Raw genomic sequence first — 113,135 nt, 5'->3', positions numbered from 1 at the left:
GCGTTTTTAAGTGTTTGCATATTGATCTGTTCATGAAAGGAGAGAAGGCAGAGCTTGGCAGCAGCCCAGAAGAGTACCACAGAACAGGGCTGCTGATAGAAAGCTTATCTTTTGGCTAGCAGGAGACCATATCTGTAACATAAATGCATCTACATATTGAATTCTCTCTGACAGAGGATTAAATCCACCATGGAAAAATATAATTCACAACAGAGGACAATTCTATACAGTGGTAATTTATTCAGACTGTCTGCTGAGTGTATGTTCATAATGATGTTTAAGTGGCAAAAATTAACACTTGATTTATTGACAAACGCACTCCAAGGACTGCTCTAGTAATCTATGAATTACTTTCTGTTTAAAGCAATATTTTTCTCCATAAATATAGGCCAACAAAAAATGATAGGCTGGCACAAATATCAGTAAGAAATCCATTTCAGCACTTCTAGTAACTTCCTGTGTTTTCTTTGTGATTTCTTTTAATGAAAGGCACTAATTTTTATTTTTTTTTCCCCCCAAGAGTCCTGATTGTAGATCATGTTCCTGTGACACTATAAAAATCCTTCAGACTGAAAGCCTCTGGAGTTACTCCAGGGATATTGTGGTTTTCTTGCCATTTGAGGAACCCTCTCTTTGTTGTTGTTTCAGGAGCAAGATCCTTTCTTCCTCTGTTAAAATTCAGAACTCTTAAGAGGCGAGAAGGGAGCACTGGGCCATGCATCCACACTTATAATGTAAAGCATGAAATTGTGCCCTGCTTTGAACCTGCCATAGACCACTACTGACTATGGCATCATCATCAGCACCTTCACAATACAATACTATAGAGAGCTATTATAGCATTTGCTGCCTTTTTTCTTTTTTTTAAGCTAGAGTGCCAATTTCTCATAGAAATGATTGTATTTCAGTAGGTATTATGTCAGAGTATAGATTACAGCTCTCCAATTTGTATCCTCCAGCAGCACCACTAAACTCAAAAAGCCTCAGTGCTCAGTGATCACCAAGACCAATGGAGCAATCTGATCAGGGAGCACTGAGGATCCCTGTGCCATAGCATCCCAGCCTACTGCACTCAGCTCACAAATTTGCACTCGCTATGCTTATGCAAGGAGAAGGCTGCAGAAAGCTGTCCTGCAGTCAATCATAACTCAGCCCTGATCCTGCCTTGCTCCCATGTCCTGCTACCCTCATGGTCACCCCACTCATGCCTAGAAAGAAAAGAAGCTTGTCTGTTTGGCTTCCTAAGAAGATAGCTAAGGAGCATGTGAAATGCAAACCCATTCTTATATTTGCTTTTGGTAGAAAGATAGGGAGGAGGTAGAATAAAATGATGGCATTCAAAGCGTAAGAGGGGGCAAGGGTGAGAGAAGAGGGACAAATGCCTTTGACAAAAAGAGGAATGAATTATCTTAACACTGAAGCGGTAGCATTTCCTAAGAGCACAAGATAGGATTCAAAAACATCTTGGAAAAAGCCTTGAAAATGAAACCAGGCTAGGCATTGGTACATACTATCATAAAGTGGATGTAAATTGCCACCATGTGGCAATCTCTCCACATACAAAGAAAATACAGAAATGAGGTAGTGAATTTTCATCCCTGAAAGAGCAGGCAATATTCTATGCACTGAGCTAGGGAGCTGACTGTTTTGTGACTCACTGACAAAGGCCTTTTATCAAGAAGAGAAGCATAAGTAGATTTCACCAGTTCTGTTAAACACTAGAGAAGGCAAAAAATGTTATCATTATTTAGCAAAAGATAAGAGATACTGAGAAAATTTCCCTGAGCCATTAAAGGAGCTATAAATACCCTAGCAGACAGGCTTTGCTTTTCTAATCCGCAAGCAGCTAGAGATCAGAGACATATGCAACCTGTTGGCTATAGCTACTAGGACAAGACTTCTGTAAAGTTCTAGTGGGTTTGACCAAAATGTCCTGTAGGCTCTATAATGTAATTCATAAGCACTGAAAATTAGAGAGATTGTAAGTGACTTCAAGGCTTAGAAGCTGCACAGAGGAAGAAGGAGCAAGAGCCAAGAAAACAGAATCACTAGAAAGAGATGTAGAAGATAATTGTGAGTGAAGCCTAGATTAAATACCTTCAGAGCAGACTGCAGAAACAAGAGTTGCCTTGTTTCCTCTTCTCTTCTCACTTGCTTTCTGATATGCAAATAAGAGCTCATATATAATTATGCATCACAGACTCAAAATAGAGAAGCTCTTACATGAGTACATAACCAGGTTCAGCTAGGACTCATGGTTTGCCCACTGGAAATTATATAGGCACTGTAATTTGGTGTAAACCCACACCACAGCTGTGAAGGGAGGTCCCTTTGTGCCACAATCCCACCCACAAGGCAGGAACAAGAACTAATGCACCCCAGAAAGGCTGCTTTCCAGCATTCCTTAATGGTGCTGGTACCTCCCCAGGGACAGGAGCAGGTCAGTCCTTGCAGTAGCACTGAGGATGGAACAAGGAACAGAGTGGTTTGTCTGTCTGAGACATTAGTATTGATCAGGTGGAGAGGCAGGGTCTGTAAGGTATGAACTCAGTATACCATTTTTCATCAGCTTAATGCCTCACCTGTTTGAGTTTTGCACATCCCTTTCTCCTAGCAGCTGGATTAGATGTTCAGCAGAAGGGAGGAGGTGGAGGCCAACCAGATCATCAACTGCACTAGTGTCAGGTTTCATTGCTTCATTTGATATTATATCTTCTGATTTTAAAAGCAGCTTATTGCTACCTTTGTTCTTATATTTCCCTTTGCTACATTTTCCTTTCATCTAGGATAGTGATGTTTAGCATTATTAAATAAGAAGAGATGCTGTTTCCCTTTCTTTTCAGTATGAGTGATCCCTTTGCACCCCCTGCAATCGGGCCATGGATGTAGGAAGCTGCTGTCATTCACATTACTGGGAACCACTGAGCTAGAAGAAAGGCAAGGTCTTCTTCAGCCTAGAATCTGAGGATGAAAAGATAGCTCCAAAGCACACCAGGAACCCTGGTCCCTCATTTTTAAATTCTTATTTACATTGATTTTGTGCTATCATAACAGCTGATTTCAATAGCATAAGCTGCTTTTGCACCCTAGTGAGTACATAATGTGGAGCATGCCCAAAATTAAACATGCATACATTCCAGCCAGTTCCTATTTCTGCTTCTTCTTTAGCTGTATAAGAACGGCTAAGTTGTTTTCAAGACCCTATTCATTCCTTAGTTTAACGATTTCTCAGTGCATGGGATGTGGTGAAGCAGAATCCCATAAATCGTACTCTTTCTTCTTCAAAAAAAAAAAAAAGGGGAAAAAAAAGCACTTCCAACCTGATTTCAATTTTCTTCACATACTTGCTGTGTTACTCACAAAGATAAATGAAACGGTGATATTTCTGAAGTACCAAATCTACAGCATGCGTATTTAAAAACAGATGCCAGCACATTGCTCTAGTTGCAGTGAGATTAGTCAGGATCTCCCCACTATGCTTGTTCCTCCCAGGTCTCTTGCTGGGCTCTTGCCTCTGAGTTGATTCCACTTTTAATTTTATGTTTCTCTGAATAGCAGAGAAATGTGACAGCTGAAGGGGACAGATAAGGGACTTAGCCCACAACAGCCACTATCCGACTCCAAATTGGATTGACTGGCTGAGTGCCCCAAAATCCTCTATGGATATGCAATTTAACAGAAAGGAAAAGCTCCTCACACAAAGGGAAATGTGCAGGAAATAAAGAGGCCACTTTACGAAACATAACAGCTTTGGCAGCAGGTATGTGATTATAGACTTAATTTAAACAAAATGTAGCATATGTGTTTTCATGTTACCCTAAGAAAATGAGAAGCCCAGCCCATTCTTTAGTTTAACCTTTTACCGAATGATTTAATTTTTAGCAATCCATTTCTAAAGGAAGAAAAGGCTGCAGCCAGCAACCCGAAGTTGTACCTTGTCTGCCTTGTTTTAACAACAGCAGTAATGGATACTGAGGGAAAAATATAGAACAAGAGCATAACAAAACAGGAAGAAATCCTAAAGAGAATATGAAGAGGAAGAAAAAATGGTTAAGGCAGGTGGTAGAGCTAAAAAGACTCCCAGTTTGGTAGGCAGCTATATCTGTGTATCCTATATGTGCAAGGCTCCCTTCTCACAGGTGAGCACACATCTCTGCAGAAGCAGCTCTTTGTCATGCTTTTATAATTTTTGGCATTGGTATTCCACATCATAACATCATGTGGTGTATTGGGAGTTAAAGAGTTAATGCTCCAGCTCTGTGGATCATTGAACGTTCTGGGTGCACCTGTCTCAGAAGAGAAGAAAAACTCCATTCCCCAGAGGACTTTGCAACGCTTTGCGTTTTTATGTGTTTACGCTCAGAGGGAAAGATAAAAACTGTCTGCAGTCCCGGGACGCTCTCTTTCCTTTGGGATCAACCCAGCAGTGGGTGCTCGCTGCCATCTCACCTTCAGCGTTAGCGTAAGGCCTTCAGTTCATTGGACACTCACTGTTGCTCATTTTATTTGATTTATTGGCTTTAATTCCAATTATATTGTATTATATTGTGTTATTTTGCTTTCTGATATCTTATTTAGTAAATTAGCTTTCCTCCTCAGATCATTGCCGCCGTTTTGTTTCTAGGCCCATCATCTCCCTTTTCTCTTTTCCCTTTCCCCCTTCCCCTTTACTGGGGCATGGGTCTGTGGGTGTCCCGCACCGACTGTCATGGAACTGGGCCAAACCAGCCCATAAACTGTTGACACTCCTACAGAAATCATGTCCACTGTGTGCAGGCACTCTGTCATCTGGCTGTGGAGAGGAGACTGGCCAGGCTGCCAGTCATAGGTGATTTTTTTATACTTTTCTTGAGCTATTTGCCCCCAACCAGCTTTAAATACAAGCAGAAATCATGCCTTTTCAAAGTGCATGTTGGCATCTTTCCATAATCACCCGGTCGTCCAGATGATTGAGATTACCCCACACCCCTTTTGTCACCAGCCCACCAGATCTCTGCCCTGCCAATTCACTGTGCTGTTCAAACAAGTCCCTTTCATTATACTTCTAAATTATTCTGCTTTCCTTCCCCTCTTGATCTCCTCATTGGTTGATGACCCCCAATCCCTTTCCAGGGGTTCTGCCTGCAGCTTAACCTTTACAAAACATCAAACTCAGATTTGTTCCTCGTTTCCTTCCTGCTCTGCCACCAATTTTGTCACTTCCTTCCTACTTCTCCTTTTTTTCATTTTCTTCCTATATTTTCATGCTAGGAAAATGCAGTTTGCCCTGCTCGCTGCTGAACCACCACAGTAGTTGCTGAGTAACAAAATTCAGCAGAATATCAAAGTGTTTGCAGCGGCTCATTTAGCAGCATAGGAAATGTTTTGTACGAGGACAGTGCAGTGATTTACATTTGCTTGCAATAATTGGTCTTCTTCCTATTTGAATGCTGCTGCTTTTTGTTTTGTTTTGTTTTAGCTTGGTTTGATTAGGTCTTGTTTGTGTTTTTTTCCATTTGTGATGAGCACACAGCACAGGCCAGCAAGTTGGAGGTCGTTGTGGAGGGTGGGATGCATTTCACCAGCTGCAGCTGTTGTGGTAAGGGTGTCAGTGCTCACGTAGGTACCTTGGTTGCCCTGCAGATACTTGTCTGTTTCAACAGCTACGTATATAAATAAATAGACGTGCGTGTGAATGTTCTCGGCCCGTGCCTCCCACCGACAGCAGAGGGAGCCCAGAGGACGAGGTCAGCCCCACATCAGCCCTCAGACACAGGGTCACAGCGGCTGGCCGCGGTGCTGCCCCCGGGGCTGCTTGCCGGGATGACAGCGGTAGCCCCGGCTGGTATATGGAGAGATGCTACGGGCGCTAGAGGAGAAGGATACGTTATTCTTTTGGCAAATCACCAGTTGGTACTGTTCCTGGCCTTGCTTCTAGCCATTTCTGTGTATATACTGAACGTGGCAATGCCAAGGTTCAGGCCTAACTGACTCTCATCCCTCAAGGACACAGGGCTGAGCAAAGAAGGGCCATTCTCTAAACACACTGAAACAGGCCGTGTACTGTGTCTGCAGCACGCCTCATCTCTTACGTTGTCTTTGTGCCCACAGGCCCTGCTGTCTGCCTGGGCACAGGCCCAGGAGCAGCAACAGATACAAAGAACACAATAACGCTGTTGGATAGAGAAAATACTCAGCTACAAAACACTATTTTTCAGCATAGTCACCACAATTAGCTGTGCATTTTCACCAGAATGAACAAGAGCCTGCATGCTGTGCTCATAAACATCTGTACCAGTGGAGGTGACCCACTGTCACCACTGCTGAAATGCACCATCCACTGCCTCACTGTGCTCACATCTGCTGTTTGGTCTCCATAAACATTCAGCAAGCATTGATATGTGTCTATGGATGCCATTGTTTCCACATGGAGGAATTCAGTGATACAGCTGTGCTTCATCCACACTTCCATGTCTGATGTCCTTGTGTCAGAGTGCCCCTCTGCCACCATCTGTCACACAGCAACAACATGTAACCCAATATTGCTGGAAAGGTTCAACTTCATTATAATACATTCAGTTGAATAGAATAAGAAATTAGAACTATTTTTTCCTACACATGAAAGTTTTCCATTTTACATCTGTATTTTAAAAATCAATGATACCATGCCTTGAATCTGGGATGTAGTAAAGAAGCTGCCTTCATATTCCAGCAATATAAATGCAGTATCACAAACTATATACATACAGGCCTTTTGTAGAAGGTACATACATACACAGAGCTCCTCCCACACAGCTGTTAATAAGTATGTATTTTACATTTAGCCAGTAACTGCCATGCATTATCTATATCAAAAGCTAGCAAAAGGAGCTCCTTTGATAGCAAAAGAGGCGGCCGGCCGTGATTAAAACAAATGAATGTCCTGGGGAGATGAGTGAAGCAAACAGCAGACCCTGATCAAAGCACAGGTGCTGCAGGCAACATGGTAAGGAGGGAGAAGCAATGTCTTTTATTAGAACAACTCGTGGTACTGGAGAAAATGGACAGCTCTTGATGCAAAGGCCTTTCTTCAGGTCTGTCATTCGGTCTAATATAAAGCATTATATCTCCCTGTATCTGTTGCTTCTCTTGCATTTGCAGACCCCTCCTGAGACAATAGTCCTCCTTTTACAGTAGAGGTAATCTTTCTGACAGACATGATTGATACTGCACTGTCTAACAGTTTATGGGAATAATTTAAGTTCCAATTATCTCAACACAGAAATGCAGCTCCCAAGGAGAATTTATTTGACTTGTTGTGAGAGAGCTCTGTTAAAGAAAGAAGAAATGGAAAGGTGAAAGATGCATTTGTCAAATCCGAACACAATACAACAGTGGCAAAAGCCTATTTTGTAGCATTAACCATAGCACAAAGCTGTCTGACGTCTCTCTCACGGTCAGACTCTGGCTTTGTGCAATTTGATTGTGATGACATCAGACTTTTATCTGCACTACCTGACTATCTGGTTGCCTAATAAATAAGATGAAAATAGCATTTTCTCACTTCCTCCCAAGATCATCAAGACTGACAAGAAGCACATCTGAAAGCACACAGGGGGCTATGAAGAGCCCTCTCCACCTCACATGTGTAGGGCTTGATGTTTGTCAGTATTTCTTCACCTCTCAGCAGCAGCTTCCTCCTGCTTGAGGACTTGTGCACTTTGTGGGAAAGGAGGCTGAGCTGAGGTAAGTAAAAGCCCCAGGATGTCCACATGTGTGGTTGGTGAGATGTGTGCTTGAACCTGCCCTGCCTCCCCATCAGCTGGGGTGCTGGAGGCCCCTTGGGGGAGGGAGCAAGACAGGGAAGAGTAGGGCAAAATGATAAGCCAAGACATTATTTTTTGTGATACAAACATGAATAGTTCGTGAAGCATTTTGATGGAAGGTAACGCTGACATACCCTCCAGCTGCAGGTTTGCCAATTTGCTTCCAAACTGCGAGCAGAAGAACATTTTCACCACTTTACTGTGCTGCCAAGCAGGAGCGACAGGGAGTGTCTGACTAATATCCAAATGTCAGGGTTTGCCTTTCTCTCTCTCTCCCCTCTAGCTGCACAGAGGCGGGCTGCCCGCTTGTGACTGCAGTGCCTTGGGCGAGAGAACTGCTCATGTTTTCTGAACACTGGCTACAGATGCTTCACATTGCTCCCTGACATGTTCTGAAGTCTTGTCACAAAGTAATCCCTGAGGAATCTATTTCTCCAGGGACTGCTTTCTCCAATCTGTGTAATACTCTGTGAGAAGCTTCTGCAAAAACCTGTGCAAACATCAGCTGCACTTTGCTTGTCAATGGAGAGCTGAGCTCCTGTCACAGATGCTGGATTTGTGCAGTGCCAGCATGTACCTGCTTACTCCTTTTACGGACATATAAGGTGCATTATCTACAAGAATCTTCAGGGAGCACATAGTTTAACAATAACATCTCCAATGTGTTCCTTTTCACAGAGAGAAGACACAGCATTTCCCCAAATAAATAATCTAACAAACCTCATCTATCCAATCCTCCCATATTCCTCCTGAAAAACACCCAGTGAACAGGATGGAACTGTGACCTGTCCCTCAAGGCCAGTCCATTGCCTTGGCCTGACCAGGGCATGGTACAAAGGATGTCTTCACCAGGGCCACTGTATAGGCACGGTGCATTACCTCCAGTCATCAGGTTTGCAGGCCCCCATCAGCTCTCAGTGACAGAGGTGACATTGTTCCTGTTAGAAGCCAGAGATCCACCCAGAAATAAAGATGCAGCTCCTGCAGCAGGTGAGAGAAGTGCTGTCAGAGATGTCCATCAGTTACTGGCCAGCACAGACTGCTCACAGTGCAAACCATTACAGGGCTCTGACAGCTGCATCCTGCTGCAGCTTCTGAGAGAACTCCCCAGGGTGGTGCCAAGGAAGTCACATAGACTTGGGTAACTGGAAAAGGTACTTGCAGAGATACAAAGAGATGTGAGAGGAAAAATAAGTACTCTTTACTACGTATGCTAACTGAAATCTGAGAAGAAGTAGGGGATTCAGAAAGCACCCTCTCCCCTGCATGTGTTTCAGCATAACTGTTCTCATTTATTTATTTTTTCTCCTTTTGGCTTCTTTCTGTCATACTGACCATTTTAATAACTGTTTTGAGCATCCTATTTTCTCAGCACCAGTAAAGTTTTCATTTCTCTTTGATGCATATTTCTTTCTTTCTTACCTCTCCTTCATTATCACTTCCTACATACCTCACCCTGTAATATTCCCTTAACAAGCACTTCATATTTCCTTATTCTTCCCCATTTTATTTCTCCAGCCAAAGCCCCAATGTTCTTTGAGCTCATCTCCTTCTTCTCTGCATAAGCCTTAACCTCAGAAGAGGCTCTTCTTATCTCTTCTTCTTTTCTTCACAACTTCTTTTTCGATGTCATTATCTCCCACCACCAACACAATCCCCACAAAGCTGCCCTTATGTTTTTCATTTTCCAACCCCTCCTGAGACTCCTCTCATTGCATTTCCCATAAGGAACCCTGCAAAGATCAGAAGACCTGCAGAAACCCCTGCCAAAGTGATGAAATATGCGTAGGCTCTACCTGCACCGATAGCGATAGCCCCTTCAAGCCTCCTGTGTCAGTTATGAACTCTGCTGTTCACATGGCATCCTGCAAAGATGAAAAACTGAGCATGGACTCCCACAGAGAAAATAAAATCCAGAATGGATCCCCTGGTGCTTCTCATTACACCAAGGCTTCAGAAAGATGGAGATAAATATATTCAACCTTTTCAAGACAAGCAAGTATATATATATATAAAAAGATCTAGAATGATTCATTTAAAAGAGTTTCAGGAGTGTGATGGAAATACACAGCACTTCATTAAGATGCAAAGGGAACACAGAACAGGGTGGTATAAAACTTTGGAAACCTCACAGCAGAAACAGCAGATAGGGAGGAATTAGAGTGCAGAAATTCAAAGTTAACCCAGTTGTTGCATATGCAAGCAATCAAAACCAAGACAACTTAGAAACACTGAACTCTGTCTCAATACCTTGCCACCCCAGGCTCATTCAGTGCTTGTCCTTATACTGTGAAGTATCTGACACCCTCAACCCTCTGCAGTTCTCTTAGTTCTTTGGCCCATATTGCAGACATCCCAAAGTAGGTCTAGCATGATTTAAGTTGCAGAGGACATTCATAAGGGAATATCATTGCAGACGAGGCTGTAGTCTCTTTGAAAATCTTAAAAGCTTAAAGTAGTTAGCAATTTCCCAGCCACTGACATAAATAAATTATATGAGAAAAGTGGGATGGAAATGAGTTCAATATTTGGGCTAAGTTTGAGAAGAAAAAGAGGTCAGCTACTGCTGCTGTCTTACCAGAACAGGGACAGGAGAACAATCTGTGATCCTACAATGCTCAGACAGGTTCTTGAGTATCATCCATGGCTCTGTCTGAGGCAAGGGTGTGAAACAGCCTCAAGATCTCCTGACTTGTAGCATGAGGCAGTGTGAATGCACAGCACCTCCAGCCTCCTTTGCTGACTAGCTCACCTAGGCTACAAAATGATGTGCATGATACCTCTGCTGTCATTCATGCATGCAATTCATTTTGCAGGTGGAACTTCTGTTCAGTCAATGGATTCAGTTTCAATGGTCTTCACATGCAGCTGGTTTTCTCCACAGGCCCATTACAGCATTCAGTTTTAATTTGATTTTTTCCACTGTTTTTATATAGCCATTTGCTTCCCCTCCAGATAACAGATGATGACAGCTAAACAGAAATTTATTCCAGCATGACTTCAATAGAGTAGCATTCAGTGATGTGCTTAGCTTGGCTTGGGAGTGCTTCCTTCCTCTGATATTTATGTTTCTGGTTTTGATCAATTAATCAGTTGTAAACACAGGAAAAAACAAGGTCTAATCTTCTCTTACAGCCCTGGGCTTCCTACCTCATGAGCATAAAACATGAAAAGATGTACTAATAGCAATATTTTTAGTCATCTTTGAACCTACGTTGTTCTTGTTTACATTTCACTTGTGTGTTTAAATGAGTGGCCTATTATTTATTTATCCTTTATTTTATTTTTCACCTAAACACCAGTCAAAATGAAGCAATGCATGATGACTGGGAAAAAATAGCATACAAGTAACATTTTAAATAATATAGCTGTGCAGTGCTGTAGACTGGGAGGAAGAGAAGAGAAAGAGGGGGATAAGGCTTTCTTCAGGCTCAGCTCTGTCACCTGAGAGGACAAAATTAAGACAGCAGAACACTGCTGGTCTGTGATTCCACTGCCATCTGAGAAGTGCCCAAGGGGAATTGCACTTTGCTTGCTCAAGCTATTTGACTTCCCATCTGCTCAAGTTGATTTAGAGAAGTGCATTATGCAACCTGCTATATTCCTGTAGTGCTGATGGCCAAACGGATGTGGCAACACACTTAATGCTTCTAGGAGAAGTTCTGAGGATAAGGAGGAATTGTTTCAAACTGGGATTTTCAGACCACAGTGGTAGAGTTATTGTGATACAGCAATAAAAAAAAAAAAAAAAAAAAAAAAAAAAAAAGGAAGGAAAGCCAAAAAAGATTAAAACTGAGAAATACTGAGGTGCACTCGGTTGTATCAGCAAGGAGTAATAGCTCGAAAACCAGTCACGACAATGCTCAAGACAGATTATCTGCACAGTTGGGGGCTTGGCAGAGGAGCAGTGATGCTATCTATAACGACAGCCTAGGGCATGGTCACCTGCAGTCCTTTAGTTCATCGTATATCACTGGGAGTATGAATAGGAACATTTGCAATTTGCAAGTGTCTGCCCTCAGCTAAAACAGCAGCAACAACAACAACAAAACATTTCAGTGGATATATGTGAACTGTGATAAAACATTCCTATCAATATTTAATTTAATTAAATCCTTCTTCTTGATCACTATTTATGTGACTGTTATTCAGCTCTCAGCTCTGTTTGGTCAAGGCAAGAGAGTAACAGAGCAAGCTGTTTGAATTACATCTGAAATATAACATTCACACACTACAGACATTCAGTTACTTTTTAAGAGCAGAGATTAATGGTTGAGAAAATGGTTACACAATGATTGGCATGAATGGTGTTCAGCCCAATCTGCCTTTGTCTTTTCCAGAGGTGAAAAAGAAACCTAAGCACTGATGCAGCAGGGCTGTACGCATCTATCTCACAGTGTTATGTCACAGGTTTGTGCTATTCCTCAAAAGCTCATTTATCCCAAGAATGGTCTGAGATATGGTTCAGGAACATGTAGAATTTAGGATGAGATGCTAAAGAGGCCATGCCTCTTTTGGCAATACAACGGCATCCACCTCTAGGTTCAAAAATCCTCCATGTGTACCAGTTTGGCTCTATACTATGCTGTATTTATGCACTGCAAACATCTGTAATTCATATGCTATTGGTGATATCATGATGCATTTGACATTTTCTACTTGGTCTTTTCCAGAAGACCACATTCTGTATGTTCACAGCTCAATTTACTCTAAGAAAGATAACGGTGTATCTGCAACAGCTACAATTAGCCTTTGTAGTGTATCTATAAGTCTAGTTTTGAAAAACAGAGCATTTGTCCCAGCAGACTAAAAGAGAGCAGGAGTAGCAGGCCGGTATTTTCTCTGCTTTCAGTTACAATATTTCAATACCTTGGGATGCCTCAGCTGTATAATCCCTCTGGGCTGAGAGTGTTCTTCAGAGGTTGTCCAGCTGTTGAACAGCACCAGTTAGAGAATGAGCCATGCTTTGAGCAGACAGCATCCCTGCTGGGCATTCTCAGCCAATGTCCAAAGTCACCTGTCCACTCCTTTTCTGCATAACACTAAACACCCCTTCTGCCTGCCCCACAATGAAATGTGCTCACTTATAGAGGGCAAAATCAGGATGTTGCTTCCATCAAAAGCCTACATAAACTTAACTTTGAGGTTGGGGAAAAATTACATAATGAGTAGAACATGTGCAGGCCCACATGTGGTCACTGTTTTTAACAAGGTTTGGTTCAGATTGTGTGGCTTGCCTTAGGAATGCCAGAGGTCTGGCATCAAAAATAGTAGGAGGCATCTTCCTTCCAAAGTCTTGGAAATTATCTTAAATTGCACACTTCTTGCAGTTTTAACTAACTATGATTATGCTGGCATTACGTTAAATGGATGAGAATCACAAGTGATTCATTTTCAGAAACAAGGCTAGAACAAAGACAGAAATGTATTTAATCATCAAATCACAGAATGGCTTAAGTTGGAGGGAACCTTAAAGATCATCTAGTCCCAACATTCCTGCCATAGGCAAGGCTGCCATCCACCAGATCAGGCTGCCCAGGGTCCCCTCCATCCTGGTATTGAATGCTTCCACAGACAGATTACCTCTCATCATCCTCTGAGTAAAATTTTTCTTCCTAATATCCAACCTAAATCTCCCCTCTTTTAGTTTAAAAACATTCCCTCTTGTCCCATCACTATCAGATGGTGTAAGAAGTCAGACTCCCTCCTGCATGTAAGCTCCCTTCAGGTACTGGAAAACCACAATGAGGTCTCCCTGAAGCATTCTCTTTTCCATGCTAAACAAGCCAAACTCCCTCAATCTTTCTTCGTAGGAGAGGTGATCCAGTCCTTTAATCGTCTTCATGGCCTCCTTCTTTGCAGGGCTGCCCTCAATGAGTTTTCCCAGTCTGTACTCATATCTGGGGACTGCCACAAACCAAGTGCAGCACCTTGCACTTGGCCTTGTTAAACCTTATTAAATTCTCACATGCCCACTTTTTGAGTATGTCCAGACCCTTCTAATGTGTCAACTGCACCACTCAGCTTGGTGTCAGCGGTGAACTTGCTGAGGGTACACTCAACTGATAAAGATGTTGAAAGAGCACTGGTCCCAAGATGGATCTCTGGGGAGCACTATTCATGAGTGGCCTCCACTTGGACATAGAGCCATCGACACTAACGCTCCAGCTGTGACAATCCAACCAATTCTTTATCCACCTAATACCACACCCTTCAAATCTGTATATCTCCAATTTAGAGATAGTGATGTGATGCAAGACTATGTCATAGGCCTCACACAAGTGCAGGTAAATGACATCAGTTGCCCATCACTTGTCCACTGATATCATTACTAAATCACAGGCAGCTACCAGATTGGTGAGGCACAGCCTTCTGTTGGTGAAGTTCTGACAGCTGTCTTGAATCACCCACTCATCCCTCATTTGCCTTAACATCTCTTCCAGGAGGATCTGCTCCATGACCTTCCTAGGCACAGAGGTGAGGCTCACTGGCCTGTAGTTCCCAGGATCTTCCTTTCTTGAATATGCAAGTGATGTTCCAGTTTTCCAGTTACTGAGGACTTTGCCTGGCAGCCACAACTTTTCAAATGTGACAGAGAGTGGCTCTGCAACTACTTCAGCTAATTCCTTTAGAAATTTAAGTTCTGGAATTATTAAAAAGTAATAGTATTTATAAGTCATTACGTGTTTGTCTTCTGATCTGTCACAGTTCACCAGAGTTATATAAAATTATCATCTGATTTCTCTTGCGTCTCAAAGCAGTATGAGAGCAAAGAATGACTAGGCAAGAGAAGAGCTAGTAAACATAAATGACTTCATCAAAGGAGCAAGTGCCTCAGTATGCGCGTAGCCTGCTCTCACAGTGCTGACAGAATAATGCTGATTCTATTCTGAACACTTCTGTAACTTTTGAAACATAAAAGAGCTTGATCTTGCTATTTTTTGCTTACACTTGAAAATTGACAAAAATTACAAGGTATACGGAAGTTATTTCAGGTCACAGGTATTCCAAAAAGTTCTGAAAACTCATAACTAAACAATTGTACTCCAAAATTGACTACATAAAAACAAAAAGTTGAAGTCAAAGTATGTATGCCTCGCACTCCACATCCCATTTCTCATATTGTAGTGGCTTTGTGGCCTCGTAGAAATTATGTTGTTTTTATCCTGTCACAGTTTTGAAAAAAGAAGCTGAGAGACAAAGGTGACGGGGAAGGCACATTCTCCTTTTGCCTCTCAGATCTGCAAACTCAAGAGCTGTAAAAGGTCTCCAGCACTTCTGTCTTGTTAGTGCTCCTTTGGGATGTGGAAACCAAGTTGTATTGATGGGCCCCAAAACAGAATTTTAGAATGAATTTCACTCTAAAAATAGTGAGTCACATTTATTTTACTACTAACTACATTTATACATTAGAACAAAGTTACTAGCTACTGATGCACAAAAAAATAAACATGAATCTATGAAGCCATGAACTCGTTCAATGCTCGTTCTCATGGCAGGAGTTGGCACTGATAGCAGATGTATTTCTGATGATTCCTACTCTGGAAGTCTCTGTAGCTTTCAATCTTCCTTGGCCAATTTAGCAAAGAAGGACAAAGGCTCTTTTAGTTCATATCTGCCTGGACAGAACAATTCTTATTTTGCCAGACTTGCCAAAATACGTCAAAAATCCATGCTCCTGCCTTCTAAAATGTTTGTACGCCTGTTTGCTCCTGCCAGTGACTGATTAGTACTGCAGTAATTGGCTTGATATGATCACATTTCCAGCACAGATGTCTGGTTTCTGCAGCTTCCCTCCTTTGTGTATGTTTGTTATCACATATCCCTCCGGAGAGGTTTTTGTCTTTTGTTTTGTAATGGTTTGTTTTGTTTGTTTGTTTCCTTTTGCAACCTTAACATATACTACAGATGTTTGGGTTTTTTTATTATTATTTTGTTTTTTAAGGCTCTGTGAGATGTTTCAGACAGCACCTGCTTGTAACAGAACAAGGAAATTACTGTTGCACTTCGAATAGCAAACAGTGGGAAAAAGGGAGAGGTGAATTGTTTTCGAAATGTGAATGACAGCATTTCTCTGACAAGTTTGCATCAGGTAAAAATCTGATATCACGGATACTTAAGCCAGGAAGTTATTTTCAAGCTTTATGTTTGCCGCGTGGAATTTACTTCAGTTTTAAATCCTGGCTGTATTTTAAAGTTATTCCTTTGTCTATACCATGATAAAAACTAATTATATATACTAAATAAGGCTCAGTCTTGTTGCAACATAGCAGAGGGCTGCAAGAAGCAATGATCACAGCTCGGCCAGGGGAACTTCTGCCTCAGAGTCAGTAATTGCTCAGTGCCCTGCACTGAATCCAGGGGTCACCAGGCTGCTGAATGTGCTGTTCCTGTATAAAGTATGAAACAAAAATTCTAATCACTTGTTGGCCATTAAATAACTGATGACATTTTTTATCAGAGACTCACAACAGCTTTGCTCCTCTAACTGTGCCAGGTAATTACATTCTATCTACCTAAATGAACTTTCAATTACAAAGAGTACTTTTCTCCTTTAAACTATTTAGAAGGAATGTTGTGCATTGCTAAATTATTGCCTTTGTCCTGCCTCGGAGGTGGCTCAATTTCAGTCATGGTTACAGTGCCTTGGGTGCACAGATACCCGAGGAGACACGCAGGCTTTGGCCTGGTTGCAATTCAGCTTCAGGGTTTTGTTCTTGGCCACGAGCTTCCATCCTGGGAGCTCTGCGCAGCCTGAGCTGACGGGAGGATGAGCTGCCATCACCTCCCCACTCTCCCTTCTGAGACCTGCACACACCTGCCCAGAACAGGCAGGACGTGCCATGTGACAGCAGCATTACCTCAACTGGAGGAGATGATTGTATTTATTTTATTGTGGTCTCTGTTTTGCATATGGTTATTCAGCACCAATCTGTCTGCCTGCATATGCAGAAGAGAAAGGCCACTTTTCAGGAGCACAGTTACATATGAATAGAAAATCACCCCTTTTTATGAGCAAGCGTTACAGACATTCACAGATGAAGAGAAATATTTATGTCCCGAGCAGTGCAGTCTGCATCTTTTTTATGGAAATATGCTATCAAACAGATTTTTGTGTTCAGACTGGGAAAAAAATCTCTCACATAGTTTTATTAAGGGAGAATACAGAAGAAAAAGGAAGAGGTATGATCTCTTTATTAAAATCGGTTGGATAGTTCATTTTCAACTCTACGTTTCCTTACTGCTGAACATTTCTAAGAAAAATAATTCTTTTTAAAAAATGACAGGTTACCACTCCCCACCCAAAAATGCAGATATAATTGAAGTATATCTGCAATACTGAAGATGTTTGCATCATTCTGCAATCTCTAAGCCCAGATCATTCTTACTACTTCTGCACAGCAGCAGCACTTCATTTCTGCCCTGCAATTTTGCCCGCAGATTTAGGCCTTCCACCGCTTTTACCTCAGATGACCTCGGCACAGCTTAGACAACATCCTCCAGGTTTGACCCCAATGCAGATCTCACTGAAGGAAAGAGTCTGCTCAGTGTCACTGGGATAATAGGACAAATACCCTTAAAGCCTGTAGCTCTGATCCCTTGGCTAACTACTTTCGGTAATCAGATTCTGGAAAGCTGTTACTGTAAGTCGAGTCTGTACTGCTTGGAGTAAGCAACCTGTTGTGGTAAGACTAACAGACTGAAGAAACAGCACAGCAGAAATAATGGCCCCCTTGAGCCATCATTTTGAAGACGCAAATTATTTAGCCCGAAGCTTATCAGAACTGCATTCAGCTCAAAGGAAGTAGGTGAAGGAGAATCAAAAGGCACTTTGAAATTCTTAGTTTCTTTTATATTTTTAACACAGAAGAAGGAGACTAAAGGAAGACGATCAGCACCAGTGGGAGCTGTGAGCATGAGGCTAGTTTATGACATAATTATCTCATAAAACTCTGTTGTGATTTTTCACTCCTATGAATTTTCACATAATACTGCAGGGATTCATTCCTACAACGTGTCATTGTTTCTCATTTCATTTAGGATTTGCTTTAAGCATCTGATATGAAATACTTCCTTTGTTAATTGCATCAGAAATTCTGAGGATAAGGATGTGGCATCAATATGAAGCTGGTGTAGTCTAAATGACAAATCTTTTTTTTACTGCTAGAATTAATGCAGTGGGGAAGAATTCTGGAGAGGTAGAAAGAGAAGAATGATGCATTTACATCTAATTTAATAAAGTGAGGGAACAGAGTGAGATTTTAAAACCAGTGTTGCAGAGAACAGAGTGATGTACTATGGAGAAGATTGATAGTATGAGCTAAGGTTAAGCAGAGACATGAACAAGCCAGACTTTAGCACTATCATGATAATAAATTGCTGGTCATCTTAATTCCCATCAATATTACTACCAGATCAAGTTCTTCTTTATCCTGAGCATGATCCTTCCATAATCCTAAACTAGAATTCCTTACATGGAAGAATGGACTTTGATTCTTTCTCTTTCCACACCACAATCCCATAGCATTTGGTAATGGATTACAAGGTAAAAAAAAAAAAAAATTCATTGAGACACAGGAATTACTCATAGCAATTACAGAAATGCAACTGGTTGTTTGCTACCATACTCTTTAGATTTTCATACTGCTTATCACTGCTTTCTGCAGGGCATTTTGAAAAATCTGTACCATCTTCACTGTGAGAAGAAGAGAGGGAACAGAGCTCAGGATGGAGTATCTGCCTTTTGGTGAGGCAAAATGATGCTTTTTGCATCTGGTTGCCCAGAGAGCTGGTGGGTGCCCATCCCTGGAGACATTCAAGGTCAGGCTGGACAGAGCTCTGAGCAGCCTGACCTATCTGTAGGTGTCCCTGTTCATTGCAGGGGAATTGGACTAAATGACCTCTAAATAACCTTCCAACTCAAACAATTACATGATTCTATGGTTTGTGAACAAAAAGGAAAAACTCATCTACATGCACATTACTGCTGACTGGAATATGCCTTCAGTGGAGAAGCTGTTACTCATACACACATCTCTTCATAGCAATCCCTGTATTTAGCTTCTCTGATTCTTCTCTCTTTCTGAATTTTGGTTGTAAATTGGTTTCAAATCGAGTCCATGCAAGGACAAGGACAGGAACTGTTGATAACAGCAATACGGGCAAGAGGAACAAGCTAGGGAAGCAAATGACACTTACAAGGGCATACAACCACAAGAATGCATTCTGAAACTGAAACCACTAGAAGTAACTAGCAGTTACTTCTAGATCCCCCAGATGGACAGATGAAGGTTGAGTTTGTTCCTTGGGTATCTATAGTGGCAGCAGAACCAAAAAAAGCTAATGGCCTACTACTTCTTTTGTTTACTTGGGTAACTTAAATAGGAGAGATCCACACCTGGTGTAGGGAACCTGCTTTGGCAGGGGGGTTGGACTCAATGATATCTTGAGGTCCCTTCCAACCCCTATGATTCTATGATTCTATACTCGGGATCTACAGATAGCAGCTTTCCCAAGAACCTACATGGAAGCCATATTTTTGGATGTTAGAAAATACTGGAGGTTAGACAATTTCAGCATAGATAGGGAAAATTACATGGCAAGTAAGTATCAAAATTGGGACACTTTGCAATTTTATTGAAAAAGCACTTTCTGATGTGATTTTATGGTGCCTAAGAATTGAACGATCTTTGGCTGAAAATTGGTTGGATTTGCCACGACATGGAGTCATGTACTGTGTGCCAATTATGCCAGCATCTTCTAAATTCTCCTTTGGGTTCATGGAGCATCACAGCACAGCATGATCTCCCTTCCTCCACATTAGTGATGAAAACCAGATACCTCATGAAAAATAGAGTACATTCAGACATTCTGACTACAGAAGGAAGAGTGTACCACATGCCACTAATTATTAATTTGTCTTCCATGTGCCTATTTATGATATTTGGATCCTGACCTGTCATTTGCAAGCAGCCATAACTGTGAGTTGACCCAATGAGAAACCTGTGAACACAAATAGTTCTTGAAAACGCCAGTGGCAGTGACAGATGAGCTCTGGTGCATCTTGTCTGGCAAGTTTTAGATGCCCCTGCAGCAGAGTGGACAATGTGTTAGCCACATCACTGCAAAGTCTGGAGTCTTACTTTAAATCACTAATGAAGCAAAAGTGCTGCTCTGCACAGGGCAGCTTGAAGTTTAGGTTCGTGTCCAGAGGCCAGCTGGTTCGAGGCCAGCTCTGCTGGGTGGCTAAATATTCAACTAGAGGGGATATGGAGGATCCTACACATCAAACTGCTGCAGAAAGCTTTCTGTACTTAGGAAAATCATCCCTAAGAATGACCAAGTTGGCACTTAGAATGAGTAGACATTTTTACCATGACCTACCTTTTGCCCTCTGCATCCTGGCTCCCTATCTACAGTGCAGATGATACCATCTCCTATTGCATGGGTTTAATAAAGAATTCACTCACATTTATAGGCATGTCAGTTATTACAGGGGAGAGCAACACAGAAAAGGCTGTAGGATAAACTCTTCTCATTTATCACTTCAATATACTCGATAATGAATATGGATCACCACATATGGAAAGAGGAGTATTAGTAAATGAGGCATGAATGGTACATAGCTGTTGTGTAACGTTGTAATGAACGAGGAAAATCACATAAGTGTGTGCAATTAAAAATATATGGCAATGAATTTGCAGAAGGAAATGGCACGTCTATTGTGACACTTGCTAATCCTTTATGATGCAAACTACATGTACATTTAAGACTTCTTCATTTTTTAAAGGAAGTGTCCGTAACAAACAATGGTTGAGTAACATTTCTGTAGCTTAGACCTGGGAAACAACAAAGTCTGAGAAATATACACAGTGCAAGAATGCTTGTAGCAGAAAGGAGCAAAATAACATAGCTGCAGAAGAATCCAGCAGCTGTTATCACCAACATTCAAGCCTTATTATCTGATGTTTAAGGACCAATATATTAGTTTAGCAAAAGGAACCAGTGAGTGCCAGTTTTAAAACTTTCCAGTTTAGCTTTGCTTGGTGTGTGAATGGCCTTTGCTTGGCCTCAACAGTCCTGCTTCACAGGAGCACCAGAGCCACAGTAGACTACTTTTATCTTTGAATCCACCACATGCAAGGACTTCTTCCTCAGATTTCACATATACTGTTTTGGGTTACAATGCACTAAGTTAGAAGGTTGGTCATTATGGCATAACAAACAGGGAATTTGCCAAACTGGGGGAAAACAGTTAGAGGTCAGCCAAAAGTCACTATGTTGAAGCTGATAGTGGAAAAACGAGGAGAATGTATGTGGTCTAAGACCACCATAGGCCCCTACCACTCATGCCCAGATGGATATTAGCATATATTAATGAGTTATTGGAAAAGAAGGAATATACAGACTGATGTATTGCATACACACAGTCTTAACTGTTTAAAATCAGAGCCTGTCAAGTTGGCTGGTATGTACTGAGAGAATCACACAGAATCATTGAATTGTATGGGCTGGAAGGGACCTCCAGAGATCATGGAGTCCAACCCCCTGCCAAAGCAGCTCCCTAGCCCAGGTTGCACAGGTAGGCGTCCAGGTGGGTCTTGAACATCTCCAGAGGAAACTCCACAACTTCTCTGGGCAGCCTGTGTCCCTCCCACTGAAGAAGGAAGGAACACCACTTTCTAACACTGCGCTGGGGCTAGAGAGTTTTCTTCCTGGATTTCAGATGACAGGTGTGAAAAGACACAGTAATTATCTAATGGGATTCGGCAAGCTGAAGAAATGATAAGTGGATCTGGGTGAAATAAGCATATCCACAAGCTTTTCCAAGTAGCTGTCATTTGGGAAAAATAAAAAATAATTAAAAATTTAAAAAAATGGGGGGAGAGCTGGGGAGAAAAGCAAAACAGAATGAATGGTATTTGCTTATAATAAGCAATAAGATAATATGAGGGCAAACCAAATCAGTATTTTTTGCTGTGAGACACCCTCAGCCCTGAATGATGTTTTTAATCTGATGTTTTTAATCTGCAGTAGGAATGTTTTAAAACACACTTAAGTGTTGTAAAAGATAATAGCACTATTTAATTTTTCATGTTTAATCCTGGCAGAAGTCAGATCACTAGAAATGGGAAAATAAAAAAATATCTTCTTGACTCTAATACCCAACGCATTAAAACACAGAACATATCGTCTTAACGTACTCGCCTCGAAGTAGCGAGTAGGTAGAAATAAAGACTGGGGAAAGATTCGTCAGCTGTAAGCTGATTTCAGATAGTTGTCAGCGAGTCTGATGAGACTGAAATCATGAAAAAGCCACGTGAGGCTGCAAACAAAGCCAGAAACGACGCGAAGCCTTAACCCTAATGTTAAAAAGCCACTGCACGTCGTTACTTCTCCAACAAAATCCAACACAAGCCAAGCGAAGTTGCGGCAATGGGACCCCACCTTTAACCGTCTGCTCCGAACCACCTGGTTATGCAACGGCAAAGACAATAAGGGGCAAGAAAGGGTGCACAGCCCGCGCTCGCAACTGGCACACGACCGCTGCGTGCGAGGGCGGGCGGTCCGCGGCCATTCCCCAGGGCGAGGCCCGGCCCCGCCGCAGACAAAGCCCGGGGCCCGCCGCGAGCACCTGCGCCCTCCCCCGCCCCGCGGCCCCGCTCCCCTCCGCGTCCGTAGGCGGGGCGGGCTCCGGGCGGCGCCTCCCGCAGCGCGGCCGAGGCGGCTCTTTCCGTCGCTCGCCGCCGCCGCAGCATGAGCGGGCCAGGGCTGCTGGGGCCCGGCGGCGGCTCGGGGCTGCCGCCGCTGCCCAAGAGCTTGAGCGGGCTGCTCAACTCCTCCTCCTCCGGCGGCGGCGGTCAGGGCGGGCGCTGGCGGGACCTGGAGCGGCTGTACGCGCAGAAGTCCCGCATCCAGGACGAGCTGAGCGGCGGCGGCCGGGGCTCGCCGCGGCCCCCCAAGCCTCCCAACCTGGACGCGGCGCTGGCTCTGCTCCGCAAGGAGATGGTGAGAGCGGAGGAGGACGGCGGACGTGGCGGGCGGGACGCGGCGCGGCGGGGGGTGCCGGCCGGGCGGAAGGGGCCGCCGCGAGGCTCCGCGGCGGAGGGCGAAGCGAGCGGCCTTTGTGCGGCGGATATCGGGCCCGGGGGGAGGTGGGCGCGGGCCGCGGGTTGGGGCGGCTCCGAGGAAATGCCGTGGGCCCTTCGGTAAGAAACGGCGCGGCTCTCCGCCGGACCGCGTCCGCAGCGGTTGTTTTGTACGCTGTCAGAACGCGGAGCTGCTCGACGAACGCGTCCCCGTCCGGCGTGCCGCCCACCTCGGAGCGCTGTCCTCTGGAAGAAGAATTAGCACTGATTCATTTCGCTCTGGTGAAGGACGCTTGGGCGCAACTTTCCTCTAGACCTTGTTTCGGTTCTGTAACGCGGTGTTGGTAGCGCAGCCCCTCGGGGCGGTCTGGCACACCTTTGGGTTCAGCGCTCGTGTGGGTGTTGGGGCTCTGCTGGTGCCAGATGCGCTCCTAATGAGTAATGAACCGCTCCAGCGTTATGCACTTTGTGTTCTGAAACAACATGCAGCGTTGCTAAAAATCTGCCCCTCCTAAGGCCTCTTTTGCCACGGAGGGAAGGTATTTGAACTGCTGAAAGACACTTCTGTGGCTTAAGCAGGAATGTGCAGTGTGCTCAAGGCTTAAACTGTCCCAAAAGCTTCTGCAAATAATCCCAATTCAGCTCCGAATGGTTTTATATATCGGTTTGCCCCAACGGATGGGAAGCACAAGTGTCCATCTGCTGCAGAGGTGTCCTGTCATACTGTAAAGGGACCCAAGGATATGAACTTTGTTTTTCCAAAAAAGCAAAGCCATCTCTTATAAAAATCTAGTTAACTTCTAATGGGAAATCAAATGAGGTGCTTGTTCAAGTCACTTGGCACTGAAATTCTCCTTTGATACTCTTATCCTTGATGAAAATTTGATAGTTGTTTTTTTCTCCTTCAGAAGTGTTTTATCACAAACACACCAAAGACTTTGAAGCAACAGTCTCCTCAGTTCCAGGTGTGCTTTTCTTTGGCTCATACAAACTGACTTGTTCCCTCACATACTGATAGGCTGCCTTTCATCGTGGGGATAGATAGCACACTGTTATCTGTTTTGAACCTTCTTCCTTTCACCAATCAAAGATAGCATTACAACTGAGCAGTGAGCTCATTTCAGAGTTTCAGTGCTGAATGAGGAAGCATCTCACCCTGCATGATGTTCTGCGTTGCTTTTTGATGAGAGTGGTGAATTTAGGAGCTGGAGGAGGAAGGGCATCACAGGAAAGTTCATCTCAGAACTCTGATCCTGATAAATGTTGGTAGTTGGGGAATGTGCAGTATGTTGCCTCATAGGTGCTATGAGAGGAATCTCTAAGAGTCAAATGCAATTGAGTTAGGGTTAAGAGCATTATGCTTGTGCTAGCAACCTTGGGTATTTCTTCATGCTTTTGATCCTGACAGGATCATACTTAAAGGTTGTGAAGAGCTAGGGGTTGTGGCTTTCTCAGTAGATCTACTGTTTTTGTTTGATAGACACTGATGACAGCTACAGACATATTACATATAACTGCTTGGTGCTAAGGCTTGCTAAACTGATTCTGCTGAGCAATGTCTAGCTTGGAGATTACAGCTAAGTGCAGAAATGATTGTCACTGAATGCACTGAAGTGCTGCACTGAGCATAGACACAAAGTTGCTGCAAATTCACATGTGTTCCTTTGAAGACAAAGATCTCCCATCTGGAATCTCTTCTGTCTCCATGCTGAATTTTCCTGCTCAGTTCATTACTTGTTTTCCTAATCACTGTGAGTAATTCTTTGCCAGTCTTGTCCTTCAGACACTTAGTATTGATGCAAGTTTCCCTAATCTTTCTCGTGTTTACATGTAACAGTATTAAGTCCAGCTTCACAGAATTCTTTCTTACTTGAGGTCAGCAGTTTGTTTAGATGGGGCAAGCCAAGCTTCATTAGCTGCCAGCCATGAAGGCTGATCTTCAGACTTTATTCTTGAGCAGGTAAACATTCATTAGCTTAATGTGTCTGAAAAAATTACCTCAAATAGGACTTGAGTGAGTAGAATAGACCTGTATATGGTGCATACTTCCTTTTGCTTGCCCCAGTGCAGCCCTTTTGGTCCAAGTGCTGATCCTTATATCACAGACAACAGGAAGTTGTGGAGTCTCCTTCTCTGTAGACATTCAAGACCCGCCTGGACGCCTACCTGTGCAACCTGGGCTAGGGAGCTGCTTGGGCAGGGGGTTGGACTCCATGATCTCTGGAGGTCCCTTCCAACCCCTACAGTTCTGTGACTCTGTGAGGACCAGCAGGTACCGTTCAGTGAGTTCTGCTTGTTTTGCTCGCTACAGTGCGTGCCCTTAAACAAGAGAAGAGAAAGCAGTTGTGTCTTCAATAAAGGAAAAATGGAGATGGGGAAGAAGAGCAGCAGATCTGAGGGTATTGGAAGGTGCATCTGTAATCTGCTGGCAACTAGCATACCATTTCATACCTTACCTTGTCATGGCTTAAGAGGCAGAAGCGTTGATGTCCTGGTAGGAGACGTGATCATGTCTCTGCTTCTTGACCTGACCAGGTAATACAGCTTGGCTCTGAAAGACACTGTATCCTGTTTTTCTAAGGTGGAGCGGCAATGTGGTGTGTGTGATGCTTGTTTTTCCTCCTCCCATCTTTAGATAAAGGAGCTCACAGAATAGGGCAGGCTGGGAGGGACTTCAGGAATGCCAAAGAAAAGAACTTTGTCTAACTAATTGTGGTTTTCTTGTGTGCTAAATGCACCGGTTCTTAGAATTTCAATACATAATGAAAAGTTTTTGAGGTAAGAATTCTCATTCTGTGCAAAATATACCTTTCCTTCCCATCTTCAAATGTGAATTATAGCAGAAACTGCTGAAAGACTAAAGCTTACTAGATACAGCCAGTCAGCTTAACACTTATTATTCTAAATTTCAGGCATAATAGGTAGTTCTTGAGAAGGTTACATTGGGCAGATGTTTTAATTTACTGCAAGAGAAAACTCAGATTTAATTTGATCCCACCTGGATAGATGGAAATGAACTGAAGAATTCCTTTGACATTTCCATAGAGGGAAATCACTTCAAGCTAAATGATCAGCTTCATTTAGTGTTCAACATAATGTACCCATTTTTGTGCCTGAAATAAATATGCAGGCTTCAGTGTTGCTCCAAGTCTTTAAATAGACCTGAGCCTAATGTTTTAAGAGTTTGGGGGACGCAAAATACTAAGGTGTCTTGGTGACAAATCAGGCCAATGTGTGTAAAACTCAGGGAGTACCAAAAGAATCTTGAGTAGCGTTTAAAAATATAGGCTGCAGTGCACACCCTAACCTCATTCAGCTTTAGTTTTGCTGCCTTCAAGTGTGGTATCGTGTTAGACGTGGTTAGCCATGTCAAGGCAGAGAAGCCAGCTGCCTGTGTATGTCAGTGTAGAACAGAAAACTGAGCAGAGATACTCAGCCATGAAGTGAGAGGCCAGAGCTGCATTTGCAGTTTTCTTATCTGGGCAGTTTTAAAATGAGATCTGTGAAAGACATTCAGTGATACCAAAAAAGTATGTCATTGGCAACGCTGCATGTAAAAGTATTATCTTGCCAATAAAATCACCTTGTAATTATGTTTTGTTTTTGTTTTTATTTTTATTTTTTTAAATTTCTCTTCTACTCCTTCCCCATCAGGTTGGCCTTCGGCAGCTAGATATGTCACTTCTGTGTCAGCTGTACTCCCTGTACGAATCCATTCAAGAATATAAAGGTGCCTGCCAAGCTGACTCTAATGCAGACTGCACGTATGCTCTGGAAAATGGCTTTTTTGATGAAGAGGAGGAATACTTCTAGAAATAAGAAGGCTGGTCTAGGTTCTTTGGTCCTTCTCTCCCTACGTACACTAAGTCACTAAGAATGACTGGAATCTCTGCAGATGGATCTCTTCTTGAGGAGCACCCAGCTACCCTAACTTGCATTCAACTCACTTATTCTAACAGGCTGTCAGTACAAGTTACTCATGCAAATGCCACTTGACAAAAGTGCTGTACTGTAACTTCTGAAGAGTCCTCAAACATGTTTGACAAGAGCTTTCAATGTAATGTGCAAGGTGGGTGTTTTCAGCTTACAAACGCTGATAGATATAACTGGAATTTTAATCATAGAAGACAGTAATGACTTCCTGATCTGTAGTAACTTCTTGGGGTGGGGGAAGCCTCCGCTGTGGTGTAAATAGCTATAGGTGTCAACAGTATTGATAAATGAGGTTTGAACAGGCATCTGGATGCACGCACATCCTCAGCTCTACTAAGCTAGTTCTGCTCTTATCAGCTGCATCCAGTTCTGTACTGGGTGGATTGTTTACACAGTTTGATTTTTTTTTGTTGTTGTTTTTTAAGCTAATTTTGATTTCCTTACACCCAGCTTACAAGCTGTATGTGTGATACTGAATGCTATCAGCAGTTTTTTTTCTGTTGATCTAATTCACTTTCTTGGTACTGCCATTTGGCGTTAACTTTTATACAGTTGTCTGGATTTCTTGCAAAACAGCTCTTGGACCTGCTAAACTCTGTTCTGAAATGGTTTGCTTAGCTTTTACTGTACCAAGGAGTAAAAGCACAGAATCAAACATAGTCTGTCTGCCACTGTGTGGCTCGGAATAACGTGAACTCTTGTGCAAGTGTTCTCGATCATATGAAGAATAAGAAAACCTCTCATATGACAAAATGGGACAAATTGCAATATTTTATATTGGGTGAACTTTGTTTCTGTAAGGTAGACTACGAGCTCTTTTTAAAAAACGCAAAATGAATATTTTGAGCACATACTTTGCATACGTTAAAACTTTTTATACTAACTTGTTCTTTGAAGTATAACTTATTTTTGTTCTCAGAACTTAAAGCACTCAGTTTTCTTTTGAAACTTTCATAGCATCTACCTGTAACGCTTTATTAATGTGGGATGCGTGAGTTGCCAACTGTCTTACTCTTCCCTCATTTCTGCTTTAAGTAAACTCAGCTCCCAACGCAGCTTTCATTTCTTAACTTTCATTTAAAAAATGCTGTAAATCACAGTGCCTGACTCACGACACAAGCTAATAATAAGGGCTTAAAGCTCAAGGGGTTTTTGCATGGTTTATGTCTGGCATGCATACAGTTTACAGAATGAATTGGAAATTGATTTCCAGAGTAGCTACTCTCTTAGTTTTTTGTTTTGTTTTAGCAAATGCTAGGATGTTGCAGTGATAAAAGCAAGGAGACCTTCAGGGTGGAGTTTTTGTGTGTTCTCTCTAAAACTGGTTTATTTCAGTGGAATTTAATGGCCACAAGAGTAAAGACTGTGCTGTAATTGTGTATGTGTTGAAGCTCTTAAACTAGTCTGTGAAAATCGATGGATTTCCTTTTGTTAATTCTGGTCTAATTACTTCACTCACACGAAACAAAAATAAATGATGAGTCAAATGCAAATAATCCAAATGGCTACATCTCTATTTAAATTGCTGAGTGTGCATGTATGTGTTGTGTATATACACACACATACACGTACATGGAACTTGATGCTTTGACCTAGGAATGTATCAGCTTTGAATATAATTTGCTGTGCTTTTGGTATTTATATGAGGCTTTTTCTAGTCTGTTGAAATACTGCTATTTTCTTGCTTTTTCCTGAAAAATAAAAAGCACGGTGTTTAGCATAACTTCTTCATGTTGTGTGCCTTAATTTATCATTTCAGTGCATCCAGCTCCCCCCAAAGACTACTTTTGAATTAAGCATAGAAAATCCTGTCTGCAAGAATCAAAGGTTGTTTTACGAATGCTTATGCAGTGCAGTTCCTGAGCCAGACCCACTGGGGAGAACGGACTAAGCAAAAAATGTAGAGTTTTCTCTTAAATGAAACAAATGATTTACATCACATATTTTAAGTGCTTCTTAATGCAGTGTGCTTGTGAGCTAGGAGATGTGGCATGTGCCAAGTGAAACATAAACGTCTCAAGGAATTACTCCACAATGCTATTTGTACTAGAAAAAGGATGGACTATTAGGACTTGCTAAGCTTTTTAGCACCTTATCCCTTTTAAGATCACCTTGCATAGAAGGAAGTTGTTGTTCGAACCAGGTTTAGGAAGGACACAGTGAAAGCTGGCTGGCTAGTGAGAAGTTTCTAAATATAATGAATTTAAGACAATAAGCAATTGTTTCTGAAGCATAGTTCCATGCCTTTTGTTTTGTTACTGAGCTGTCTCTCTTCACCACGTTGTAACAACATGAGATAGGGGAATTGTTTTGAAAGAGAGACACGTGGTGGGAAAGTATAGCTTAAATACTGAGTAATCGTTACATGCAGCTTCAAGTCGAGTTTGGTTATGTGCGTGATGAAACAAGCTGTGTTACTACACAAGTCTGTTGCTTTCAGTCCAAACCACATAATAACACTTTTGCCATTTTCCCTCTGTAACCCCAGTTTACATGGGTTCACAGCAGGTCCAGCATTGCATCCCCCCTGGTGCAGTTGTCTACTGCCTGGCTTAGGAAGTAATCCTTGATACATTCCTGGAGCCTCCTGGATGCCTACATTTTCATCAGTACTAGCAAGTATGCACATAGCTGAAAACAACACCATTGATTTCACTTTGTTTTCTGTAAAGATTACAGCCTATTTAGCAGCTTGTTCCCAAAAAGAGTTAAGTCTAAGGCTAGCATACTACTGCAGTAATAAAATGGGGACAGTAGCTAGTTAGAACAGTGAAAATGGATTACAAGTCAGTAAGTACATATTAAAGGATCCTTGACTGACTCACTTTTGCAGTGTTTCAAAATAAAGTGAATGAGTGTTAATGTTTAGTCAGCTACACAGTCAATGGGGCTGTGATGTACAATGAAAAAGATGGGTAAAAATGTACCTCTTGTATCTTCAGTCTCTGTCCTTTGTCAGCTGTATATCTCACCATGGCACGGGAAATGCATGCCTTCCCACCAGATCTAGCTGTGCTGGATGCAGGCATACCTGGTGAGAGAAAGCAGACTGGGGCTGCATGGCAGATGGGAACCCTCAGCCAAAGGAAAGCTTCACAGATGCTACTGAAAACATGAGACATGATTTTTTCATTCTATTCAGATGCAGTGTTTATTACCACGTGAATACCGTGCAACTCCTAGGCCACACTGTCAGCTTAGCTGGTGCTACTTTGGAGAAGGCTGCCAAGAAAATGGATAACGTCCTGCTGCTCAGCAATAGAAAACTTAGTAAAGTGGTTAAGAAAGTAACCGTTGTGAACTCTTCACTAGTCTTCCTCCAGAGTGTCTACATGCAGGGTAAAAGGATGAGAAATAGGGAATTACCAGGTCTGTGTCAGCTGTTTGGAGGCTTTTTGACAACATACCTTGATTTTATTGCTATGATAGCTGCAGTCGTATGGTCATAGTTAAATCACAGTCTACTTTTGAAATGTTCAGAGTCTGCAAACAGAGAAGAATCTTGAAATAGTGCTCTACTCAAGAACTCAAATGTAATCAAATGAAAAGGATGGCTGATGCTTGACAACTGTAAGAGATGGCATTTAGGTCCAACTTCAGCTATCAGTGGATTCTCTGTCAGTTCTATTGATTTTAATGGGATGGAGCTGGAAGCAGATATCTTTTCCTGAAATCAGAATATATCCCAACAACCTGTGCTGACACAGGAGAAGTATTCAGACAAGCAGCACAAGTGTTTCCAAAGGTGATGTGGTAAAATTTGCCATAGGTGATCATTTGAATAATCTGTAGAAAAGATAAGCGCTCCTTCACTGGAAGTTCTCCAGTAAAGGTGGAACAAAGTTGTACTCTGTTTACAGATGGCTTGGAGTCATCTTTCAGTTTGCTTTCTAAAGATGAGGTTTTAATGCAAGATTTGGTCACGTGAAATTGAAAGATGGGGAATGATAATGCACAAAATTTGCAAATGGTGATTTAGTTCCTAATATAAGTAACCAAATTATTTTCCAGAGCTTTATAAAATAAGTTGATTTAAAAAAAAAAAAAAGTTTGTTTCCTTGTAAATGATGATGTTTGCCAAGTTTTAAATGCAAGAGTAGCAAAAATCCCAGGACCTGCATAAATAAGTTAATCAACGTAGTGTGATTACTAAACTGAGGCTTTGCCTTGCATTTAATCTAGTTCCTCAAGAAACACAGATAACATGACTGTCCAAGCACCTTCTGTCAGTCTTTTTGCTATAACCTAAATTTGATGCAAAAGAAGTCGTGAAGTTTGTCAGTTTTTGCAAAGCTTGTAAAAAAATAGCTGCTGGTAGAAGAAAGAAACTTAGTGCTGCTTTGACTGCCAGGATCACAGGTGAAAGTTGTGTTTTCCCTTCTGTATGGTGACGAGTAGCCAGGAAACAAAAGTTGGGTGGGTGCCTGGCTGTGTGGTACAGCAGCCTGGGTGCCTGCTGTGTCTTCCCTAGTTCTGTCTGCCAGACTGAATGCATGTGGGTGGTGTGGGAAGGTGGAAGACTGCAGAACGTCTGTCAGCGAGCATGAGAAGTCAGTATATTGCACGGGAGAAGATGCTTAAGGGAGGATTTGGACTGAGTGGGATGTTGGAAGGTGTATTGTGGTGAGGAATGTTAGTGCTCGGAGGATAGAAGTAAATGTGGTCTGGAAGGAGATGCTCAGACACAAGTTGGATTCACTAGCTTTGCTGCTCACAACTTAGGAGATTTTTCTTGCCACTTTCTAATAGGTTTTAAAATCTGCATTTATGCTATTTACTTGTAATGGATTTCTAATGTTAAAGTTATTTACAGCAGGTGTGTAGTTTTGCTTACCTGAAAATAAAGCATTTTATTTGCCTTGCTGTCTAGCTAAAACCATTAATTTGTTAATAAAATTAGATAGTTCTGATTGAAAGCAAGGGGAACTAATTTCCTCACTCTCATTCAGCTGACTGCTGGTGAGAAATTGAAATGGGTGGATTAATAGGTGTACCTGCCAGAAGGAGTCCTATCATCAGGTATGTTTTCTTGCCCAGCACGCAGCTCTGTGCCTTTGAGCCATTTGGAAAGAATTTACTCCTGTTTTATTGAGGTCTGCCTATAAAGAATACATCACTACAATAGTTTCAGGTTCATATTCCTTTCCATTAACTATATGCACTTTCTAAGAAAACAGCTTCTCACATGTGTATTTACCATCCACTGTTATATTTTCTGGTTTATCTGAATAGATTAAATTTAACAACACTGCGTGACCTAAGGAAATAAATTGTTGTTAAAAATATAATTAATTCAAAGTAATATAAACTAGAGGTGTGTCTTATTTCAAAAGTATTCTTATACTGATTTTAACATTTCCTGGAAGTTTTAAGGCTCTATACGCTAAGTGGTAAGGATCCCTACCAAGCTGCTCTGACTGGCTTCCTGGCTGTTCTAACTCCATAATCAGCTCTGCAAGCACACACAGTCTGTTGCAAAGGGCTGCCTTCTTTGGTATTCTGAGGTTACAAGGATCTGTGAAATCTGTGTACGTGGTTTGTACACAGTGACAAACTATCCCAAGATCAGATTGTCTGGAAGAGCAGACATAGCTCACAATGTAGATTTGCTCAAGGGCAGATGTAATTGATTAAACTGTAGGTGAGTCTTGATTTGTGCTGGACTGGCGCCTGCTGCTTGCACAGGGCAGTTAAGCTTCATAAGGAAGGAGCAGTATTAATGTAGAAAGTTCTCACTTCAGAGGGCCAGCAGTCAATTTGGCCATTTGTTTTTAATTGAAAGGGTAATTTTGGAGGGGATGAAAATTCACTGCACAAGTCTGTTGCTTTTACTTTTTTTGCTTCCTTTCATCCTTTCTATTCAGGAGAATTCATTAGATGGATGTGGAAATAAACAGCATTGGGTAATCAAGCCCACATCTGATTTCAGAGGAATGTGCTTTTAGCAATAGAATTTACATTTTTCAGATAAGGTTGGTATGTAATTTAAAGAGACAAAACTATTTGCTTTTGAAATGCAGAGGCTCGTGACTACTTCCACTGAATTTCTGCCAGGGTTTTAAATGCATTAATTCTACAACATTATTAAGATAATATCTTTAAGATAATGCTTTTTTCTTTTTCTTTTTTTGAGAATTCTTCAATGCAAAGTAAGAGGAGAAATCTCTTACAGACTGGATTATTAGAAATTAAAACGTGACCAGAGCAAACTACATCGGTTGCTGTTGGGAATTGTCAGTGTGTAGAGTTCAGCTGTGTGTCAAACTGCTGCCTTAAATTTGTGGTAGCAGAAGTAGTTCAATCCTTCTCACAGTGCTAAATATTCTCTTTCACAAATCTCAAGCATTTCTTCCATGGGTCAGAAACTTCTCTGTGATTAGCTGGCTAGACACATGAGTAATAGTTCTAAAGCTCTTTTTGGCTCAGGATACCAAGCACTGTCACAAACAATAAAGTTGCCTGTCTGCATCCTACCAGCTATAGCTTAAACTGTTCTGACTTGTCAAACAGCAGAACCTTTTAAATCATTTGCAAAAGGGCAACCTAGTAAGGTCATTACTTCACTCACAAAAGCACCTGTAGGATGTAGGCAGTAAGTTTTGCTATTTTTTCCTCGAGACTCAACCCCTTACCATGTCTTCAGTTCAACTGAATCTGGGATTTAACAACAAGCTGCACTATTTGTACTGAAAGCCCCACCTCCTGCAATTTCATAATGCCTGTGTAAGATACAGGAAAGCAGTGCACATGCAGGTAAATTTATAAGAAATGAGGCAAAGTTTTGAATATGAAAAGCAAAAGCTTAGATGGGACCACACGTCTAACTTGTGTTACTCACAACACTGTGGGCTATTCATATCATGGAATAAAATTATTTTTGTGCTTTACATTCCACAAAAAGTGAATTACCTAAAGATTTTAACACTTGTTTGGCATAAGGAAAGGCCATTTTATCAGAATGAGATGGAAAAAAAATAACACTTTGTTAGGAAGAACATTTCACTTCTCATAGTACAAGAATATAAAAACCCTGTTACCATTTGTTACCTTTTTGTCTTCTGAATACAGGACACCTACATTCTGAGTCCTGATGTTCCTTCATACTTCTGCTCAATGTTGTACAAATCAAAAAGAATCTCTGCTAGTTATCTTTGAATTTACTCTTGCTCTTTTTGATTGATACTTAGTCGTGCTGCTCAAATTGAAGAAGTACTTCTAGAAACACAGTGTGTCATTCAATATAACCTGCAGAGAGAAATGGAATATATAGCACTTTCATAGGATATTATTTATATCTCTTTGTGTGCATTTTTTTTTGATGAGGAAAAAACATTTATGAACAAAGCTGTAGTGTATTTTGAAGACAATCTTGCACTTGCAACAAGGATTAAAATTTAATGATAAATGAGTGTTATAGAAACTTGTGGTAACCTCTGGGGTGGTGGGGGAAGGAATTCTCCCATCTGTTTTATGTATTTCGTTTCTCTTGCCTCATGTCCTTTTTTGTAGGATTTGCTTAAGGTCTGAGTTTTCATATGTAAATAGGACTGTCTCGTCTTCAGTGCTTTCTGTGATCACACAATGGGACTTGTTTTCCCTGTGCGACTTATCGCTAGCCAGTCATTCACAACGTCCTTTCTATTTATGTTGCAAGTGGAGAATTGTTCTACTGTTTGAATATAACTTCTCATCGAGAATGGAAATCTTTTCTCTGCCTTTAAATGCAGGTGTGTAGAGACAAATGCATCCATCAGGATTAGAGAAACCAAGCGTCTCTCACTGTAGATGTTAACTTGTAAAAGTATCCGTTTAAAAGTGTGCCGGCTATAGAGACTTAGACTACGATTCTTTTACAAATTAAAGGGGTTTTGTAGAGATGCGTTTATTATCCTGAAACAGAGATCTCAATTCACCATGTCCAATTCTTGTGTTCCACTCTAAAACAGATGCTCTAGTTTTCAGGCACTGATCATATTTTTTGTTTCATCTTAACTGTGTGTAATCCAACGTGAAATTCCTGACAAGAATTCCATAATAGATTAAAAGAGGTACAGACTAGAAGTCTTATATCCATTGCAGTTCTACAGCTACAGGATCTAAGTGATAGATTTTTATGTTTCTGTCCCAGCAAAGCTGTTGCAGGAGGTAGCAGAGACTGTGAAGAATGCAACTGGAGAATAAAAAGAGGAAACTACGTTATTAAAAATCAAGCCACCATTTTCACAATGAATTCTTCACGTGAAATCTTACATTTTCACAAAATCATATTGTTCGAATAAATTGTCATAGTTTAAATGCTGAAAAACAACTGGTCATCAAACTGCCGCTGCACATGATGAAATCTAACACATCTCCTAATTTAGGATAGACAACTGAACATGGGTCTCACAGACAGGATCTCTGGCTGCCAGCCTTTAGAGCCGTTCCAGAATGCCAGTCTGGCCTCTCTGCCAGAGGAAGAACAAGATCATCTCTGCGTTCCCTTTTAGCCCCGATTCTGTGGAAACAGATCACTTCCCACCAATAGTAGCAGAGCCAGCTGCCTGCTCAGGACAAAGCTGCACCCTCAGGAACAGCTGTTGCGAGGAGTTGAGAGGAGCCAGCACTTTTCACTATAATGGCATGAAATTGCAGATGGCTATCTTCCACTCTGCCATTATAAAGAGGAAGGAGCTGTGCATGAGAACTTCCTGTTTTGCTGTCCTCCATCGGGACAGAACATAAAGGATTAAAAGCCTCTCTGAACTTACTATCAAAGAGCTCCTGCAGCTGAACTAGATTAGCATCACCATGTTGGCATTTTTTTTAATGAAAGCAGATAGGTAACAATGAGGGAAGGTAGAAATGATCTGTATACGTTTTTTGATGCTGTTTTTATCAAGAAGTTGTTTTTAATCTGTCTATGCTTCCTGAAAACTATGTCATTTATCAGCACTATCTTATTTTCATATTGCTCTCTCCCAGGATGGAATGAATTTGAGATGGGTTATGGTTTCCCAGCTGTGCAACTCATCTGACATTTCCACACTACAACATAGGAGAAATGTCCTCAGATGGAAACAGAGAGCCTTGGTATTGAAAAACCTGATAAGCAGTAGCCACAGAATTACATATATAGTTATGATTGCTATCCTGCAAAGTCCAAGCCATTTTTCCTGTCTCTGGTACATGATACTATTATCCAGGTGACACTCTCTTCTTTCTAGATAATATTACATTACTGTTGGCTTTTGATTTGTCTAGATGAAAAGAATGCTGTAGTCCTATTGAGAGAAAAAGATGCTATCTCTGCTGTAGCCAAGACAGGATGCACCAATGGCTTTGAAGGTTAGCACCAAAACCATATACTAGAAGTGAAGTGAGAAACCAAAGAAGGGATCAAAGTTTAAGACTGGTGTATGTCTGACAGCATCAGATGGGCTACAGGCTTATAGGCAGGAAATGCCTATAAAGGTAAAAACCTTTATGGATGCTTACAGAATGAAGTAATGGTTATAAAGAGACAACGTAAGCTGAGTAGAAGTGTTCCTGTATCGACATTTTGCTTTCCTGTTTAAGTGTATATAATGCTTCTGGATTAATTTACAAAAAAAAAAAAAAAGATAACAATAGTAATATTTTTTCAAAAAAATAATTCTTATGCAAGATGTACCTGTCCTTTGTACCTCTAAACCTCATACTGCCAGATGATCTTTCCTTTCAGATAGCTGAAAGTAAGAACAGTTAATATGTCAGCTCCCACCCCTTCAATTTTACTGAACTAATTTCAGATTTATTTTGGCATGAGTACTGCAGTAACTTAACATTCCTTATAAGGGATTCATGATTTGCAGTATATACCCCTGGAAGTCTGCATATACGTATTTTACTCAACTGTTTGCCAGAACGGCTCAGAATTAAGGCCTCCTTTAACATAACAAAGAATTTTTTGAACATGTCAACTTCAATATTCACATTCTATAGCTCCTGGCATGTCTGCTTCAATATCTGACATTCATGGTGTTGACCGACTCCAAAAAACCTGCAGCTGAGAGGACTTAATGCCTTTCATCTTTTTAAGCAGACAACAACAAATTAATCCTCCCCCAAATCCTGTGATGATGGAGGTGAAATTGTTTTATGGAGATACGTGCATACATAAACGAACACAAGGTCAAGGTCACAGCTGTAGTCAGTCTCATATTCATAAGTATTCAGGTCTTAATTCATGTCCCTACTCCTCTGCTCACACAGCTGTGGCATACACTGCTGTACATGTTGCGGGCAATTCTTTTGCCTAAAAACTTATTCAAAATTATATTTAGAGATGAGAAGAAAATTTGGAGGTCTTACAGACTTACTTCTCCAGCACCCAGCACATACACAAACTATAAGAGTTCTCATATTATGTAAAGGAACTTAAATCACAGTTTTACACAGAAAGGAAAGGATAAATAAATAAATAAATAAATCAAGAATAGCGATTAAAATATAATCGGCAATATTCACTAGGTAGTATTTGCTTTGCAGGTCTGCTGTTTATTTACACAGTGCTCAAGAGAGCTTTACAAATATATACAGGAGACCATATTCATGGAAAAGATTTCACAGAACTCTTCAATTTCCAGCCACCTCTGTTATACAGTAAGCGTTATTGGAAAGACTCAGAAGGTCAGAACAACATTATAATTGAGGAGAGAATACAGAAATCTCATTATATACTCCTTCCTGCAAATTCTAACTTTGGCAACCTGGGTTTCAAAATAATTTGGTGACAAAATTCCTATTGACTTTTAGCACTGAAGTCATGTGTTCACTATGCCTTTTGCCACACAGCTGTTTTTGTAAACTCAGAATAATCACAGTTTGCATGGCCTTTTATGTCTTAAATCAGGTGTCATACTAAAGTCATTTGCATTTCCTAGCTTTCCTGGTGGAACTGTGAATTAACTTCGTAACAAAGTTTGGGAAACAATTATTTTGTGGGCTGATTTTGATCACTAAATTCATTTAAACATTTCTCCAAACTGAAAATGAGTAATACTTGTATTTAGAAGCTTGAAGATATTACAAAACAAATAATAATAAAAGACTATGTACTCTGAGTGCATTTATGTTCCTTCCAGTTTTGGAAACAATAATGCTTCACTCTTAAAACTCCAGATGGCACTGCAGTGCTTAGTATTACTCACTTGGGTGAGAACTAGATTGGAAAAATGCAAGCTCCTGAAGGACAATAGCTTTCTTGTTTTAAGAGAAATCAGCTGCTAATAGTTTTCCACCGCAGATGGATATTTTACTTTCAGTTTTATGAATTCTGGGATAACAAATGGCAGATTGTTTGCTGGAGATAGGACTACTTGTGTGAGAAAGGACTCAATTGTCTGTGCCTGAATGAGGTCACAAGGGCAGCAGCCTTTTCCTCACCAGTAAGACCTAAGGCAACACTTACTGTTGCTGTGAACAGGAAGGGCTATGCAACAGCAGAGATTCTCCATTCATTCTGCAACTGATTCCACCAATTTCTGTATAATTAGTTTGAAAAAGTGTATTTACCAGGATGGGGAGCAACTGCTGAAATAATGAGGTTATCAGTAACTTATTTGGGGAAGGTCATTGGCTTTACTGTTTGGAAGATACCCTTTGTCATTTGCCAGTGTTGTCACTTAGACTGTGGCAAGAATATCTACAAGAAATTACATTCTTCCTTCATGTTCATCCTTACCATACTCCTAAGTATTTGTTTAATCACATACTCATACTGTTTTATACTACATCCATAATAACTCAATATTTTCTTACATGAACATTTCTTAAGACTATCCCCCCCCCCTTTTTTTTTTTAAATGACCTTCTCAATTCTGCTTGTCACCTACATTCTTTTAACTATTTAACTTTTACTCCAATACTCCACTGTTGACCTATGGACCCAGTAAAAGTTCACAGCTCTCACTGGATAAACCTTGGCACAACCCAACTCTAAATAACATAACTGTTTGTTTTGTACACTTTCTCTGACAGAATTCTGGTCTTATTTCCTTGTCTTATAGGCCATGATATCCGATTGGATTCTGAGCAAAACTCACTTCATTTCTCTGACCATTACTTTTTCTTAACTCAAATAAATCCTTTCATACAAGTTAATTAAACGACATTAAGATATGTAAGAAGGGCAGCCTATTTTTAATACATTTTCTAGCACAGAGACTATTTCACTGCAATAAAGTTTCAGAAAGATGAGATCAAAAGACAAAAAAAAACCAAGAAAAAAAAAACAATAAATGTGAGAGAAACGTGACTATTTTAAACAGGCAGGACCTTAAAATAGTCTAGGCTTTCTCTGAAGCACCATATGGGACCCTTTCCCAAATGCATCAGAAATGCAGTCCTCAACACACACACACACACACACACAAAGAAAATCCTCAAGTTCATGCTAGATTCATAGAATATTGTCACATGAATTTTGGTACATAAGCAGCCATAAAATCACACAAGGCAGAGTGCCCTGCACAACTAGATGATAATGGTGCCTCTGAAAGACTGAAAGTGTGTACAACACCTACTTTTGCACACAGCTGTGTAGCTATTTATTTTTTTCTCCTTCCTCAAAGTTGCATAAGAATAATGGTGGTTCCCGAGAGCATTGCAGACTGCATAGCTGAGACACTGTCAGCCTGTGTGACACAAGTCATAAGCACTTCTTTGTAAGTGTTGATTTCCATTCTAGGTCTGCTAAATAAAACAGAAAGTGTCCCAAAATAATTTATTTTTAATTCTAAGTAAACTTTAAGAAAATTGTTCCCTTCAAATTTATATACATTTTACTTAAATTTACATATTTTGCTTCTGAATTGGTACTATTTACATTACACATAATATAAAATCTTTTTCTTGTATGCACAGGAAGCTGGAAAATACCATATGAGAGCTACAGTAACAGGATTTGACTCAGCAGACACCAGCATTTTCCTAGTGTGTATTCTTGTCACCCTCTCCACTGCAGCAGAACTGCATCCCCTCTTTCACTGTGGGCAGAAGGTGAAGGAAGAAAACAAAAGCAGGCCAAACTTGCATCGCTGAAGCTTTTCTAAAATATTTACTGCACTTTCCCATTGCACCTTCTCAAACTGCAGTATATGTTACAGTGATGTGTCTGGCAGCGGACGAAGTCAAACTCTTCAAAGCACCATCAGCTATGTACTGTTTTTAAAAAGATTATGGGGGAGGAGTACCTCTCCAAATCTAATTATGCAAAGCAAAGCATGTTCTAGATACCAGGTTGACAAAGTTGCTACAGCAAGGTGGATTCCTCATACACCTTAACAACTATGTGCTTACTGAAACAGTTTTGGTGTTGACCTGTCTTGTGTACTTAAATGGAGTTGCATTTTTCTTCTTTTTTTTTTCTTCTTTCTCTGGCCACACATCACATGCTCAGAAAGATGCCAACTTTAACGAGTGTTAATACGTGGTGTTGGCCTCTGACCTACTGAAAAAGAATTAGCAATCCTCTGCTTTTCTAACAGAGTTGCAAGGGTTTTAATGTCTGATGTTTTCTCTGATCATAATCTATACCTACTTTAAACCTGTTTATAGTTAACCTGAAGATGCTGCAAAATTTTAACTCATGCATTTTGCAAAACATAGATAGGAGATTGTACCTGAAAAAAAAAATGAAGACGCTAACTAGTACCTGTAGACAGTACAGCCTTCCAGAACTGAAGCAGGAAATTAGACACTGGATGAAACATAATGCAAACTGGTCTGCAGAAGGGTTGGTGTCCTAACTACTGCCTTCAGAAAACCAATTCTGCCACTTCCTTCATGGGCTGTCTATCCCTCTCCTTGCCTGTGAAGGAAAAAAAGGTGCAGAACTTCCATAAGTGTTTCCTTATTAATACTTGCCAAGCCTTGTCTCTTTTTCCAAGAAATACTACTATGTAACAGAACATTTCTGAGCACCCTTCTATTTCATTTTTTATGAAACCACTTAAAATTCAAAGCCATACAAAACCATAGATCCTAGAGATTACTCTAGAACTAGGTATTTTATTATTCTGGATTGTTTATACAAACATTCCAGAGAATGAAACTTAGCTTTTTCACTCTAGTTCCAATCTGCAAAACTTGCCTTTTCTATAAAAAAAAAAAAAAAAAAATCTGTTTGCACATGTTCACTTCTCTCTGAAAACTGTTTTTATAAAAATACCAATTTTGGCTATTACATTTTTCCACTGATTCCTTTCCTTCCTCCTAAGGGAACAATTCATCCTTCTTTTTCTGCCAAAATGCAGTGATTGCTAGCAGAGCTGAAATTTTTTAGCATACCTTTTTTTAAAAAAAAATTTATTTCAGTCATACAGCCAGATTTATAAAGCTATTAGGCTAGTGAAGTATTCACATTTTTAATAGAAAAATAAGCTAAGGCTGAAGTTTTATTGCTCATCACATTAAACAGCCAAACTTCCAAGTACTTCTCATTTTAGCTCGTCCTCAAACTGTCTCCTGAAATTTTTTTGCTGATTGATCATCTTCATTATCACTATAAAAACAGTTTATTTAGAGCCTGCTGGCAGAAATCTTTCTTAGACAAGGGGAGAAGAGGTACGGACACTGATCTCTTCTCCCTGGTGACAGCAACAGGAGGTGAGGAAACAGCACAGAAATGCATCAGCAAAGGGTCATGTTGGGTGTTAAGAAATGGGTCTTCAACAGAGGCTAAGTCGAGCACTAGAACAAGCTCCCCACTGCACGGCCCCAATCTGCTGGAATTCAAGGAGCATTTGGACAATGCTCTCAGACATAAGGTTTGAATTTTGGGTAGTGCCACTTGGAGCCAGGAATTGGACTGTGGGCCCCTTCCAACTCAGGATATTCTATGACCCTCTTCATTTGAAGACGATCATCACTTTGTTCACGCTTCTTTAGGTCTGAGCTGACATTTCAAACATCCCATCCCATTTTCTGGACCAAACAGACCACACCATTTTCCAAAATTAATCCAAAGAAAATAGCCAACCACGGGAACATTCGGTTCAAGTTCAATGTAACTGCAAAAGAAAACAAAACAAGATTATTGATTTCCACTCAAGACTATAGAAACAACGTGATAGTTGATACTAATTTCTGTGTGTAAGAAATCACACAAATCTGTTAATATCTGCTTTCCAAAGCCACACATAAAATTAACATGAAACATTCAACTTCCAGACATGCAATAATTCTACTCTATGTTTTGATGATCCATGCTGAGGGGTCTCAAACTGTAACTGATGGATCTGATGGCTTTAATAAACTATATAGAAAGAGATGATAACAAGTTGTTTTTATTTTTAATTCGCTTTATATGAAATATAAATATCATTGTTTTATACCAGAGCTTTTTCAATCACACATCTCACACTGATTAAAAAATATAATAATAAAAATGATGTATCTAGAAGCTGCATTTTCTCACACATTCCATACAAATAATACAGTAACAAAGCAAAAATGTACCTCTTATTGCCTGAGAGTTTGATATCAAGACAAATACTTTTATAAACACAAGGCACAAAGGCGTGTAGTCATGTTCCCAAATAACAGCTGGAATTAGCAAAAGCTTTCCATAGCTGGACAACAGCAGTGCTTTGAGAAGTAAAATGAAGTCAGACTTTGTTTTCAGCATTTTGGGTCTCTTCCACCACAAGGCAATAAAGACGCCAACCAAAAATGAAGTTTGTTCTAAGAGACAATAGAGAAGTTGAAAAGAAAAAGTAAAGCACAAATCTCAAGTCATTTGATACCTTTCAGTGAAATGATGCATCTCAAATACAACTGGGCCACTGCTATTTAAAAGACACGTGCAAACATAAACTTGATCTGCATCTCCTATGTTCATTTTAATAGCCATACACCATTACTTACTTAATCCAATTCAGTATCATCACAATCAAAATAGCCCTATCACAAAATCCTACTTGCAAGATTGTCATGCTTGTAATTTCTTACATCACGCAGCACAGGCACAAGAAACTCTTTTTAACAGAAGGTGAGGTTTTTGTTATTTTGTGTTTTTCTTTTAATTATTTTTTACTTTTTATTTTTTATTCTGACCATCTATTAACCAGTAAAACAGTCATCAGTACATTTTCTTTTTGAAAAGGTCACCAGCAATGAACTTATTCATGCAGCATAAAGAGGAATACTAACATAAAACATATCTGTGAGCTATTCTTGATACCCTGTCCCTGTATAACACTGGAACTTATGCAGATATCTGAGCAACAATCATGACAACTATAATAGTCAAATTACTAGTACAAGTTCCAACATTTTTGCTGACATGTTATGGAAACCTATTAGAAAAACATTAGAAAAATAAATGATTTAAGTTAAATTTTGAATGTCTAAGGGAAATGGTAATTTTTGTCTGCATGCTTGATTTAAAGAATATCACCTGGAAAAAAAATCAGAGAATAAGAGCCTTAACCAAAATAAATAAAAACTCTCCCTGCCTCCATCTGTACACTTAAAGCACAGGAGTACTTTTCTTCAGATAGTTAGTTGGTTTTGTTTTTAAAGAGCATTTAGTCACTTTGAAAGAGTTGTAGTTCCTTTCTCAATAAACTGTAAACAAAATTCTACAATAACACAGCATCCCCCCACATTACATACTGATTTTAAAATAAGTAAAACCTACAGGGTCCTTTTAAATAGATAAATGTAGAAAGAGGAGCACACTCAATTTTGTGGAACACAACTAGCAATGTATCATGCAAGTAACAAGTCACAATGCAAAGAGCTGAAAATGTGCCTGAAACAATGATCATATACAAAAACAGGACAATGATAGTATTTAGAGTTTTGCACCTTGGAATAACCTAGCTCTGTGCTAGTCTTCAAGCTACCTACATTACTGAAGACTGTTTTCTGAATATTGCTACCTTTCAGCGTTTTGATATCAAATGCTGACCAGCTATCAGTCTGAATATCACATCTGTCTGAACTGTAATCAAGTTTGAAAAATGAATTTGTAGTAAATGAAGGCAAATCAGAGAGTGTGCATAATCACTTAGCCATGCTGGGTCTCAGACATGACTTCTACTCTATATTAATAATTTCTGCAATACATATTTGCTGAAAGACTCATGAAATTATTATATTCTTAAGAAGTACACTTGATAGTTACATGAAATAATTATTGCTCTTACCTAAAGAAGCAATACCAAACATTCTATAAAAATCCCATTCCTTGGCATATCTGATTAAGTCATCAGGATCTGTACTTTGGCTAGAATCCTGTAGTTGCAGCCACCTGAGATAAGCTTCACAGAGTAAACAAAATATGCAGAGCTTCCCATGAAACTGGGAAACAAAAGAATAATAAAAGCATAGTGTTAAGCAAACATAAATTAAAGTACCAATATTAAACAAATATTTAAAATACATTTCTACATCTCTAAACAAACTCCATGGATTTTAATATCTGTTTAGAAATATAAGCAAAGTATTCTTTTGAGTCACTAGTTTAGCAAATAATCTTTTAAAAGTCAGTTAACAAGACAGGGAAATTAGGGAGTGTAGAAAACTTCATAGAAGAAAGTATGTAACTGTAGTTTCTAAGACCTGTTTTCTACTTTATTACTATAATAATTATTATTTTAACTGAGAAAACTGTTTCAATTAGGAATATAAAAACAAACTCATGCTGTAGCTAATAGAACTATCCTGTCAAAGGCTTCAGTGAAAGGGGATGTAGCTGATTCAGTGGACTGGTGCAAGCAGCCTTGTTTCTGTTTTTCCCTGGGACAACCTGCATCTCCACCAAAAAAGCTGATAGTGTAAGTTACATCAAAAACATTTCTTAGTTGAGGAACCAACAGTAAATGGAATAATATGAACAAACTACGTTTAAAAGTAGCAAAAATGATGTCATCAGGATCTATTCTTACCATATTTTAACATTAAACTCATTCTGTAAGCCAGTGGAGTTAGGGAAAATTCTGACTTTAAATAGATTTAAACAAACCAGTATGTCATATTATATAGCTTATTTCAAAAATAATTATTTCCAGTAGAAATTCATGCTGGAAATAATTTGAAATTGTATCCTTCTCTTGTAATGAGTCCATTTAGGACTTTCTTTAATATGTAAGATGGTAGCTGGTTCTGATGATTTCATGGAGACAGTAACTCTCTCAACAATAGCTAGAGTTTGAAACTACCCTTATATTCTAGACTCCAACCTGTTTAAGAACAAAAGCGGTTCAGCTTCTAGTATCCGCTGAAGGGAACAGACTCTGAATTTTATATCAATCTATCAAACCCAAGTATTACCTTTAACCTAAAAATTCACAGAGCAGGGGCACAGCAACTTACATTTATCTTTGTATTGAAAAGAATGTGTCTATATGCTTGTGCTTTACATAAAATAGCATTAATCAGGATGATAACAGGATCATACTCAATGTATTTATCCACAGGTTTCTGGCACGATTTCTGAAAGTCACAAAATAACAAGAATTAGAAAGAAAAGAAAGCAAGAGTTCACGAAACATTCCTGAACTTAGCACAAATCCATAAATACAAAGTAGCTATTCAATTATTTGTTTTCTTAATGTAATATTTATTTTCAATTGTTTTTTTAATTCATCCCAAAAAATTGTTTTGTTTTTTTTGCCCTTTGACACTGCAGTCAATACAAGTAAACCAGAAAGATACACCACCTACTTTTATAGGCTTCATCTTTCAAGAAAAATAAATATATATTTTTTTTCCTGTTGCACTGTTCCTCCATACTGGTAAACAGTTCAGTCTTTCAATTCATTTTTCACTAATGAACAAAAAATATCAGTACATTTAGAAACTGGAAATGTAGTTGTAACACAAAGATATAGCTGAAGAGTCAGAATTTGCTCCTGATGAGTGGTAAGGCATGAAAAAAATATTTCTCCAAAGCATCTGCTGGTTCCTGCTGTTCCTACCAGCAGTTATTTCACCCAGCCCATTGGGAATAGGTTGCCATCAGTCACTTCAAACTTACTGACTAACCTGGATGTGCTCTCTTTCCTTGACTTAGGTTAATGAGAGGGGCTAACAAAATTATCTTGTTGTAATTGTGAACAGAATAGTCTTAGAAAAGGCTCAACCAGCAGACCTGAGGTGAAAATAACTTCCAGGAGAGAGCACAGAAGCAGCAGCAATTGGTCATAGCAGCCACTTCAGCTCAAAAAAGGGCACTTGCAGATAGCTGCATGTCTGCAGGCCTGCTTTCTTCTGCTACCAATTCTCCAGCTCTGCTACTTGATTTCTCTAGCTTGTCCTGAGCTAATCCCACTGCCCTAGGCCTCCACATCAGCTGCCATGCTCAGAGTGCAGAAGTCATAGAAACGATCTCTATTTCCATTTCAATGAGCTCACAGCTCTATACTCCCAGGACAGAAATCCATGCGCAGCAGCTTCCTGAAACACTGCCACAGTCAAAAACACAGCATGAGACAATGTGAAGCCACAGGCAAACTTCATGTCAATTCAACAGTGATTCCTTGTGTCTGAAGTTAACTTTGCCTTGATATTTAGCAGAGTTACTATTGGAGAAGTGAAACATGCAAAAATTCACTAGCAGACTATCTTGAAAGCCCAGCATCTATCTAAGAAACATTTGAGCAAATGAACAAATTGAATAAAGCATCTGAGGGATGCTGCTAGAATCGGTGTTTCTTGGTCCCAATTAAGAAAAAAGCTAACTCATTTGAATGAGAACATACTATGTACAATGACAGTGTCAAAGCTAGAAAGAATTAATTCAAAAATATATCAACCAACAGTTTGATGGATCTAAAATTGAAGTCAAGAGAGACGGAAGAAAGGACATCATTAACAGAAGACAACAGCTACAGCATTTAATAAGCAAAATATCTACCACAGAAGAAATAGCAACTACCACTGAAGGCACAGTCCTGCTTCATTTCTTTCTACAGGATAATTACGAACAAATATTCTTACAGGCAGCAATTTACTTATGTCACATCTCTGGGTTGACATGGCACAGGAAAACTCAAATGTTTTATAAACTTATGCACACAAGCACAGGACAAGCACAAGCAAAAAGATTCTTTATGAACATGAGTGTTGTAAGGGTTGGATGAAGAATATCCTAACACACCCCAGAATTTACTATGCTTTCTACGTTTCTTAAAACAGAAAAGAACATTTTTAGACTAGGGTCCAAAACATTTCTGAGGGGAATAAAAAACAATATTTCCTAATTTAAAGAGGGTCATGGAATTGCCTTATTTTAAACCCTATGTCTGAGAGCGATGTCCAAAATGCTCCTTGAACTCCAGCACTTGGAGCAATGCACCCTGCCCTGGGCATCCTGTTCCGTGCCCTCTGCCCTCTGGTGCAGACCCTGTCCCTAACCCCCAGCTGCCCCTCCCTTGACACAGCTCCATGCCATTCCCTCGGGCCCTGTGGCTGTCACACAGAGCAGAGCTCAGTGCTATCTCTCAGCTCCCTGTGAGGAGCTGCAGCCGCTATCAGTCCTATCCTCAGCTCCCACTGCTCAGCCTGAATACATCCAGGGCCCTCAGCCACTCCTCACCCACCTCACCCTCCAGACTCTGCCTCATCTTTCTAGCCCTCCTTTGAATGCTGTCTGATAGTATGTAGCAGGAGGCTGCAACAAACGAACAGCATTACCCGGAAGTATAGGTCTAGTGCCACACAGCATCTGCGAGCTACAGCCAAATAAATCTACAGCAGTAAGACCGATGTTCAATTCACAATACCACTACCAAACATTTAAGAATTCTATTTTACTTGTGTTGATTTAATGGGAAGAGAAAATCTATATCACAAAAAGCAACCACATTCAAGGTCTTTTCAGAAATAAACAGCCATTCATGTCTGCTTATCTTCTTAAGTTATATTAAAAATGGGACTTTGATCTATTTTATTTCTATTTGAGTCTTATATATACAAAGGACGAGTCCTTTTTGCTGACCCAGCTAGTGACCCTTTCAGTGTGAGGTCATTCAGGGACTTGTGAGATCTACAACACATTTCACTGCAGAAGACTTGCACATGCACTGACACAGACTTACTGGACAAAATGGAGATACCTGGATTTCAGTTATTTTTTTCCAGCTGTAATACTAAAATATCTGCTGCTACCCTTAAGCACCTAGGAAGCAAACGTGATGAAAACCTGATTTCATCCAAACCAACACAAGCAAAGGTTAATGCAGTTCAAGTACATATGTTTATCTTGACAGTTTTAACTGGTTAAAACGATGTAACTTTATGAACATTGATTTATCTCAACAGTATTTTCTGATAATGTTGTTGGTTCAGAATAAATTAAGTGAAGATTTGATTCGTCATATTACCTACAATTCGTTTAAGCATTAAGCATCTCAAAATTAATAAAGAACTATCTACATTTACTTTGCCCAATACTTCTGGGTCAGAATAGGGAAAACATCAGCACTGTGACAGCACAGCACTCCTACCAAACTGATGAGTGAAGAAGTAGCCACCAAAACCTTCACTGGAGGCAATTCTCACAATCCTATCTTCTTCCAGCCCATCAATTATCACACTGAATCCAAAAACAAAAAAAACAAACAAAAAACCAAACAACCCAAACACACTGAACAGGTTCTCACGGAAGAGGCAAATCTCTTAAAAACTGGTAATTTTTTTAAAGTACCTGTAAGTACTCTTCGATTGCCCAGAGATATGGTTGATGCACCATCCCTGTGGACTTTCAAGGTCAGGCTGGATCAGACCCTGGGCAAACTGATCTAGCCGTGCATGTCCTGTTCATTGCAGGGGAGTTGGACTAGATGATCTTTAGTTGGCCCCTTCCAACTCTAAGGATTCTATAATTCTAAATCTCATGTTAAGAAAGAATACAGTACCAGAAGTCTGGGGCAGGCTTCTGCTGAAACTAGAAATAAATTAGATTACAAACAAAGAACTATAACTTGAAGAATTCATGGCAGATAACCCCCCTGCAACACTTCAACAAAAGAATATCCTGAATTTCATGGTATTGAGTTTGATAAAGGAAGAAGTTTTTCTTTTTTTTAGCTTTTTCAGCAGCCTTTGCAAAATTCATTTTCACGGCAGATATTAACACCTGTGAGATCTGCCTTTCTGCATTAGAACTGTAATATGAAGCTCAAATAAATGTTTCATTTCTGTAAGAGAAACAGCAAATGCTACCAGAACTAAACTGAAGCAGTAGCATGAATACTGAATTTCCAAAATTATTATTATTTCCCACTAACGTGGTGGGAAATAAGATCTCCCCTAAAGAAAGCTTTTATTATTTGACTCTGTAAAAAAAAATCCATTCTCTCTTGAGTTCATTAAACAGAATACAAAATTATGGTACTTTGGTTAAGCATACAAATTCAAACACATCTGAAATCAGTACCAGATTACCTAACATACATCCCACAAGTAAACATAAGGCTAGGTAGAAGATTCTGTTAGGAGAACTCAGCCTCTTCAACCTCAAGATAATGTTCCAAATGATACTGAATGACAGGACTCTCCTGGAAATAGTGAAGACCTAGATGCTGATTTGTTAGCATATCAATAAAGACTTTAACTAGGACCAAGGCAATTCTGCAGGGTCAGTATAGAATAGTTAAGATTTTGGAAATGTTCTTCTTTAATTTTCTGGGGCCAAAATAAGGAGTGCAACCCATCATGTTCTCTATTATTTTCCGATGAAATAAATGGTTTATATTTTCCCTAACCTGCCATGATTTTCAATGACTAAATGGAAATGAGACAGACACAAGTCCCACTGCTTTTTAACAAACAAACAAACAAAAAACCCAAAACTGGATAATGTCCATTGATTTTCTTTGAGTATGACTACACAATCTTTCTAAGTACTCTTTGCTTTTTCTCCCTTATGCTAGAAGGATTGGCATCCTGTCTTCACGTTCTGATTTCACAAGGACAGATGCACTCTTCTCAGGTTAAGTGATCAAACCTTCTAGACTCACCTTAGCCCAGCTTTTGATCTTCACTATTTTCTAACACTTCTACTCTCAGCCCATCCTGGGTGGCCAGAAATTGACTCAAAGGGTTAGAACTCACGTGTCAACAGCACCATGTAAGAGTAGCTAGGACTACGACTGAAACTGAACCATGATAACCCACAACTCAGGCACGGAAAGCTCTCTGACAGGAATAAAGAAAGGATGGTAGACATCTGGACCCACATGAAAAAAGGTGGACTCTTATTTTGCTAGAACAATGTGGTTCAACGCTCTTTTAGTCTGTTCTTTACTCTTACAAAAACAGTTCAGCATTTGTGATGAATACAGCAACTAGGACTTATGCCTCAGATCTTTCATGGGAATGAATCAGAGACTTGTATAGACTTGTTAAAACTAGGCCTCATAGCTTGCACAAACAGGTATCTTTAGGAAAGAATACAGGGACCACAGAAATGTGTGGTCCACTGAAGATAAGTGAATACAAGTAGAACTGATGTTTGCAGCTCCATGCAGGGGTGGTCCTGGGAACAGAAGGACAACAGGGGACAGGGCTGCTGTTTCCAACACAACGGAGGGATAAGGAGGCAGAGTTGCTGTTGCAACACAATACAACACAACCCCCTAAAGGTTTTTCAAGGATGCCACCAGGTGGGCCCAGAGACCCCACATTTGGGATGTAACCAATTTCTTGGAAATGTAATGAATATGTATACACTATGCCTATAAATGTGTAGTCGCTGCTTTCCCTGGTGTATGTTTGGTGAGCAACCACCATGCACCCCAAGCTGTAACAAAGGGAATACCTGCTTGACATAACTCACTAGTGTGCCAAGCTACTTTGTCGGATTTCTTGGCTTCAGGATGTCAGAGCTCCAGAAGAAAAGGAGGAATGTGTGCTGGGTATCAGCTCCCAGTTTCACTTTAGAGATACCAAATAGCCACCAAAATTGATAACCTGAGTTCATGAGATGCACTAAATCTAATGCCACGTAGCTGCAGGCATAAACACTACACTTGCGCCGTCGTATCTGGCTCGTCCTCGAGTTCAAAGAGGAGTCTAAAACTCCAAACAAAAGACTGGTGTGTAATATTAACAAAAAGCAAGCAAAAATCCACTTCTCCCTGTAGCACGCAAGCCTGAAGACAGCAGGGACCCATCCCTATTACCTTGCCAGCCTTCTACCTGTTGATGGCTCCAGTTTTCAAATCGCCCCTATTTCTGATACAAGGGAGGGAATCGAGGCTACGCCCCTTCCCAATAAATAAATAAATAGCACAAAACGCTAAGCGATCTCATTTCTCCCGCTCCCGCCCGACTCACGCAGACGGCGATGCGGAGCACGCCGTGCCGGTAGTCGCGGTAGAGCTCCGCTGCTTCCCTACTGCACTCCACACAACGATAGGCGCCCCGCTCCGCCATCGCGCACAGAAGGGCAGCCCGCCCTCCGCCACTTGCAACCACCTCGTTTCCGCTACCAGAAGCGGTGCATGCCGGGAATTGTGGTTTTCTCTCGCCCCCGGCGATGAGGTCGCCCCGCGGCAGGACTCCATATCCCATGAGGCAGCGCGGCGGCGCCCTTCTCACTCTATCCTCCCCCCGCGGGGAGGCGCTCTCCTCCCTGGGCGCTGTGGGGGGAAGCGGTGCGCATGCGCCGCGCGAAGATGGCAGCTGCCGGCGGGCTCGGGGCCGCAAGGCGGTTGTGGGTGCCGCTGCTGGTGCTCGCTCTGGCCCGGGTCGCGGTGGCTCTGACCGAGCAGTACCCGGCCCTGTCCCTGCTCAAGCAGGAGCTGCCCCAGCAGCGCCGTGGCCTGGCGGGGGGCTGCGCCTCGGCGGGGGAGTGGGCAGAGCAGTACTCGGCGGAGTGCGGTGAGTCGGCCGCTGGGGGGTGGGGGTGGTACCCGAGGTGCGGGGCCCGCTGGATCTGTGCGGTGTGTGCGCGGGGCGGAGTCCCCGTACAGAAATGCCGGATCGGGTGGGCAAGGCTGCTCGGCTGACCGCAGCCCCAGCTCGCTCACGCTTCAGCACGGACCCGAAAAGACTTTCAGCCGGTGTTAAGATGTAATCAGCGTTACGCGCGAGTTAATGAGTAGCGAAGCGCTTTACTACTTTTCACTAGTCCTGCCTATGAGGTATGGCTCAGATTAGTTCCAAGTCTCTCTTTATATGGATGGACTTTAGATGCTAATTGACTTCCTTATGAGAAGCTATTGCTTTTTTTTTTTTTGTCCGTGTTTGAGAGAAATGAGGAGTTAGCTAGCTGCAGACTGAGACTTCACCTCCATCAGAATGCAAGCATTGCATTAACTTCTGAAAAAAGTGCCAAGTCTCCCCATCACCTTTCAAATCTACTGCCATTTCTGTTTTTATTTTATTCTTAGCCAATAGCATAAGCAGAAGTACTGGTAAAGCTAACTACATGAAAGTACTTATGCCAACTATTGCTTACCTTGCTGACTGAATGTAGTGGTGTGCTGAGCATACTCTGTGAACAAAGTTTCACCCTGCTCAGTATGGAAGCTGATGTGAACATGTGGAAATGTGGTAGTGGTCCATGTGTGACTTCTTCAGGTATTAATTGTCGCTCTTCTCCCCTAGATTCCTCATTTTTGCACTTCCAGGAATCAGACTGTGACTTAAGAAGCTCTTCATCTTGTGAGTCTGTGCTCTCTCTCAACACAGAAAAAATTCTGGTATGCTATCAAGAATAGAATGTACAAAAACAATTTTTAATAGACTATTGAACTGTCTTTAACTGCATAACCAGTTTCAATCAAATAACTGTAAGTAGAATGTATTAATCAGTAGACATATGTCCCAAAAGCTCAAGTATTAACCAACTAAAGATAGTCATGAAAGAACGGCTTCATAGTACTCCATCATGAGTCTCTAGGGCTCCCAGCAGTTTATACTAACTGAATCTTGTCAGTTCTGTCTAGTCTAGGAGGACCAGTAGTTCCTTCTAAGGCAATGAAAAATATGTTAATTTGTTATAAGTTTCCATGTTTCTAAAAATGTTTTTTGAGGGCAGTTTTTCTTTTTTTTTTTCTTTCTATTTAAGAGATCAAGAATACATTTTATTTGAAGCCAATGCTGAGGTAAATTCTCAGTTGCTTCTTGAAGGAAGAAGGACTCGTAATTTTTTACATGTAGAACTACAGGATATCTGACTTGTGACTGGATTCAGAATTTGTTCGAGTGTGAATCACCTTCACATTCTGAAGAGTTAAATAACAAAGCTAACTTTCTGAAATATGTTTTCAGGAAATTACCTTGAGAGAAATGATAATGCAAAAAAGATTGTTTTTGGAGGTTTGTGAATATTTGTGCAATGTAGGTTGGTATACCTGTTGGACCTTGCTTATTCTTCTGTTCTACTCAATTGTTTTTAACTAATGGCAAAAGAACTATCCCATTCCATTTTACTCGGTGGGGTAATAGCTCTGTACGTTACACTAAAATGTTCTGAGCTTGCACGTCATCTCTAGTTTCGACAAAAACAATATTTAGAAAATGTGATTTGCTAACCTTCCATACCCTCCAAAATATTGTTTAAAACTCTGAATTTGAAGAGTGGACTAAGCTTTCTTCCCATTAGGTGTACAAAGCAGAAAGTGTTCTTTGAATTTAGGATGGTTACTTTTGCACCTGTAGGTCATTGAAGTGTCTGTTGTGGGTATGAGTGATAGGACTTCTTTTGTGTGTAGAAGGGAAAAAGGCAAAGTGCAGTCTTCTCAGAAATGAAGACAACCATGTTTTCTGAAGTTTTAACTGCTAGACTGTCTACTGTGAAGTAAAATGTACATAGATGCACAGTTTACCCAAAGCAAAAGATGAGAAATGAATTTTTCCATTCTTCCTTCTTTTATTAAATGAGCATTTTGGATTTTCTTAACATGTACTGCTCTGGTAGGCTTACAGCTATCTGTGAAATACAGTTGTGAAAATGTACAGGGTTCAATATTTCTGTATTTTAGCTATTGTCTCTGGCAAAATTATCTTCCATGGACTTCCTAAGGAATGTAAATTTTAAACTTTGTTCAGCCTGCTGTAGTCACATCAAAAAATAAAGGTTGTTAGGACAGCCTTTTTACTTTAACATGACACTGTGAAGTTAAACTTGTCTTTTACTGCTAGGGGAATTTTCATTTTGTTTTACTCTTCTGTAGTACTCTTCCCTTTGTAGAGACAAAGGAATTATGGGGTGAAGAACAGAAGCTTTCCTTTCAAGTGGCATGTGTTAAACTTCTAAAACTTCTTGTCAGTTGTAGTATAGAAAAGGCAATCACCACTGAAATACTGATGAGGTCCTGTCATTTGCAATGTTTGGCTAGCCTCATGTTAGAAAGGATAGCAGCAGTATCTTGCTGAAGGGCAGTTTTTCTTCCCTGTAGAAAACTGGGAGTGTATTTGTGTTCATTTAGAGCAATCACAGCGGTCTTAACATTTTGATTTAAAGTATTCTGTATTAAATTTCTGTTCAATTATTTACCATTGTTTGCTAAACACTACAAACCATGATGTTTTACAGAGTCAAGCGAAGTCGCTCGCAGAGCAAAGAAGATTTCCATTTGCTACTGATAATGACAACACAAATGAAGAACTAGGTAAGGTACCTTATAAGGCTTATACAGGTGAATTACATGCTAATTGGTAGTACTGAATATTTTGAAGCTAAACTAATGATTCCTAGGTGACAAATGATCCTAAGAAACCTAGAGAGGTTTTTTATTTTTTATTTTTTCTTGTCTTCTCAAGAATCCTTCCTGCTGTGATTCCTGCTGGAATTCTTCACTGTTTGCTTATGCAGGTGTTCAGAAGTCATTATGATTAAATCCTGTTAAACAGTGTCAAGTGTATTTAACTTCCCCTTTTCTGTCATTGCTGATGTCTAAAACTACTCAAGCGTCCTGAAAATTTGCCAGTAGGATGTGTTTTCTGTCAAGCATAGATCTTTCTTGTTTTCCCTTCTCCACGCATTCTTCCCATCAACACAAGTAGCAATTTTTGTCCTTTAGCAATCCACTACTTGCTGATGTTTTTTTCATAGCAGCTTGGGTCTGAAGATGGAAGCATTTCAAATAAATCAGCAAGGGATACTTTTCTCAAAAACTGTGAGGAGGAAGTTACTTGCTCTGCTTCTCCAAATCTGTATCCTCATTGGAAGCAGAGGTACTGTGAGGGAACAAAGAGATTACTGAGAGTGTATTTCAAGGAAGACAGCAGACTATTTTGTATAACATCAAGGGTAGACTTATAATTTGTCTAAGAAATTGGAAATAATTGAGTACATTTTTGTTTATCTAACTTCTGCTTTCAAGGATTTATCCAGTAAATAATTGACCTGATAGACCTCATACATTCTGCTTGGATTACTGCTGAAACTAATTAGAAGTGTGGGGAAAGGCAAATCCCAGTGCTCAGTTTTATTGTCAGCTGTTCATGTGATCTACTTGGAGAAAAGTTTTGCCTCTCACAGTTGTAGTCTGCAAGATGCTTGGTTTATGTGGGCACCGTGAGCAGATCTTAAGTCTAGAAGTGAGAACTGTGAGAGATTTAAGACTGTTTATTGTAGCATATCATAAATATTCAGCTGTAGAAGCTGAACTTCATTTGGACAGGCAGGACCATAACTTTAAGTCTTGAGACCTGACTATTCTTGAATCTTTTGGAGATTATAGGATCATAGAATCCTCTGAGTTGGAAAGGGGCTTTAACGGTCATCTAGTCCAACTCCCCTGCAATGAACAGGAACATGCACAGCTAGATGAGGTTGGCCAGGGCCTGATCCAGCCTTGCCTTGACAGTCTCCAAAGAACGTGTTTCTAAAAACAGTTGTCTGTTTCTTTATTGAATACTTGGATTCTGGTCCGAAGGAAGGATGCAAGAACTTTAAACCTTTCGCTTCTTAAAATGGGTAAAGATTGTATTTATCAATCTCATTATAAAAAACAACAGAATAACTTCAGTTTTTCCAGATACTTAATGTGAGGGAAAAATTGTGAGCTAGTAAAGTTGAGGAAAATATGCAAATGAGTAAAATCAAGTGCTTTCTAATGGAAGTTTAAAAAAATGTTAGTGTTAGACAAACTCACGACATGAGGGGCCATCTAGGGTCATCAAGTGGAGATATTGTGTCTTTTCTAGTGATGAATAGTTCAGAAGCTAATGTGATGTCTTACCTGTACAGCTTGTAAAAAGAAAAAGGGTAAAATGTAACTCCAAAATTCTGATAATATAATCCAAATTGAATAATTAACAAATGGTAGGTAATGATTAAAGAAAGCAATTTTTAGTGGTGGTTTAGAAAACCCTTGGCTGTCTACCTCTCCAGTGCAGTGTAAGAACTAATGCATTTTGCAATTTGGTTGTATTTAATATGTATATTTTAAAAACAGCAGCAACTGTTTTTTGGTGTTTTACTTACCCTTGTAACTTTTTGTTAGCTATTGCTTACGTGTTGATTGGCAACGGCTTGTATGATGAAGCCATACGACAATTTTCAACAATGCTGCAGGTAAGTTTTCTTTTTGGACTCCTTAAGCTAAATATTGTATTTAAAGGAAAGCAAATGCTTTATGAAATTATCCACTACAACATACGGCTTTTACCACAACAGATATTTAATTAAGGTTTTTAAAGTGAGAGTAACTGCTCTGTTATTTGTTTGTTTATTTTGCATCCAAATGTAGGCAGGCTCTTAAAACTTAGGTGATTCAGTACCTCTTTTGGTGATTATTTTAATCATTTGTGGGAATAATGTTTTTATGATGTTGTAAAGAAATGGCATCTTCAGCGACTGACTTGAGCAAAATTGAAGTGCCTTTAATTTTTGTCTTAGACAAAGATATTTTTTTGTGTGTGTGGGAGGGGGTGGGCTGCAGTTTTTACTAGTAACATAAGGAAAAGAGATTGCTTACTGCTAGTGTCAAGTATCCTGTTGTGTTCCCAGTGATATTCTGAATCTTCTGTGAATCTAGGTAGCCACATATGAAAACAAACAAACAAAAAATAAAGAAAGTCCAGCACCTAAGGCTGATTTCAAAATACTGTATTTGCATGGTTAAGAACCTGTGACTGCTAGAAGTGTGTGCCTGGTTTGTGTTCTAAACTGATCGTAATACACAAATGCAAATGATAAAGTAGGAAATACTATTGTATTTTTCAATTCACATATGGCTCATACTTAAATAGAGTGGAAGTATAGCAATTCAACAAAATAATTCTAGGGAACTTATCAGTGGACAAAAAAAGGTTTGAAGCAGGTTTTTTTTTCTCATGTATATAGAGATTTGTCATTGGTTTGTTTCTGATATGAGGAATGATTTAATTTACTTATTTTTCTAATGATGAATCATGCTTTCAAAAAACACTGGAATTGTGAAACAATTCCTGCATTCTGTTAAGTAAGAAGGTAAAGAGTCAAGATAAGCAAGATATAGCAACTCTAAAATGTTGCTATGTAATAGATTTGTAGTGCACATGATATGATTGGATGCCTCAGAGAACGTAAACTGGTTCTGATCTCTCTTGTCTTCCATAATCTTAAGTAAACATAAAGCTAGTATTAGAACGCTTAACAGAACGAAACAGTCATGTTTAGTCATGATATTAAAAGTAGAAAAGTTACCTGAAGCTGGCATTGTCAAGTGTTCACTTGGAATCAGCTGAAGTCTGGCAAACTGTCAGCACTGGTTATACCACTTATCTGTTGTTTAGTCAATGAAGTAATTTGTTTCCTGGCAGTTGTCCCAGGTAAACATGACCAGTTCTATTCTACAAACTGCTGTAGCATGGCTGTGTACCTGTTTGCAGTTATGGTGTTTGATTCCTGACTGACTTTTAGGGGAAAATTGACAGTATAGGTATAATTGTGCCTAGAATACCTTATGATTGTAACTCTTCAAATTTGGATGGGAAATCATGGCTGGATTAAATTTTACTGGACAAGGTCTTTCACTGCTAGAATCCATCAGAATTTAAACTCATTTCTTTTTTGTGTTACAAAACTAAATCAAAAATATGACTAGGAAAAAATGGAATATAAAAGTATACCTGTATCTCTTCTGTATTTTGGTATTGGGTCTTTTGCTATAAATTGGTGTTAAAAAAACCCTCTGTGGATAGAGTTGTTTCTCATGTGAAATCTATTCTCTTTCAACAGATTTATTGGAGATTTTAGCTCATTTTTTTCTGGCAAATAATCCCTCAATAATTCCAGTAAATTAAATTGGAAGTTGTGAGCACATGAAAATATAGGTTGTAATACAATTGATTTAGTATCTTTGCCTGGCAACTGTGATTATTTATTGCTTACTGGTTAATGTTAACAGGAGTTAAACATATTCTGAAGAAAAATGCTTATTTTTTATCTGACTCTAGTATTTGTTTTCAATCTAACAGGAAGAGCCAGAGCTGGTTAGTGCAATTTACGGACGAGGGATAGCATATGGAAAAAAAGGACTCCATGTAAGTAAATAGTTATTTAAATTAAAACTTACTGAATTATTTGAATCTAAACTATAGGAAGGCTTGTTATGGGAGGAGAGGTTAGATTGATTAGAACTTGATAGGTACGTATCAAATTGATTTATGCTGTCGTGCTGTAGTGATGCTGAAGTATTCCACCTCCTTCTCTTTGTAGCTCTTCTGTAGCGTAGTCATCTCTTCTCATAGAATCATTTAGGGCTGTACTGCTTGGCCCACAGGTACATTGTCTTTGTATGAGTGTGGAAATAAAGCAACATGAAGCAAGGGTGCCAAAGGAGATTGTAGGTACAATTGAGAGTGGTGAATGGTAAGGCCAAGGGCTGGGAGCCATATCCACTGGAAAGCGTTAACTAAAAAGATAACAAGCAATGTTATTTAATTTAATTCTTTAAGGTTGCTGATGGGAGATAAAATATCTCTTGTATTTGCACATTTTTAACACCATCATTGTGGTTTTTGAGTTATATTGGATGTTTAGACATTTTACTTCATAAAAGATGACTTCTGTGAACAACACTTGAGATACAAAAAATGGTGATTAGCACCTTGGAAATTTCTTTGCCTTTCTTTTTGTAGGTGAAATAACTGCTCCCATCCTACAATTTATTGAGGAGAATATAAAAACTTAGACTAGATACTGATGTCATCAGTCTGTTTGCTGGATCTGCTCATGATAAGATATTGATGGTACTGGTGTGATTTCATGTGAGAGCTTGATCCAGCTTTCCTCCCAAGAAAGATAACTATGGAGCTGCAAACTCAGTGTTTATTTAGTTACATAAGTGAGCTACTAGAAGGGCAATGCAAAGTTGATACGTACAAGGAGAGTTTGTTTCTGTTAACACATAGGAGTTTTTTTTTCAATTATTTGTGGTGTACTGCATCTTAGTCTTGTTAGCAAAAGTGTGTATGGTGTGTTCTTTGGTATTCAGAATGTATTATTTTAAGTATGCACAGTTTACCTTGTTTTTTCTCTCATTTCAGGATGTGAAAAATGCTGAACTTGCTCTTTTTGAGCTCAGTAGGGTAATTACTCTAGAACCAGATCATCCTGAAGTATTTGAACAGCGAGCAGAAGTGAGCATTTTTTCTCGTTTCATCTTTTTGGAAGTAATTGCAATTGTGTAGTGCTTTCAGTGTAATTTTCAGTGTAATTTCTGGAACATTTACTTTTAAAATTAAACATGACATCACTGTAGCCAGTGAAATAGCATATATTGTGTCTGTTTAGCTTTTTACAATTCTATTTATTTTATAAAATATGGGTAAAAAACGTGTTGAACCTTACTGTTTCCACAATTTACTGTGTTGCTTATTGTTAGTACAAGTTGGGAAAATATGCACCTTACAAAGAACAAATTTTTAATCAAATGATTTGGTTTTATGTTCATGTATATAAAATGTCACTCTGATATGCAAATAATTTTTATTCAGCCAATTACAGAAAATGCATTTCAAGAAGTTGAGCTAGATAACTCAAGAGCATGTTTAACTCAGAATAATGTGTAATACTAAAAAGTGCCAATATATGAAATAGTGATTCATAATTTCTATGCATTTAATTGATTCCAATGCATTCTACAGAAATGTTTATCTAAAAAATGTGAGAGGCATTAGCTTAAATGGATAATGGGCAACTTTTGGTTGGGTGGAATGTTTTGCCTTTATTGAGAAGGATTATGGGAACATCTTAATTACTTTTCCAGTTGAGTTATGTTGGTATCCTTTGAAATACTGTATTTTTTCTTTGACTTATTTTTATTTGAAATACTAACTTTCTGCAAATGGTGGTGGTAATGGTGAATGGTGAAATGGGGAAAAGTGCTTCGAGATTTTCCATTTTATTTATTAAAAAAAAAGGGCATTGAAATATATATAAATATATTTGGCTCTTAGATACTGTCCCCACTGGGACGAATCAGTGAAGCATTATCCGATCTCACCAGAGCTATTCAGTTACAACCATCAGCACGGCTCTACCGACACAGAGGTACCCTGTACTTCATATCTGAGGTCAGTAGATTTGGGGCATCCTGTTTGGTTCTGGTTGTGTGTGTGTTTCTATTGCTGTCCTTTTTTGCTTCTAGTATCAGTTGTTACTATTGTTCAAGAGCATCTTTTTTATTTAAATGAAAAAAAACCAACACCAGAAGTCCTGCTTTTCCCATATTTAACTTTCCAACAGTTCAGAGGTATTATTCAGTGAGTTCATCTGCTTATCTATTTAATGCAGAGAACAACTGTACAGTTTACCTTGCCTGTGTGAGTCTTGATTATTTTCTTCATTTGAGGAATCGGATATAGATAGTTTGTTTTGATTTATAACTATGGCTACAATTAGAAGGTATTTTAGATATCAGTCTCAAAAGGAAATAAGTTGTCTGATGAAGTAACTATTATATATATTAATGAATAAATAAATACAAAAATGCTGTTATCCTGTTTTGTTGTGTCAATTGTCAGACATTTTGGAGCTTGCTTACTTGTTTTACAGTAAGGAATGTCACAATTCAAAATTGCTGATAACTCCCTTTACTCTGATCACTCTATCTGTCTAGCTGGTTTTTCTATTACTGTATGTTGTACAGCACTTACTGAAAATCAAGTTTGAAATGTATTATGCATCTCTTGTTCTTTCATATCCTGAGTGGCAGCTGACAGTTGTTGCTGTTTAGCCCTGAGGCTGACTTTCTGTATTAAACAAAATTTTGCACTTTTATTTTATGAAGGTCCTCTTCTGTTTTTTTTCTTCTGTCATCTGAAATGTGCTTTATCGTAGGATTATGCAACGGCCCATGAAGATTTTCAGCACTCACTGGAACTGAACAAAAATCAGCCTATAGCTATGCTTTACAAAGGCTTGACGTTTTTTCACAGAGGACTTTTGAAGGTAAAGTAATACTAAATAATAGTGTATACAGATCAACACCTAGCTTGTTCTACTTTTGTATTTTTCTCACATAAAGATTTTTTTTAAGGTATAAGAGTACAAGCAGAATTAAAATGCAATCACTTTTGATCCCATTGCTAACAATGTAACACTCCATAATATGACTTGTAAGTACTGTTGTCCTTGCAGGATATTGGTGAATATGCAGTGCATAACTGATGATGTGTTTATGTAGTGCTTTCACATATGTTTATATTTGGCATCTCTAAGATCTCTATGATGTTATTCCATTTTTTTCCATGGAATGGAGATGTTCTAGGGTTTGGGAAGGGGAAGGGAATGAAGAGGAAATAATACTAAATTCCTCCTTGAATGGACTAGAAAGTGATCAAGGAGACTGTTAATATCCTGTTGATGTCTCCACAGGAAGCCATTGAGTCTTTCAAAGAAGCTCTGAAACAGAAAGCAGACTTCATAGATGCCTATAAAAGTCTAGGACAAGCCTACAGGTAATGACTGTCAGAAGTAGTTTTAAGCTCTTTTTCTATATGATTGTTATTTAAAATGCCGTCCTAACATTCATACATTTGTTACAAATCCATACAGAACAGTATGTGTATTTGGTAGCTTCTGTTGCCAGTATGGCATGTCAGGTGTTTAGTACAAATAATTTCTAGGTTTGGTTCATAGTTTGTTCAGGTCCAACAGCTGCAGATCAAAAATCAGGTGATTAGCAGGTATCTGTGAGCTATAATTTAGGTAGGCTAAATGTTCTTTTTTAAATGGAAACATTTAGTAAAAAATACGTTCATATTTCCTTTTATTATTATGTTCATTAGTTGCTGTGATTATTCTGCTGCTTAAATTTATGAACAACACATTGCACTGTGCACGTGGCTTTTTTTAGCAGCAGTTGTCTGCTAGATCCTTTATCAGTTTATCTTTTGCCACCACTACAGTTTTGAGAATTAATCTAGCTAGGATATTTTAATACAGAAATGTGGTTACTTTTACTATCAATTACATTTTTTTTACTATCAATTACATAATTAAAAAAAACCGTTTCATTCAACCGTAAAACATTACTTTAAAGGTGGTTTACAAATAACTATTAAGGAGAAAAGTACACATACCTTGTATTTAAAAAGATGAGAAAATAAAATAGTCATCAACTGATAATCTGTGCACACCGTAGTTCTTTCCCCAACCTGCTGTCTCTTGACAGTTCTTCATGTTTTAATTACTATCTTTGGAAATTGCAGATCTACAGCATGGATACAACTGCAGCAAGAATGCATCTCAAGGGTTAATTTGGGCAGGGTTGATACAAAAGTGTTAAATACAGATTTTTAGTGACATGATCGTGTGCTTTTTCTTCAAGCTGCGTGCTTCCTTCAGCATACAGAACGTGTTTTTCACTGAAAGCAGTGGATTACAATTGTAGAGTCATAGAATATCCTGAGGTGGAAGGGACCAATAAGAATCATGGAGTCCAACTCCTGGCTCCATACAGGACCACCCAGAAATCAGACAGTATGTCTGAGAGCATTGTCCAGATGCTTCTTGAATGCTGGCAAGCTCAGTGCTGTGACCACTGCCCTGGGGAGCCTGTTGCAGGCCCCAACCACTTGCTCTGGACGCTAAGGAACAGTTGCAGAATTCTTGCTTTTATTTAGGAAATCCTCCATTGATGTTGCACTCCTTTTTAATGATATCTCACGAGGACACATGGGAACTTTTTTTTTCCCCTGTATTTTTCACTTTACACCTTATGGAATTCCCTAGGGAACTTGGAAACTTCGATGCTGCTACAGAGAGCTTCCAGAAGGCTTTGCTGCTGAATCAAAATCATGTTCAAACATTGCAGCTCAAAGGAATGATGCTTTATCATCACGGTAGCTTAGACGAAGCACTGAAGAATTTTAAGGTATGCAGTATAAGGCCCTAACTTAATATATTTTAAAAGATTTTAACAAGGAGTTGCAAACAAATGTTTAAAAAAAGAAACACCCAAGGTTTTACATTCTGAATGCAAAAATGATTGTACGTTTGAATTGAAACACAGTTTTGAAGTCTGCCATAAAAAGATGCTTAAACTTTACAGTTGAAAACTGGAAATGAAATTTGGCTAAAACAAAGATACTTCCTCTAACTGCTTGATGAATTTCTCAAAACCAAGCTCTTGCTGAAAAGTTCTATGTAGTTTTTGCTAATAATTTACCTGAGTTAAAGCATGACTTTTTTTATAATTGAGGGAAGGAAGTACTTAGTCTTCTTTCTAATTTTAAGCTTAAAATAAGCATACAGATTTCCAATGTTTATATATTTTTTTTAACTTATTTTCTTTGTTTGAAACTGTTCCCGCTGTACAGTGATCTGTATGGCTTACAAAAAAAGACAAGTGTGTTTCTGTAGGTAAACAAAATCTTGCTTCTTTCTGTGGACATTAAGTAACAGGCAGAACAAAAAATATATGTTGATTGTATGTCCATGTCCTAAAAAAGTGCTTGAAATGAGATGTCCACATGAGTATTAGCTCATTTGAATATACTCATTCTCTTTTGATCTGTGGGTGCTTCATTCCTTTAATCTCTTAGAGGTGTCTACAGCTAGAACCATACAATGAAGTATGTCAGTATATGAAAGGACTCAGCCACGTTGCGTTGGGACAGTTTTATGAAGGCATTAAAGCTCAAACTAAAGTTATGTTAAATGATCCACTACCAGGCCAGAAAGCTAGCCCAGAGTATCTGAAAGTGAAATATCTCCGAGGTGAGTTGAAATTTTTGTTAGTTTAATTTAATTTTGTTTTTTCTTAATTCCTCTGAAAGTGCACACATGCTGTTCTAAAGAAACTGTTGTATACTTTAAGTGCTGTAAAATTTGTTATCCAAAAATGTACATGCTTAGCACCTGATTGTATGGTTAAAAGTCAGTACCATAAGTCAAATATATTTATCTGCATACTGGTAAATGTTTAGCTGAAGTTGGATGTATTTCTGTCTTGGATTTTAGCTAATAGCAAAATTTTATTATCTAAAAGTACATTATTAAAATCATGTTGGATCACTGACAAATGTATAACCTGTTTTCTGGTTTCATGTAATTACAGAAGTAAACTGATGTGCCAATGGTTTCTATTTCTTTCCTTCAGAGTATTCTAGGTACCTGCATGCACACTTGGATACCCCTCTTACAGAGTATAATATTGATACAGATCTCCCTGGAAACTTCAAGGACCACTGGGCCAAAAATCTTCCTTTTCTTATAGAAAATTATGAGGAACAACCAGGGTTACAGCCTCATATAAAGTGAGTATTTATTTAAGTCTACTCTGATGTTTTTAAAATCCTGACTTCTTAAAATGTATAAGTGCCTCAGAATTACCTGCAATATTCCACTGTGTGTGCAAGTTCTTTCCAGAATCATAGGGATTGGAGCTGATCTGTTTCATAAGAAAAAAAGAATGAACTTAAGATGTTTTTTTCAAGTTGATCTTCACATAATCAAATAAAATAGTCCTACATTATCTAGCTTCAATTATTTACTATTCTTTTTTGTTCTCTTTGCAAGTAACATTCAGACATTGGTAATTTTGGGATCCTTAGTATAGTGTTCTGTAGCACACTTGCTACAGTTTCTTCCTATGTGTTTTTATTTCTCCCAAGCTAGGTTTTTAATAACATCTGGGTTTCACTGGGGAAAAAAAATCCTCTAGAATAATTTAGGTAACCAACATTTCAGCCAACAAAGCAGGAGATGTATTAGGCTGGTGCTTAGAAACATCTATGTAAACAAAGGGTAGTAATTTCACCCACTGTAAATGCATTTCTAGATATATTCTGATTTATTCTTTATATGTAATGCTGAGTTAAGTGCGTGGCTTTTGTGTGATTCTGTTCCACATACACATAATTAGTATTTTATAACATAATTAGTATTTTACGGAATTAGGAGGGAAGTCATAGAGTAAGGCTTCTGGTTTCAATATCTATTCTTTCCTTATTTAGTCTTGAGGTTCCTTAGGGTAAATGTAATGTTGAGGGGTAATGTGTTGTCAGTTAACTCAGTGCTAGTTAATATAATGAGGGGTTCTGAAAGCAAAATAGTTTTTGACAACAATGAGTTGAGTAGAACCAGGATTTGACTTCAGATACAGAGTGCAACTGCCATATACTGTGTATGTTTGGTGATGGTGAGGAGAAATGGGTGTTCTTTATAAAGTTTTTTAGTATTTCCTGCACAAACTGTATGGATTACCATACAAACAAATTGTTTTATAACTTTGAGGATTTATGTTGCCAATTTATGTCTGATGTATGTTTTTCTTTTCCCTAAGAGATGTGTTATTTCAGAATTTTGAAAGCTACAGAACTGATGTGCAAGAGCTCATATGTGTAGCTGATCATCTGGGTTCCATGATGCAGTATGAGACACCAGGATTTCTTCCAAATAAAAGAATACACAGAGGTATACTGGAAAAGCTCTATAAATCTGACAAATAAAAAAGTGTAGTTACGATTTAATGCTCTGCCTCTGCTATCTGTAGATTTATCTTAATCTCTAAGCATTTGAAATTATTAAATAGTTTTGAAATGAAAATAATGGTATTAGCAGTTCAGTTGGAAATCATGATCTCCCCATTCTGATTGATGCTGACAGTTTTGTCTGGAAATACATCACTTCCCTGCTTTGTTTTTTTTTTTTTGTTTTTGTTTTTTGGCTGTATGAAAGTAAGTATCTGGTTCTAATAGCTTTTTCTATTTTTGTTGTTGTTTGTCTTTCTCTCCTCCCACCCCCCAGCAATGGGGTTGGCTACGTTAGAAGTAATGCAAGCTGTACAGCGAACGTGGGCAAACTCAAAAGTTCGGATGAATGGGAAGACAAGACTGATGCAGTGGAGGGATATGTTTGATATTGCTGTGAAGTGGCGAAGGTAATGGTAAAAGAAGAGAGAAAACAAGCCTTAAGTTTAACAGTGGTGCATGCTTCAGTTAACCAAGGGGCTGAAGTCAGAACAGGTAGAACAATTGTTCTTTCTTTGCTAGAAACAGATGGATGTTAGCCTATGTACTTGAATGTGTATTTGTGCATATCCTCATCCAGTCTGAAAAATCCAATGCATTCCTTAAAGGCCTTTGTAACAATACATCATCTAAATGAAGAACTTAGACTGAGGTGTTCCGGGGTTTGAAAGGTGTTTACTTGGTTTGATTTTTTTTTTTGTTGTTGTTGTTTGAAGTTTGTAATGTGAACAGAGTAGACTAAAACAAAGATGTCATACAAACATGGAGGGCATCAGTTCTTGATCCACACACTTATATAATCAGATTTCTCTGAGAAGTTTGAGTTCAGGACTATCTTAACATGTCTCCCAGCTTGTTTTTCTGTCACTTCTCCCTAGTGCATAAAACATTCATCATAAGACTATCTTCCCTCTCATTTCAACCAGTTTTTCTGATTTTAAAGAGGTACATAGCACAGAGTTTTTTTGGCACTGAGCTACACTAATAGAGCTGTTAGCTATAACAGTGTTACTTAGATCAGTAGCCAATTGTTTGGAAGTTATCATGTATAATCATTCACCAATTTCTATTTTAGGAGGTCTTTATTGGCCAAATTCTGTCCTTTAATATTCCATTTATACTGTGTTATTGGCATGACATGACATATGTGTGCCTGGTATCAGTGGATGTTTCTGGTGCCCAGTTCTTTAGCAAGAAGAATAAAAAACGTAAGATGTTATCATCTGAAGTTACACTCAAAGCAAATTCTTCAGAGGTGTTTTACCTTAAAACCACTACAAAATTTGTAGTACCACATCCAGATGTTGATTATCAGATCAGTCTCACCACTTCAGGTTCCTTAGTGAGGAAGTTACCAGCTTGGTTTCATCGTCCCTAGGTAAGCCTCTTCACTGGTTAAGCCCAGTGATCAATATAACTTTGCATGCTGTTGACAGCAAGAGCCAACTGTAGGTACTTAAGAATAAGTAGACCAAGCACGTTATAGTCATCAAGAATATTTTTGCAATCTGCTATAGTTTTTTGTGGCTTGTGCATTTCTTAGAGTCATAATTCACATTTTTCTGTCATTATTCTGGCAGTAGCATTAGCAGTTAAGAGTAAGAATGAATTCAGGCTTATGTTTGATTTTTTATTTATTTTTTTTTGAGACCAAGAAGTCAAAATACAGCGTTTTATTGGTTTAATTATTTAAAAACCAGAAACCTATAGATTATCTTTCATAGTAGTTAATATTAGGCCACTACCAATTAGCATACAGCAAAGTTAGACTCTCTATTCAGGAATTAGTTTAATTCATTCATTTTTAATTCTGTGTGGGTGTTGGTATTGGCATTAATGTATTGAATTAATCATAGGCACATTTGATTGAAGAATCCCAATTACTTTAGGGTAACTAATTTTGTTTGTTTACATGATAGTAGCATCTAGAAGCCTTAGTGAAGTCGAGTCCCTGTTATTCTTCTTGCTTTCCTTCAAAATAAAAGATAATGTGTGGCAGAGAGCCCATTGTATAGTAGCAGGCATAGGTTTCACCTATGTAGGTGAAACAAACTTGGATAAGGAATACAGTAATATTATGGTGTTAGTAATAACTGTGCAGATAACTAGATATAATGGGCCAGTCAAGAGCAGCAGTCAGAGTGATAGCCCCTCCTTAAAAACAGACCTATGCAAAACGTTTGAAGCATATCAGCAGGATGGCACTAGGATAACATCTGTTGTCACTACCCGGGCTACCATCCTTAATTTATTAAATGAAAGACATCAGAAGCAAGAACCTTTATTTCTGCACTACTGAATTTAAAAAGAGAAGAAAATGAATGCTAGCTGCCACTCTATGAGTAGAAAGTATTCTGATAAAACAGAAAGATGCTTTAGACACCAGGAGTGCACTTTGGAAAATACTTTTTTCCCTTTTTAAAAAGGGGGGAAAGGTTTGAAGTGACTTTTTGTACTTGAAGCAAGGTTGTGAAAGACCTTAAGATACACTGCAACTTTTTTTGAAGCCCTTATTTTTTCGTGAGCCATAGCTATGTGTAACGCTTAATAATATTCTTAGGAAAATCATAGATTTTCTCAGGGAGCATTTCTTTGTGACCGCCTATTTCTAGCTTTTGCCTGAAATTACTTTGTGTAAGATTAGATGTAGTACGTGGAGTGAAATGTGTGCCAATAATGATGTCTTTTGTCTTCGTAGGATAGCAGACCCCGACCAGCCTGTGCTTTGGTTGGACCAAATGCCTGCACGGAGCCTCAGCAGAGGTTTCAATAACCATATTAATTTAATCAGGTATGAGAGTTTTTCAAAAATTTTTCCACACATGCTAAGGAATTGTACTGAGGTGTACTGGTTGTTTGCAGAACAGTGTGCTGTAATTTTCAATGCCTATGTCCTTATTGTTTTGCCCCAATATTTATTACTTATTTTCTGATGGACCATTTGTTTTATGTGTGTACTCCTGATTTTCCCTTATGATGCTTCCTCTTTCTCCCAGATTTTAAGGGATAAGCAGTACCTGGAAGGTGCATAATTTTACATGCTGTTTTTAGTTCCCAAATGATCTAAGTTTGATATTTAAGGTAGAGTTCATCACAGTTCTAATTCTTGCAAACACTGCTTCTTGAAGGCAGTGACAGTGGTTATGAAACAGAGCAGTTCTTTTACTGTCATTACTGACATACAGTAAAACAGAACAGTCTTTGTTTATTCTCAGGGAATGTCAGATTAAAGCAAAGGTAACAAAAGTAAGTAACCTGATGAAGATAATAGGTGCACTTTCAAACAAAGGTGAAATTTAAGATTCAACCACTGTTGTACGTTCCATCTTCTCCCATGCTGCAAGACTCAGTATTGCAGTCAAAACAGCGCTACCACCCATTAAGTGGTAGAATTGTGAGACTCAATGTGGCAGCATCACTGTCAATCACAGGAGCAGAGGGTGTTTGTAAGTAAATATGTAAGCAAGATTTCAGCTTTTCTTCTCCCCCGCTGTCAGAAGTATTGAATCCTTGATCTATCATTCTGCTTTTATATCTTTTTCTTCCTTTGCAAGAAAGCATCTGGAAAATGGGAAGTAAAACATTCACAAGAATAATTTTTATATGGAGAAAAATAGTGATATTCTGATGTTCACTAGCAGAAGCAGATGATAATTTCTCCCCATTCTTCTTACCATTCTACTAGTCTTCCCTTTGCTTTAGGGAGCAGTTACAATGTTGTTTTAAATTCCAAGTGAAAATCAGTGTTTATGCTAAGAACTTACTTATTTTTGGATTGCATTGTGCTTAGGCTTCTGTCTGCCTTCAAATCAAGTGTTAGATTTGGTTCTAAACTCTCCATCTTTGCTGTTGCTGCATTCCTCTTTCTACACTCCTAAGATCCAGCAGAACTAACAACAAGCTCTTGAGGCAAGGATGCTTTCCATACTTAGTCTGTTTCTATCTGTTCTTAACTTAAATTGGAAAGGAGGAGCATAATTCCAATGTGATCTGAACTGGCAGAAGACAAGGACATTCATGTTACAGCACTTGATTACTATGCTGAAATAATTTTGAACATTTAATCTGCAGAAGTCCACCTCTGTATAGGTTGTCTGTTAGTAACTCCATTTTTCACTTTCTTTAATTGCAAGAGTTCTCTGCTGAGAGAAAAACAAAACTCACTATTCACTGGTCCAGTTTTGCAGAAATTTGAAAGAAGTCTTACAAGCACTCAATGTGTAAGGCCCACAACTAATCAAACTCTTAACTTCTTGGGCCTTGACTTTTGGAGACCTCATTGCCATTTGTATCGTATTTTTTAGTAACAAACTGATGATTTTCTGCAAGTTACTCTCTTGGGGCTTTTTTGGAAGGAACAGTAGATTTGAAGCAGCTTCAGGAACTGGTCCTACTTCTGCTGATGACATATGCTGATGACATCCTTTTTAATTCTAGGAACCAGTATCTGTTTGATCATTTTGCATCCCAAATACTAGCAGTTTTCATTGGTTGACTTTCCATAGTAGTGGTTTGTTTCTGCATTTTAATTCTTTCCTGATAGTTTCACATCAGGTGAGGGATAAAAAAAAGAAAAAAGACTATATTCAAGTGCAATAAAAAACAACTTTTGAAACATATTTAAGTCCTTTATGGTTTCTAAACAAAAATTTAGTAGATTATTAAGTAACACAAGGAGATTATACAGATCTATTCAGCAGGAAAATAGCTGCTAATTGAAGATATTAATAGGCTGCAGAACTATAACTTCTTTGTTGATAATTGAGATCATTTTATGGTCTTTCAACAGTTTTTCAGGAACGTTGCTTTATATTAACCTTATGATTTAAAAATTACTCTGAATTCTTCTTATATCATGGCTATCTGAAGACTAAGTATAATAGATTATCTAGTCTGACAAATGGCAGTTCTTCATGGTTAGTAAATATGCTGAGATATAAGCTGTTCAGTCAAATAAGAAGTGCATCAATTGTAGTAGAGCGATAGGGATAAAATACCAATCTTTTGTTTTGTGTTCTAGTAGTAGATGTGAAAAGAGATGGTTAATGGTTTTGGATTTCCTAACTTATTATGGCCTCTGCTGACAGTAGCTTAAATAAGACTTACTAACAATATTGACTTAATAATGTTTTGACATTCTAAGGATGTTACGCATTCTCTTGAAAGTAAGTAATAAATATGACTGCAAGTACCAAGTTTGGTTCTGTGCAGTTCATACTGGTAACTATCAGTTCTTCAGTTGTGCTGATTTGGTGTGGTATTGTACATAACTTTTTGTATTACTACACCACGCACCTGTGCAATGTATTTGGCAAAAATGAGGGTAGCTATAGAGGAAGGGAATAGTGGAAAGCAGGGAGGAGTCATCTATTTAAACTAATAGCCTCTGAAAGATTTTAAAAGTGGAACTTTATTTTGTAGTTTTGGTATTCATGACACATCTAGTCATGCTGAGCTCAAGCTGTTTCTAGTTTGCTTGGCATACACTGTGCACAAGTAATTTCTGTGTGTAAAATTACTTGGATTAGACACCTGGTAGCATAAACATTTTCTTTACTCTGAATTCTTTGCTTTTACAGTCCAGGATTTTCCAGTGATTCCTAACAGATGAGTTTTGGTATGGAGACACTAGCATTCAGTGACTTCTGAATTCAAGATTCATTCCCAGAGTGGCATAGTGATTGAAGAGAGTCAGAAAACAGTTTTTTTGTTTGTTTGTTTTGATTTGGAGAACTTCTGAGGGTATGTAAGAGAAGTTTTGCACATCAGTATGTTTGATAGCCTTCTAGGTCTGAATAGTCTTGAGATTCAGCTGTATTTGCTGTCTCTACTTATTTGTGGGTCTACACACAAGTAGGACTACGGCTTCTCTCTCTTTTCTGGCAAATGGTGAAACTTGCTTATTTTGATTTTGAGAAAGTGTTTTGAAAGCTTGAGCTATTTCTGTGGGCAAAACAAGGATTTGGGATCAGCTAAACATTAGTGTTATTATTATTCCGTGTTTTTACAAAAGAATAAAGACACTCTCTGGAACACTGCTACTTTTGAATTTTTGGTAGTAGTGCTCATTAAACAAGGAAACAGTGAGGAATAAACAAAAACGGTGTCTGACCACCCACTAGAAGTCTTCTTCAATACTACTGCTTCTAGATAGCTTTGCAGACAGGTTTGATTTGGATGTATTTTCCAGGATGCCACTAAAGGAAAATCCAGTTCCTCATTCTGACATGCTTCTGCCTGTTGTACAAATATATTAAAAACAAATGGAAAATGATGGGACGTACAACAAGGGCAAATAATGTACAGAAAACTTATCTTTGTCCTTCTTCTTTCCTTCCCTCCCTCCCTTTCTTTTGTGCAGATATGTGTATGTTCTAATTCTGTTCAGTTTTTAAAGAGTAATTCTGCCATTACTTGTGAGAGTAGACGTACTGAAGTGGGAGGTGGTGGAGTTGAAGCAGTGGAGAGTTAAGCTGCCAAAATCACTCAGAGTGAATAAAAGCCAAGTGTATACTCCTTCCTGTGATTGACAGTGGTCTTGCTTCCTCAGAGAGCGATAACATTTGCTTTATAAAATCTTGTTTTGTAGACTGGGAGAAGAGGAAGGACTCCTACAAATGCAATAATGGTATGTAATGTTTCCTCTCAGAGTGGTTAGTATCCTAGCAAGATTTTACCAAGTTTTTATTTGTATTTTTTCATAGTGTTCCATGGGAGAAAATGAGGTGTTTTTTTTTGTTTTGTTTTTTGTTCTCTTCCTTCAGTAGTTAATAGTCCCAACTGTTAGGAGTCAAAACAAAATTAATGCAGTATATAGAGGTTCAGATGAATAAAGAAAACTCTACATGGACTGTCAGAGCATTTCAGCCACATGTCTTGGCAAATATGGAAATTGGAGAGTTGTTGGCTCCCAAAGTCAGTCAGTATGCAGATTAATAGTTCTCTCTTAGTTCTTCACTTTCTGCTAGTCTAAAAGGCTGAGAATTATTATATACTTTTAAGAATTGATAATTATCATATAGATAATGGATATACAGAAAATAAGAAAATACCTGTGAAATACAGTTTATCTGAGAACAGTTCCAATGATATGTGAGTTTTTGCAAGTTCATCTTAGAATCTGCATTCAAAATTGGGATGGATAGTTTGCCTCTTCAGGGACACCTCTGGTCCTTTTCTTTGATCTAAAAGCATCTGCGGATAAAACTCTGTCAAACCTGTAATGAGTAATGTTTGTGCCTTATCCTGGAATGCTGGTCTGAAAAGCAGGACTTCAAACTATGTTTTGTTTTGTAGGGGACAGGTCATTAACATGCGGTACCTGGAGTACTTTGAGAGAATTCTTCATTTTATCAAAGATAGGATCCTTGTTTATCACAGGTAAAGTACTGATTTATTTATTATTAACCTTCCCTCTCCCCACACCTACTGCTTCGCTCCCTTGACGATACTGATTTGAAATTTACTTAATATTCACTTCTGAAAGACTGAAGGATATTGTCTTAATTCTACTTTCTTCTAGTTTTCTTATTGTCTATAACTGTTGTATTTCTGAATGGAAGTGCAAATCCTATTATTTGCCACATAAATTAATAGGAAAAGTATTCTCATTACAATATGCTTATAGTTAAAGCATTCTATTGAATTTGTACCTGCTGTTTTGGCCTGAGTAGGTCTCAGTTCTTTCTAAAAAATAGCTTCTTCAAGATGTCATGTTCCCACCAGATAAAACAAAATACAGTTTCTCTGACTATATGGAGAATAATTTGTTAAACAGTAGAGTGATGAATCCCACCTTTGGGAGTGAGGAGAAGGGATTATAGAAGTTGTGGATGGTAATTTTATATGGAACTGGTGTTTGGCAAGTAGTTTTGAAGGAACAGGAAGTCTTTACTAACTGTTACACAGAGATGGGATATAGACTTCACAACTGTCTCATGCTCCAGTGCAGAATCTCAAACAGAAAATGTGATTCTAAAATTGTAAGATTGTTATTGTTATCTGTTACAGAATTTGATCACTTTTTCACAAGTAGTGTCTTCCCAACCTATAGCTCATTTGTGGCAACAATGTTCTGATAAATTGAAAAATTAAGGAAGTTTTAAGTCCTCTGATTTTTTTTCTTTGGCCTGGTAATTTTTAAATATAGAGTTCTGTTGCTCAAATCGGTTTTGCTATGTAAATATCAAAAATAAAAGTGCAGAGAAGTTTTAAAACTGTTCAAAACATTTCAGATTTAGAACATTTGTGATACCTACTGGTGTATAAGCTTTGTAGTAGCTGTGACATCTGTCCCTGATGGAGAGAGAGCTTGTTCAGGTTGAGCTAGCTGCCTTTGACCTTAAACCAAACCAATTTGAGTGGTGTTTTAAAGAATAATTCTGTTCTTAAAATCTGAGTAAGGTCATGAATAAAGTTGAGAGGTAATTCACTGCTCAGCTATGCCTGCATTTGTAGTATTGATGTCCTTTTAAAGCTACAGAAATGCACACATTTTGAGAAGAGTATTCTAACAATTTTTTTCCTCTCATCAACAACCCCCTTGCCCACACACACCTGAAAACACAGTTCTGCACTTCAGAGTGCCCAAGAGCAAATGAATAAGATAAACATGAGGCATATTGTTGAAGTTTTAAGCTGGAAAAAAATAAACATGATCTAGGATGGAGAGGTTTTGTTTCTTTTTTTTAAGAGGTGCTTGAATAAATGTGCATATGGCCACGTATGAAATAATTCCTTTTCAGAAAATAAGTTGTTTTCAGTAACTCGTTTTTCAGTAACTCGTGCTACTAACCGTAGGTTAGGCAATTAGGTTAAAGGTGGGTGGATTTTCAAAAATCTTACAAGCATTCAACCACTGTGATTCTATACTTAATTATTTCTCTTTCTAGTGCTAATAATCCAAAAGGATTAATGGAGGTTCGAGAAGCCTTGGAAAAAGTACATAAGGTAGAAGATCTTCTTCCAATAATGAAGGTAAATTGAAGAAAACACTTCAAAATATGCTAAAAGCAGTACAGTTTATTCTGGGATATATCCAGTTCACCAGAATGTGACCATTGAAACACTAACTCAGGTTATTTCATATCTGCTTGTGTAGACTGTGACCTTCCCTTTGATATATACAGATGTTTAGTGTATATTTGAAAGGCTTGATCTAGCTGTGGTAAATAGAGGGAAACAAAATGCTGAATATAGGGCTGACTTCAAACAACTATCAGCCAGAAAGGTTTGTGGTCAGATCTGCTGTAATGGGCTCCCAGCATGTACATACAGTATGAAGAAAATAATTGATGGTATATTTGAAGGATAAGGAGCATGCAAGCTCTCCTTGTGTTAGAATCATTCGTGTAGGTCAGCACGTGGTGGATGCTGGCAGAGGGGAACACGGGGGACTGGCTGCCCTTAGTTGTCTGAACCAACCTGAAATTGTGCTTTGCAATATTATGCTCTGGAATAAGAGCTGGTGAAATCTGCAGTTTTTCTTCTTGCAGTGCCTATATAATGGCTGTGGATCATGAAACATGCTGAATGTGTTATATTCTTATCTCAACCTAATGAGGCTTAAGTTAGGTTTAAGTCAGAGGTTTTACCCCAGATTTATCTAGCATGACCAATATGTAAGTATTTGGGTTTGGGGAAATGCTGTTACACGATAGTTCTTTTGAAAAGGTTCAACAAGACCTCATTTAGAACAAAACAAAATTTGGAAAGGAATAGTCATTCTAAATGGAGACAAACTCTTAACTTTCTTGTCAGCATTTACCTTGCTACTGCTGATACACTGTCTGGTTTTGAACATGCTTGATGTAGCACACTATAAGTAACTTTACAGAAGCTACGTGGCTCAAGCTCTGTATTGTTTTATGGGGTGTTTTTAATACATATTACAAATATGAGTGTCGTGTCATAGTTTCAGAAGTTCTTTTTTTTTATGCCCTTGTCTTGTTTTTGGCCTTTGAAGAGGAAACTGGGAAGATACCAGCTGAACCCTAGTAAAAAAAAAAAACTTGGGATGAACAGATAATAGGTGTTGGGGTGCAGAGATAGCTTAAGTGTTCCCTATTGACAAAAGAATATGCGAACAGGGCCCCATAGTATGCCCCTTAGGGCTACTGTGGAGTCATGGAACAGAAAAGAAAATTGCTGTTAGCAGAGTTAAAAATACAGGTTACTCCAACACAATGAAGAAAAATATGTATAAACATAGTGGGCTGTATTTGGCGTAGCTCAAAATGCATGTTTCTAGGAACTGGCAGAGCAAGTATTTTTCCTGCTTTTCATAACCTGTATGTTTTGTCTGGTTTATCTCAACTGTATCCTATTCTGAATCACATCTAAGCAGAATGCTGTTTCTCATTAGAGGTTTTTAGATTTGTTTCTTTAAAATAAATGTAGATTCTCCTTAAACATAGCATCCTGAATCATAAGTTCTATTTTAAAGTAAATAATTGTAATTAATTCAACACTGTCGCACAGTAGTCACTATTAGTGCCTGTATAAAATGAATGCCTGCTAATACTGGCACCCTTTGGTTGTTTGGATAGCTGGGGAATGTTGTATGTCAAAAGCTGTGCTTTTGGCTTTGCTTAAATTGAGTGGTTTATACAACTCTTTGGCTGCAGTATTACAGCTAGATCGTACAGCTTTGTAAAATTTTTAAACTCTGATATTTTTCCTTCTGCTGAGGATAAACATTAATTGAAATGGAATCACAGTTAGGAAGTTGTTGCTATGAGCTGTATTCTGGAATCCACACTTGGAGCTAATGCATCTGCTTCCTGGCATAAACACAATAAGCAGACTCTTAGATTTCTGCTTTTGCATTTACATTGTTTCACTATATGGTTACTGTCAACATGCAAAGTGGGGAAAATTCTCACTACTGAAACTGTATATACATTTGCTTTTCACGGTGGTACAATTGTGTATGCTATATACATACTTAATGTTGGGTGGCAGTGTGCCTGATTCAGTACTTGAGATTTCCATTTAATAAGAAGAAAAAATGAATGAAGTAATATAGTTGACAGTAACTCTTCATATCATTCACTCAACTTTTCCACTTCCATCTCTGTGCAGAGTTTCAGGTGTTTCAGAACAATAGAGGCAGACTGTCTCTCTGCATTCGCTCTATAATTACTTTCTTTTTCTTTTGAAAGCAGTTTAATAGTAAGACAAGAGATGGGTTTACTGTGAACACAAAAGTCCCCAGCCTCAAGGATCAAGGGAAAGAATATGATGGATTCACAATTACAATAACAGGAGATAAGTATGTTATTTTCAGGGGCTCAAATGCATTAAATAATGATGAAGTTTTGGTGATTAATCTTCTCAAATGCCATTTCTACTTGTATAAAGTGGTTGTTGTTTTTTGACTGTTGACATTTTTGCCACCACTTGTTTATTTCAGAGCTTCTGTAACAAAGGGGGAATATGGATACTATTTCTGGAGTTCATCCTGTTGGAATGGTTCTCTAACAGATAGTGTATAAATTAAGGGAGTCTTTGATAGTGTTCCTACAGTTTAAAATACCAAAATGAGGAAAAGTCTTGGTCTTTATCCATACCAGAATACTTTTCTTGTTATGAGACTTTGCTTTGGACACTGAGAATGAAAAAGACCCTTCTATTTGGATTTTGGCCTTTTCATTTTGCCTTCTTTGAGATGTTTGCAGATCTTGTATCTGCAGTTTGAGCTGTACCATATGCTCAGTTGGGACTTTGGGCTGCTGTTTGAGTGAGATAGCAAATATCTTACTTTATGGATACTAGCTCTTCTCAAAGAACATTAGTCTGAATCTAATTAGGACTAACCAGAAACCCTCTCTAGCTGCCATCAAAGTTTGACTAAAGTTGACTCAAGTTCTTGCCTTTTGATGTATTGGTTTATTATGGGCTTTTAAATTCTGTGCTTGGGAATTTCCCCAAAACATGTGTGCTACTAATGTAGGGCATGGATTTTCAACTTCTCTTTTGAAGTGTTTCCGTGTCTATTGTTTTTTAATTTTGCATTCTAAATCATATGCCTGTATGCAGTGAAGTGATATGAAATGTCTCCACTAATTAAGAAAACTTTTGGCAGCAGGGAAGTGACACAGCATTTTACTTTGTATGAATTTTGTTCCATGTTAATTGCTTGTGACCCACAGTTTGTAATTACACTTTTATACCAAAGCAATTCAGGACTGTTGAAATTAATAGTTAACTGTTTTATATTCCCAAGGCAAAAAAAAATATTTTTAAATTAGATTGCAATCTTATATATGACAAACTCGCATAACGACAGCGTGTTTTTAAATTCAAGTGGGGTTTTTTTGTTTGCTTTAGTAAAATGAAGGTAATCCACATAATCTCCTGCTTAAAGAAAAAAAAATTGGGGAAAATGTTTATGATGTAGTATTTAACTGCTGTGCATTTGTTACTTAGCCTGAATATGTGCAAAATAATTTATCCACTTTCCTGCTTAATCTGCTTGATAGAGTTGGAAACATATTGTTTTCGGTTGAAACTCAGACAACAGAAGAAAGAACACAGCTGTATCATGCAGAAATAGATGCACTGTATAAGGATCTAACAGCTAAAGGAAAAATTTTGATTCTTTCTGCAGAGCTGGGGGTAAGCCAGTTTCAGTGAAAATTATGAGTTCCTTGACAAAATTGTATTATGTTTTTATACCTTGTTTGACAGTCAATGTCTTAATGCTTTCTGACAAAGATCTTAAGTAATAAAACTGACTGCTTGTTTAAACCCAGTTATGTCCAATAATATAAGAAGTTGCCATAATTCCATCTGCTGATTAAATTTGCTGTGCTTTGCTGCAGTAATTGAAGAGAGTCTAGACTCTCTGATATCACAATGTGCTCTGCAATAGAAGTGCTAGATTTTTTTTCTCTTTTTTTCTTTGTTTGCATGAGTTTGTAATCACAGTTTCGCTGTTCTGATAAGCATTGCTTAAGATCACACAGGTTTGGTTTACAGTGACTGGATGCAGGGTGAGAAGCAACATGAACACAATTTCTTTTTGTGTACTTATGTTCGTTTCTGTTGTAATAAGGACCTGGCCATACTTGAGCCTGTGCTTTGCATTTTTCATCCTTTAAAACTCTATAAACTCTTTCACCTAAATATAAAATGCATAATTTCATCTCGCTTTTATATATTTACTGAAATTCAGCTCGATATTTTTTCACATTTAAAATGGTTATTCTTAAAATAAGTGCTGTAAAATTTTTGTGTACATAGTAACATCTGGACATTAAACAGTCTTTATTTTTTGCCTTTGCTTAGGAAGCAGATGCTGTGTGCAACTTGATCCTGTCATTAGTTTATTACTTCTATAATTTAATGCCACTTTCAAGGGGATCAAGGTTAGTGATTGTCTTTATCACATCTGTTATCTTGGATACACTCTATAAAATGTCCACGTGTATGGTATCTTAACTACAGTTTTTTCACAATCTAAAAAAAACATAGAAAGCTTTGAGTTAAGCTGTCTGTCCTGTATAGTTTCTCATTTTATGCTAGTGTGAGGATGAGCACTGATTTTTATACTGTTTTAAAAGCTAGTCTGTAATTGCTGACAATAGCTATTCATAGTTATATATATTGAAAAAGATGAGTAGTCTGTATTTATGGCCTTTAGTTCATGAATTGAGAAGTGTTCTTATGAAATTGTAACATTTGGGTTTCTAATCCATATTATGTTATGCCACTCTAATTTGACTTGAAAAGCTTCACTGTAAGATGTATTTTAGATGAAATATACTTTGGTGTAACTTATTTTATGAAAATACACTGTAAATATTATTTTAGGTTAGTGGGGTTGTTTTTGCAGCTGTTGGAGTTACAAATGAAGCCCTAAAATAGATGATCACACTTCACAGATCTCTGCAGCTAAAATTCTAGTTTAATTCCAACCTGTCTACATCTAAGACTGCTATTAATCTCTTTTCCAGAAGTTTTAAGTTTATTAGTAAACTCTGTTCAGTGAAAAAATAAATAATCAAGAGACTCTAATTTCTATAAGTAGCCTTTAATTTTCTTCCTGAGTGAAAAAAGTAACATAAATGGTTTGAGTTTCACAATTTTTAAAACGTATACATATATTGAACAGATGGGTTCCTTTCTGTTCTGTGATGTCTCTAGCCATGCAGCAACGTTCATAAACTCATCTGGGCCATAGCTAAGCTTCCTGGAAACAGGAGCTTGCTTTGTATTCAGCTGCATGGAGTTTTAAGAATTCCCAAGCCTGAAATTACAATTCTGACTACTGTGCATACAGCTTCTTCAGTAGTTAAACTCCATGGTGTGATAGCTTCATACTAATGCTGTGTGAAGTAATAATGATTTCACTTTGTGTGTTGCACTTAATTTTATTTATAAAATAACTAGTACTGTAATTTTACTAACCATCTGTGAAACAAAAATATATTCTTTTATTTTTTTGTAAGTGTAATCTAAAATAATGCTGTTTTAATGCTGTTATTTACTGTAACACTAGAGAAAGACTTGACTTCGACTGTGGGTATTGTTTGTTTCAGTGTGATAGCTTATTCAGTGATCATGGGAGCTCTCATGGCGAGTGGAAAGGAAGTATCAGGAAAAATCCCTAAAGGAAAGGTAAATATCAAGGCCTTGATGAAAGATGTGCACTTGAGGAAGGAACTGTGAGAATCAACCGAAGTTGCACGCTCATACACTGGAGAAGAGGTAGCTGCTTACTGTGGCATCTTGTAGCCTGAGAGAGCAAATAAGACTTAGAAATAATACATGCAGTGCCTCTGGTTAGTCAAATTGTAGCACATTGTGTCCTGTAGTAATCACGGGTTTCTAACTGAAGTAATTCTTCTGTGCTGCACTGCTTTTTCCAGCTCTGTTTGAAAAGGGCTCTGAGAATGCTTGGGCGGCTTTTCTGGACAAGCAGCAAAATTTTTCAACATTCTCAGTGTATTTGTGAGCACTTAAGGCTTGGCAAAACAGATATGTATTTGCAACTTCGCATAATTCCTCCTTCATCTTTGTGTTCTGCTTAATATAAAATATCCTAGTTTTTAAGTGACTGTATTTAAATACTATCCCATCTTGCTCAATTTCTCTATAACTGAAGAGAGTGACTTTCCTTTCTATTCTAGAATGTCCTGAAAACCATGAAGTCTGTTCTTTTAGTACAATGAGTTTAGAAGGGTGATAAGGTTAAAAAAATCAAAAAAGAAACAAATAAGGACATGAAGAGAATGTGGATTGTATTCCTAGTAGCTTACAAGTGTGAAATGTGCTTGCTTAATGTTTAAAAAAAAAAATTTTTTTTCATGCATTATGAGTCTGCTCTGAAGACAAAGATCCTCACTTATCAGGAGTCCTGGTATTTCCTGGTAGATCTGTCAGTAACTACAGCCACATATCATTTTTGCTGGTGGAATGCTCAAACCTGCAGACAGCTTTGATGCCTGGCATGCATACTTACTTCCAAATTGTTTGGTGGTGAAAGAGAAGCTGGCTTATGCACAGATTAGTTAATAAGCTTACTCCTGTCCCACCAGCAAAAGAGGTAATGTTCTTTCAGAACTCTAATTTCAGACAAAGTCCACTAAACCACAAATGTTTCAACTCAAATATTTCAGTATTAATGAACCAGAGTGTTTTGAACATCGTTTTACTGAAAACTTACTATTAGCTGTACATACAAAGTTTCCCCATGGCTGTATATAATTAAACTTACTTGAAAACTCATTGTGGGAAGCAATAATACAGAACATGGGAAGTCCAGTATAAATTTACCATTCCTATGACACAGTATTTTGTGGAATACAATATGTGTAAATAAGAAGTTGGTATTATTGGTTAATTGGACACAGTAATGAAGGACTAAAGACCGTATTTTCTGGCAATAAAATTTTCTGACTCAATAGCACAGACATCTTGTTAGGAGTTAAGAAAACAAATAAACAAAAGGAAAGATACATATTTAAAGTTTAATTTATCTACTAAGAACATTCAAGGATGAACTTCCTGGAAGTAGAAAACTTGAAACTTCTCTCATTTCTTAAAATCTTTTTAATTCTGTTGCATTTTCAGCTTGTTGACTTTGAAGCAATGACAGCACCAGGATCTGAAGCTTTTAGCAAAATAGCAAGAAGTTGGATGAACCTGAAAAGGTAAATTGTTGGGTTCAGATGGTAGAGAAGGAAGATGAGCATGGAGAAGTAAAATATGAGGAACTTTGTAGGTCAGCTTTAACCCCATACTGAAAGGAATGACTTAGACATGATGAGTTTAGTGAATGATTCTTAAATCTTGTCAAATCCTAATTTATAAAGACATTTCTAGTTTAACAGAGCAGCAATCTAGACATGGTTATCATGCATTAGTCTCTGAGAAAATTTGTTGATTTAATATTTGCTTTGTTTTGTCCAGTGGCCTGATTTCCCTTTTTCCTGTTTTTCTTATTAATTAATATCTTGTGACTGAAGAAATGAAGAAAGTGGAAAAATGCAACTTGGTTGCTCTTTCCATTATTATGGATCTCTTCAAACTATACGTTGAAAGTGGTGCACTTACCCATTAATACTATTTTAATTTGGAGAATAGGCATTCTCAAAGTGAATGGAAGTTTTGATTCTAAAGAACTGCATTAATGTAACTGTGGCTTTAGTACAATGCCTAAAAATTTTGATTTTTCTAATGAATAGATTTTTTAATATTGAACATGTTAATTCCTTGTCAGTACTGCAACGTTGTTGCATTTGATTTATCCTTCAGTGATTATTCCCTGAAAAAAAAATCTTAAAAACAGGGGTCAGAGGACAAAAAAAACAAGAGCAAAATAGTTTTAGTATCCTTCAGGTCAGGGTCAAGGCAGTTGAATGATGCTGAGAGAACAGACCAATGTCCTTGTAAGGACATCTAATCTCTGAGAGATTGTACAGATGTTTGTGGTGACCAAAGGGAAGGAAACCTGCACCTGTCTTCAGGAGGTCTGATGGACCACCCAGGGGAACTAGAGGTTTGTCAGCCATGCTTTGGTCACTAAGTTAGTCATGAATTCTTTCATCTAGCAATGTATTTCAGGCTATGTGAAGGAGGTGTTGGTTTTGTCTGACCAATCTAGTGGCTGTGATGGAGTGACAACGTTTGGTGGACAAAGGGAAGGTGACCAGTGTCATCTACCTGGTCTTGTGCAAGGCCTTTGACATGGTCTCCATCCACATCCTTATCTCTAAATTAGTGAGATATGGATTTGAGGGGTGAACTGTTCAGCTGATAAGGAATTGGTTGGATGGCTGTAGACAGATGGTGGTGAATGGCACTGTGTCCAGGTGGAGGCCAGTGATGAGAGGTGTCCCCAAGGGGTCTGTCTTGGGAATGGTGCTCTTTAACATCTTCATCAGATACATAATGAGGTTCAGCATAGCAATGTCCAAGGTTTTGCACTTGGGTCAGAGTAATCCCAAATACATATATAGACTAGGGAAACTCTTTGAGAGCAGCCCTGTGGAGAAGGACCTGGGGGTTATGATGGATGAAAAACTGAACGTGAGCCAGCAGTGTGCTCTTGCAGCCCAGAAGGCCAATAGCATCCTGGGTTTCATTGGAAGAGGGGTGGCCAGCAAGGACAGGGAGATGATTGTCCCTATCTCCTCTGCGCTCTTGAGGCCCCATCTGCATCCAGGTCTGGGGATCCCAGTACAGGAAAGGTGTGGAGCTGTTGGAGAGGGCCCAGAGGAGTGCCACAAAGATTATCAGAGGGATGAACCACCTCCCCTACAAAGACAGGCTAAAGGAGCTGAGGTTGTTCAGCCTGGAGAAGAGAAGGCCGTGAGGAGACCTCGTTGCAGCCTTCCAGTATTAAAAGGGGATTATAAATGGGAAGATAATCAGTTTCTTACAAGGGTAGACAGCAATAGGACAAGGGGGAGTGGTTTTAAGCTCAAGGAGGGAAGGTTTAGATTGGATGTCGGGGGAAGCTCTTTGCAGAGAGAGTGGTGAGGTACTGGAACAGGCTGTCTGTAGAGGCTGTGTATGCTCCAGCCCTGGAGGTGTTCAGGTTGGATGGTCTAGTAGCAGATCTGGAGGTTGGTGGCTCTGCCTGGGGCAGGAGTTTGGAACTTGATGGTCCTTGGGGTCTCTTCCAACCCAAGCCATTCTGCGATTCCATGTTAGAAGTCTGCGTTGGCTGTTTTGTGAGATATTATGTTTATCGTACTGCTTTCTGTGATAAAACTGCTACATTCGTGGATGGGAAGAAAGCAGCTGATGTTGTTTGTTTTGACTTCAGCAAGGTATTTCATACTGCCTCCTGCAATATTCTTATTCTACGATAGTTGTCTTAGTTTCAACTGGGATGGAATTGTTTTATCCAGAGTGTCTGGTATGATTATGTGTTTTGGTTATACAAGAAAAACAAAGTTGATAACACATCAATGTTTATAATTTCTGATAAGGAGTGTTGTACAGAGCCAAGGCAATTATCAGCGAATGGCTCAAGGAGCTGGGAGAGAACAAAATTAGGACAACTCACTTAAACTGTCCAAAGGGATGTTCCATATCATATGACATCAAGCAGAAGGATTTTTGAAGGGAATAAGAGTTCATCTTGCTTTTTCCTACTGCTTGGGGGCTAGCTGAGCATTGGTCAGAGGATGGTGAGCAATTGCTTCTGCATCACTCGTTATATGCATTCATATATATATGTAGTCATATCTATTTTCCTTTTTTTGATCTTAGTAAATAGATTTAGCTCGAGATCTACTTCATTTTTTTATTCTCTCCTTCATTCTATTGGGAAAAGGGGGAAGTGAGCAAACAACTTTGATGGTGCTTAGCCAACTTGCTGGGTTAAACCACAACAGTAGCTCATGATGGTCTGGATGAATGGATTAGGTAGGTAAAAAGCAGTTTGGATGATCAGATTTAAAGAGTGGTAACAACTGTACCACTGCAATGATCTATCGTGGGACAGACCTGAAAGAGGAAGTGGAACAAATGCTCTTGGAGTTAGGAGATGACACCAAACTGGTGAGACCTGTTGATACACTTGAGGACAAGGCTGCGTTTGGAGGACCTAGATAAGCTGGAGGCATGGGCCAGCAGGAGCCTTATAAAGGTCAACAAAGACAAATGCAATGCCCTGACCCTGGAAAGGAAGAATCCCATGCAGTGGTACAGGCTGGGGAGCAGCTTGGTGGAAAGGGACCTGTAAGTTTTTGTAGACAGCAAACAAAACACGAGCAGGCAGGCAGTGTCCTAGCTGCAGGGAAGGCCAGCAGCATCCTGGGCTGCGTTAACAGGAGTGGAACCCCTAGTCTGAGAGAGATGATAATCAGTCTTTGTTCAGCACTTGAGATCACACCTAGGACTCTGTGTCCAGCTTTGGGGCTGCTGGTACAGTAAAGACAATGATTAACTTGAGCGATTTCAGCAGAGGGCCACCAAGATGGCAAGGCACTGGAGCACATACCTCAGCAGCAGGGAATTGATATTGTTCAGCTTGGAGAAGAGAAGTCTTAGCCCTAACAGCAGCTTTCTGATACCTGTGAGAAGTATTGAGAATAAGAGCTGAGCAATGCTTGGTAGGAGGATAAAAAGGAACATGCATGAGTTGAAACAAGGTTCAGACTGGGCATAATCTCTTCACCCTGAAGGTAATCAAGTATTGGAGCAGGCTGCACAGAGAGGCTGTGCAGTCTCCATCCCTGGAGATTTTCAAGACCTGACAGGATAGAGCCCCAGGCAGCCTGGACCATCTTTGTAGTTGACCTTGCTTTGAGCAGAATGTTAGATCACAGATCTTCTGAGCTGCTGTGTGATCCTGGGAACCTGTAGAACTCCACAGCTCTGTTTGTGCTAAATATCTCGTAGTACTTAATGTCATTTAACTTATCTGTGGTTCTCAGTTTGAATTTTGCTAGACTATAAAACATTCTTAAAGGAGGAATGCTGGTAAGAAGATTTGAGTCTGACTTTGTCAGACATGGGTTAAAATTCTACATGTAAATACAGTCAAAGTCAGCCTTCATTAAGAAGTGATATTTTTAAACTAGTGTAACAAGTTGCAGATGATGATGCTTTAACAGTTGTGGATTTTTGCTAAAAGTAGTCTGCAAATAGTGTGACTTGGTTGTCTCAGAAATACCAAATGTTTATGGTTCCAAGTTTTTTGGGGATTTTTTTTTTGTCTGTTAATTCCCTAATTTATGTCAGTGTAGGATTTAAAAAGAGGTTGAGTATATATCTTCATCAGGGGAACTTTTCTCTTTGGAGAACAGTCAGCTAATGCTATTCCAACCAAATCAAGAACCTGGTGACTGCCACAAGCTCTAGCTTCTCGTGACCCCTCTCTTCAGGAGCTGTTCTCACTAAATAGAATGAAAATAATCACTAAATAAAAGGGCCTTTCAGAGTGGCAGAACTCATAGAAGAATCTTACTGCTTTAAGTCTTCAAGACTCGCTCACTGTATGCACTCTTATTTCTATACCACAGACAAATTAGCTACTCAGGTTAATTACCTTCATGTTATTCATGTTCTTTAAATTGTGGTTCTACTGATACTTTCCTCAGCATCAAGCAAAGCCAGGTTTTAGCATTTTCTTCTCTGGCTCATTCCTCACTCATCTCTCAGCTGAGACAGGAAGACCTGTGCTATGAAACAGTCTCAGTTACAAATAACCCTGCCAAAACCACAATTTAAAACAGATCAGTTCCCTCATCTGCTTTGCTGTGGGATCTCACTGATAATTTTAACAGTATAGTTGAGAGGATTGGAAATAGGTTCTTAAACATCAAATCCCAAATTTGTTGAAGTGGATGAACAGAAATGCAAGCCAATACCTTAGCTTCCAGGTAAATGATTTTTAACTTAGTGAAAATGAATGATTGTCTTTTTCTTTTTTTCTTGTTTCAGTATTTCACCTTCTTACAAGAGCCTACCGTCAGTATCAGAGACTTTTCCAACCCTGAGAACGATGATTGAAGTACTAAATACAGACTCCTCCCGTTGTCTAAAAAAAACTGTTGTTGTTGTGTAATTTATACAAATAAAAAGCCAAAGCATACTGCTGCTTAATTTATTTTAGAAGGGAAAATATGTTCAAACTGAGTTTACTTTGTTAATTTTAAGTGCATTGAAAATCCCATGATGCATGCAACTCCCATTTATTCTTTTTCCAAAGCCCCTGCCTTCTGAATGGAAAACTCCAAGCCACGCATGTGTGAGTGATTGGTAAATACGCAGACACTTCGTGTAATGTAATCCAGTGAGGGAGCAGTAACCCGGGGAAGAACAGATGTCAGCTTAAAAGAACACGATCGTGAGAACATAATTTGGAAATAAAACCAAGCAAATGACGTATTCAGGGTCAGCTTCTAGGTGAGTAAATGTCAGAGGTGCAACAGTGCGTGGGTTTTCCTTTCTGCTGGTGGTGCTGTTTGGCAGAAGATCCCAACACACTGACAGCAGTGCAGGAGCAGTGGTGCCTGCTGCACCTGTGTGTGTGTAGAGGTGTTCCAAAGGGGTGGTTCTCCGGGTGGTACCAAGTGTGACTAAGGAAGTGAGCTCGAGTCAAACAATGCTCTCAAACAAGTTTAACAAACAGAACGGGATTATATAACTGGGCTGGTATGCGGTGACTGGGAGAGCTGTAATTACCTCCTAAGAACTAGAGATGTGGAGAAATGTACTTATCGTTTTCCATCCCCTTTTGTGTCATCAGACAACTGGTCTGGCCGTCTCATTTGAGCTCTTAAGTGGGAGCTGCTGATGTACTGTAGGCCCAGCCATTTATCTACTGATATTAGAGAAAGTGTGTGTGTGTGGGGGGGGGGGGGGAATAGACTAAGTAATTAAAACCTATTGATCTCTTAATTTTTGTGATTTTGGAATATACTGTGAAGATCGTAAAAGGGCTTGTGTGACTAGTCAGTGTGAAAGACAAAGCCAATTTAGCCTTAGGCAAGTGCAATGCAAGATCTGCCTGTAATTACAGTACTGGGAAAAACAGATTCAAAGAACTAAGGTTGCAGAGAGCTGTGCTCTTGGTGCAAGCTCCTCACGGTGCTGGCAACAGCTTTCAAAAGATCGGAGCAGTGGGCTAATGAACGTTGTTTTTAAGGTGCATGTTTTGCACTGCACTCTTGCTCTGGGTTACAAACGCAGGAGCTGCGGTTGTCAGGAACTGATGTTAAGGAAGAGGCCGGCGCTGTGCGGGAACTCGGATGCCAGGTGCCGATTCCTGGCTTCCTTCACTCCCCTTCAGCAGGAGCTGCCCGAGGTAGAAAGTAGAGCAGGGGAAAAGAAAAGGAGCGCAGGAAAGGAGCCCCGGCGGCAGGAGCTCGGCTGGGAGCGGCCACGAGGGGCGGTGGGGGCGGTCGCCGGGCGTGCGGGAGGCGGGGAGGGGGCGGCGGCCGGCGTTTATAGGGAGCGCGGGGAGGCGGCGTCTGCGGGAGCGGAGCGGGGAAGGGAAAGGACGGGAGGTGGAGAAGGAGAAGGCGGATCCCGCTCCGCCGCGTAGTGCGGCCGCTTCGGTGCGCGCGGGGCCGGTGCCGGCGGGGCGGCCATGGCCTCGATGGCGGCGGCGATCGCCGCCTCCCGCACGGCAGTGATGAACGGCAACCGGCCGCTGGACGAGCGGGAGCGCAAGCGGTTCAGCTACTTCTCCTCGCTGAGCCCCATGGCGCGCAAGATCATGGCGGAGAAGGAGCGGATCCGCGAGCGCTACGGGCCCGAGTGGGAGCGGCTGCCGCCCCGCCAGCAGGACGAGATCATCGACAAGTGCCTGGTGGAGCCGCACGTCCAGGCCCGCTACGCCGCGCACCGCGGTGCCGCCCGCCCGCCCGCGCAGCCCGCCTGCTACCCCAACCTGCGCCTCAACACGGGCCAGAAGGTGGTGCGCTTCGGAGACGAGGTACCGGGCGCGGCCCTTCGGTGCCCGGAGGGGGTCCGCCATGGCGGGGCCTGCGGGAGGGCGGTGCCGGCCGTGGCCGCGGGGCTGTGCGGGCGGTGGGCCCTTCGGCTCGGCAGACGGGGCTCGGGAGCGCGCGTCGCGGTGCGCTTGTGGTCCCTGACAGCCGGGGGTTGCCCTGGTGATGGATGGAGTGCGGTCTTTCCCGTGTTACGAGCCAAGAAAAATGGGGGTGTGGAAAGACTGAAGGACAAAAAGAAATACAGCCACCCTACAGCATAGATGTTAGAGCCTCTGGGGCCGCCTGGCTAGTGGAGGAGGGTGGCAGTGCTTCCAGAAGAACCAAAGCGAGTGTCCCTGCATGGAGCCGTCCCATAGCCAGAGCTCCTGTGCAGAAGGAGCTCTGATCACTGATGGCTGAGGGGGACCTGACAGCGCTTCTGACTCTCTGTCCCTATCTCTGTCTCTTTCTCTCTCCATATGTGAGACTTCCTTTGTTTCATTTTCCTTAGCGTGTTCGTTTTGCATGGGTTGTTTTCTCTTTAGCGTGATTTCAGAGCCAGTATCTTTCATTCTCCTAATTTAATATTTTAAAGTGACCTGTTGTTAATTAACTTACCTGACTACCACCAGAACAGAACAATCTGCTTCTGCACTTCTAGCCATCGATCCAGTTTAATTTGAGTGGTGCTTCTTTCAGCTGGCTCGGCAGAACCCCTGCGCTGGGGTTTGTAGGAGGTGTGTGTGAGAAGCATCGAGGTTCCTGCCTGGCTTTCTGGCACAAGGCTGTTGCTTGTGCTTCGTGTGGCAGAAGGGTACAGTGCCATACTGCATGCACTCTATCCAGAGTCAGACAAGCTGTGCTCAAGCTTAGTTGTGTGTAGTTAGTGATACCCAAAGTTCTGTGTGTTTTCTGATAATAGGCCGTCACTGCTGGCGAAAAGGAGTGTAAAGAGACAGACAGTCTGGTTGTACAAACAGCCCTTGAAACCTAAACTTGAAGTTATTTCTGAAAGGACTTAGCTGAATGACTGTGGAAACTGGGTATGTTCAGTGCTCCTGGTCTCAGACAGCTCTGCTGGGCTTTCTGCTTTGAATCATGTGGATCCAGAAGGGAAGAAGGCATGTTGTACATGGTTGTGCTGCAGCATATGGAAGCAATAATTTCCTGTTCATCCAAATTACAGCTAAAGTGTCCATCTGAAAGTTTTGCACACTGCTGTCCTTTTCCTTCTCCCCCAAAATACATCTGTAATACAAATAGTATAGTTTCTAGCTATTGTGCAGCCATTAACCGATGAAAGCATAGTTCATCAAAATACGAAGTGTTTAATTTTGGAAGCGTGTGCCTCATCTGACTTCCTCCTTGACTTCCAAGCTGAAGTTAATATAAAATGCTTTTTTGATGAGAAGAGATTCCCCTCATTTTGGCATTCTCCATTTCCATTTTAGTTCTTCCAACTGCAGTGTTGAGCCTTGGAGCTTTTCCTGGCACCTCATCTGATAGCTTCCTCTCCCTCTGCTCTCTCTCTGGCATTCAGCCTGATTCTTGGACATCTGCCCTGGCTCACTAATCACTCCTCCTTGTCCTGCTGTTTCAGAGCCACTGCAGCCACTCTTGCCATTTCAGTTCAACTTTCCAGGCTTGTAAATGCTTTGCCTATAGAGCTTTGTTACCATGCTGTCTTCGGAGCTGACAGCTCACTGAGCTGTACTGCTGCTGTCTGTGTAAGATGTGACTGGTGCTCTTAGTGCAGTAACCTGGAACTTGCTTAGAGCGTGGTTAGATTGGTTCTTGCAAGGACATTGAGAACAGCCTGCACACCCCCAAATCTCTAATTGATATCTCAGTCCTTACAGTATGAGTGAGCATGATGTCCTAGTGGTGTTCCTGTTGACACCTGCTCCGTAAGCATCACATTTGCAGCCACAGAAGCATGGCTCAGTGTTCATGTTAGCTGATGCTGAAATCTGTAGCAATCTATCAGTGCTTGCTTAAGCATGGAAAGTTTATGTCTTTTGCCTCACGTTCTGTGGAGGACATGGGAGAAAGCATAATGCTGAGCACACTGGTTCACCCATCCAGGGCCCTCACCACTTCTCACTTTAATGTGTGTGGTTGTTTCAATAATCTCGTACAGAGGATATATTTAGCAGTCTTACAGGTGGTCCCCTCTTTCTTCTCACACTTTTTTCCATGCAGCTTCTAACGCCAAACTGATTTCCTGAACTTTTTGTGCAAGACTGCAGTGTAGAAAACTAGCACTTTATTGTTGCAGAAGTCAGCTTGTGTTAAGCACACAATGTTAGTTCGATGTCTTTTTAGTTCAGTGAAAGATAGTTTAGTTCATGCAAGTGTGTGAACCTCATGAGGTTTAACAAGGCCAAGTGCAAAGTATTGGGCTTGGGTCAAGGCAGTCCCAGGTAGGAATACAGATTGGGAGAAGAAGAGCTCACCGAGAGCAGACCTGCAGAGAAAGACTTGGTCCTGGTGGACAAAAAGCTGAACGTGAGCCAACCATGAAGATGCTCAGAGGGCTGGAGCACCTCTTCTGTGAAGAAAGGCTGAGGGAGTTGGGTTGTTTTTTTTTGAGTATATTGAGTATTTGACAGGCAATCACAACGATGAAAATTTTTGTTGAATAAAGTACCATGTGAGTTAGAAAACGTTATGCAGATTATATGGAGGAAAGACAGGTAAGGAGATTTTTTAGCTTCATCAGTCGTCTTTTGGTAGGGAAGCTACCTGATGCTAATACAGTATTTGTTTTGTTTTGCCTTAAGAACTTTGTCACCAAGCCAAAGAATCGACCCTTTCAACTCCTACTTAAAAATGCTTTGTTGCAGCAAATATTTAATATATGCTCTGATGTCAGGGCCTGATATAGATTTGTGGTTTTAAAGAATAAAAAATGCAGCATGGCTTGGAGTGCAGTTAAAAAGCATCATAACCAGTAAGTCCTGTTCTGACAATGCATTCGCCAGCACAGAAGCCCATTTGTTGGTAGTTTTGTGATGGCACAGTCACTGTCAGCTGCTCTGAGCAATGCTTATGTCAGAAAGGCTGGCACCTTTCTCCCAGTGCCTTCCGTTTTGAAATTCTGTGCTGTTTGGCAACAAGCTGCCTACATGTAGCAGGCATAGATTCTATTAAAAAGAATCACTAACTAAGGGTTTTATGAGTCTATGATTAATATATTCTGCAGCTGGTTCTTGAAGTGAAATGTATGATTGGATTTTTGTGTCACTCCACTACCCCTGGCTCCTCCTTTTTCTTTCTTTTTTTTTTTTTTTGAAGCTATGAAATATGTCTTACGAGGCTTACTTTCTTCCACATAGGTTCTTTAACACTAATGAACAAAAGTATTTATTTGCCTTCTGTCTGGAAGAAAGCTTTGTTGTGTGGTGAAAACAAAAGCTGATCAGATATGGATCTCTCCTAATCTGTGTTGACGATAAACAGCCTCAAAGCTGTTTTCATTTTTAAATCTCATCATTTACTTTTGTGAATCTTAAAATTGTTTATGTTTTTGCTTCTGTTTTCTTCAAACGTGCAAGAACTTGTTTATTTCATGGGAAACAAAGTTCTTTCTCAGATTTTGTTGGTCACAAACGTGAATCAGGCGCATCAAGCAGAAAACAGTTGAACTGTATTATTCTCCTGCTGCTCCCTTGGTCCTCTCTATGTCCTCTGAGAACCAAAAAGTGAAGGCTGTAAACTTCCCTTCTGTGACAATGGACAGAACCTGGTAATTGTCCATTTTCCTAGCTTCAAGTACACTTCAACTAACCATAGACATCAACTCCTTGAAAGGCCTCTTGAATGTGGACAAAGTTCTTCAGGCTCGCTGGCTCTGAAGTGCATTGGGATGTGCAGCCTGAGAAGAAAAAGAGAAAAACATGAAAAATCTCCTTTTCTTTCAAGAAACTCCTCCAGCCTAACAGGAAAGAAAAGGGTGGACTCTTTAGCAGCGTCTGTTGTGATAGCACAGGGGAAAATGGCTTCAAGCTTGAAGAGGGTATCTATTTAGGTTGGAAGTAAGGAAAAAGTTTTCTACAGTGAGGATGGTGAGGCACTGGAACAAGTTGCCCAAAATTTGGATGTCCCTGTCCCTGGAGACTTTGAAGGCAAGGCTGGATCAGGCCGTGGGCAACCTGATCTGGCTGTGTATGTCCTGTTCATTGCAGAGGAGCTGCACTAGGAGCCTTTAAAGGTCCCTTCCAACTCTAGGGATTCTATGATTCAAGCAAATGTCTACTATTTCCATCTTCTGCAGTTATCCAGTGAAGTCTTAGATATTTTCTCCAATAAGAACTTTTTAACAACCAATACTTAAATACTCTTAACTTGTTTTGGGAGCTTTTTGTCTAGCTAAGCTGGAGAGTGACGTTGTATGCCAACAAGTTCAATGGCAGTTGACAATGAATTCTACTGAATGGAAAACTGACTTGCTCCATTCTGTAGGGAGGGATCTGCCCTGGTGTATGGCAACCTCAGGCCTTCACTCAGTCTTCCCTATCCCCATTCCTCCTTCAGGCAGCCTTTTATAAAGCAGGGCTCACTAGCAGCAGCAGTATCTTCGCTGAGGTGAGGATGTGTTTCCTGCCAGTGTTGTCTGTTAGTCCCAGATACAGGAGAATTGGGAACTTTCTTGGATCCACAACGATGGGCATTATGGCTTGCTGCCAACTTTAAAAGTGGTTCATTTTGCATGTTCTGTAAATGTCTGGTAATCCTTTACAAGGAACATTTTAACTTGCTGTGCCCTGCGTACTACCAATACAAGTTTTTCTTCTGCTGTTTTCCACTGACGTTGTCAGATAGTTAATAGTTTGTTTAAACCAACTGTACAGATGGCTGACTTGTAACCTGTCTTATTGTTGGGTTTAGTCTCATATGAAGTTTTTTATCCCCTGTTCTTCAGATAGTAATCCTTGTGAGCTACGAGGAACTGTCACAGCTGCCATAGCAGATGAGTTAGCCAGAGCCTTTTGACAAGAAGTCAGTTTAACCAGCAGCAGCTCCCCATAAACTCCTGAGGTAAAATCCACTGACAACTCTGCTTACATGCCTGGAGCTTTAAGGCTCTCTGACAGCAAGTGGGAGTTCGCTGGATTTCACTTCTGTCTTTTAGTGCTGTGGCTGATGTCCAGTACTAGTTTGTGCAGACCCTGTTGTTATGCTTTTATGATGTTTGTTGTATTATTGATATTCCACATCATAACATCATGTAGTCTATTGGGAGTTAAAGAGTAAAGGCCTACAGCACCTAGTATTCCCAGGAGGTCTCCCATCCAGGTACTAACGAGGCCCGACCCTGCTTAGCAGCCGAGATCAGACGACATCAGGCGCTGCCAGGGTGGTGTGGCTGTAGACAGAAAGGGCAGTCACAGAAAGATGGGGGATTCCTATGCAAGATTTTAAAGCAGTTTGTTGAGAAAACATTTCAAGATGTTTAGGCTAGGTTAAATTTTCATATACTTTGTAGTTTAAATAGGAATACTAATTGGTAATACTTCCCTCAAGGAACTTGCTTTCAGTCGATCTTGGAATGTAATTAGTGACATACAGAAGTAGAGCCCTCACTTTCTAGCTACTTCTCTGGTAGTGGTTATACTTCTAGCAGTGCAACATGATGTTATCTGAATGATCCTCTAAGCAGATAAAGCCGTTCTGATTTTTTAATTTTATTTCTGAATTCTTGAATTTTATTTCAGGATATAACTTGGCAAGATGAGCACTCAGCTCCATTCTCCTGGGAAACAAAGGTAAGTATGCATCACTTTTAATGTTGCTTTGTCATTTGATGCTGTTCCTTCTGCTTTTGTATTATATTTTGATACTTGATAGGCAGTGTTCCCTTTGTTCTGAAGAAGCTGTGTACAGTGACCATACTGCAAATGAAACAAGCTGGTGTACTTTGGTTTACGTCAACAGAAACACAAAATGTACTGTGTGAACCAGGGCTCTTACTTCAAGTGCGGGTGTAAACCTGATTCATTCCAAATGATTTGATTCTTTTACTGTAAGTTTTCAAAACAATTTTCCATGTTTATTGAGGACAGGAAATTTAATCTCAAAAATGTGTTTAAGTTATTGTGTAAGCATAGCTGCATTTCACATTTGAAGGCAGGAGAAAAGTAGTCAGGGAATGGGGTGAGAAAGGTATAAATAAACTTCATTGTTGTTTTTTTATTATTGTTGGTATTTGATGAAGCCTGTCTTATCCTTCATCTTTCTGTTGTGTATTAGAATGTAATGGAACTTGTTTACCTGGGAAGCTTGTTAATGCTATGCTAGAAGCAACGTGTTCTTTTCCTCCACCCCGATATTTTGTTAAAGCATTATTTACAATGGTTCTCATAAGGCTAAAATGGAGTCAGAATACTGTGTTTGCGAACCTGCATTGTGAGAAAATACAATTGTACCATGTTTCAGTTGGGAAAAACTTGGCTCATTACTTTTCTCAATGGGATATGATGGCCATGCTCATTTAATTGTGTTTCAGACTTTGTTTTCTAAATTTATCAGACAGAGAAAGCTGCTTTTCCCCCACCTTCTTTTTTTTTTTTTTTTTTGCCCTTGAACTATGTAGATATCATGCATAAGCTTATGGATATCATCTTAGCCTGATGCAGAGTAATTATCTGGAAATGCCAGTGGATACTAAATTAATCCAGTTGACCTAACCCTAGAGTTGTTGTCAGCCTTCCTTGTTCAAGGTCACTGCCTCTAACTAGCAGCCCATCTGTGCTCAGCAGATGTAGATTAACCTATAACTTGATGTGGCTCGTGTGGATCCCTGCAGCCTACACTGCTGCAGTTTAACAGAAACCATTGTCAATCTTCTCTCACCTTAAAACTGTGTTATAAGCTGTGGAGGATTCCTGGTAGCAGGAACCAGCTAGCTCAGTCAGGCCCTCCTGTCTTTCAAGGCCCTTGGAAAAATAAGCCACTGACTTTTAGAATAGCACTAGAGAGGCTTTTAATATAAGTGCACTTGGATGGAGCTGTCAAGAACAGTTGTGAGAAGGGTGTGATACTCATTGACTGTAAGGTGAAATAAATCGTTTGTTGGAGACAGTTGTCTCTTCCCCCTTTATATTTTGATGCAAACTCCAAAACTCAGTCATGAGAACGTGTCAGCTGTAATCATATTTTCAAGCTCTCACTTGATAAAATGTTACAACTTCTGAATATTTGAGCTTCCTGGAGATGGTGCTGTCTGTAATACACTGACCAGTGATCCATGATGACCTGTATCTGCAGTCAAACGGTTTTCCTCTTTAATGGGCAGTTGTCTGTACTTGTATGTCCAGTGAAATTTTTTTTCAACCCAACTTGTGGGTTTTCCTTTGCTGCATAAGGCTCTTTCTACTGCCTTCAGGTGTCTCAGAATAGAGGTCATCAGTCTATCAATGGTCCAGTTTCATGCCTTTCTGTAACGTGTGGAAAATTGCAGGATGACATGGAAACACTTGTGTGACTGCTGAAGAAAAGTGAGGCAAGGGAGGTTGCTTTAGGAATTTGTCTCAGCTAATCAAGCTGGGCTTCTCTGTTTTCCCCTTCCTCCTCCCTGCTGTGCTTCAGCTGCAGGGTGAAAAGCTGAATGACTTTTTTCCTTGAGCAGTACTCTAGGGAATCCATTTTGTCCTGCTTCACAGCATGAGTGTCGGTTGCTTTGTGTGGGTTCCTCCTTTTGTTTTCTTCCCAGTGGCTCATCATATTGTGAGAGCCTTCCAGCCCAGCCCTTCAGCTGCTGAGTCTTCTGGTTTTAAAGGCTGATGTCTTGCTTCATGCTTACTCTTTGATCTCTTCCCTAACCAGTACTTCAACAAGAAAATGTTGGAATGCAGTTTCTCCATGAGTTACTGTCCGAGTAGAAAATATCCTTGCTCAGTCAGTTCAGCCTGGGGAAACAGTGAAGAAACCTCAATGGGCTGTTCAATAAGGGTGCAATGTTGTCAAGCACGTTTGGTGTCTTGTGAGCCACATCTGTTCCCACTCTTATTTTAGGCTGTCAGGATTTCATTAGCTCTCCCTCATGATGGGCTATTCTTTCCTTTTGTGTTGTTTTTTTGTTTTTTGTTTTTTACACATTAATGCTGTTGCAGCAGAATACCTTCGTTCTTCTGTAGCTGTGTATGAATGAGCTTCGGCTTACCTGTGGAAGAAAATGTGACAACTGATTTCTACTTTTGCAGAGAAGGAGGAAGTAGATATTTAAATCTGTGAAGCCGTTGGGCTTTCTTTTATTTTTAACACTAAGACTGTAAGAAAAAATATGAAGTAGAAAAGTCAGTAGTTGTTTGTAGGACAGCCGTTTTTGGACAACTGAGGAGGTGGAGGGAACAGTGGAGAAAAGGCAAAGCTATGTTTTCTGCAAGTTGGAGCTGTTGCATTGGTGACAGTATTGCTTCCAGCTGATTGGGCAAGGACGCATTTTTCTTACAGTAGATAATGCAGCGAATTCCCTAATTTCATGGCTGTTTCACTTAGCATTAGAATGCTTTACCAAATTGCTTTCATTTTGGACAGAAGGTAGTTGAGGATTTGATAACCTCCCTTCTGTCAGAAGTCAGTTTTCCTTGTTCTCTTTTTAAACACAAGTATGAGATAAGAGTTAAGTTGCATGTTATGAGCACATAACGTGTCAAATACTCCCATGAATGTTTCCACTGTTGAGGCTGCAAACAAAGCAGAAACACAATGTGAATGTTTGAGCCAGCAGCTAGGCATCATTTGAATGATCTAATATTTTTAGTGGAAAACTAGCACTTCTCAAAAGGATAATTACTTGAGAAGGAACACATTCTCATGGCACTGCAAATAAACTGACATTTTAGAACTAGAGGCTGACTTGGACGGAGTGATTTGGTTCATGGGTGGAGCCCTCATGAATATAACACATGAAATATGGGTTGCTCTTTTTTTTTTTTTTTAGTATTATTTTACTTTTTTAAACTGGGGCCAAAGCCAGGTTTGTGAATTTAGGGCATTCTATTTATGGCTAAAGGTTTAAGTGAGATGAAAGCTGACATTTTGGCTAAGTTTAGCCTTTGAGGTTTCTTGGTCTGTTTGATGTAAAAATTGAGTGAAACAGCACAGATCTCAAGACATAAATGGAAAACAGGAATCATGCTTGGCTTTGGAAATAAACTTTTGTTTTGTTTTTAATGAATTTAATAGCGAGCAGAATATATAATTTGCCTGCCACCTTGGTTTATCACAGAATCAAAGAATTGTAGGGGTTGGAAGGAACCTCTAGAGATCATCGAGTCCAGATTCCGAACACACTGAATGCCCAGAGCAGCATGGAAACAACTTGGAACCATTTCTAATTTGTGCTGTTAACTAAAATAAGTTTAATTCCAGATGTTTAAAACAAAAACTCGACCACCAAAAAAAATCTGTTGCTACAGCTAGAATAGTTGTGGTGGCAGCTTTAGGGAGCCCTTTCTATAGGGGTTGACTTTTTCCTCCTTCAGCTCTCTTCTGGGCTACTTTTCATGCTACTTATAAAAAACAAAACATAATATGCTAACTATTTCCTATATCTAAGGGCTAAAACTAATTTTCAATATCCTTATTTGTACAACTCCTAGATTTCTTTCTTTTTTTCTTTAAAAGGAGAAAAAAAAAGTATCAGAAAATGATCTTTTTTCCCTCCTTCCTCAGTAGCCTGATATTAGGATTGTTTTTCAACTTATGATTATTGATTTGGAATAAATGGCAATACTTTTGTGGAAGGAAAGAAGAGGGATGCCTGAGATTTTGGCTTTTTCCTTCACTTTTTGAACTAGATTACAGGTATTTAAAAATCACTGCAGTAAGACTACTGCTCAGGATTAGTTATTGAGCAAAAGAAATAAACTGTGATAATAGGTTTATTTTAATCTGGATGGCCTTGTGTTCTTGGCCAAGGATTCAGTTACCTGCATCAATCTTTGGACAGCTGTTTTTAGCATAAAACCAGGCACGTGCCAAACACTGATACACTGAGTTTGCTCAGGCTTGCCAGTAGAGGAGACAAACTTGTGTCCAGAACCAGACTGCTGTTCATATCACCAAATATTAGATAACAGAATTTCCTCTGAAGCTACATGCTATGCCTCTTTCATGTTATCTTTTCGTATGGGCTAAAATTACTTGGACTGTTTTTGAGTGCTCTGTTTTTGCCCTTGTGATTGGTCTCTGCTGACCTAAGGATTTCTTTCTGAAAAGGTCTATGAAAAGATCCTGAAAACACCCACAGGAAACAAAGTTAAAACTGCAACAAGTTTATGCCCCTGTTTATTCTGGTTTTGTCCGTTCAGCAAACCAAAGACATTTTCTAAATCTTTTGAACTTGGCTTTCTTACCTCTGCATATATCAGGCTTTGCTTAAAACAAGCTGCTTTTGACAATGTTTCTGTAGTCTTTGTCTCAACAATTTAGATTTTTCAGGCTGCCAAGCAAAACAATTTGTTTTGGCCGTGATTGCGTGTCTGTTTAGTAAAATACTACACATTCCTGATGAGTGAATAAGTTGCTTAAAAAAAATAATAAAAGTTCCTGAGTTCTTGTGGTCATCTTGTTTTTAAGATAGATTTATGAACTGAAGCCCGATTCCATAAATCATTAGGTTCTTGAAGTGTGTGGTACCTGTCTTATAGAATACATTGTTTCCCATGAGTATGATTGGGTGGGTTATCTCTGCCTCCTGAAGGATACTGAGGTAAGGTCTAAAGAGTTTAAATGTATCAAAATGATAAATATCCTAACATGGCCTTTTTAAGGAAAGATGGAGACGTAGCTTCCTAAAAACTTCAGTTTTGCATATCGCTTCTCTTTTATCTCTTGGGCAGAAAGGTGATCCAAGACGTTGGCATCCTTTACTCTAACCCTCGTAAAGGAATTTGATAACATAGAAATTGCTTTTTAGGTTTCTAGGTTGAAGGCTTCTCACATGGCTCTTCTCTGTCTCGATATGAATTCATCTTCTGCTCTGGTTTGTGACTGTTTGTTTCTTTTTGTATTGTATTACCACCTTTTGTGGCTTGAAAGATGTTTCCTTTCATCACCGACATTTCTCAGAGGTTCAGACACCTGACATTATTTTGTATGTCTTGCTGCCATTGAAATGCAAAGTCATTTTGTTGGGTTTTTCTTCTTTCCACTTTTTGTTCTTTAGCTTCTCTTCCATCAGTGTTCTGCCCAGATTTTGTTTCCAACATCTGTCTAGCAGACACAGGGCTAGGATGGCCTCTCTCTGCTCAGCACTGGCCCTATTTCTCACTTGAGCTGAGGTAGGAAAGGATCATTTTACTGAAGGTGCTCCTGTGATGGACTTTTGCCACCGTCATCTCTAGTGTAAGGCTCTGGGAAAGGCTGAGAAGAAAGGAGACTGAGGAAGGATAGGAAGTAGCACTGGTTTAAGTACCTTCTCTTGTAGGAATTAAGTCTTCCAAGGAGCCATAAAAACAACTTTTTTTTTTTTTCCTTTGGACATTAGGGAAATGCGTGCTCACTTTATATTGTGGATTGTTTGTTTTTTTTTTTAAGCTGGGATTTTGTCATTTTTTATGTCTTAAAGCATCTTAACTTCAGGGTGATGCATCTCTACTCAATAGCACTGTCAATTGAACTTAGGGAAACAAATCCTATAAATTAATACGGAGAATAGCAGTCACTGAATAATCCTCAACATTGCTGTGTCCATGGGCTGTTTACACAGAATTCATCAAATGGAAAATTGGGTTTAAAAATAAAAATAAAACAGTCTGTTTATTTCCTTCATTATTCGGTGACACGATATATTCTTAATGGAATCATGGAACTTAATGCTTCCCTGCCTATAATCTCAGAAAAATATATAAAAAATGTACTTCTTTAGAACTATATGAATGTTGATTCATGAGTCAATTACGTGTAGCCAGCTGCTGGCCAGTTTACATGACAAAATTGTTTTGAACCAAAACAAATCTGGCTTACAAATAATCAGATGCTGTGTTAACATTTGCATTTTGATGAGAAGTTCAGAATATGAAATATGAGGTATGCAAATCCTAAATGTGGAGTCCCTTTGAACGTAATGTGTACAATAGCACAGAACTTGAGATCAAGTTACTGTCAAGGCTACTGTTAAAAGCAGTACGCAATTTGGACTTTTTTTAACCTTAATTCTGCAGATGTTACTGCAGTTTTATTCAGGAAGGTCCTGTAATGAAGTAGAATTGGAAAAAAAAAATAGCAGTGAACTAAAGGTGTATAAACAGCTGATAGCAAAGTCTACTGTTTGAAATGTCCTATCAGCTTTTTGCAAACTAGTCAAGTCCATAATAACAGCGTAGCATTAGCTGAAAATGCACTATTTTTTCCCCCACAATATTTCATATACAGTAACATTTGAATGTTCTTTAGAGTGAAATAAGCCTTAACTTTCACTGGCCTAAAGGCTGTCAAGTTGTTGGTCAAGGGTGCTGAAGTGTGGTAAGCAAAGTGAACGTTTTGTAGCACTGTTCACCCTTGTGTGGCTTTTGCAGGATCTGTTTCATGCTTTAGCTGTGGTCTTCATCCTTATTGCAGGTAAAAACAAAACACAGCTCTGGGGTGAGTGTTGAACAGGCCATGCTGGAGTTGTTTCTCACTTCAGAGTGGCAATAGAATTGTAAAAGTACTGATTTACACATAGTCATTACATCCAATAATTCTGTCTTGGAAGTAGGTGGAGTTATAACATACTGCCCTGCCAACTGTATCAAAGACTATACTGGAAGTCTGCCCTTTCAGCATTTTGTGTTGGTGTTTTTTTCTGCTTAATCTTCTTGTGCAAAACATGTATAGCTTTCAAAATGCATCCATAACTATTCTAATGTTTTAGTGCTGTTCTGAGGGACATGGTTTAGTGGGAAATAGGCGATAGGTGGACGGATGGACTGAATGATCTTAGAGGTCTTTTCCAGCCTTTGCTATTCTGTGATTCTGTCATTCTGTCATTCTATGCACCATCTTGGATGGGACTTAGTCACTCAAATAAATCATATTTTCAACCATATTCATATTATCAGTCAGTTTTCTCTCTGATTCCTTTGCAGCAGGTATGGGAGTCTTACATTTGCCTGCATATCAGACTTTTGTTAATAATTATCCTGTAGCAAGAACGGTAGACATTTATGGAAAAAAAATAAATAGATTTGCTGTAGATATCTACTACATAAGAATTGCCTAGCTCTTGGTAAAAAATATTATCTATATTCATCAAGGTGAGAATTTCATAACTGTGTCTCTGTGAAAGACTTTGAAATGCTACTTATTTTCTTTCCTTTAACTTTGAACAGAGTCAAATGGAGTTCAGCATCGCATCTCTGTCCATACAAGAACAGAGTGGTGCCCAGACACAAAATGAACAGAGGCAGCCACTTAAAGCAACACCTGGTGTCCAAGTCCCGAAATCTTCTCAGGCTGCCAAGACCCCTGGCTCTGATGGGTTAATAGTTCCCAGAAAGGATGAGGAGTCCTCGTTCTGGAAGATAAATGCAGAGCGCTCCAAATTCGAGGGAGACAAGTCTGAGTTCCAGTCCTTGACCCCCAGCCAGATCAAGTCCATGGAGAAAGGAGAGAAACCCCTTCCCTCTTTTTACAGACAAGAGTCTGCTCCAAAGGAGGTGACAAAAGCTGAGAAGCCCAGCATAACGAAACCAGAGAAGTCTGTTACGCCCAGTCTACCTTCTGTATCTCTCGAATGGGAGAAACCTCGACCCGCTCAACTCCCTGCTAGTTCTCTAGATGATTTCTTTCTTCCTGACCCACCACAGGACCTGGCATCTTCTAGGACAAACAAGGAAGATACTGATGGTACATTACTTACAGATCCACAAATGCCTGGACAGGTAAGGACTGCTGTATCCGCCTTCCTTGAACGTAAAAACCATATAACACATTAAAATATGACAAAGTCAGTCGGGAAGATTAGAAATAAAGCATTGAGACGTAGATAAGCATGTTGACTTTTTATCCTGCAAATTTAGGGAAGTCTGTTTAACCAATGTGTCAACTGCCATTGTTTCAATATAGTATTTTTTAATGTAGCGAAGTTCATAGGATAAGGGCATCATTTAAATACAACAACTGAAACGCTAACATGGCATCTATTGGCTGACTTGGGAGCAAGCTACTTAACCATTTAGGGTAGGAAGATTACAATATCAAATTTTAAAATACCTTTTTTTTTTTTTTTTTCTTGAAACAGCTTCTTGTAAAAAGCTTAACTTGACTAGTAGGTAAATTAAAATCTAGTGTTCTTTTTTGGTATACACAGCATAGCAGTGAATGGTGAGCTTGTTTCTTAGCTGTTCTAAGCCCAGCAGCCACATCCCAGTGTTTTGTCCCAGGCAGCTGGGCAGCTTTAAATGTATTTTCTCTTGAAGTCCAAAATGGAAATGGAATGAGCTCCCAGAATAGCTGCCTGAATGTGGCTTTTTTTTTTTTTCTTAAAGAAAAACAAATAACAACAAAAAAGAACCTTAAGCAGCTCAATAGTGCATTGAATCTATTTAAAAAGCAGATGCTGATCTGTGAGAAAAGGAACAACAGGATATGGCATGGTGAGGGAAAGAAAAGAAAGAGGTAGAAAGCTTAAAAACTGTGAAGTAAAGAACTGTTCTTGAAACAAAGCCACATGGTTCTGTTTGAACTGCAGCTCTGCACTCAAGTCTGATGTATTACTGTGCACCTTAAGCGTGTCACTAAGCTTTCTCTTCCCATGTTTTCACATTGGTGATTGTTTAAATTACAAACAAGATGATGTAAGGTCAGAAAGATGCAGGCTAAGGTAAATACTTGGAAGCAAAGTGAGTGGCAGTAGTTATGAGAGAGCATTAATTAAGCCACGTTAGTGTTTGGAGTGCTGCATTTAGTTTAGGTTTTAGTAGGTTTTTTTCTGTAGCGAAGGCATTATTCTTCTTGAGCTGTTTTACTACAGCAGTTCTTTAATTTTAATTTTAGATAAAAGTTATGTCATGATTTCCTACATCATGGTGTTCATTCAGTATTCATTCCTCAGTGAATGTTTTATGTTTTGAAAAGCCTGGTTTTTCTGTCTATGCAGAAGCAAACCTACCATATCTAAATGTGTGCAGATGAGGTTGAATGAAAGAATTTTCTTTATTTCCCCTTCCTGGATTCTTTCTCCAGTACAGGGAAGAGATTGCAGAAAGAGGAGATGAAGAAAAGTCATGCTCTAGAAGGAGGCTCTAGAGACTCACATGTGTCCCTTGAACAGTCTTCCTGAACACTGAAATCATTGTGTATGTCACAGCTGACAGTGCAGTGCTGCAGAAGCAGTGTGTTCTTGCTAACCAAGTGAAATCACTTATCAGCAGAGTCCAAACCACATACTTTTCTAGAAGCAGCTGTCTGTCACTGTAACAGGCATTAGTGGTGCCTGCACTATTTGTTTCTTTGCATTCTCTGCAGTGCTCCCTCTACTCTGAAAGTTGATCCTGGAGTTTTTCCACGGGCACAAAATTACCTTTTGCCTGCAGATCAGGATTTATATTCTTCCTTGGAGTTGCCTTCTTGGTCTTGGTTTGCACTTCTTCATGTCTACCATTTATTTGGTGTAGATTCATAGGCATCCTAAGTAAGGTGAAGGACTTGAAATACTGGCAGATGACAGTTTAAGGTTTCTTTTGTAAAGAAACAGTCAAGTGCTGAGTTTGTAATACCACAATTAACAGCCACATCTTTTGTTTTTGTTTTTTTCTCTTACAGACTAGTACAAGCAATGTTATCTTGAAGACTGGCTTTGATTTTCTAGACAACTGGTAAAAGGTGCATCAAAATAGTCCAAACCAATTTTGGGAAAGGAGTGAGATATCTTTCTCTTCATGTGTTAATTTACTAGTATTTGTGTCTTTTTTCTAGAAGTAACTTTCAAATTCTTAAATGTTGCCTTTGTATAAACTTTTGTAATACCAGATGCGTTTTTGGTTTTTAAACAGTGTTAGATGTGTGGTTTCATTTTGATTTATTTTTAAAATCTGTTAAATTTTTAGTAGCTACTGTTTTGAGAGCATGGGAGAAGTTACCAAATAGATGTTAAAGGAAGGAAAACAAGTGAGAGTCTCCACATCTGAGAAGTGGAACCTACAGAAGCAGGTTGTTATTTTCAATTGAAACCTTGCTAGCGTGGCTTGTAAGTAATAGCATAGCACGTGCAATGGTTCCAAAAAGACAAATGATTCTGTACTTCAGATAGCTAGCAAAAACAGTAGGAAGAATACGCATACAAAGTGCGCTGATTTCTATATCTCATTTAGTCTGGAAGTAACTTTTGTGTCACTTATTTGAAAATACTTTTCTTTTGAAGAGGGCAAAGGCATTGCCAAAATGATGGATCCAAAGCAGCACTTCTTGTACCCTTCAGATCCGCTAAAATAACCAGAAGAGTGTAAGAGAAATGACCTGGGGAAATAATGGATGTTTCTGATCTTTGGATTAAAGACTTGAATTGGGGAAGGGAAATAGGACAACACATTATGAATGGGAGAAACTGTCTTCAGGGAATACAAGCCTAACAGTTCACTGCCTCCTTGCTAGAGCATAACTCTTCTTAACAGTAGTGCTGGAAGCACGGCACTGGTAATTGCTGCAGTGTGAATTACCTTTGCATCAGGAAACCACTATGTTTATGGGAGGTCCTAGCAGCAGGAGGCTTCTTTGTATTTATAAGCAGCTCAAGGACTTATCAACTTTGGTGCTTTTTCCCCCTGGTGGGTACTTTCTCTTCAACATTCAATGTCTGGGTTACATTTATTCCCAAGGTGCAAAGAAGCATCTCAAGGTGGCTCTCAGCAGTTCTGCGTTTGAATGATCTTTGTTTGGTGTTTTAAATGTAGAGAACAAGGCTAGCTGTCACGTGAGTGTTGTCTCCAAAATGCAGCATGATTTACACACTGACTCTCAGTGTGTTTACCTCACCTTGAAGCCTTAATTCCCCCAACGCACAACCAGTGGGTGGTCTGCTCCAATGCCAAAGGTCTGACCTTCCCTTTACCTCAGCAATAGTCCCGTAGCATTTGTTTGGGGTAGAAGGCAAAGCACGGGGCTCTAATGGCTCTGCTAGGTCCCTGCCAAAGCTTTAAGAAGGTCACCATCTCCTAGACCTTGACAGTGTTGGGCTTCTCATGGATTAGCATTTGGTCAAATGCCAGAGGCAGTTACATGCACAGAACTGGCTGCTGCTGGGATTTCTTCTGCCTACTCCAAGTCTGTTACAGGAAGCATTTGAAATGTACTGGAGGAGTCCTTGCCTCTAATTGCTGTACTGCCTGCTCTGAATAAGCATTGTGTGCTGATAGAGCATTAAAACTTACTTGCTGATCAAGAAAGATGCTGTAAGCTGCCCTCTAAAAAACAGAACCACCGAGCCCCAAACCTCCAGCTTTTCTAGCGTTTTCTTAAAAGGTTTTTTAGCTAAAAAAAGGGGCAGATTGCCACAGAGTATAAGCCATTGCATAGCCTTATTTATAGAATTCAGAGGCTTCTAAACATCCTTCCTGAGACGTACACGTTCCCTAATTCACAGATACCGTCTCTGCATTCAGACTTTCTGTTGGCCTCAGCTTTACAGCTGGCTTTTTCTTAGCTGTCTTGTTTTAGGATTTCTCACAAGCTTCCAGTGTTAATATAGCTTAAAGCAACTTCAGCAAAAAATTGTGTAGGTGTGTAATTAGTGTTGACTTGCATCTCCTTTTCAAAGCTGACGAATGCTAACCCTGGGTATTATTTCTTTCATTGACTCTAATTTTCTATGCGTTCTGCTGTGCTGAAAAGTTTCAAATCCAATGTTGTGTGTTCTAATCTTAATAAGAGATGGGCAGATGTTAAAGCAAACTCTCCTACTGTTGAGGGGCGTTATTTCATATCTCTGCTAACTGTGTTGAAACTTCTCAAAGCAGAACCTGGGCTGTGTGTCTCCCCATTGGCTAACTCTACCCTGATACACATTGGGACCAGCTGGTAGAACATGCTGCAGAACTTTATACTTATCCTGGTAGGTCTTTCCTGTGCTTTGACAAGAGTTGATGCTCCTTCTTTCTTTCATATGTTTTTATTAAACATTCTTACGAAAAAAAAAGTACTTGGTCACATTTTATATTAACAATGTTTTAATAAATTCACTTTAAATAGAACATTCAAGGCTTCTGTACTACTTTGTGTTTTGTCCCTTACACCCTTCCTTCCTCAGTGCCATTTGAGTTTTTTTGGGTGTTTTGAACTTGCCTGAAAGGCAGTGAAGAACAGTCTGGTCTAGAGTTTAGAAACTGAGTCCTTCTGATCAGGAAGAAGAAAATCAATTCTCCACACTGCAGCTGGTTTTCAAACTGAGAGTGAGGCTGTTTGGGGAAGCTTCCTAGCTTTGTTGTTTTAACTGATGGGGGGGACAGGAGAGGACTTCACTTTAATGGACTTGAAATGTAACACACACACAATATCCTCAGGTAAGCCAAATCGGTATTGGGAACAATATTGCAGGAGGATTTTGAAAATTATGCTTAGTGCAGATGACCAGAACTAGCAGTGACAAAGTTTGACACAGAGGCTCTCAGTGGATGGTTACCTGCAGGTTTTAAAAGCAAGCCAGAAGAGGATGCTGGCAGAGGCCACTGCATAGTCTCGCTTTGTGCCTTCTGTCTGACACTTGAGATCCTGCCTCACAAGAGAATCAAACTTACTGCTACAGGGATGTTTATTTTTCTGCATACCCACATCTGCTCGTTTCCAGAAGTGTATTTTGAAAAGCAATTCCATTTGTTTGATCCTTGAGCTGAATTTCTACCAACTGCTAAAAGGGCATTTGAAGAGGAATTTGGTTTGGAAAGACTCAGCAGCCAATTAAAGGGTGGTATATTCCAAGTATAATTAGGATCTGGCTTACACATAGTTTCCTTCAGTCTTGCTTAAGCTCCATCTTAACTTTTAAAAGTCCGTTCTAATAAGGGCAAATCCACAGCCTCTAGGGGCTGTCTGGGCAGTTAGAGTCAGCAGGTCTCATAACTGAATACAGGCAGTGTAGAAAACATGCTGTGGCTGTCTGCCTAAGGACAGCAGAGCAGTAGATAAAGTTTATCACTGGCTTTTGCTGTAGTTGCTGAGGGCTGGTAAGGATTTGATGGCACACTTGCTTCAGGCAATGAGAAATTGGTTTTGTGGCCACCACTGTGGTACTGTAGCAGCACCCATCTTGCAGAGTCCTGTTCACTCTTCAGCGTCCCCCAGAGTGCTTGCAAGTCATGAGAGGTACAAAACCCAACTTTGTAAGTATTATTCACAAGCAGGCCCCTGGACTTTGCTGCCCAAGTTTGCCATGACCTACTTGTAACAGTTTGTTCTTGTTATTGTGAAGTACAGACCTAGCAGAACTGAGGAGTAATTATGACTACCTGAGGTAGGCCCGTAATTTGTCTGTCCTACATTTATGAGTTAATGAAAGTGAAAGCCTTTACAGAGCAGGTCGTTCTGGCATGCCTAACTCTTTGCAACAGGACATTTTTCTTATTTCAGTTGAAAATCTGTTACTGTCCTTTTTCACATGTGTGATTTACACCTCAACACATACTGCAGCCAAGTAGTCCACAGTGAGGATCTGCATCTCTCTCTGACCTCCCACCACCACCTGGAGCCCTGACAGCGCTCCCTAGAGTCAAAGAGTGTGTGGTGAGAGATGGTCACAAGATACACTTGCAGCCTTGGTCCCGTTCTCGATCTCCAAGAGATGTAGAGCTGAGATCAGATTTACTCTGTTCTAGTGGAGCAGGGAAAGAAATCTCACAACTCATCCCTCTCCCTCAGCCCTCGCTTCTGTAGAATCCTCTTCCCGGAGACATTGCTCCTTCCCATCCTCCTCCCTGCTGTTCAGAGCAAAGTTGCCAGGGGAAAGAGAGGCCACAGTTCCTCCTGCCCCTTACTAGCAGCTTGATTGTCCTGCCCCAAGTGCGTGTGTCCAGCACAGGACAGGTACCCACTCACAGGGCAGCAGGCTGCTGGCCTGGCCAGCTGCCCATTATCCCTCTCTAAGGCAGGTTTGGCTGAAAGCCTGGCAGCTGTGTCTCTGCTCACCTTCAGCCTGGCACAGTGCTTTAAAAGCTTACTGTTTTTCCTCCAGATTTTACTCTGAATTTCTTCTGGAGCAAAAGATTCCATTAGGCAACCTCTAAATCACAGCATTTATCGTCTCTGCTGCCTAATGGCTGTGAAACTTGGACCTTATTTCAGGGCACAGAATGCCCTTGGCATGTCAGTGTTTTACTGGGATGCCAATGAATCAAAAAAACATGTAGCTGCTCTGAAAATAGTGTACTGCAATTTTCTTGTAATGCCTGTCTCCAAAAAAGAATGAGGGAATGAAAGAAAAAAAAAAAGGGGGGGGGGTGGGGAGTGGGAAGTATTCTGTGTATTTTGGATGGTTCAACAATTTCAGTAACCAACCAGAGGTTCGCGCATGTGCCTGCCCTCAGCCTTAACTTCCCTTCTTACCAAAAGTGGCAAGAATGCTGATGACCCTCAAGTCAAACGGGCTGTTTGCCTCCTGGGTAATCAAATAGCCAGAGAGAAGGCAGGCTTTGAAGATTTCCTCCTTCAATCTAGGTACAAAGTGTTTTATAGGGACTGCTTTTGCTGTGGTAAAGTGGCAGCTGCTATGAAAAGCTGCAGTGACACACACTGTTCTCTAGAGGAGGGAAGAAAGAAAGGTGAGAGAAGAAGGAGCGAAGGTCAGATGGGAGTAGGAAATTCACCACACTGGGTTCTCCCTACTGTGACATTTCCCAGCCACGGGAGCTGAAGCATTGGCTCCGGTTAGCCTAGTGGCAAAATTTATTGGGACTTTCAGGAAGCCTGGACTTCATTACAGCTGTTTGTCATTAGAGGGCTGACTTAACATCCTGCTCTCCTTGCCACATTTTTCAGAACTGATATCTGCCAAGGAAGAAGCTGTGTCCTATAAGCTTGTGTTTAAGAAACACTGCTCTGGCCCCTGCATTGTACCAAACCCTTTGGCTTCCACTCTTGCTTGGCAGCAGCTCAGTTCCTCCAGAGTGGAGAATGATGGCAAATACTTGTGGCCACTAATTGCAGATTATTTTCACTTCTCCGTCCTGGAGAAACTGAGCTGCAGCCAGTGATCTAGGGCCCCCGGGAGCTCCAGCAGCCAGGCTGGCTGGAGGAACAGGATTGCGGCCTACCTGGGTGAGCTCCACAGGGCCCCACAGCGGCCTTCCCCAGCTGGCTCTACAGGCCGCATCTGGCCAAGGCCACAACAAACCTGTTGGCAGAGTCACCAAGCCAGCTCCTTCAAGCCTACAGCTATGCTCCAGTGACCTCTCACAGGCCCAAGAGCTCCACCCTAGGTCACTGCTACCAAACAGCATTGACCCATTTGGGTTACCCAGTCTTGTCACAGCTCTGAGGCATTTGGGTGCTGATGGATGGAGCAGGAACCAGGAGCTGGCAAGCAAGGCCCTGGCTTGGTGCCCCCAGCCTTGTGGGCTTTATCTGGTAGCTGGTCACTGCTCTTACAGAGAACTTCAGCTTGCATAAGTAAATAGCAGTTGTGAATTCTTTCTACTGTCCAGATTCAGTAAAAATCTGTAATAGCAGCAGCACCAAGCCCTTCTTAGTTTGTTCCCAGTTAGCCCCCCAGGGCACAACTTTTTGCTAGAAATTCCTTTAGTGTTTACTGTTAAGTTCACTGCAAGGCACTTCTGGTTTTAATTATATAGTCCTTGTAACGCTTCCTCTAGCATTATCTCAGTATGGAAAAAATGAGCATAGGATGTAGACAGATAAAAAAAAAAAACATTAATTCCAGCACTAATAATGCCATATCATTATACTCCATTACCCAGCCCAAAGAGCTGGCTTTCAGTGCCTGTATAGGAATGTATTAAATATGACAAAAATGCCTTTATCTGGAGAAGCTAATTTTAGATACCATGTTTAGTCAGGCAATGGAACCACTTAGGGAAGAACTTTTCAAACTTCCAATTAAAAAAACAAAAAACAAAACAACACATCGTAGGACAAACAGCTTTTCAGATATGCTCCCCTCACTCCATCCACCACGTGGGAGTTTACACGTTCAGCAGTGCCCATCTCTCCTGTTGTCTCTGGAGCTTGTTACTGTCTCTGTAAGGCTACCAGCCCCAGACCTTCAGCTTACAGCCCTGCTGACCCCACTGCCCTCCATCCATCCAGGCACAGGTAAAACCACATTTAATCTCTTGGAGCTCTTCACCTTGTTGAGCTTTCCTCAGGACCGTTCAGTCAGCTCTGTTCTGAATGCAGTCGCTCTCTATGAAAGCTCAGGTGGAACTGCTGGTGTCCAAGGCCATGACAGCACTCAAAGGCAAACCCTTCCCAGGCACCTGGTATGCAGGCCCACTACCTTCCGAGGACACAGGGATCGAGTGGAGGAAGGCTGCAGCAGGTAAATGTTGTAGTGCTGGGCTAGTTTTCCCTCACAGATCCACGCTGCATATGCTTCCAACCCCCTTTTCCTTCCTGCCCATGAGGAAGCAAGCTCCCTGCTCAGGCCAGGGAGGCTGGGCCTCTTCCTTGTCTCGAAGGAGGCCCTCTGTCATTTGGGAAAGATCCAAGTAGCTTTTTGGCTCCAGAAGAGCAGGCAAGACATGCATGTGTATTTGCCATGCACAATGATGTAAACAAAGTAATTACAATCTAATTAGAGAGGAAAAAACTTGCAGCACATAAGCAGCTTGTAACTGGAGAAGTACAGGAAAATATTTTTGAGTTATGCAGGGCTCTGCTGTTCAAAAATCCCTCCGTTTCTAGTTATTTCTGCCACATTTAAAGTTGCTTTTGACTTCAGCAGCCTCAGCATTCACAAACAGCTACCTGTGAAGTGTTCCTGTCTCAGAACTGCTTGCTGGGCTTCTCTCTCTGAGTTTTTGTTCCTTGCACAGCCCTTGTAAGAAGCAGCAGGATTCAGCCCTTAGGGTGGCTGTAGGGATAAAGTAGTCAATGCAAACACACACATATATATTTTCACATTCAAGAAATTAGAGCATAAAAATGCTACGCTTAGCACTGCAATGTACCTTGAGATAGCCTCATGGGATTTCATGCCGTGTGGGAGGTCCTCTGTCTATCAACAACAATGCTGGTAGTTGTTCTTATCTTTAGAGGACTGGCAAGATAAAGGCCATGGGGGGTCTGAGTCTCATGGACTGATGCCATGACTTCCTTCCTAAAGTGGTTATAAATAGCCATGGTGAAGACCACTTGTGACCATTCTCCACTGAGACTACAGATTGTGATATTTCCCTTGACAAATGACTCATGGCACTTGGTTCTTTGCTGTTAAGAGCCAGAGAGGATACCTCTTCCTCTGCTATATTTTTGAACTACATGAATCATAGCCCAATGAATGAAGCGGCAAATTTTATAATTACAGAACATCATCTTTTTCCAGAGCTGAAGTTTTTCTGAAGAGGTTTTCTATGCTGAACTCATTCGCATATTCACTGATAGCAGTCTCTTCTTCAGAGACTTCTAATGAAAACCACTGGCTCTGATCTTGATATCAAATGACAACATTCACCTCAGGCAGAAAGCCTGCATGGAGCTCAAAGCATCATCTTGACCTCCTTAAAGGGAGCAAACAGCATCAGCTGAAGTCAATTGGAAATGATCACATGGTGGGAAGTGCAAGAATTGACATTTGTAAGCCACTTGAAATGATGGGAAAGACACCTTTGTGAACACTAGCTGAAACCATGGGGTAGCTGAAGAAGAAGTGTTCCCATGCTTTGATAGGCTTCATGCTGGGTCCTGCACAGAAGTGCTGTAGTATTACACAGGGACAGGAATTCAAATGGTTGGAAATTCTTGAACATATTCCTGCAAATTCCCCAAAATTCCCGCAAAATCCTCTTGGCAGTGTCTCCTGTGACTACGGGAGAAGCTGGGCACCATGCTCTGCCAATTTGATCTCCACCTGCAGTACAGGTATCACTTTTAATTTTAGTCCCAGGAGCAGTGAAAGCTTTCTTGAGTTGCAGCATACAATGATAGATGGTCTAAATAAAGGCTGCTTAGCCTAAAGCTGGCATTCAAATGGGAAAGGCCAAGTGCTGAATTTTAAATCTAATTTTGACTGACGCTGAATTCAGCTGAGAAACTACATTTTCCTTTGGGACAGAGGTGGGTCTGTGACTGCAGGCAATGCCTCTGCAGAGCAAGCTAGGGCTTTTTTTGTACTCAGTCAGTTTTTAAGCTGAGTGATCCATGTGTGGTGATTCAAAAGTTGGCTGTTGATGTAGGGTACAAACCACCTCCCTGTTTGGGGTTATTACTGAAGAATTTTATACAAGCTGTCATACATGTATATAAAATACATGTATAGATCCGTGTGTGTGCATATATATATATAAATCATTATTTATGTTACAGATTTTGTTTAAAGTATATACACAGAAGTTGGTGTATACATTAATACACTGAAGGGCTGGTGTTCTGCTTCTCCCTTTCTC

General features: G+C 39.8%; 4 protein-coding genes and 1 pseudogene across 4 annotated transcripts; 3 read left to right on the top strand and 2 right to left on the bottom strand.

The window, feature by feature from the left end:
• Window positions 1–22,541: 22,541 nt before the first annotated feature.
• Window positions 22,542–28,708, top strand: FAM89A (family with sequence similarity 89 member A). The gene is made up of 2 exons (XM_065730831.1): window positions 22,542–22,793; window positions 26,528–28,708. Exons 1-2 carry the CDS (start codon window positions 22,542–22,544, stop codon window positions 26,684–26,686), a joined length of 411 nt encoding a protein of 136 aa, XP_065586903.1. The 3' UTR covers window positions 26,687–28,708.
• Window positions 28,709–41,133: 12,425 nt separating this feature from the next.
• Window positions 41,134–51,231, bottom strand: ARV1 (ARV1 homolog, fatty acid homeostasis modulator). Its single transcript, XM_065730608.1, has 5 exons — window positions 51,116–51,231; window positions 45,149–45,268; window positions 43,981–44,134; window positions 42,287–42,511; window positions 41,134–41,838 (listed from the first exon to the last, which is right to left on the bottom strand). The coding sequence occupies exons 1-5, from the start codon at window positions 51,212–51,214 to the stop codon at window positions 41,732–41,734; spliced, it is 705 nt and encodes a 234-aa protein (XP_065586680.1). The 5' UTR covers window positions 51,215–51,231; the 3' UTR covers window positions 41,134–41,731.
• Window positions 51,232–51,441: 210 nt separating this feature from the next.
• Window positions 51,442–86,753, top strand: TTC13 (tetratricopeptide repeat domain 13). The gene is made up of 23 exons (XM_065730597.1): window positions 51,442–51,661; window positions 52,391–52,485; window positions 54,324–54,399; window positions 56,239–56,309; window positions 58,196–58,261; window positions 59,267–59,359; window positions 60,179–60,295; window positions 61,062–61,172; window positions 61,599–61,681; window positions 62,958–63,099; window positions 63,770–63,944; window positions 64,327–64,483; window positions 65,512–65,642; window positions 65,976–66,108; window positions 68,397–68,489; window positions 72,995–73,078; window positions 74,590–74,674; window positions 76,861–76,970; window positions 78,181–78,316; window positions 78,989–79,068; window positions 80,242–80,320; window positions 81,776–81,855; window positions 86,603–86,753. The coding sequence occupies exons 1-23, from the start codon at window positions 51,442–51,444 to the stop codon at window positions 86,724–86,726; spliced, it is 2,541 nt and encodes an 846-aa protein (XP_065586669.1). The 3' UTR covers window positions 86,727–86,753.
• Window positions 86,754–88,153: 1,400 nt separating this feature from the next.
• CUNH1orf198 (chromosome unknown C1orf198 homolog) lies at window positions 88,154–106,390 on the top strand. Its single transcript, XM_065730586.1, has 4 exons — window positions 88,154–88,601; window positions 94,317–94,367; window positions 101,919–102,470; window positions 104,353–106,390. The coding sequence occupies exons 1-4, from the start codon at window positions 88,254–88,256 to the stop codon at window positions 104,407–104,409; spliced, it is 1,008 nt and encodes a 335-aa protein (XP_065586658.1). The 5' UTR covers window positions 88,154–88,253; the 3' UTR covers window positions 104,410–106,390.
• Window positions 93,857–93,975, bottom strand: LOC136049037 (5S ribosomal RNA; annotated as a pseudogene).
• Window positions 106,391–113,135: the final 6,745 nt, after the last annotated feature.

This window comes from Cyrtonyx montezumae, unplaced genomic scaffold (assembly GCF_038088225.1).
Source record: "Cyrtonyx montezumae isolate F1298 unplaced genomic scaffold, pur_monq_1.0 scaffold_0, whole genome shotgun sequence".
Taxonomy (NCBI): Eukaryota; Metazoa; Chordata; class Aves; order Galliformes; family Odontophoridae; genus Cyrtonyx; species Cyrtonyx montezumae.
The sequence above is the reverse complement of the archived record's forward strand: the minus strand, read 5'-3'. Positions and strand labels throughout refer to the sequence as shown.

Bases quoted from the DNA above. Each gene is read 5' to 3' on its own strand.
- TTC13 (XM_065730597.1), top strand. From the start codon at position 51,442: ATGCGCCGCGCGAAGATGGCAGCTGCCGGCGGGCTCGGGGCCGCAAGG. The intron at 74,675-76,860 runs GTAAATTGAAGA...TTCTTTTGAAAG, and splicing joins ATCTTCTTCCAATAATGAAG to CAGTTTAATAGTAAGACAAG. The intron at 76,971-78,180 runs GTATGTTATTTT...TCTGCTTGATAG, and splicing joins ATTACAATAACAGGAGATAA to AGTTGGAAACATATTGTTTT.
- ARV1 (XM_065730608.1), bottom strand. From the start codon at position 51,214: ATGGCGGAGCGGGGCGCCTATCGTTGTGTGGAGTGCAGTAGGGAAGCA. The intron at 45,269-51,115 runs GTGAGTCGGGCG...TGTGACTTTCAG, and splicing joins TGCTCCGCATCGCCGTCTGC to AAATCGTGCCAGAAACCTGT. The intron at 42,512-43,980 runs GTAAGAGCAATA...ATTGTCTCTTAG, and splicing joins GTTTGGTATTGCTTCTTTAG to AACAAACTTCATTTTTGGTT.
- CUNH1orf198 (XM_065730586.1), top strand. From the start codon at position 88,254: ATGGCCTCGATGGCGGCGGCGATCGCCGCCTCCCGCACGGCAGTGATG. The intron at 88,602-94,316 runs GTACCGGGCGCG...ATTTTATTTCAG, and splicing joins TGGTGCGCTTCGGAGACGAG to GATATAACTTGGCAAGATGA. The intron at 94,368-101,918 runs GTAAGTATGCAT...AACTTTGAACAG, and splicing joins CATTCTCCTGGGAAACAAAG to AGTCAAATGGAGTTCAGCAT.
- FAM89A (XM_065730831.1), top strand. From the start codon at position 22,542: ATGAGCGGGCCAGGGCTGCTGGGGCCCGGCGGCGGCTCGGGGCTGCCG. The intron at 22,794-26,527 runs GTGAGAGCGGAG...CTTCCCCATCAG, and splicing joins CTCTGCTCCGCAAGGAGATG to GTTGGCCTTCGGCAGCTAGA.